Here is a 144179-nt window from a genome sequence, read left to right as displayed (position 1 = left end):
GCTTTTTCCCCGTTGTCCGTTTTGCATTCCAGTGCTTCGTTCTCCTCCGGTGGTCATTTCTACCTTTCTTTCGTGTGTGGGGGTTAAACATTTCCGGATTGGACCGAGACTTGCCAAGCGGCCTTGGTGTACTACCGGTAGACCGCCTGTCAAGTTTCGTACCATTTGGACTTCGTTTGATGCTCCAACAGTTAACCGAGGGATCAAGAAGGCCTCGTGTGTGTTGCAGCCCAACACCCCTCCAATTTGGCCCAAAACCCCACCAGAACCCTCTCCATCATCTAGAGCGTTCGATCACGATCGCGTGGTCGAAAACCGCACCTCATTTGGACTCTCCTAGCTCCCTCTACCTATATATTTGTGTCTCCCCCTGAAAATCTGCGCAGGACGGCGGAGGGCGGCGGCGGAGGACGCCGGCAAACAGAGGCGGCGGGCGCGGTGAACGAGGTGGCGGCGCACGGCGAACGAGGCGGGTGGCGGCGAGGAGTCGCGACAGTGCATGGCGGCGGCACCTCGGGTGGCGCGCGGGGCGCGGCGTCGCCGGGAGCTGGGCGGCGTGGCGGATCTGGCGGCTCGGGCGCTGGGAGCCGAGCCCCTCGGGCGGCGACGGGATCCGGATCCCGCGGGCCGGATCTGGGCCCTCAGGGCCTCGCGCGGGAGGAGAGAGAGAGCGGTGAGGTGGCGCCGCGGGAGTGGTGGAGGGCGGCGGCGGGCGCTGAGGTGTCGACGCCGGATTGGCCGGACGACGTGGCGGCGGCGCGGACATGTCCGGGCGGTGGGCAGTTTTTGTCCGGCGGCGCGAGGGGAAGAAGCTAGGGTTTGATCTGTGCAGATTTTCGGGGGGAGACACAAATATATAGGTAGAGGGAGCTAGGAGAGTCCAAATGAGGTGCGGTTTTCAGCCAGGCGATCGTGATCGAATGCTCTAGATGATGGAGAGGGTTTTGGTGGGGTTTTGGGCCAAATTGGAGGGGTGTTGGGCTGCAACACACACGAGGCCTTCTCGGTCCCTCGGTTAACCGTTGGAGCATCAAACGAAGTCCAAATGGTACGAAACTTGACAGGCGGTCTACCGGTAGTACACCAAGGCCGCTTGGCAAGTCGCGGTCCAATCTAGAAATTTTTAACCCCCACACACGAAAGAAAGGTAGAAATGACCACCGGAGGAGAACAGAGCGCCGGAATGCAAAACGGACAATGGGGAAAAAGCTTGGATGCATGAGACGAACATGTATGCAAATGAAATGCACATGATGACATGATATGCAATGCAAGACACGCAAGCAATGACAAGGCAACAACAGCGAATAACTGGACGACACCTGGCACATCGGTCTCGGGGTGTTACAGAGGGATTGGTCTTCTTTCAGTCTAGATAGCCAAGAGCTTGTGGATGGAGTGATTCCTCGGAAGTGCTTGTTGTTCCTTTCTTTCCAAATACTCCAAGCATATTGTAGAAGGATTTCAATGAATAATGGTCTATTCCATGAAGTTTTAGTTGATTCCACCCAATCCAACCTATTTCCTTGAGTGGACCCTTGCATTCCTAGTTTGGCCCAGCAATGTAAGCTAAAAGGGCATTCAAAGAACAGGTGCTCCACCATTTCATCAGTGCATGTTGGGAAAAGCAGGCAACCAAAGGTGTTACCAATGTTGTAATGTCTTTGTTTTAGCATATTTCTGGTGTTCAACCTGTCCGAGAGTAGGAGCCATCCAAAAACTTTGATTTTCATAGTGGTTTTGGACTTCCATAGCCACGAATATGCATGATGAGCTTAGATGTCTCTAAAGAAAAAGTCATAGAATTTGTTGGCCGAGTAGTGAGTGGATCCCCAGATGTATGTCCATTCATCAAGTGTTGATTGATCTTCCAGCTGAATGTCTGAGGTCATGCTCCGTAGATCTCTGGTCTCAGCATGGGCTTGCGCAGATAATGGTAGGTGGAACGTTTCCTACAAGCTGGTGGTCCCTAGGAACACGCGAACAGAGATGTCTTCATCTTTGGCAAATGAGAAGGCGTGAGGGTGAGTTTCGGCCAGGATTTCACCCAGCCACATATCTTTCCAGAAGAGAGTGGTTGTTCCATTACTCACATTAACCAGGGTGATTCCTCTATAAGTGGGCATGAACTTTGAGACATCTCGCCACCAGAAGGAGCCACACGAATCAGTTGCGTGGGGTATCCTGGATGTGTAATAAGAGTTCCAAATCAACTCAACCCAGGGCAGGTCCCAATGATTATAGAACTTATGAAGAAACTTGAGAAGTAGGGCCTCGTTTTGGATTTTCAGATTTAGGACCCCCGGGCCACCACATCTTTTTGGTTTGCAGACCATGTCCCAAGCAGCCAGGGAAGTGCATTTGTCGCCTTGATCAGTTTTCTTTGTCCATAAACATTTTCGGCGTATCTTGTCGAGGAGTTCAATAATTCCTGCTGGAAGCTTGAGCGTGCACATAGCGAAGATGATGAGTGAGGTAATGATTGAGTGGAGCAGAGATAGCTGGCCACCATAGGATATCATATTAAGTGTTGCTGAGAGCCTTCTCTCTACCCGACAGACCATAGGCATAATATCATGCATGGATGGTTTAGTAGTCCCCATGGGGAGGCCAAGGTAAGTAAATGGCATCTTACCCACAACACATCCAAAAATATTCGCCAAGTTGGTGTACAGTGTCTCATCACAGTTGATCGGGACAAGTGTGGATTTGTGGAAATTAATTTTTAAACCAATAGAGGTGGCATAGTCGGACATAATGTTTTTGATGGTTGTAGCCTGGATGGGACAAGCCGACATTGCAAGAATCATGTCATCCGCATATTGAATGACCGGGTAGTCTTTTTGTGTATTGCATGGAAAAGCCAACTTGATGAGGTCTCTAGCGAATGCATCATTAATTGTGGCTTGCAGCAAATCCGCGGCTAGGACAAAGATGAGGGGGACAAAGGGTCACCTTGGCGAACACCACATTTGCAATGAAATTGTCTCCCCGGTATGCCATTGAGGAGGACAGCTGATTTTCCTAAGGCAAAGATGCACTTAATCCAGCCGAGCTATTTGTCATTAAAGCCCATGTTTCGCATGATCTCAATCATGGCATCATGATCAATGGTGTCGAATGCTTTAGCAAAATCAAGCTTGAGTAGAACAATCTCTTTCTTAGATGATTGGCATTGATAGATGTATTCGAATGCCCAAGCCAGGTAGTCTTGGATCGTACGTCCTTTGAGGAAACCATATTGGTTGCGGTGCACAATTTTGATCACGATTCGTTGCAGACAGTTGCCCAGAAGTTTAGTTATTACCTTAAGACAGCAGTTAAGTAACGTGATAGGCCTGTACTCATTAACTGTTGAGGGCGCATTAACTTTTGGAATGAGACTGATGATGCCTTCATTAATGCTCTCTAAGTTTAGGTTACCCTCAAAGATCTGGTTGCAAAGCTTGTAAAAGTCTTCCTTGATCACATCCCAGCAAGTTTTCAGAAATACGCCTGTAAATCCATTAGGGCCCGGAGCACGATCGGCCGGTATCATTTTGATAACCTGGTCAATTTCTGCCATGGTGAATGGCATTGTGAGTTCATCAAGGCCATCGATCTTTTTGATGAGTCTGGGCAAGTCAAAACTTCATGTCATTCTTGGTTTTCGTGCCAAGTCGATCTTTGGACATCTGGAATATGATGGCTTCTTTGCTTGCATGATCCTCTGCACAGAAGCCGGAGTCAGGCTTGAGGGAGGGTATGTTATTTCGGTGATATCTCTCTGACGCCATTGCTTGGAAAAATTTGGAGTTTTCATCACCGAATTGGACCCAACGGATTGTGCAATGTTGCTTCCAGTATTGTCGTTGATAGGAGAGAAGCCTCAATAAATGCTTCTTGAGAATTGTTCTAAAATTTGCTTCCGGTGTCATGAGAGGTCTCCTGTTTTCCAAGCCATCAATTTCTATCAGAGCCTTATTAGTGTTCTCAATAGCAACTGATAACTTTGAGATGTTCTTACTCCAACTCTTGAGTTCATGCCGAAGGTTCTTGAGCTTTTTGCAAAGATCTGACGCCATATTCGGAGAGTTAGCAGGTATGGCCCAGGCCCTTTTGACAGTATCTAGAAACCCCGGGTGATGGATCCAATAAGATTCCAATCTAAACAGCTTGGAGCGTGGGATTTTCGTTTCAATATTGATGACATAAGGAATGTGATCTGAGACAGGCCTACCAAGAGGTTTAACAAGAGTGTTTGGGTATGAGGTGGTCCATTGATTACTTGAAGAACCAATCAATTTGCTCGAGGAGGGGATCAGTCTGCATGTTGCTCCACGTGTAGGTTCTGCCCTTGATGGGTAGTTCAATTAAAGCCTGTGATCTGATGAAATCATTAAAATTTATCATGTCTCCAAATGACCACCTGGTTTGTTACGATTCTCAGGCCCTCTAATGAAATTAAAATCTCCGCATAGGAGCCAATCTTCATTAGCAGGTATATCAAGTGAAAATAGCCAGGAAATGAAGTTATTTCTTGGGTCACCTTGACAAGGCCCGTACACATTGACTAAGGTCCAAGATCGAGCCGACTGGGTAGAGTGGAAACGAGTAACCAACGCAAAATCTTCAGAGGCCACAGTAGTAGCCGAGAAAACAGCACTATTTCAGATGGTGGAAATTCCCCCTGATGCTCCTCGGGAGGGGATAAAATCAAATTTATCAAATCTTTGTGGGCAACAAGATTTAATGAAGGCATTATCAAAGGATGATTTTTCCGTTTCCTGCAAGCAAATAACCGCACAACCACTAGAGTTGATAGCATTAGAAAGTGGTAATTGTTTGGCTTTAGAGTTTAGCCCACGTACATTCCAACAAAGAACATTCCAACTAACCAAAAGAGGCATAAGAAAGATAAATAGAGAAACTAGACAACATCAGAAGATGGCCCCGCATCCTTGCTAGCAAGGAGCTCCTCCTCCGAGAGCTGAGCAGCTGGAATTCCACACATAACATTACCAATATGCTGAATGACTGGGATTGGGGTTGGAAGTGGCAGTTATGCTTCATCAGGAAGTTCAGTTATGGTGATAGCAGCGGCAGGAGAAGGAACGACCCTTGGTTTCACCTTAGAAGCTCTGATCTTAGTATCTGAAAGTGATGGCACTTTAAAGCCATCATACTTGTTCTTGCGAGTACTCCGATGAAGATGAGTCGAGGATTCAGGAACTGGAGCTTTCCCATGATGACTAATCACAGAGGGCACTTGGGCAGGCAGGCCATTAGAAGCAGTAAGATCATTGGGGCAGGGTTGTTGCATCAAGGAATTCTCAGGGGGGCACTTATCTCCAACAGTCGGTTCAGCGAAGTGGAACTCAGAATGGGAGGAGCGATAGCCAGTAAAGGTGCAGAGACACTGTGATCATCAACTGAATCAACATCATTGATCGGTTCAGACATAGAGAAAACAGTTTCCATGGGCATCTGTTCAACAAGAGCATTAGTAGAATTATGCAGGGTGACAGTTTTGGTAGCTTAAGTAATAGTTAGCATCCCCTCCTCTTCAGTAATTGCAACTCTAAACTCCACTCTTGCATCTCTAAGACCAAAACCAGAGCCCCAGGGGCCATATGCTGCAATGATAGGCATAACTGCAGATCTGAGGAAGGTGTTGAGCCTGAACATGGGAAAACCTGCATTAATCATCATCGAGCTGACAATATTACCTTGAGCAGTCATATCAAGCTGTAATCTAGCAGCAGAAAGGGAGATTTGAATGTCTAGGGCATTTTGCCGAGGGGCCGGACTAGGGGCAACATTGCTTCTAGGCGCTGCAGAACTTTCTCCCACAGTGAGATTGTTGAAAATATTGCTGGGAACCATGATATAACTGTCCGAGTTTGTTGCACTAGAGTCTGAACTGTCATATGCAGAGAAAAAATCATTCCAAGCTGTACCTGGGCTGTCCTGAAGATTGTTTGCAAGTAGTATCCCATCCTGAACCTGTAGGCCTTCTGCTGCCAGCCATGCCTGAAAGTTATACAAAGCAAGTGGGGGCGAAGGTTGCCATGCACCCCAACCAGCTTGGAAGTGAACATCATGGCCTTGAGGAGCATTGTGATGCAGAGCAGCATCAGGAGGGTTTGGCGTGGCATTCTGAGCAAGCGAATTATGCAGCTGTGCTTGGTACATCTACTCCGCGGTGAGACCATCACCGAACAGGGGGTGGGGGATCCCATCAGCAGGAGGTGGATCAATGTCCGCCGGCGGCACATCCGCGATATGAGCATTCCAATCGCTGCTACGCAGGATCGTGACACACACCGTCCAGCAACGGCGCTCACCACCCAACTGATGCATAACGAAGCTTTTGGGCACCCGACGCAAACTAAGAACTCTGGCCTTGATCAGAACAAACTTCCTGTCCCCTCCAGGATTATTCCAAGTGATAAGTTCCCCAAATTTGTCCACAGACTTATGAATGTAATGAGAGGTTTGATAATCATGAGGAAATCCAATATAAAGCAGCCATACTTGAGGCCCAAAGCTAGTTTGGCGCATATTGATAGCAACATCATGAGGAACAAAAGAAACAACGGTGCCCTGGTTATCATCATCTTCATCTAGCTCAAAAGTAGTACCCACCACAATATCTCTAACTACATAATCCATGAAACCAAAGATGCCAATCCCGAGCGGGTAGTCGTCTACTTCAGTGGGGAAGAAATTGGACTCATGAAGCAAACCTTCAATTGTGTGGCGGAGAAGAGCTTTCTAATGGAAAGGGACGAAGCGGTTCACCTCTGCAATGGCCAAGAAGTTATGGCGGAGCGGCGGCATCGGATTGACCACCATCTCATCTCTGACCAGTCTATCTTCAGGCCCAAGTTCGATGGTCATGCCCTGCGGCAGGTATGGGATGACATTGACAGGGTAGTTTGCCATGGGAGAGCTTAGTGGAGGAGCGGGGGGTGGGATCGAGGGAATGACAGGTGACAGAGAGGGAGGTGTATCGGCAGGAGTATTTTGCCTCTTGGGAGCCCAAATGCGACGGCCCTGCCTCCGCATGACCCAACAAGATGTCACTACATGGCTAGGGTCACCACACGATCGGCATCGAACGGTGCTAGTGCGCTTATGGCCAGCCATGGTATCATGGTGGTTGAGGGAAAGTGAGTCATTAAAATCTGCCTGGGTGATTAGATGCCGTTGTTCGATATTGACTAGGATAGATTGAGATAAGTTGCCAATATTACTTTGAAAAGAATCTGTCGAAATTGATTTGTCCATTCCCTCGGGCGGCAATGAATCAAAAGCCTTGTCGGCCTGTGTATTCTTGGGCCGGCCATCAAACTCATCTTTGGGAACCCATTTCATGCGTGGCACCTGGGCCCCCCAACATTCTCTAGAGAAGTGGCCCAGCCAGCCACAAGAGGAACAAAACTTAAGGCCCGGGCAGTGAAAATAAGAGTGATTAGGAGAATTGCACGTTGGACAATAAATATGGGCAGAATGATCAGCCTCAGGGTGGTTAATTTCAACATTTGGGGTATCTTCAAGGATTCCCGCCTCTGTGGGCATGCATTGACGAGGCGTCTCAGAGCAAGTTTCACATGGTTGCCTCAGACAATTATCAGATAGATGTCCCCTGATACTACAGTTTGAACAAATTCGTAGACGCTTATAACTGTAATCCAATGACGGCTTGGACTTGATAGACCAAATGGTAGCAATATGCGTAGAAGAATACCCATAGCGAAATTGGTCCAAAATGTAAAGTATCATGAAAGTTGGGAGGGAATCCCAGTAACTTTGCTTAAAATACTGACCTTCAAATCTCATCTTATCCGGGGTGGATCGGTCGCCCAATATATCACAACTAATTGTGCCCAAACATAATCTATCTGGTAACAAATGATGATTATCCATGATTCTTGCAGATTCATTAAGATGATTGGGCCGACGAATATCCCCAAAGGAAAGACCGACCGCAGATAGAGAGCCATAATTACCATTAATGTCATTAACTGTCTACACTGTGTTACCAAAACTATGGTTGGTGGCCGGAATAGCAGAGGTGGTCGTCGGCGGCTCGGATTCCGGTAGGCCTCCAATGCACGTAACAGAACCATGGCCATGCAGACTATGTAAAGAATCAGAATTCCTTTGGCTATGTGGGCATAAAAAATCCATATTAGACCTGATAGCAACTGGGGAACGGATTGAAATCTCATGTGCATTCTCATCAGAGTGCCAAAAGTTGTCAATGGGGCCAACACCATGATCCCTGGCTCAAAATAGTTGAAAGTGACATATGAAGTCCGGCCAGATGCGATCCTTGAGGTGATATATGAAATGACCAACTTTGTTAGAAGCCACCGAGAAGCGAAAACGCTGATCGCTTTGAACATTGAGGCCCGAGGGTAAGCCTCCAAAGCAGCATTGCAATGCCAATCCTACTGACTCTTTCGATAGAACGAAAGATGCTGACGAGAAGTAGATGACCAAGAAAAATTCCTTGGTCCCATGGACGGGGGAGAAATGAACCGTAGAACCAAAACGCCGACGCACCTGATCTGTGACCGCTAGGCCGGGGTTGAAGTCCCAATGCAGAAGACCCTCCATTGAAGTCGCTGACGAAGATCTCCATTAGGGTGATGGGAGAGCAGGTGGAGAGGAGAGGAGAGCCATTAGTAAGACTCCTAGAGTCCTATAGGGCAAATTATCGTCCCAACTAGATCCATAATCTAGCGCACAAGCTCTCAACATGTCCTCCAGAATATGATTGACTCTCTCTGTCTGTCCATCGGTCTGCGGATGAAAGGATGTACTAAACTCTAGCCTAGTACCCAAAGTGTGGTGCAACTAATTCCAAAACTTAGGGGTAAATTGTGTCCCTCTATCTGATACGATGGTCCTCGGAACTCCATGCAGACATACGATCCTGGTCATATATATCTTGGCCAACTTCGCGCTTGTATATGTGGTTTTCACGGGGATAAAGTGAGCCACTTTGGTTAAGCGATCAACTACTACCCAGATTGAGTCATATCCCAATCGGGTCCTGGGTAATCCGGTGATGAAATAATCTGTGCCAAATTTATCCCACTTCCATTCGGGTATCGGCATAGGCTGTAATAATCCGGCTGGCTTTAGATGTTCTACCTTCACTCTCTGACATACATCACATACTGCTACATACTCGGCAATATCCTTCTTCATACCTGTCCACCAGAAACGTTCCTTCAAATCCAAATACATCTTGGTGTTTCCGGGGTGAATCAAGTATGGTGAGTCATGGGCTTCCTGAAGTATTAACTTCCTGATCTCCGCGTTATTGGGCACATAAACACAATCCTCAAACCACAAAGTTTCGTGCTCATCCTCACGGAAACCTTTAGCTTTTCCTTTGTTCATCTGCTCCTTTATCTCAGTGATTTCTTTATCATCCTTTTGAGCTTCTCGAATCTTTCCCAATAAGGTAGACTGAACCTCCATTGCTGAAACAAAACCTCTTGGAACTATCTCCAACCGAAGTTCCTTGAGATCATCTACTAACTCCTGCGGTAATCCTCCGCTTACGAGGGTATTGGCATAACTCTTGCGGCTCAAAGCGTCTGCTACAACATTGGTCTTTCCTGGGTGATAATGCAACTTCATATCGTAATCCTTTATTAGCTCCAACCATCTCCTGTGCCTGAGATTCAACTCCTTCTGTGTGAAAATGTACTTCAAACTCTTGTGATCCGTGTACACATCACATCGGGTTTCAATTAGAAAATGTCTCCAGGTCTTGAGCGCGTGCACTACGGCTGCTAACTCCAAATCATGCGTGGCATAATTCAACTCGTGAGGTCGTAGCTATCATGAGGCATATGAAACATCTCTTTCGTCCTGCATAAGTACACCTCCAAGTACCAAGCGAGAAGCGTCACAATACACTTGGAAATCCTTGCGTATATCCGGAAGAATCAGCACTGGGGTTGTAACCAAACATTTCTTTGACTCCTAAAAACTAGCCTCACAATCCTCGGTCCATTTGAACTTGGTGTCCTTCTTCAATAACTCTGTCATGGGTTTCGCAATCTTGGAAAAATTCTCAATAAATCTCCATAGTATCCTGCGAGTCCCAGAAAACTGCGGATCTCTCCAACTGAGGTGGGTGCCAACCACTCAGTGACAGACTGAACCTTTGTAAGGTCTATGGTTATACCTTCTCCTGATATAACATGTCCATGAAATCCAACTTCCTTCATGAAAGTGCGTTATATCGACTAGAGGGGGGGTGAATAGGCGATTTTTATGAAAGTCTTCAAAACGTGGAAGTTATGAAGACAAACGATAGAAATAAACCTATTACCATGAAGCGGAAGGTAGACTACACTAGGCAAGCCATAGTCAAGTGTTCAATGAAGTGAAAGCACAATGACTTAATAGCAGCAATGTAGTAAGGATCAGGTAAGAAGATATTATGAAGCCATACAGAGCATGCAGTCACTCAGTGAAGACAAAAGATAGTGCAAACATACAATGACTTCACAAGGAGCAACAGTAAGTAAAGGGAAGGGAAGATGAAACCAGTGACTTGTTGAAGACAATGATTTGTTGGACCAGTTCCAGTTGCTGTGACAACTGTACGTCTGGTTGGGGCGGCTAGGTATTTAAACCTTAGGACACACAGTCCCGGACACCCAGTCCTGAACACGCAGCTCAGGACACCCAGTCCTCACCGTATTCCCCTTGAGCTAAGGTCACACAGACCTCGCCCAATCACTCTGGTAAGTCTTCAAGGTAGACTCCCAAACCTTCACAGACTTCTTCACCGGCAATCCACAATGTCTCTTGGATGCTCAGAACGCGACGCCTAACCGGCTGGAGGATGCACAGTCCTCAAGTGTAATAAGTCTTCAGATCACACAGACAAGAAGACTTAAGTGATGCCCAATTTCTCTGGCTCTGGGTGGTTAGGGCTTTATCCTCGCAAGGAATTCTCTCTCAAAGGCTTCGAGGTGGGTTGCTCTCAAACGACAAAAGCCGTACTCTCAATGTGAGCAGCCAACCGTTTATGGTTGTGGGGGGTGGGATATTTATAGCCACTTGGCAACCCGACCTGATTTGTCTGAAATGACCCTGGGTCACTAAGGAACTGACACGTGTTCCAACGGTCAGATTTCAAACTCACACGGCAACTTTACTTGGGCTACAAGCAAAGTTGACTTGTCTGACTCCAGACAAGATTCGCTCTCATAGTCTTCACTCGAAGACATAGGTTTTTGGTTAGGCATCACTTCAGTCAGTCTGGCTGGTTCTCTTGGACCCCACTTAACAGTACGGTGGTTCCTATGACTCAACACAAAAGAAAAAGAACTACGAAAGATCTAAGTCTTCGAGCTCCATAGGCTTCATGTGGTGTCTTCTCTTGTCATAGTCTTCAATGTGAATATCTTCATATACCACCTTTGACTTCAATGTCTTCATACATTTTTAGGGGTCATCTCTGGTAGGAAAACCGAATCAATGAGGGACTTCTACCTGTGTTATCCTGCAATTCTCACAAACACATTAGTCCCTCAACTAGGTTTGTCGTCAATACTCCAAAACCAACTAGGGGTGGCACTAGATGCACTTACAATCTCCCCCTTTTTGGTGATTGTATGACAAACTAGTTGAAGTTTTCAACGGGGAATATATATCTGTGAAATTGTAAAGGATAAGGAATTGTCTTCATAAGTTGCAAGGGCTCCCCCTGAAGATGTGCATATAAGTAATTTGCTTTTGGAATGCAAATGCACATGGCAGGTTGTACTTGTGGAGATCCACTTCAACTTATGATGACAATCCACTATGCATGTGAAAGTATATGAAGATAATGACATGCATAATGGAAAATGGACGTCTGCAGAATGATCTAAGTGCGGAATTTATCGTCGCACATGCGAAATTTATCATCGCAACACAAGGTGGCAAATAAGTAGCAGACGACCATCGAGTTTAAGTGTTACAACTCAAAGAACCAAATGTAGCAAAACGAGAGTTGTAAGCACGAAGCAAAATATAAAGCACCCGCCCATATGGACCCGCTTGAAGACTATCAACCTCATATGCTTCTCCCCCTTTTGTCAGTAAGGACCAAAAAGGTTTGAAGACATAGAGCATCTACTCGTTCCCATGAGGAGTAGGTGAAGCAGCAGGGTCGTTGGTTGTGTTTGGTGGTGCTGAAGAGCTTGTAGCAGAGTCGAAGCGTGCTGAAGGAGGTGGCGGTGAAGTAGCATCATCTCATCCTCGATTACTCTGGCATTCACAATTGCAGAAGAGGAAGAGAACTCAGAGTCTTCAAGGGATGGAGTTCGTCGCAGCACTGCCCTTCGAGGAGGTGTGGAGTAGATCATGCCCCTCAGTGAGGCATCTTGTAGGATCGAAAGTATGTCTAGAGGGGGGTGATTAGACTACTTGACCAAATAAAAACTTAACCTTTTCCCAATTTTAGTTCTTGGCAGATTTTAACTATTTTAGGACAAGTCAAGCAATCATCACATAATTCAAGCAAGCATGCAAAGAGTATATTGGCAGCGGAAAGTAAAGCATGCAACTTGCAAGAATGTAAAGGGAAGGGTTTGGAGAATTCAAACGCAATTGGAGACACGGATGTTTTTCCCGTGGTTCGGATAGGTGGTGCTATCCTACATCCACGTTGATGGAGACTTCAACCCACGAAGGGTAACGGTTGCGCGAGTCCACACAGGGCTCCACCCACAAAGGGTAACGGTTGCGAGAGTCCACACAGGGCTCCACCCATGAAGGGTCCATGAAGAAGCAACCACCCACAAAGGGTCCACGAAGAAGCAACCTTGTCTATCCCACCATGGCCATCGCCCACACAGGACTTGCCTCACTAGCGGTAGATCTTCACGAAGTAGGCGATCTCCTTGCCCTCACAAACTCCTTGGTTCAACTCCACAATCTTGTCGGAGGCTCCCAAGTGACACCTAGCCAATCTAGGAGACACCACTCTCCAAGAAGTAACAAATGGTGTATAGGTAATGAACTCCTTGCTCTTGTGCTTCAAATGATAGTCTCCCCAACACTCAACTCTCTCTCATAGGATTTGGATTTGGTGGAAAGAAGATTTGAGTGGAAAGCAACTTGGGAAGGCTAGAGATCAAGATTCATATGGTAGGAATGGAATGTCTTGGTCTCAACACATGAGTAGGTGGTTCTCTCTCAGAACATATGAGTTGGAATGGTGTATGTGTTCTGATGGCTCTCTCCTCAAATGAAGAGGAGGTGGAGGGGTATATATAGCCTCCACACAAAATCCAACCGTTACACACAGTTTTCCAATCTCGGTGGGACCGAATCAACAAACTCGGTCGGACCGAAAATGTAAACCTAGTGACCGTTAGAGATTTTCGGTGGGACTGACATGCAACTCAGTAGGACCGATATGGTTAGGGTTTGGGCATAACGTAATCTCGGTGAGACCGATTACACAAACTCGATGAGACCGAATTTGGTAATTAGCTAACCAGAGAGTTGGTCAGGCAAACTCGGTGGGACCGATTTGCTCTTTTGGTGAGACCGAAAAGTTACAAAGGGGAAACACTGAATTTACATTGCAATCTCGGTGGGACCGATTCGCTCTTTCGGTGAGACCGAAAAGTTACGAAAGGGAAACAGAGAGTTTGCAATCCCATCTCGGTGAGACCGAGATCCCTATCGGTAGAACCGAATTGCTAGGGTTTGGCAGTGGCTACAAGTGAAAACTCGGTGGCGCCGGATAGGAAGAATCGGTAGGACCGAGTTTGGCTTAGGGTTTAGGTCATATGTGGATATGGGAAAGTAGTTGAGGGTTTTGGAGCATATCACCAAGCACATGAAGCAAGAGGCTCATTAAGCAACACCTCATCCCTCCTTGATAGTATTGGCTTTTCCTAAAGACTCAATGTGATCTTGGATCACTAAAATATAAAATGAAGAGTCTTGAGCTTTTGAGCTTGAGCCAATCCTTTTTCCTTAGCATTTTGAGGGTTCCACTTTCACATCCATGCCATGCCAATCATTGAGCTTTCCTGAAATAATCATCTTGGAATAGCATTAGCTCAATGAGCTATATGTTGTTATGAATTACCAAAACCACCTAGGGATAGTTGCACTTTCAATTTAAGGTCGGGCATTACTGGTAACGCCCCTAATAAAGTGCTATAATGACCATAAAGACTACTTAACAGCTGACCGTTTGCCTGCGGAGTGACTACAGGTCTCCTGGCGGTCGAGTGGTTGGCTTCATGGTCGAGTGATAGCTTTCTGGTCGAGTGTCTTGAATCCGTCGAGTGGGATACCTTCAAGTCGATTGAAAGGTGACTTCTCCTAGGGATGTCCTAGGGTAGGGCTACTTGGACAGGTCCGTGCCTCTACCCTAGGTACATGGTTTCATCATTAGCCCCCGAATGGATCGAGGTTAGAGTGGGGAAAGAGTTGGAGATCTTTCCGACTGATTCTTCGGGCTACGTGAGCGCCTCGTTTTGGGTCAATCGCCATGGATGACGTTGCCAACCTTTTTCAGTCGCCTTGATCCATTCCAAGCCTTTCGTCGAGTGAATTTCTTTATTTGTGACATACCGAGTGTCGGCGCGGGCGGGGTCTTCCGTTTTGACAAGTTGTTCTACAGCCCGCGGATGTTGTGGGATTTCGGATTTTGGGAAGCGCGCGGGACGGGAGCGGACGCAGTAATCGGAAACGATAAAGCGGAAGCTCCTCGATCCCCACGTCGCCTTTTTCGCCACGTACTGCGCGCGCGTCCGCTGCGGGATTTGACTGGATAGTTTGGGCCTACCAGTCAGCCACTCGGGAGCGGCCCCTTATAAATCGCCGGCTCGGGGTTTCCAAGCAGTGTGCTCTCTTCTCCTCCTTTCTTCTTCCTCTCTCCCTTCGCAAGTCCTTCCGCTGCCTCTGTTCTCGCCCCAGCGCAGCAGGCCCGTGCGAGACTTCACCGGCAACGATGACGAAGGGCAAGACCTCCGCTCTGGAGCGCGCGAAGAAGGCGGCGGCGGCGGGGAAAGGGAAGAGGTCTGCTCGGGGCGGATCTTCCTCTAGGACCGCTTTGCCCAAAGGCTGGATCCAGGGCGACTGGATGCCGTCGGTGCTCCGGCAAGAGGATCTCGATGACATGGTCGAGGGGGGAGTCATTCCCCACGAAGCCGCGCGTCTTCCGGGGGGAGAGATCGAACCTCAACCCCGCGACGGTGAGTGCGTGCTCCTAGCCACCCACATCGACCGAGGGTTTTCTCTGCCGCCCCATCCTTTTTTTCGGAGCTTCTTGAACTTCTTCGGAGCGCAGCTCCACCACTTTACTCCCAACTCCATTGTATACCTTGCCGCTTTCATTTCCATGTGTGAGGCTTTCTTGGGTTGCCGCCCCCATTGGGGACTTTTCAAGCACATCTTTACCTGCCATTCTCAATCGGTCAAGAAGGCCAAGTCGAGTGACGAGAGGACGCAGGTGATCCAGTTGTGCGGGGGTTTGGCGATCCAGACGAGGGGGGAGAGCTATTTTCCATCTATTACTTTCCCGGAGTCGGTCCGTGGTTGGCAGGCGACCTGGTTCTACTGTCAGGACCAGGCGACCCCAGGACAGTCGACTGGTCTTCCTCCTTTCTCCCTCGACCGAGCTGAAAAACCCGCTTCTCTGAAAGTGACGCTGGAGGAAAGGGCCCAAGTTAAAGTGTTGGCCGGTCGAGTGGTCGAGCTTGTCCGTGAGGGTGTGACTGGGATGGACCTGCTGGAGGTCTTCCTCCAGAGGCGCATCCAACCGCTCCAGGCCCGTGACCACCCGATGTGGTTGTACTCGGGTCTCGATGACACCACTCGGATCCACCCGGAGGAGGTCACCGACGAGATGCTGGAGGGGTGGCTGTCGAGCATCACGGGGAACAAAGACAACCCCCGAGGAGCCAGGAGGGTAACTCCACTCGACAACTCGTATGAAGTGGACCAGGTATGTCTTTATGCTCCCGACTGAAATCTTGTTTTCTGCATTGGTCTTCTTTGAGTTGGTTGATTGACTTTCGTCTTGTCTATTGCTTTCCAGGCGACCACCGAGATGTACTCGACGCCCAACGGGGCTCAGGAGCCAAATGAGGAAGGGGAGGCGAGCGGAGGTGAGAGTGGGGACGACCAAGGCGAGTGGGAGTCCGACGGTGAAGGAGAAGGAGACGACAACGTCGACTCCAGCGAAGAGGAGGAGGAGGAGGTCAAACCCCCTCGCCCAGAGGGGCGGTCCAAGCAGACACACGACCCAGCGCGGGAACGTGGCAAGGCGACTGCTTCTGTTGGGCAGTCGTAGAAACGCCCTCGGACCTCTTCTCCTACGCCGACTGGGAAGGTTCCCAAGCACCCACGCACGACGCTGTCCAAGCCGCCCAAGGCTCTGCCCAAGATGAAGATAGCTGTCCCTACCATTTCCGGGTAATAACAAAACTTGCTTTCCTTCGTCGACCATGGACAGATCCTTGGTCGATTCATTGAGCCAACTTACTGACTTTCGAGATTTACAGCACTGCTACTTCTGAGGTCTCCGCCAAGGGCGACGACCAAGAGATGGAGGATGCTGTTACCTCCAACCCTGGTGTGATTACTGACGTTCTGCTTCGAGTCGACTGATCATTTATTGCAACTCTGGTCGATTGAATGTTTCTCTTGCAGCCCCTCCTCATGTTATCGACCTCCCGAATGACGACGACAACGGTCCGTTGAGAGTGAGGAGGCACAAGAGGGCGTCGGCTGACAAGACCCCCCCAATCCGCTCCGGCGTCCGAGACCGTGGCTCGGGATGGTGGTGACACCACTCGGGCTTTTGTGACCTTCGCAGTTCCTCTGGCGAGTGCGCGGCCCTCATCGTCGACTGCGGATCCGTCTTCGCTTTTTGCCGCATACCCCGTCCCTGAGGACCAAGCGGCTGCTGCAAAGGAGGCTATACGCCAGGCGGGGATCATGATGGAGCAAGTGAAGATGGCTCGGGAGGCCAGCCAAGCAGCCTATGACGTGAGTTCGGCTCTTCAGAGCAACGTCCAGGTCAGTCGACTCAACACTTGGTCTGTTATGATATGCTGTTTGAAGAGTCTCTTTTCCGAAGATCTTTTGCATCTGTATCTGTACACCCACTGGGTGTGTCTGCCAATCCTTGGATGAGTGGGGGCACGCTAAGTGCACCCACTGGGTGTAGTCCCCGAGACTATGGTGGACTCCTGGCAGTCGACTGTAGTCTTTACATTGTGTTGCTGTAGCTGTATTTCTTCACTCGGTTTGGTCGGGCCAGGTCGAGTGGAACTGTATCCGGTCGACTGCGGGCAGTCGACTTTTTCTCTCTTTTTTTTGGTCGAACCAGTGGGGGCACGCTGAGTGCACCCACTAGGTGTAGTCCCCGAGACTACTGTCGAATGTTTTTGATTCGGCTGTGGTCTTAGAAACGTCATCATTGTCTCTTAGTTACTCGGAAGCAACTTATCTTGGACATCTGTCGACTGATTTTTCTTTTTACAGAAATCTTGCAAACTTGTAGCTCGCTATACTGAGTTGGAGAATCAACAGATCCAGCTCAACCTTAACTTGAAGCTTGCTCAGGAGAATTTGAAGAAGGCGCAGGAAGAAGCAAAAGGTATGGCTAGTGAGGTTCTCCATTCTTAACGGGTGGCTTTTCTTTCTTGTCCATTCTTGATGTTGGTTCCACTCGACGCGCCGCAGATAAACTGGAGGAAGCTCTGAAGAAGAAGGATCAAGACCTTGCAGAGGCGCAGAAGGAGGCCTCGAGCAAAACGAAGCTCGCAGAAGAGAAACTGGCTTTGGTCGGAACTCTTGAACAGGAGAACTCCAGACTAAAAACTGCTCTCGAGACAGCTAATCGAGATGCCAGTCGACTGAAGAAGGAGAAGATGGCTCTGCACGACAAGGCGGGCGAGCTGGCGGGGAAGGTAAAAGATCTAGAGGCTTATCTCGGAGGACTCGCCAAGAAGCTGTTCGTCATGCTCGAAGGTAATTATTCCAACCCGGCTGTCTTGTAGTTGCCGAGCCCGCGTACGGCCACTGTCTTATTCTTGAATCGTGTTTGCAGAATTCTACCAGAGCTTCAAAGAGGAAACCAGTCGAGTGGAGCCAGGCTTGGATCCTGCCAATTCTCTCGTGAAGGACGAGGCTGCTATGAACGTGCTCCAACTGGAGTCTCGTATTACCAGCGTCGTTGATTATCTTGCTCGGCTGAAGGTTGCGATGTCGCGGATCGACACATCACTCTGGCCCGGAACGACACTTCAGAACGACCTCGAGTCCCTGATGGTCCGACTGAATGAAGTCCCGGGTCGAGTGGCGGAATGGAAGAAATCTTCTGCTAGATGTGGTGCTGATGTCGCTCTGTCTCTGGTCCGCGTCCATTGCAAGGAGGCGCGAGAAGAAAAGCTGGCCGCCATCCAAGTTGCCAATACCAGGAAGCACAACTTTCAGGACTTCATGGAGACTTTTATTGCTCCTGCCACTCGTATTGCAGACGGGATCGACTTGGACGAGTTCGTCGCCCCCTCCAGTCCTCCTCCTGAGGAATGAAAAACTTCTATGCTTCACTTTAAATTTGCCTCGGAATGCCGAGTGGATTTGTAACCGTTAAACTCCGCCGAGCCGAGGGCTTGAGTACTTTCATCTGAGGTCTGGGACCTTTTAGGCTTTATCTGATCTTGATTTCTCGTTGAATATCTTCATGGTTTGATTCATCGAGTGGATCTTGATCTTCACTCGGAATAACCTTGTATTTGCGGCGCAGCTCCGAAGGGGAAGGTAGCAGTCGACTCGCGGATTGGGTTGTGTCTTGTACTTACGCGAGCACTGGGCTGCAGCTAAGCCTCCGAGTGAGAGGTTTGCTCTCCACTCGGTAGGATTTTTAAACACTTAGGCGAGCGCTGGGCTGCAGCTAAGCCCTCGAGTGGGAGGTTTGCTCTCCACTCAGTAGGATTTTTAAACACTTAGGCGAGCACTGGGCTGCAGCTAAGCCCCCGAGTGGGAGGTTTGCTCTCCACTCGGTAGGATTTTTAAACACTTAGGCGAGCACTAGGCTGCAGCTAAGCCTCCGAGTGGGAGGTTTGCTCTCCACTCGATAGGATTTTTAAACACTTAGGCGAGCACTGGGCTGCAGCTAAGCCTCCGAGTGGGAGTCTGGCTCGCCACTCGGTAGGATTTCTAATCACTTAGGCGAGCACCGGGCTGCAGCTAAGCCTCCGAGTGGGAGGTTTTCTCTCCACTCGGTAGGATTTTTAAACACTTAGGCGAGCGCTGGGCTGCAGCTAAGCCTTCGAGTGGGAGGTTTGCTCTCCACTCGGTAGGATTTCTAATCACTTAGGTGAGTGTCTGACTGCAGCTAAGCCTCTAAGTGAGAGAACTTAGGCGAGTACTGGACTGCAGCTAAGCCCCTGAGTGGGAGGATTGCTCTCCACTTGGTAGGGTTTTTTCAAACTTAGGCGAGTGCCTGACTGCAGCTAAGTCTCTAAGTGAGAGAACTTAGGCGAGTACTGGACTGCAGCTAAGCCCCGGAGTGGGAGGATTGCTCTCCACTTGGTAGGATTTTTTCAAACTTAGGCGAGTGCCTGACTGCAGCTAAGCCTCTAAGTGAGAGAACTTAGGCGAGTACTGGACTGCAGCTAAGCCCCCGAGTGGGAGGATTGCTCTCCACTCGGTAGGATTTTTTCAAACTTAGGCGAGTGCCTGACTGCAGCTAAGTCTCTAAGTGAGAGAACTTAGGAGAGTACTGGACTGCAGCTAAGTCCTTGAGTGGGAGGATTGCTCTCCACTCGGTAGGATTTTTAAACACTTAGGCGAAACGGATTCGCAGCTAAGTCACCCACTGGGGGATTTCTTAAGCAAACAGAAGTGACAGCAATTATTGGAACACTCTTGTCTTTGATAAAAATAAACTGCAGAAATTTTTCTTATTACATCTCGTCCAAGGGAGAACTCAAGTGTAAAAGGGGCGGAGTAGTTCCGCATTCCAAGCTCGTGGCTCGTCGATCTGGCGATCAACATTGTAGAGGTGATACGCTCCATTGTGGAGGACTTTGGTGACGATGAAGGGGCCTTCCCAAGTAGGAGCAAGTTTGTGTGGTTTCTTTTGATCCACTTGGAGGACCAAATCTCCTTCCTGGAAGGCTCGGCTCTTCACATTTCTGGCATGGAATCGACGCAAGTCTTGCTGATAAATGGTCGATCTGATCATGGCCATCTCCCTCTCTTCTTCTAGGAGGTCGACTGCGTCTTGCCGGGCCTGTTCTGCTTCATCTTCGGTGTAAAGCTCGACTCGGGGCGCGTTGTGAAGAAGATCACTTGGCAGAACTGCTTCGGCTCCATAAACCAGAAAGAATGGAGTTCTTCCAGTCGACCGGTTAGGGGTGGTCCTCAATCCCCACAGAACTGACGGAAGCTCGTCGACCCAAGCGCCTGCCGCGTGCTTGAGATCACGCATCAGTCGAGGCTTTAGTCCTTTGAGAATCAGACCATTTGCTCTTTCAGCTTGTCCATTCGACTGGGGATGGGCGACCGATGCGTAGTCGACTCGAGTGCCTTGAGAGGCGCAAAAAGCTCTGAACTTGTCCGAATCGAAGTTTGACCCATTGTCAGTGATGATGCTATGAGGGACTCCATATCTGAATGTTAGCCCTCTGACGAAACTGATAGCAGTGCAAGCATCAAGATTCTTGATAGGCTTAGCTTCAATCCATTTGGTAAACTTGTCGACTGCCACAAGCACATGAGTGAAACCACTTCTGCCTGTTCTCAGTGGACCAACCATGTCTAGTCCCCAGACAGCAAAGGGCCATATGAGTGGAATGGTCTTCAGAGCTGACGCAGGCTTGTGTGACATGTTGGAGTAGAACTGGCACCCTCCACACTTGTCGACTATCTCTTTTGCCATCTCATTTTCTCTAGGCCAGTAAAATCCCGCTCGGTATGCTTTATACACAATGGTCCAAGAGGACGCATGGTGACCACAGGTCCTCGAGTGGATATCATCAAGGATTATCCGACCCTCTTCTGGTGTTATGCACTTCTGACCAATTCCAGTCGCGCTTTCTCTATACAACTGCCCCTTTATGACTGTGAAGGCCTTGGATCGGCGGACGATCTGTCGAGCCTCTTCATCGTCCTCTGGGAGTTCTTTCCTTAGGATATACACGATGTATGGTATCGTCCAGTCGGGAGTGATTGCCAAGACTTCCATGATTAGGTCGACCACAGTAGGAACTTCGACTTCAGTCGGATCTGTGGCACTTTTCTATTGTGGGGCTTCTTCTGTGAAAGGATCCTCCTGGACTGACGGCGAGCGGATGTGCTCCAAAAACACATTGCTGGGAATGGCTTCTCTCTTGGAGCCTATCTTTGCCAGATCATCAGCTGCTTGATTTTTCAGTCGGGGGATGTGATGAAGCTCTAACCCCTCGAATTTCTTTTCTAGCTTTCTCACTGCATTGCAATAACCAGTCATAGCCGGACTTCTGACGTCCCACTCCTTCATCACCTGATTAACCACCAAATCTGAGTCGCCATAGACCATGAGGCGACGGACGCCGAGTGAAATGGCCATGCGCAACCCGTACAAAAGTGCTTCATATTCTGCTTCATTATTGGAGGAATCGAAGTGAATCTGGAGAACATATCTGAGCTTATCTCCTCGGGGGGAGACTAGAACTACCCCAGCACCGGAACCATTCAGCATCTTAGATCCATCGAAGAACATGGTCCAGTGCTCCGAGTGAACTTGAGTCGGAAGTTGCTGTTCAATCCACTCGGCGATGAAATCTGCGATTGCTTGGGACTTGATAGCCTTCTTTGCTTCAAACTTGATATCTAAGGGAAGGAGTTCAATCGCCCACTTGGCCACTCGACCAGTTGCATCTCTGTTATGCAGAATCTCTGACAGTGGGGCGTCGCTGACGACTGTAATGGAGTTGTCAGAGAAGTAATGTGCAACCTTCTTCGTGGTCATGTAAATCCCATATACGAGCTTCTGGTAGTGAGGGTATCTTTGTTTTGAAGGGGTCAAAACTTCAGACATATAATAGACTGGGCGCTGAACTCTGAAGGCCTTTCCTTCTTCTTCCCGCTCGACCGTAAGAACTGTACTGACAACTTGTCCTGTGGCTGCAATGTAAAGCAGCAGAGGCTCTTTGCTGATTGGGGCAGCAAGCACCGGCTGGGTGGAGAGCAGAGCTTTGAGCTCTGCAAATGCTGCGTCAGCTTCTGGAGTCCACTCGAACTTGTCAGACTTCTTCATCAGTCGGTAAAGGGGCAACGCCTTTTCACCGAGACGAGAAATGAATCGACTTAGAGCGGCCAAGCAGCCTATAAGCTTTTGGACATCGTGCACGCGTCCAGGACGCTTCATCCGGAGTATGGTGCCAACTTTTTCAGGATTGGCATCGATCCCCCGTTCGGAAACGAGAAAACCGAGTAACTTTCCACCTGGAACTCCGAACGTGCACTTTGACGGATTGAGCTTGGTATCATACCTCCTAAGGTTGGCAAAGGTTTCAGCAAGGTCAGCCCGCAGGTCGGAACCTTTCCGTGACTTGACCACAATATCATCCATGTATGCCTCCACATTCCGACTGATTTGAGTGAGTAGACACTTCTGAATCATTCTCATGAACGTGGCTCCGGCGTTCTTGAGGCCGAACGGCATGGTGACATAACAGAAGCATCCAAATGGAGTGATGAAAGCTGTTTTGATCTCGTCGGGTCCATACAGACGGATCTGGTGGTACCCGGAATAGGCATCTAGAAAAGACAATCTCTCGCACCCTGCAGTCGAGTCGACTATTTGGTCGATGTGAGGGAGAGGAAAATGATCTTTCGGGCAGGCCCGATTGATATGTTTGAAATCAATGCACATGCGAAGTGACTTATCCTTCTTGGGGACCATGACGACATTGGCGAGCCACTCGGAGTGGTAAATCTCTCGGATGAACTCCACTGCTAAGAGCCGAGCTACCTCCTCGCCAATGGCTTGCTTCTTCTGGACGGCGGACCGTCGAAGATGTTCCTTCACAGGCTTGAATTTTGGGTCAACTCGTAGACGGTGCTCAGCCAGCCCTCTAGGAACTCCAGGCATGTCAGAGGGCTTCCATGCAAAGACGTCCCAGTTCTCATGGAGGAGCTGGACGAGCGCTTCTTCCTATTTGGAGTCGAGCGTTGTTGAGATGTGAGTCGGGGTAGCATCGAGGTCGGTCGGGTGAATGTGGACTGGCTTTGTTTCACCGGACGACTGAAAAGCTGATTCTGAAGCAGGCTTCTTGGCTCCTAGCAATTCACTCGGATCGGCAGTCTTTTGGTACTCTTGCAGCTCGACCACTGCCATCTGAGCATCAGCGATCTTCGAGCCTTTCTGAAAACACTCTTCTGCTTTCTTTCGGTTGCCCGTAACAGTGATCACACCTTTGGGGCCAGGCATCTTCAGTTTGAGATACACGTAACATGGTCGGGCCATGAAGCGTGCGTAAGCTGGCCTGCCCAAAATGGCATGATAAGCACTTTGGAAGTCCACAACCTCGAATGTCAACTTTTCCTTGCGGTAATTCTTTGAATCACCGAAAACCACATCAAGAGCAATCTGGCCGAGTGATTGGGCTTTCTTCCCAGGAATGACTCCGTGGAAGCTCATGTTACTGGTACTGAGTCTGGACATCGGAATGCCCATTCCTTTCAAAGTTTCAGCGTACAGTATGTTCAGGCCACTGCCACCATCCATCAGGACTTTGGTCAGTCGAGTGCCTTCGACAATTGGGTCGACCACCAAAGCTTGCCTCCCAGGGGTGGCAATGTGCGTAGGGTGATCAGACTGGTCGAATGTGATGGCAGTCTGAGACCACTTCAGGTAACTGGGCGTTGCCGGAGCAACCATGTTTACCTCGCGGTTAATGACTTTCAGTCGACTTTTGCTTTCGACATCGGCAAAAATCATCATGGTGGAATTGACTTGGGGATATCCATCGTCACTGTCTTCCTTGTCCTCAACTCTGTCCGACTCTTTTTCCTTGTCCTTGGACTGCTTGCCTTGAAACTGCTGGATTAGGAGCCGGCACTGTCGAGTGGTATGTTTTGGGTAAATAAAATTACCCTCTTCATCTTTCTTGGTGTGGATGTGACATGGCAGATCCAAAACATCATTCCCATCCTGATCCTTGACTTTCTTGGGCTTCCAGGGGCCCTTGGGTTTTCCCTTGAAGTTTCCCTGGGCCACGGCCAGGGCCTCTCCAGGGGCGGCTGGTTCGGCCTTCCGCTTTTGCTTCCGACTGGAGTTTCCTCCGGTTTCTTGGGTGACTGCCTTGTGCTTGCCACTCCGGAGTCGGTCCTCGTCTTCACCATTAGCGTACTTGGTGGCAATATCCATCATCCGATTCAGAGACATCTCTCCAGTTCGACCGAACTTCAGATTCAACTCTCTATATTTAACGCCTTCCTTGAAGGCACAAACCGCTTGATGGTCTGGCACATTCTCAACCGAGTGATGCAGCGTGATCCACCTCTGGATGTATTCCCTCAGAGTTTCATTCGGCTTCTGCACGCAAGACCGCAACTCTGTAAGGCCTGCAGGTCGCTTGCATGTTCCTTCAAAGGTTGTGATAAACACTCGGGAGAGGTCCTCCCAAGTGTAAATGCTGCTGGGTGCCAACTGATTTAGCCACGCTCTGGCTGAGCCCTCTAACATGAGAGGCAAATGCTTCATGGCCACCTCATCATTGCCACCGCCAATCTGTACAGCCACTCGGTAATCTTCGAGCCAAGTGTCAGGCTTAGATTCACCGGTGAACTTGCTGATTCCAGTCGCCAGCCGAAAGTTGGGAGGAATCACTGCGGCTCTGATGGCTCGACTGAAACACTCTGGCCCTGAAACACGTATTCTGCTGCTGGAGGGCGCATCTCTGTTCTGGCCTTCCCGATGAGCCCTGTTCCTGTCAACCAAGCCTTGAACGAGGACAGATCTCGCGTCAAAGCCTGGGTCCCTGGGGTCGACGGGAATCCTCTGCCCAACGCTATGAGGGCGCCTGTCATCTCGATGTCGAGGCGCATATGACCCACTCCTCGGGGGAGAGGTTGGCACTCGACGTCGATCATCACGATCGGATCGGTGATCATACTGCTCATTCCTTCTGTACTGATCATGCCGGTCGCCACGTCCCTCACGCCTCGGGGGCGACCGCGGGCTGTGAGCCGACTGGACTGTATCTGTTCCAATGGATCGACTGTGGATCCTATTCCGCGACTGGGAAACAGCGGAATTCTGGTTTCCCGCCGCCCGGAGCAACGCTCTGATCTGTAACAAGCCCCTGCCAGCCTCCGACTGGGAGGGCTGAATCGATTCTGCTATACGGGCCGCGGCGGCCAAATTCTGAACTGGGGTTCGGTATACCTGCGTCGGCGGGAAGAGCTGGCGTCGACTAGACTCGGGAGCCCGCTGACGCGCTTGCTCGTCGAGTGCTCGCTGGAAATTCTCCAGTCGAGTGTGCTCGGCCAAATTAGCCAAGCGCGCGTCCTCCAAGGCCCGGGCCTCGGGGGACTCTCCGACGATAGGGGTGCGGAGGGCGTCCGTGTTCCGGCGGCGAAGCTCCTCTCGCTGTGATGACGTGAGAGGTTCGGGGAGATACTCATCGTGGGGATGCGACGGGTCGCCCCCACCCGCGCCGCCATCAGCGCGAGGGAAACAAGGAGGACTGTGCGTTCCATCGACCGCCAGGATCTCAGCCGCAGGGTCGCTGCTGTCGCACTCGGATGCGGTCTCCGCGGAGCCAGTCAACAGGTCGAACAGGCCGCAGAGGGATTCGTCGGGCTCGATTGCCGCGACTTGCGGGGCGGCCGACTGGCGAGCCATGGCGTGCCTCACCCACCTCTGCAGTCTCGACCGACTGGAGCGCTTGCGCCGGTGGGAGACAGAGCGGGGAGACGATACGGGGGCCGACCGATACTGGGTCGACGGCTGCCGCAGGAGGACGCCACGAACGCATGCGCGGAAGTGCGTCGCGCCGCGGACGGGGAGCGCGTCGATGTCGAGTGGTGCCTCCTGAAGCCAGGCGGAGTCGTCGGCGATGAACGTGAGCGCGCCGAGGCGGTTCTCGCGGCCCTCCACCAAAACTCCGCATGAAACCATGATCAAAGGGATCGGAAAAATCGCAACTTCTCCAATCAGGCGCTAAGATTCCTGCCCCACGGTGGGCGCCAACTGTCGTGGTTCTAACTCTGACAGTGATGTAGGGGGGTATGTATGGAGAGGCTAGATCTCAGCTATTGGGAAGTTGTAAACACACCAAGATGTACGAGTTCAGGCCCTTCGCGGAGGAAGTAACAGCCCTACGTCTCGGTGCCTGGAGGCGGTCGACTGGATTACTGGCGTGTGAATAACAGGGGTGCGAACCCTTCATACTGAGGAGGGGGGTGGCTTATATAGAGTTCGCCGGCCCTCTCCTGCCCTCAGTAATGCAGGGTTTAAGGTACATTTAAGGTCGGGCATTATAACGCCCCTAATAAAGTGCTATAATGACCATAAAGACTACTTAACAGCTGACCGTTTGCCTGCGGAGTGACTACAGGTCTCCTGGCGGTCGAGTGGTTGGCTTCATGGTCGAGTGATAGCTTTCTGGTCGAGTGTCTTGAATCCGTCGAGTGGGATACCTTCAAGTCGATTGAAAGGTGACTTCTCCTAGGGATGTCCTAGGGTAGGGCTACTTGGACAGGTCCGTGCCTCTACCCTAGGTACATGGCTTCATCAGCGGCCACCCTTTGAGGCCTTTCTCTCCTTTCCCGTATGGCCCATTAAGGCCCAATACGAATTCCCGTAACTCCCTGGTACTCCCGAAAATACCCAAATCACTCGGAACCTTTCCGATGTCCGAATATAGTCGTCCAATATATCGATCTTTACGTCTCGACCATTTCGAGACTCCTTGTCATGTCCCCAATCTCATCCGGGACTCCGAACTCCTTCGGTACATAAAAACACATAAACTCATAATATAACCGTCATCAAACTTTAAGCATGCGGACCCTACGGGTTCGAGAACTATGTAGACATGACCGAGACACGTCTCCGGTCAATAACCAATAGCGGAACCTGGATGCTCATATTGGCTCCTACATATTTTACGAAGATCTTTATCGGTCAAACCGCATAACAACATACGTTGTTCCCTTTGTCATCGGTATGTTACTTGCCCGAGATTCGATCGTCGGTATCTCAATACCTAGTTCAATCTCGTTACCGGCAAGTCTCTTTACTCGTTCCGTAACACATCATCTCGCAACTAACTCATTAGTTGCAATGCTTGCAAGGCTTATAGTGATGTGCATTACCGAGTGGGCCCAGAGATACCTTTCCGACAATCGGAGTGACAAATCCTAATCTTGAAATACGCCAACCCAAAAAGTACCTTCGGAGACACCTGTAGAGCACCTTTATAATCACCCAGTTACGTTGTGACGTTTGGTAGCACACAAAGTGTTCCTCCGGTAAACGGGAGTTGCATAATCTCATAGTCATAGGAACATGTATAAGTCATGAAGAAAGCAATAGCAACAAACTGAACGATCAAGTGCTATGCTAACGGAATGAGTCAAGTCAATCACATCATTCTCTAATGATGTGATCCCGTTAATCAAATGACAACTCATGTCTATGGCTAGGAAACTTAACCATCTTTGATTCAACGAGCTAGTCAAGTAAAGGCATACTAGTGACATACTGTTTGTCTATGTATTCACACGTGTATTATGTTTCCGGTTAATACAATTCTAGCATGAATAATAAACATTTATCATGATATAAGGAAATAAATAATAACTTTATTATTGCCTCTAGGGTATATTTCCTTCAGGCTCCTTTCCCTTTCCATGAGTTGAGGGTTTTGGCTGGGAACCGGGCAAGTTAAATGTATTTTCTGGTTTGGGTTTTCGGCTATGTGCCGGGTGTTGTGGATCACTAGATTTTATTTTACTATCGAGCATATTTTCCCTACCAAGCCTGCTGGCGTTATTCAAACTTTTTTCTATGCTACATCTGTGGAAATCATTGACTAGAGAGCAGGACATGAAGGCCACGGAGTTGCCGATCACTCGTGTTAGGGCGTTGGCGGTCTCTATCTACCGCACGGATCATGCTTCGACCTCCTAGGCTTGGTGGCTTTTGTCTTAGCGGTAGGCAGGGGCCTGTGTGTCTATTTACTTGTGCTACTGCGTCAACTTGTCTAAACTTGGTTATGTCTGTTTATTTGTTTAGGGGCGTTGAATTGTTAAGGTTAACTTCATGAATCTTGGTTCCTTATCGGTTGGCTTTATCTTTTTTTTTTGGCTTTATCTATAAAGCTTGCAAATGTCTTTCATCTAAAAAAATGTTTAGAGGAGGAAAAACCAAATTTATTCTTCTTTAACGCATTTTAGGGAATCGGCTAGAAATGATATAAGGGGTTATAGGACGAGAGAAGGGGAAAAGTGGTGAAATAGCATTTGCACAAGCTATCACAAGCGCTGAAAATGACCGAAAGAACACTGAACCGCGAATCAGTCCCGCTTATTTAATTAGTATATCTTTTCGAAACAAAATTATACGCTCAAGCTGCTATTAGACGCCTGCCAAGTGCAGTTTAATGTGGTGTCACATCAAATCATGGTAGAATTGACATGTGACATATCTCTCAAAGCAAAACAGTCCAATGAAATCGACAAGCGACGCATCTGAGAACCTTCGGATCAGCTTTGGGAAACATCCTGGAAGCATGCTTGGCCGTAGAACCGGGTGTATAAATGGCAAAGCTTGCACGACACAATATTTATTCAGGCACAAGCCAATCTACACATGCAACTGGCGACCAACGAGTAGTTAGCTAGTGGTGTAACAAGTATAGCTAGTACAGTAATGGCGGCTTCGTTGGGACTGAACCCTGAAGGTGTATTCAGCTCCGCCTACGCCTACTCCTCCCCTTTCCTGGCCGATTACTACGCACCGCCCCCCCGCGCCGTCATCGACGACAGTGATTACGCGGCTCAGCTCCACCTCCACGACGATCACCAGCACCACCCTTTCGATCAGTTCGAGCACTCGCCGCCGACGCCGACGGCACAGATCTCCTTCGCCGGAGCCGGGGATGACGAACATCGCGGCGAGAAGAAGATCAAGATCAGTGCGAGGGTGAGCGCAGGGAGGATCGGGTTCAGGACGAGGTCAGAGGTGGAAATCTTGGACGACGGGTTCAAGTGGAGGAAGTACGGGAAGAAGGCGGTGAAGAACAGCCCGAACCCGAGGAACTACTACCGGTGCTCGGCGGAGGGCTGCGGCGTCAAGAAGCGCGTGGAGAGGGACCGCGACGACCCCCGCTACGTCGTCACCACCTACGACGGCGTCCACAACCACGCAACGCCCGGCGCCGCCGCGCAGTACTACTGCTACAGCCCCCCGCGCAGCTCGCCGCCGGCAGCGTATTCCGCCGCTGGCCTACTGCAATTCTGAACCAAACCAGCTAATTCCGTTCTGCTCCTCGTACAGTAGAAACTAGAAAGCTCAAAACTTCTGTTTTTTGCCGATCGATGGATGTCGTCGTCGGTTCGAGTTATTTTATACATGACATGATGTATGTAGGTTAGTATTGTTCAACTTGCAGCCAGATTGCTAATTTAGTCCAAAATTATCAAGCACGAATAGAAGGAGGGCTCTAAAATTTGGATCGGCGACTTCTGGTTTGCTTGCTTGTTAAGTTTCTCCTTGTATCACCCACCCACCCACACACACAAAAGAAAAACGTTTCTCCTTGCATGATTAGGCGCTTCTTGACTTAATTCAACGGCCTGCGTTTTCTCCATCAGTCAAATAAAAGGGTACTCCCTCTGTAAACTTTTATAGAATCGTTTAGATCATTAAAGTAGTAATCTAAACACTTTTATATTTATTTACAGAGGGAGTAGAATACTTGAATCCCCATTCAGCGTGCCACCTGAATGCTCAATCGTGTAATCTATATACAATGTTAATAGTAGGCATTTTTTAGCCTTCCAAAACTTGTCAACAAGTGTGTACTTTAACATACAAGTTTTTTTTAACAAAAACATACAAGTTTTTTTTAACAGAAACATACAAGTTATCGTGCGGCTAGCCTGGATAGCAAGAGCATACTGACACTCGACCCATGAATATCACTAAATCGTTAATGTAGTTAATTATACAATACGTTTCTTTTTTTGGAGAGGGGGGGGGGATATACTCCCTCCTCATAATATTGTTCGAGCGCACACACACATTAGCTACCAGGTAGCTGAACCACCTTGCTGGGTCTATTGCTGAGCCCAACGGCCCATGCCTCTCTCGCACATGACGTGCACTCGCACGATTTGCATGGCAGGCGTGCCGATGTGACCTCTCACCCCACCTCTACGTACTCTATTGATCTACCCTATATAAGGCCATCGAGGCCATGTAATACAATGTGTGAGAGTTATACAATCCAACTTGCTATCACACGCTTGCCGATCCACCTTCTTCGCTTCCACCATGAACCGCCTACTGCGTCGTCCCGTTCTGTCGACTTCGACTCAGCGGCGGCACCCGTGCGCCCTCTTCCCGCGGTTCGCGGTCCCCGCGGCCCTTGCTGCCCATATCGCAACCATCCCCGCTTTTGTCACGGCCATTCCCTCCCCTGCAGCGGTCACCGCGGCTCCCCCAGCTCGGCTCGTGCCCGACATCGCCCGCGGCAAGGAGCCTGTTCCTGAGGCCTCCCCTTCTTCCTCGACCACGGTGGCCCACGGTCTCCACCTCGACACGCCCTCCGCGCCTCCCGCGGCCCCTCCAACGACCTCCCTTCGCCTCGCGGGTAGCGTCCCCGTCCCGTGCGTCAACCTCGCGGGCCCTGGCGGCACCATGCTCCCACGCCTCGCCTCGCCCTACGTCAGCTTGTCCTCCGTTGCGGGCCTGCCATCATCAATCGCGCACCAAAGTGGCGTCAACTCTTTTAATTCATCTGTTGCAAACACAACATGCAGCATCATCTCGACGAGGCCGTCGAGCCGCTCCATGAAAGCACTGTTTGGTGCAACGACGACCTTACCATAGCCCTTTGGTCCTATGGGGTCGTGGGCGATGAGATGATGGACATGGCAGCTTCCCCGTCAAGCACCGCCTTCGACGTCACGACGCAACTTCATCTTCTCTTTCGCTACAACCAAGCGGGGCGCGTCGTGATCCTCAGCGCCGAGTTTCGGAACTTGGTGCAGGGGGGCCTCTCCATCTCCAAGTAATGTCAGGGCCTCAAGTCCCTTGCCAATGAGCTCGGTGAGCTCGTTGGCCCATCATCGATCAAACCTTAACTCTGCAACTAATCCGCGGGCTAAGCCGCAAATTCCACATCATGGCAACCCTTCTTCCCATGCAGTTGCCCTTCCCTTCCTTTGTGCAGGCGCGCTCGCCGCTCCTCATGGAAGAGACCGTGGCCTGATACATCCATTTTGCATCATGATTTCCTACTGTTATTTATAATGTTTTCGACCAATACAATACTTCGTGGAGCCATTCTAATGCCTTTGCTCTCTCAATTTGCAAGATTTACATGAGAGGAAGATTGCCGGCAGCTGGAATTCTCTGGACCTGAAAATGCTATGTCAGAGATACCTATTATGCACATCTCCAATTGAGCTAAAATTTCACATAGAATTATTTTGGAATAAATAAAAAAACACTAGAGAAAAGAGATACCAGAGGGGGCCACTGTCGGTGTCAAAACCGGCGGATCTCGGGTAGGGGGTCCCAAACTATGTGTCTAGGATCGATGGTAACAAGAGAAGGGGAACACAATGTTTACCCAGGTTCGAGCCCTCTCTATGGAGGTAATACCCTACGTCCTGCTTGATTGATCTTGACGAATATGGGTGTTACAAGAGTTGATCTACCACAAGATCGTAATGGCTAAACCCTAAAAGCCTAGCCTGTATGACTATGGTAATGAGTATATCCTTTCTGGACTAACCCCTCCGGTTTATATAGACACCAGTGGGTCTAGGGTTTACACGGAGTCGGTTACATAAGAAGGAATATTCATAATCGGTCGCCAAGCTTGCCTTCCACGCCAAGGAGAGTCCAATCCGGACACAGGTACAGTCTTCGGTCTTCAAGTCTTCACAGCCCATCAGTCTAGCCCATGGATAACAGGTCGGACGCCCGAGGACCCCTTAGTCTAGGACTCCCTCAGTAGCCCCTGAACCTGGCTTCAATGACGAGGAGTCCGGCGCGCAGATTGTCTTCGGCATTGCAAGGCGGGTTCCCCCTTCCGAACTCCTAGTTGATCTTCAGATGTGATGATTGTATCCGGACTTGTATACACAACCGCAAAGGACATAATATTTCATGGGTTCGACCCACCGACCACTTTTTGGTAATATGACACCACGCTTGACCGGCCACCACTTGCGAACTGTTTTAGCCGGCCCATCGCCCCACATCCCAAGACGTGGCCTTATTGGCACATCTTATCCAAGCGGAGATCGTGCCTCCCTTTTTTAAGGGATTCCTGTTGACCCGGACGTGGGTAACCCAACCGTCGCTTGGGTACAAATCCTTGGAAACAAGCAAGTTTTTGAGGCCCGAGAGGAGACGTTTGATATTTGCGTCCTTTATATAGGGGTACTGACCCGTCTTTTTCTTCCCCTCTTGCCTCTTCCTGAACCCCTGCTACCCCGAGTTCCAGCACCCGGGTTTTGGTCACCACCAGCCCCAATCATGTCCGGATCTAGCCGTCAAGGCCGGTGGGTAGCTTCTTCTGTTACAGAGAAAGATGTTGCAAAGCTTCGGGCGGCGAGGTACCTCACCGCTGAAATCCATCAGCGGCTTCCTACCGAGGGGCAGGTTATTCCCACCCCCAGATCCGGCAAGAAGGTCGTGTTCGGGTCCCACTTCCTCCGCGGGTTGGGGTTTGCACTTAACCCCTTCGTCCGAGGGCTCATGTTCTATTACGGGCTAGACTTCCACGATTTGGCCCCGGACTCTATTCTTCTTATCTCAACGTTTATCGTCACGTGCGAGGCCCTCCTCCGAACTCCTTCGCACTTCGGCTTGTGGCTCAAGACCTTTGGTGTGAAGCCGCAAGTGGTAGAGGGGGGAGCAGGCTGAGTGCGGCGGTGCCACAATGAGCAGGCTTGCTAGCACCGTTTAGCTGAAAGGATCCTTCGCCAAGTCTTCCAATCTATGGCAGCAGGGGTGGTTCTATATCACCGAGCCCCGCAGCTCCAAGTGGACAACCGCGCCCGCATTCCGATCCAGCCCCCCGACTCATCTTGCATCGTGGATTAACAAGGGGCTAGATTGGGGATCAATGAATGATGTGCGAACTCTGCAAAGTCGTATCCGAAGCCTCATTGAGAGGGGCATCGACATAGCCAACGTCGTTCATGTAATGCTAGTTCGTCGGACCCTGCCGTGCCAGCGACGACCTCTCCGCCTATGGGAATTCAATGCGGAAGGGCCGCAGACTCTTCAGTACTTCTTCGACACCATGCACGAAGGAATGTGGAGATTATTCTGCGGGAAACAAAGGCAATGGCCGAACTCCACCCAAGATGTTGGCCTAGAATGTAACCATCCGGACACCCCGGTAAGTACCCGTTTACCGAATACCTTATAATCAGATACCCAGTGGCAAGATACCAATGGTACCATCCTTTTTCAGGGCTGGATAAAGAAGGTGGAATTGATTAGGTGTTCGGCTCCCCTTCCTGAAGACTCAGCTACTCCTGTGTTAACAAGGATGCTGGCCTCGGTGCCATACCAGGCACCAGAAGGGGAGGGCGAAAAGATCCAAGATGACCTTGGTTCCAGAGGTAAGTCGGACACTGAGTCCGGAGAAATCGACCTTTCCTCGCCCGAAGACGGGAGCGGAAAAGGACCCAGTATCCCTTCTCCAAACAGGAGGAAAAGGGCCGCCTCCGAAGATGGGGAGGGGCGGTCTTCCAAGAAGAGCAAGATGCCACCGTCGACCGGCTTGGGTTTAGAAAGTGACGTCATTGAGCAGCTCCAACAAGGGGACAAGCCCTCGGCCAAACCATAAGAGAATCCGGAGTACTTTGATAGCGTCCCGCTCCGTTATTGTTACCGAAGATACACGTAACACATTTATGCATTTTTACAGGTCAGCACAGAACTTTTCTGGGCGATCCTCTTCTTCGGGGAGTCTCCTCCCAGAGATGATGGAGAGCGAGATGCCTCCTCCGACCTGCCCGCCCAATAAGGCGGATGACTCTGAAGTGTCATCACGGAGGGTCCCTTTTGACCAACAAGTTGCGCAGGGGACAGAAGAGGTAGTACCCGAGGGTGGAGCTTCGACCATCCGGGATTCCGGGGCTGGTGATAACAAAGGCCCCGGACTGACTGATTCGCAACCGACAGTGATTCTGGAGACGGGTGAACAGATTCCTTCAAAGGATGATTGTGCTCCTGGAGTAGCTTCCGGAGACCCGGAGACTCCGGATATATTGCGGGACATGTTGCGGAAAGCATCTATCTCGGGGGAACAGCGTACCTTAATGGGTACAGTGATTGAGAAGATTTCATCCGCGAAGAGCGGATTAAATGAAGCCTTCATGAGTCTACTGAAGGGCTTTGAGGTTTGTGACATAATGTTTTTGGCTATGCTTCATTTGCAAATACGCACCTGTGTATAGGTAGTAGCCCCCGATACTCGGGTTGGCTTCCACTGGGAAGCAAAACAGAGGATCGAAAGGATCGTTTGAGGACTAAGCTGATCAACTTTGAACACAACCTGCTTCCCCCCTGGCCGCTTCCCGGACTACGGAAATTGCTGATTTGCAGCGGAAGCTTGATGTGGCAGGGGATGATCTTGCTTTAATCAATATGCGTCTGGAGGAGTCGCAAGGTATGTATTCGGGGCGATCCTCATACATTTTGTGGTATAAGCATGATGCTGAGATTTGGCTGCAGATGGTGCTGCCGCCGTTGAAGTTCTTCGAGCAGAGCTGGCCCGGGCCAAGGAGCAGGCCCGGCGTAGCGATGCTGCTGTCGAAAAGGCATTGGCTGAATTAAAAGCCGAACAAGCTGCACGGCGCCAAGATGAGGAGAAGATATCCACGAAGGTGCTCGAACTGGAGAATGCTACTGGCCGCTGGGAATTTCTGGAGAAGGAGAGTAAAGCCTTAACGGATGATCTGGACAAGGCCTTACAAGAGGCGAGAGAAGCGCGATCGGAATGCAGAGAAGCCCGTGAGGAGGTTCGACAGGCGAGGGAGATTGCGGCTGGAAAGCCCTTTCTGCTGCAAACTAAGTTCGGTGATCCGAACTATGCCCCACTTAACCAAGTATGGAGTTCTCTGGATGAGTTCTTGGACTTGCCGAAGAGTTCTGCTGATGCGGTGCAGTATTACCAAGCGCGAGATGGATATGCAACGGAGAAGCTTTTTTGGTCGCAGTTTGGTGCATCAAAGCGCCCTCTGTTTCTCAATGAATAGATGTCCCAATGGGCCGAACTTCATAGGATGTCCGGCGCTGCCATGAAGGACGTCGTAATCCGGTTGTGGCCAACCGAGCCTGTTTCGAATAGCTATTTCGGTTTGGTGCAAAGGGTTGTTGACGCGGTGACGCGCATCGACGCTGTGAAGCGATCAACGTGCGTTGAGGGTGCACGGATGGCTTTTGCCCGAGTCAAGACGTTCTGGGGGAAGATGAAGGCCACCGATGTTGCGACGAAGGGTCCACACAAAGGCAAGGACTGTCCAGAACCGGAGCATTATTTTGAAGACGCCCTAGAGGCCGCCCGCTTTATAGAGGGTCAGTGCTCGAAAGACATAATGTTCGAATGAGGTGTATGAAAATTGTAAAAGACAATTTTATAATTAATCTATTTATGTTTTGCTTGAAAGCTTGAATTCCTCCTGTGCGGCCGTTTTGATATAATCTGAAAGTTTTCCAGTCATCGGCGTCAGCCCCCTCGTAGGAAGTACGGGGGTGTTTGGAAAAGCATTTAATAACTCTTTATCCAACGTCTTGGTCCATGAAGGAGGTGATAATGCGGCGAACCAGGCAATCGGACTATAAGGCGTTAACACTTTCACTTAGCCATAGGAGTTTTATGGTGGGGCTACGACATAGCCCCTGGTATGTATGCGGCGTACGATGCCTTACATATTTGATCTGAAAAAGATCCCTCATGTGACACAGAGAATCGCTAAAGATTCTAATAAGTCGTCAAGTGGTTGACCAGCTCACGCCGCATCATGACAGTCAGTTTTTCGCTTTCTCTACTGAGGTGCTCGTCCGGTTTAGACCAGGGCACAATCGCAGTAGTTCTCCCTTTACTACCCTAGCCGATAGAGCGGAACGTAGGGTAGCAAGCACAGGAGTCGGGCAACCCAACTATTGACCCAAGACAATGATTCGGAGCTGATGCATATAAGGCCAAACTTGCGATGCCGAAGTATGCTATAGAGTTGTTTAGACTTTTATTGGCAACTCATTTGTTCCCACACCGAGCCCCTGGCAGGTTAGGCCAAGGTATTTCTGTGAAACAACCGTAGGAGCCATATTTGTCGGGAAAACCATACAGATGATTAGTTCGGATATTGTTTACTGGTAACTGAGCAATATGCCAATGATTACTTATGATATATATATAAGCCAGCCCTCCGGCTATTTGACATGCTCGGGGTTGGAGGCGGAGGAACAGGCATAGTACAGGCTCGAGAAATAGAGAGTGCGGTCTACAAAAAGTTATTTTGGACCTCCTATCGCACGTCTGCGCCGCCAGTCCTTGGTGGGGGAATCCTTGATGGAAATAGCCCCTTAGGTGAGTGTACGGATCTGGACTCCGATAGAGCCAGTTTCCGATTTTTGTCTTGTTCGTCACCTGTTTTTTAAAGGATAGTGAAGGAAGAAAGAAAAGGGAAATAAAAAATAATAATAATAATAATAAAGTGTTACTGGAGTGCTTGCAAGCTTGTCCGTGTTGTGCTTCCACCAATGCCCATGGTATTTTGAGTGCATAATGATGTATGCGCGGTACAAACTTTGTAGGTGTGCGGAGTGGACGGCGGAAGCCGGGTTGCTATTTCCGTTCTAGGAGTAGTTGATCCTCGGGTGGAGACTGCTTCTGACCCCCGGTATTTCGATGGTGAACCTTTCCGTCGTCCCTGTCACTTGGCGGCGTCCTCCCCCTGTGTTCGGCATTGAGCTTGCCGGCCTGTTTAAACACCCAGCAGTTTCTGTTGGTATGAGTAGCTGGTTTATCAGGGTGGCCATGAATCTGGCAGGGTCGGTCCAGTATCCTGTCCAGGTTGGATGGTTCGTCTCGGTTCGCCTTGAATGGCTTTTTCCGCTGACCGGGCTTGGGGTTGCTGAATCCGTTGTTGACCGCTGTGTCCCCTGATCTCTCATTGTCATTGTGACTGTTGTTTTTGCATCCTCGTGGCTTGCCGTTGCCGCCTCGGATTTTGGAGATGCCCTGGTTGCTGGCGCTATTGCTTCTACGAGCGAGCCAACTGTCTTCTCCGGCGCAAAAGCGGGTCATTAGAGCAGTGAGGGTTGTCATGGATTTAGGTCCTTCTTGGCCGAGGTGGTGTGCAAGCCATTCATCTCGGACGCTGTGTCTGAAAGCCGCAAGGGCTTCCGCGTCCGGACAGTCGACGATTTGGTTCTTTTTGACTAAGAACCGAGTCCAGAGCTCCCTGGCTGATTCTCCGGGCTGTTGGACAATGTGACTTAGGTCATTGGCATCCGGTGGCCGGACATGTGTTCCTCGGAAGTTATCGAGGAAGGCCTCTTCCAAGTCCCCCCAGCTGCCTATGGAGTTTTCAAGCAGGCTGTTTAACCAGTACCGAGCTGGTCCTTTTAGTTTTAGTGGGAGGTATTTAATGACGTGGAGGTCGTCCCAACGGGCCATATGGATGTTGTAACGCCCTCAATGCGGCTATATCTCCTACGTGTCGAAGCACGACTTAGAGGCATAAATGCATTGAAAGCAATGTCGCAAGTAAGGTAATCTTCACAACAACCCATGTAAATAGATAAAAGGGGAAATGATACATAGTTGGCTTACACTCGCCACGTCACACAAATACATGAATAGCATTACAAACATCCAATACACTCGTGGTCCGACCACGGTACCAAAATAAAGATCAACCCCCACATGCGACATGGTCCCCGATCACCCCAACTGGGCACCACTACTGATCATCTGGAAAAGACACATAGTAATGACGCGAGTCTTCATCGAACTCCCACTTGATCTCAAGCGCATCGTCTGGAGCGGTATCATCGGTCCCTGCATTTGGTTCTGGAAGTAAACTGTGAGTCAGGGGGACTCAGCAATCTCGCACCCTCGCGATCAAGTCTATTTAAGCTTATAGGTAAAGGCAAGGTAATATGTGGAGCTGCAGCAAGCGACTAGCATATATGGTGGCTAACCTGTTCGCAAAAGAGAGCGAGAAGAGAAGGCAAAAGCATGGTCGAACAACTATGATCAAGAAGTGATCCTAGAACAACCTACGTCAAGCATTACTCCAACACCATGTTCACTTCCCGGACTCCGCCGAGAAGAGACCATCACGGTTACACACGCGGTTGATTCATTTTAATTAAGTTAAGTTTCATGTTATCTACAACCAGACATTAACAAATTCCCATCTGCCCATAACCGCGGGCACGGCTTTCGAAAGTTCAAATCCCTGCAGGCGAGTCCCAACTTAGCCCATCACAAGCTCTCACGGTCAACGAAGGATATTCCTTCTCCCGAGACATTCCGATCAGACTCGGCATCCCGGTTACAAGACATCCTCGGCTATGGTAAAACAAGTCCAGCAACACCGCCCGAATGTGCCGAAAAATCCTGATAGGAGCTGCACATATCTCGTTCTCAGGGCACACTCAGATGAGCCAGACGTCGGGTAGGCCAGCCCAGAGTTGCCCCTGGTAGCCCGGGACATCGCTCAGTTGGACCAACACTTAGAGAAGCACTGGCCCGGGGGGGTTAAAATAAAGATGACCCTTGAGTCCGCGAAACCCAAGGGAAAAAGGCTAGGTGGCGAATGGTAAAACCAAGGTTGTGCATTGCTGGAGGAGTTTTATCCAAGGTGAACTGTCAAGGGGTTCCCATTATAACCCAACCGTGTAAGGAACGCAAAATCCGGGAACATAACACCGATATGACGGAAACTAGGGCGGCAAGAGTGGAACAAAACACTAGGCAAAAGGCCGAGCCTTCCAACCTTTACCAAGTATATAGGTGCATTAAGATAAACAAGGTAATATAGTGATATCCCAACAATAAACAATGTTCCAACAAGGAACGATCTCCAATCTTCACCTGCAACTAGCAACGCTATAAGAGGGGCTGAGCAAAGCGATAACATAGCCAATCAACGGTTTTCTAGGACATGGTGGGTTAGAGGTTTGACATGGCAATTTGGGAGGCATGATAAGCAAGTGGTAGGCATCATAGTATAGGCATAGCAAAATAGCGAGCATCTAGCAAGCAAAGATAGAAGTGATTTCGAGGGTATGATCATCTTGCCTGCAAAGTTGTCAGAGTTGACTTGATCCTCGTAAGCGAACACATCGGGCTCCTCGTTCACGAACTCGTCTCCCGGCTCTACCCAAACATGGACAACAAGCAAACGGAACACAATCAACCACGTGCAATGCTCAAACAACATGATGCAAACATGGTATGATATGCGGGATGAGGTATGCGATGCATTTGCAAGATTTGACAAGGAATGATTGAACCTGGCCTCAACTTGGAAATCCAAGAGTGCCAATGGAAAGGTGAGGTGATTTCAGTTGAAACCGATATAAAGATCACCGGAATCGGATGCACGGTTTGGAAATGGCAAGCAAAACAAATATGGCACCGGTCTGCGATAATCAGCAAATGGTCAACTAAATGCATCAAGAAAAATATGCTACAGCACTCAAGCATAACAACAAAATACATGGTAGGGATCCACTCATGATGCTTGACAAAAGATGAACAGTGAGCTACGGCTAAATCATCCATTAACAGGTTCAAACAAGCATGGCAAAAGTGCAATTGATAACAGGTTTTAGACTTAGTGAAATTAACACAAGTCTGGAATTTATCATCAGGAAGCACACTATAGAGCATGAAAACTACATGCTACAAGAACTTAACATGGCAAAGCAAGGCATGGCATGAAGCTACTAAAATCACTTAACAAAAGTCCCTTAGTGACCTTGATCCAAAAGGGATCAGAAAATACAATTGCAAGAATGTGAACATGGCAAAAACATAAACAGATCTCAAACTTAGTGAAAAACTGGAGCATGCAAATCAGTTAACGAGTAGGCATGTTTACGAGCTCGATGCACTCACTATAGAGCATGGCATGACAAAATAAGCATACACCCATCAAGAATACATATCATAGAAGCTAGACATGGCAAGAACAACAACATAGCATGAACAGATCAATAGCAACATCCTCGGCAAAATCGCTAAACATGTCAACAATCTGCCAGGATTAACTTTATAGTAGAAGTAGAGCTTGATTGACTTAATCTAGGGTGCTCCATAAATGCAAACAAAGACATGGATGGATAGAGCACCACAATGTTAACAAATCATCCTTACTGATCATCCTCAAAAGAGGCACAGATCACTAGGAAAATAACATGAACATATGGCATAACGACAAAATCAGGACAAGGACTTGGTGAAATTCTAAGTCCCTAAAATCAGCATTACCGATTACGCTACTTTGCAAGCTTGTGCTAGTCACCACAAATATCACAAAAATACATGGCAAGCACATCTGTAAAGATGGCACGGCATATGACAAAACACATGTAGAGCTCAGGATCATAGCATGCACACATTAATCATGGCAAAAATGACAAAATGCCATTTGATGAAACAGATCTGACAAATTCCTCATAGTCCTCTTCCAAGAGCATTTCAGGCATCAAGATGAGCTCAAATGAAAATGATGCAATGAGATGTAATGATGTACTCGTCGAGGCGAACATTTTGATATGCTATACGCACAAATCGGAGCTAGGGATGCAGAGTTATAGCATGCCAAAGTTTGCAAAAAAAAATTAGGGTTCGGGGATGAAAAGTCAACCGTCTCCCGATCCAGATCTGGATCTGGCGCGATTCTCGAGGTTTGACGGGGTACTGTTCGCCGGAGTAACCGCGGGGCTCGCCGGAGGAAGGGGAGCTCGCTGGGGCAGGGAGCGGTAGGCGGCGTAGCTCGCCGGAGCGACGACGGCGGTGGCCGGGCGGCGCGGCGAGGTCCGAAGAGGACGGCGGCGAGGTCGGGCGTCGCCACCGGCGAGGGACGCGGCGCCGGAGCTCGCCCGGCGCGGTGGCGGAGCTCGGCCGGCACGGAGTGCACCGACGCGGGAGGCGGCGGGGCAACACGCGAGGCTGGCGGCGCGGGGGCCGGCTCGGGCCGGGAGGGCCGGTGACGGGCCCGAGCGGGCTGCGGCGGCGACGGCCGGTTGGAGCCATGTGGCAGCTCCCGTTTGGCCAGGCGCGGCGGTGTGGGGCGTGTCCGGCGGGAGCGGACACCTCCAGCGGCGGAAGAGACGAAAATTTAGGGTTAGAGGGGTTTTGGATCCGGAATTTTCGGGGAGGAGGCCTTTTTATAGATAGGAGGAGCTAGGAGGCTCCTAATTGAGCACGGTTTACGGCCACGCGATCGTGATCGAACTCTCTAGATGATGGAAAGGTTTTTGGTGGGTTTTGGGCCAAATTGGAAGGATGTTGGGCTGCAACACAAACGAGGCCTTTTCGGTCCCTCGGTTAACCATTGGAGTATCAAACGAAGTTCAAATGGCACGAAACTTGACAGGCGGTCTACCGGTAGTAAACCAAGGCCGCATGACAAGTCGCGGTCCAATCCGGAAATGTTTAACCCCCACACACGAAAAGAGGTAGGAAGGGGCACCGGAGGAGATAGGAGCGCCGGAATGCAAAACGAACAACGGGGAAAATGCTCGAATGCATGAGACGAACACGTATGCAAATGCAATGCACATGATTACATGATATGAGATGCGTGACAAAGGCAACAACACACGGAGACAAAAACCCGAACCCGAGAAAAATAAAATAACTTAGGCCGGAAACGGCAAGAGTTGGGATACATATAAGGTAAATTACATCTGGGGTGTTACAACACTCCACCACTACGAAAGGATCTCGTCCCGAGATCTAGGACTGGAAAAACGCCTGGTACTCAGAACGGAGGTGATCCTCGCATCGCCAGGTGGCTTCACGGTTGGAATGGTGTGACCACTTGACTTTGTGGAATTTGATTGATTTGTTGCGAGTCTGGCGCTCAGTTTCTTCAAGAATAGCAACTGGGTGCTCACAATAAGAAAGGTCTTCTTGGAGATCAATGTCTTCGAAGTTGACTGTGCGGTTACGGGTCTTGAAGCACTTGCGGAGCTGCAAGACATGGAACACGTCGTGCACGTTTGCAAAGTTGGAGGGAAGCTCGAGTTGATAGGTGAGATCGCCTCTCTTGCTGACGATCTTGAAAGGACCCATGTATCTAGGGGCAAGCTTCCCTATGATACCGAAGCGACGAGTACCTTTCATTGGAGAGACGCGGAGGTAAACATGGTCTCCGATCTTGAAAGCCAAATCACGATGCTTACTATCATAGTAGCTCTTCTGGCGCGATTGCGCTGCTTTGAAGTTATCACGAATGACTTTGCACATCTCTTCTGCCTCTGTGATCAAGTCATTTCCAAGAAGTTGACGTTCACCGGTCTCTAACCAGTTAAGAGGAGTACGACACTTCCTGCCATAGAGAATTTCAAATGGGGCCTTGCCCGAACTTGCTTGGAAGCTGTTGTTGTAGGAAAACTCGGCATATGGAAGACAATCTTCCCACTTCATACTGAAAGAGATAACGCAAGCCCTGAGCATATCTTCAAGGATCTGATTGACACGCTCGACTTGGCCGCTAGTTTGAGGATGAAAAGCTGTGCTGAAACAGATGTTGGTGCCCATGGCCTTCTGAAAAGAATCCCAAAACTTCAAGGTGAAGATGCTGCCACGGTCTAAAGAAATCAACTATGGAATGCCGTGTAGAGAGACAATCCGAGAGGTATAAAGCTCCGCCAATTGAGCCGATGTGATAGACTCTTTGATTGGCAGGAAATGAGCCACTTTAGTGAGTTTTCGATGACAACGAATATAGCATCATTGCCACGCTTGGACTTTGGAAATCTCGTCACGAAGTCCATCTCAATGTGGTCAAACTTCCATTCTGGAATGGCAAGAGGTTGAAGGAGACCAGCTGGTCATTGGTGTTCTTCCTTCACTCTTCTGCAGACATGACATTCATTCATGAACTTAGCAATCTCGCGCTTCATTTGAGTCCACCAATACGCCCGCTTGAGGTCCTGGTACATCTTCGTACTCTCAGGGTGGATAGAGAGGAGTGAATTGTGAGCCTCGTTCATAATGACTTTACGAAGGTCACCTTTAGGCACAACAATGCGATCCTCGAAGAAGAGAGTATCCTTGTCATCAAGGCGATAGAACTTGTACTTGGATTGACTCTTGGCAATCCCAATCTTCACCTTCTTCACCATAGCATCAAGAAGTTGAGCATCGCGAATCTGATCTTCCAAAGTAGAAGAGACTTGATGGTTGGCGAGGAAACCTTGAGGAACAACTTGCAGATTGAGTTTGCGGAAAGCTTCGCAAAGCTCGGGTTGGTAAGGCTTGAGAATCAGACTGTTGCAGTAAGCCTTCCTGCTCAATCCGTCAGCAATTACATTGGCCTTGCCTGGAGTATATTCGATGCTCAGATTATACTCTTGAATCATTTCGACCCAACGAGTCTGCCTGAGGTTGATATTAGGCTGAGTGAAGATGTACTTGAGACTCTTGTGGTCAGTGAAGATGTCCACTTTCCTTCCCAATAAGAGATGTCTCCAAGTCAAAAGAGCATGCACAACTGCCGCCAACTCGAGGTCATGAGTAGGGTAGTTCTTTTCATTGGGCTTCAACTGGCGAGAAGTATAGGCCACAACTTTCTTCTCTTGCATCAACACTGCACCAAGACCTTGAAGAGAGGCATCACAGAAGACCTCGAACGGTTTGGATTCATCAGGAGGAGTCAGAACTGGAGCAGTGACTAATTTCTCTTTCAGGGTGTTGAAAGCGATGTCACATTCAGGAGACCAAACGTACTTGACGTGCTTCTGGAGAAGGTTGGTAAGCGGCTTTGCGATCTTTGAAAAGTTCTCAACGAACCTTCGACAATAGCTTGCGAGACCAAGGAAGCTGCGGAGTTGCTTCACGTTCTGAGGTGGTTCCCAATTCACAATTGCAGACACCTTCTCAGGATTCACCGCTATGCCCTTGGCAGAGATGATATGCCCAAGATAGAGAACCTCATCGAGCCAAAACTCGCACTTTGAAAACTTGGCGTAGAACAGATGTTCTCTGAGCTTATCTAGCACCAAACGCAAGTGCTTGGCATGATCTTCCTTGTTCTTGGAAAAGACCAAAATGTCATCGAGGTAGACCAAGACGAAGTCATTTGTGTAGGGGTTGAAGATGAAGTTCATCATGCGAGAGAAAGTCGGCGGAGCGTTGACGAGGCCAAAAGACATGGCAGTGTATTCATATGAACCATAGCTTGTTCTGAATGCCGTCTTGGGGATATCTTGCTCACGAATTCGAATCTGGTGATAGCCCATACGGAGATCAAGCTTGGAGAATACTTGAGCACCTTTGAGTTGTTCAAACAGCTCGTTGATGTTGGGAAGTGGGTACTTGTTCTTTATAGTCTTCTTGTTCAATGGACGGTAGTCAACACAAAGTTGGTCCGTTCCATCATTCTTCTTCACAAAAAGAACTCCACAACCCCACGGAGAAGAACTAGGCCGGATGAGACCCATACACTCTTGTTCATTGAGTTGCTTCTTCAGCTCCTTCAACTCTTTAGGTCCCAGCTTATAAGGACGTTTGCAAACAGGTTCCGTACCAGGCTAATGAGCGATGACGAATTCAACTTGCTGGTGCAGAGGCATTCCTGGAAGCTCTTCTGGAAAGACGTCTTGATATTCGCAAACGACTGTAATTTGAGAGATGGCATCCAGTTCACCCTTCTCATTGAGAGAAAACAGACGGATGGTATCATCATTAGCGGCAAAGACAATTACATCCTCAGACGAATGAGTCAATTGAGTCTGCCTGGCCGCACAATCAAGCTAAGCCTTGTGCTTAGAAAGCCATTCCATTCCAAGAATAAGATCAATATCCGAGATACCAAGGACCACTGGAGAGGATAGAAACTTGTAGTCGCCCAACGTGATAGTAACATCCGGGGCCATAGCGCTTGCATTCATGAACTTACCCAGAGAAACAACTGATAACTGCCTAGGCAATTCTTGTAAAGGCAACTCATGCTTAGAAACAAATGGTCTCAAGATGAAACAATGCGATGCACCAGTGTCAAAAAGAACTTTTGTAGGAATATCATTAACAGGAAGGTTACCCATAATCACATCTGGCGAGTCCTCTGCCTGAGCTGCGTTCAACAAGTTGACCTTAGCAGACTTGGGGTTATGCTTGACCACAGCTGTACTTGCCGATCTCATAGGAGGAGGAGGAGGGAGACGCCTCTGATTGAAGCATTTGTTGGCATAGTGACCCTTCTGTTGGCACTTGTTGCACGTGACCTCCGAGAGCGGGCGGTGATATGGAGCACTTGATCTTTGAGCTTGAGACGAAGTCTTGTTCTGAAAGCCAGGGTTGGGTGGGTGGGAAGATCCACTGCCACCTTTGCTCTTCTGCTGATAAGGCTGACGGAACAGAGGAGGAGGAAGCCAATACTTCTGCTGCTTAGCCACTTGAGTTGAGGAATAAGGAGTTGCATCTCTGACTCGCTTCTTGGAAGCATCGCACTTCAGTTGAGCAGTTTCTTTCTTCATTGCCATGTTGTAAAACTCATCGTACCTCTTGGGCTCAAAGAGGACGAGAGCTAGCTGGATTTCTTCTCTGAGACCACCCCTGAACTGGTATATCATGCTCTTCTCGTCAGGGATGTCTTGCTTAGCAAAACGGGCGAGCTTCTGAAACATTTTGTTGTACTCGTAAACAGACATAGTGCCTTGCTTCAGGTTGCGGAATTCCTCACGCTTGCTTTCAACCACGCTCTGAGGAATATGATGAGCTTTGAAGTCTTGACGGAATTCATCCCAGGTAATCACACGACCTCCTCTAGAATCTTTGTGCTGCTGAAACCATTCTGCAGCTTGATCTTTGAGTTGGAAGGAGGCAAACTTGACAAAGTCCTCGGGCCTGACGTTACAGCACTCGAAATGCTTGCATATGTCCATGAGCCAATCATCAGCGTTTGTTGCCTCAACACAATTGCTGAAGGTCTTTGGCTGGTTAGCAAGGAACTGGTTGAGTGTAGCAAACTGATTCTGATTGTTGCCCTGGCCCTGGTTCCCTTGGTTGCGCTCTTGAAGAAGTTGCATGATTAGCTGCGTGTTTGCATTGGTAGCGGCCATCACAGCTTGCCATGCCTCCGGAGGTGGAGGTGGTGGTGGCGGATCAGGATTCAGAGTCGTGCGCATTGGAGGAGCCATCCTGAAGAGGTTAACATCCGTTAGCACATTGACAGACAATTATTGAAGCTGAATCAAACGGGTTGAAATTGCAACATATAGTCTTCACATCCGAACAAAATGAAAAAATGCATTCCAGTTGAAATGGTCACATATCCATAAATTGAGAAGCCACTTAGAATTGAGGTAGAAGAAAAACAACAAGGTACAGACAAGAACGAATACTTGGTGAGGATTACCCAATCCCAAACCAAATATCCGCGGAAGAAGAACTAGAGCTACAAGAATTCCCACCTATGAAACTCCCGAACCTTTCCGGTTATGCAATCAGGTGTTGGGGATACAGGGGAAGCATAATATCTCACCCAAATCTAGCAAATCCTACATCCAGCTGTATCCATCCTTCAACACATAACCGAGAAAAACTTCGGAAATCATCTACCTCAACCTTCGAAAAGCATTCGTTATACAAGTTATGGCAATACTCCCGAACTCCCACCCCAGTACTAGGTGGCATCAAAGTTATCTCACCAACAACTGCATAAAAGAGATTTTCGATGTCGACGAAACTCAGGTATTCCAGAATCTCAACGATAAAATTGTGACGAAAACACCTCAGAGCTCAACTCCCCGGGACACTGCCACAACCCCTAAATGACAGGAGGCACCAAGAACAATGTTCTCGTCACAAATCGATCGGAATGATTCCAAGATACCCGCGTGATCCTAAATTTTTTTTAGTGAAATTTGAGAAGAGAAGAGTCAAAACTCTACGTCAGGATGCCTTACCAGAGTGATGAAGGGACTGGGGAGTAAAAAGAATTCCTAAACTCTCTGATATATAATCCTAAATGACTCAAAACATTTTTTTCTAGACTCAACAACGCCAACGATTCGATCAAGCAGGGGGCTCCTAAGGTCGGGGAAGGCTCTGATTACCAACTTGTAATGCCCTCGATGCAGCTATATCTCCTACGTGTCGAAGCACGACTTAGAGGCATAACCGCATTGAAAGCAATGTTGCAAGTAAGGTAATATTCACAACAACCCATGTAAATAGATAAAAGGGGAAAGGATACATAGTTGGCTTACACTCGCCACGTCACACAAATACATGAATAGCATTACAAACATCCAATACACTCGTGGTCCGACTACGGTACCAAAATAAAGATCAACCCCCACATGCGACACGGTCCCCGATCACCCCAACTGGGCACCACTACTGATCATCTGGAAAAGACACATAGTAACGACGTGAGTCTTCATCGAACTCCCACTTGAGCTCAAGCGCATCATCTAGAGCGGTATCATCGGTCCCTGCATCTGGTTTTGGAAGTAAACTATGAGTCACGGGGACTCAGCAATCTCGCAACCTAGCGATCAATTCTATTTAAGCTTATAGGTAAAGGCAAGGTAATATGTGGAGCTGCAGCAAGCGACTAGCATATATGGTGGCTAACCTGTTCGCAAAAGAGAGCGAGAAGAGAAGGCAAAAGCACGGTCGAACAACTATGATCAAGAAGTGATCCTAGAACAACCTACGTCAAGCATTACTCCAACACCGTGTTCACTTCCCGGACTCCGCCGAGAAGAGACCATCACGGTTACACACACGGTTGATTCATTTTAATTAAGTTAAGTTTCATATTATCTACAACCGGACATTAACAAATTCCCATCTGCCCATAACCGCGGGCACGGCTTTCGAAAGTTCAAATCCCTGCAGGGGAGTCCCAACTTAGCCCATCACATGCTCTCACGGTCAACGAAGGATATTCCTTCTCCCGAGACATTCCGATCAGACTCGGCATCCCGGTTACAAGACATCCTCAGCAATGGTAAAACAAGTCCAGCAACACCGCCCGAATGTGCCGACAAATCCCGATAGGAGCTGCACATATCTCGTTCTCAGGGCACACTCAGATGAGCCAGACGTCGGGTAGGCCAGCCCAGAGTTTCCCCTGGTAGCCCCGGACATCGCTCAGTTGGACCAACACTTAGAGAAGCACTAGCCCAGGGGGTTAAAATAAAGATGACCCTTGAGTTCGCGAAACCCAAGGGAAAAGGCTAGGTGGTGAATGGTAAAACCAAGGTTGGGCATTGCTGGAGGAGTTTTATCCAAGGCGAACTGTCAAGGGGTTCCCATTATAACCCAACCGCGTAAGGAACGCAAAATCCGGGAACATAACACCGATATGACGGAAACTAGGGCGGCAAGAGTGCAACAAAACACTAGGCAAAAGGCCGAGCCTTCCAACCTTTACCAAGTATATAGGTGCATTAAGATAAACAAGGTAATATAGTGATATCCCAACAATAAACAATGTTCCAACAAGGAACGATCTCCAATCTTCACCTGCAACTAGCAACGCTATAAGAGGGGGTGAGCAAAGCGGTAACATAGCCAATCAACAGTTTGCTAGGACATGGTGGGTTAGAGGTTTGACATGGCAATTTCGGAGGCATGATAATCAAGTGGTAGGCATCATAGCATAGGCATAGCAAAAGAGCGAGCATCTAGCAAGCAAAGGTATAAGTGATTTCGAGGGTATGATCATCTTGCCTGCAAAGTTGTCAGAGTTGACTTGATCCTTGTAAGCAAACTCAACGGGCTCCTCGTTCACGAACTCGTCTCCCGGCTCTACCCAAACAAGGACAACAAGCAAAAGGAACACAATCAACCACGTGCAATACTCAAACAATAGGATGCAAACATGGTATGATATGCGGGATGCGGTATGCGATGCATATGCAAGATTTGACAAGGAATGATTGAACCTGGCCTCAACTTGGAAATCCAAGAGTGCCACTGGAAAGGTGAGGTGATTTCGGTTGAAATCGATATAAAGATCACCGGAATCGGATGCACGGTTTGGAAATGGCAAGCAAAACAAATATGGAACCGGTCTGTGATAATCAGCAAATGGTCAACTAAATGCATCAAGAAAAATATGCTACAACCCTCAAACATAACAACAAAATACATGGCAGGGATCCACTCATGATGCTTGACAAAAGATGAACAGTGAGCTACGGCTAAATCATCCATTAACAGGTTCAAACAAGCATGGCAAAAGTGCAATTGATAACAGGTTTTAGACTTAGTGAAATTAACACAAGTTTGGAATTTATTATCAGGAAGCACACTTTAGAGCATGAAAACTACATGTTACATGAACTTAACATGGCAAAGCAAGGCATGGCATGAAGCTACTCAAAGCACTTAACAAAAGTCCCTTAGTTACCTTGAGCCAAAAGGGATCAAAAAATACAATTGCAAGCATGTGAACATGGCAAAAACATAAACAGATCTCAGACTTAGTGAAAAACTGGAGCATGCAAATCAGTTAACGAGTAGGCATGTTTACGAGCTCGATGCATTCATTACAGAGCATGGCATGACAAAATAAGAATACACCCATCAAGAATACATATCATAGAATCTAGACATGGCAAGAACAACAACATAGCATGCACATATCAATAGCAACATCCTCGGCAAAATCGCTAAACATGTCAACAATCTGCCAGGATTAACTTTATAGTAGAAGTAGAGCTTGATTGACTCAATCTAGGGTGCTCCATAGATGCAAACAAAGACATGGATGGATAGAGCAACACAATGTTAACAAATCATCCTTACTGATCATCCTCAAAAGAGGCACAGATCACTAGGAAAACAACATGAACATATGGCATAACGACAAAATCAGGACAAGGACTTGGTGAAATTCTAAGTCCCTAAAATCAGCATTACCGATTACGCTACTTTGCAAGCTTGTGATAGTCACCACAAATATCACAAAAATACATGGCAAGCACATCTGTAAACATGGCATGGCATATGACAAAACACATGTAGAGCTCAGGATCATAGCATGCACACATTAATCATGGCAAAAATGACAAAATGCCATTTGATGAAACAGATCTGACAAATTCCTCACATAGTCCTCTTCCAAGAGCATTTCGGGCATCAAGATGAGCTCAAATGAAAATGATGCAGTGAGATGAAACGATGTACTCGTCGAGGCGAACATTTTGATATGCTACACACACAAATCGGAGCTACGGATACAGAGTTATAGGATGCCAAAGTTTGCAAAAAAAATTAGGGTCCGGGGATGAAAAGTCAACCGTCTCCCGGTCCAGATCTGGATCTGGCGCGATTCTCGAGGTTCGACGGGGTACTGTTCGCCGTAGTAACCGCGGGGCTCGCCGGAGGAAGGGGAGCTCACCGGGGCAGGGAGAGGTAGGCGGCGTAGCTTGCCGGAGCGACAACGGCGGTGGCCGGGCGGCGCGGCGAGGTCCGAAGAGGACGGCGGCGAGGTCGGGCGTCGCCACCGGTGAGGGACACGGCGGCCGGCGCGGCGCCGGAGCTCGGCCGGCGCGGAGTGCACCGGCGCGGTAGGCGGCAAGGCAACGTGCGAGGCTGGCGGCGCGGGGGGCCGGCTCGGGCCGGGAGGGCCGGTGACGGGCCCGAGCGGGCTGCGGCAGTGACGGCTGGTTGGAGCCACGTGGCATCTCCCGGTTGGCCGGGCACAGCGGTGCGGGGCGTGTCCGGCGGGAGCGGACACGTCCGGCGGCGGAAGAGACGAAAATTTAGGGTTAGGGAGGTTTTGGATCCGGAATTTTCCGGGAGGAGGCCTTTTTATAGATAGGAGGAGCTAGGAGGCTCCAAATTGAGCACGGTTTGCGGCCACGCGATCGTGATCGAACGCTCTAGATGATGGAAAGGTTTTTGGTGGGTTTTGGGCCAAATTGGAAGGGTTTTGGGCTGCAACACAAACGAGGCCTTTTCGGTCCCTCGGTTAACCGTTGGAGTATCAAACGAAGTCCAAATGGCACGAAACTTGACAGGCGGTCTACTAGTAGTAAACCAAGGCCGCATGACAAGTCTCGGTTCAATCCGGAAATGTTTAACCCCCACACACGAAAATAGGTAGAAAGGGGCACCGGAGGAGATAGGAGCGCCGGAATGCAAAACGGACAACGGGGAAAATGCTCGGATGCATGAGACGAACACATACGCAAATGCAATGCACATGATGACATGATATGAGATGCATGACAAAGGCAACAACACACAGAGACAAAAACCCGAACCCGAGAAAAATAAAATAACTTAGGCCGGAAACGGCAAGAGTTGGGATACATATAAGGTAAATTACATCCGGGGTGTTACAGATGTGGAGCATGAAATCCTATATCCATACCGTGGGATCGGTTGTCCCGTCGTATGATTAAATATTGACGGGTTTGAATCCTTCGGGGAATTCATGATCCATTACTTCATCGGTGAAGCAAAGCGGGTGTGCGGCGCCTCTATGTTGGGCCACACTGCGGCGTAACTCCGAAGGAGTCCCATTGTGGTTTTCGGCTCGGTCATGGCGAGGTGTGACACGTCCGAATAGGTAACCATCGTCGCGTGTCGAAGCATGCTTTCGCCATCCGTAGATCGGTCTTGCGTTTCCTGCTCTATTGGCCAAGTCCCTCTGCGGGTTGGATGGGTAATCCTGACCTGCGTTGTTCTTGCCTTTACAGCGAGGTGGGGTGGTCTGGTGTTCGGCTTGAGTTGCCTCTTTATCCGGACAGAGTTGCCAGCGACCTGCCGCATTGTGTGACGATGGTATGGGCTCCAACGCCTTGTCATCGGACTAGTATACCGATCTGTGCTTTGGGTAGCTTTTGGCTAGGCCACTAAGGCCGTATTCTTCGGTGACCAGGACTTCGGTCCATCTGTCATTGAGTATGTCTTGGTCAGCTTGAAGCTGCTGATGCTTCTTCTTCAGGCTCCTTGCCATAGCTATCAGCCCGTGCTTGAAGCGCTCCTGATCGAGGGGCTCTTCGGGTACGATGAAGTCTTCGTCGTTGAGGCTTACCTCATCTTCAGAGAGAGGAAGGTAGTTGTCATCCTCCGAACCGTCGCTGGGCAGGGCCTATTCGTCGGGGCTGGCTTGCCCGTTTTCCTGTTCCTCCTGCTCGGATGTTGCTCCCACAGGGTCTTCATTGCTTTCGGTGCCGTCCGGAGTACTATTTTATCCAGTGCCATTGTTGCTGCGGCGTGACTTGGGGCGGAATTTGGGGCGCTGGAACTTAGACTGTGACTCAGGAGTTTTAACTGGATCTCCCTTGTCTTTGTCGCGAGGCTTTTTAAGTGTATCGATCATGTACACGTCATGTGAAGGGGTGGCCATCTTGCGCCTGATGACTGGCGGGTCTTGGCCTTGCTCCTTAGCTGCATCGTCGTCTGTACCGTCAATGTCTGCGGAGCCAGGAGTGGGCATGTCGGTTAAGTCCTCGATAGTGGCTATGAAGTGGGTGGCGGGTGGGAAACGAAATTCTTCGTCGTCAGCCCCTAGTTCGAACCGGACATAGTTCGGCTGCGAGTCTCCCGTGAGTGACAGGTTCTTTAAAGAGTTTAGCACATCGCCCAAAGGTGAGTGCTGAAAAACGTCTGTGGCACTGAATTTGAAGATCGATAACTGATCAAGCTCGGTATCCGCAAGCGTACACGATCCGGAACTTATAGCCAGAGACGAGTCCGGAGTTCCGTTGGTGCGAATATTGCAGGGTGTCGAGTTTGCATGCGGCTCTAGCGCCGCGGACTTTGTGGCCTCGAACGGCATGATCTGCTCTGGTTCTGAGGCCATTGCAGCAACATGAGCCATCTCCTGAATCTGGTCCGATGACAGATTTAAGTCATGTTTATCGGGGCGAGGAAGAGGGATCGATGAGGTCTCAAATCCATTGAAGATTGAATCTCCACGGATATCCGCGATGTAGTTCAAGCTTCCAAATCTGACCTGGTGGCCAGGGGCGTAGCTGTCGATCTGCTCCAGATGGCCAAGCGAGTTGGCCTTCAGTACGAAGCCACCGAACATGAAAATCTGTCCAGGGAGGAAGGTTTCTCCTTGGACAGCATCACTGTGGATGATTGAAGGGGCCATCGAACCTTTCGTCGATGGCATAGTGGAACTCTCAATGAAAGCACCAATGTCGGTGTCAAAACCGGCGGATCTCGGGTAGGGGGTCCCGAACTGTGCATCTAGGATCGATGGTAACAGGAGAAGGGTGACACAATGTTTACCTAGGTTCGGGCCCTCTCTATGGAGGTAATACCCTACGTCCTGCTTGATTGATCTTGATGAATATGGGTGTTACAAGAGTTGATCTACCATGAGATTGTAATGGCTAGACCCTAAAAGCCTAGCCCGTATGACTATGGTAATGAGTATATCCTTTCCGGACTAACCCCTCCGGTTTATACAGACACCAGGGGGGTCTAGGGTTTACGCAGAGTCGGTTACATAAGAAGGAATCTTCATAATCGGTCGCCAAGCTTGCCTTCCACGCCAAGGAGAGTCCAATCCGAACATAGGTATAGTCTTCGGTCTTCAAGTCTTCACATCAGGCCGGACCCCCGAGGACCCCTTATTCCAGGACTCCCTCAGCTGCCCAGGTGCCCACGAGGCACCAGGGCGCGCCCACCCCCTGGGCGCGCCCTGGTGGCTTGTGGGGACCCTGGCCAGCCTCCGATGCCCATCTTATGGTATATAAGCCCATTTTCCCAAGAAAAGATAAAGAGAGGACTTTCGGGATGGAGCACCGCCGTCTCGAGGCATAACCTGGGTAGGAGCACTTCTGCTCTCTGGCGGAGCGATTCCTCCAGGATACTTCCCTTCGGGAGGGGAAATCGAAGCCATTGTCATCACCAACAATCCTGTCATCGTGGGAGGACCAATCTTCGTCAACATCTTAACTAGCACCATCTCATCTCAAACCCTAGTTCATCTGTTGTATTCAATCTTTGGAATCAACATCTTCACTAGCACCATATCATCTCAAACCCTAGTTCATCTGTTGTATGCAAGGCATCTTATGATGTGTATTACCGAGAGGGCCCAGAGATACCTCTCTGATACTCAGAGTGACAAATCCTAATCTCGATCTATGCCAACTCAACAAACACCTTCGGAGATACATTTAGAGCATATTTATGATCACCCAGTTACGTTGTGAAGTTTGATAGCACACAAGATATTCCTCCGGTATCCAGGAGTTGCATAATCTCATAGTCAAAGTAATATGTATTTGACATTAAGAAAACAATAGCAATAAACTGAATGATCAATATGCTAAACTAACGTATGGGTCTTGTCCATCACATCGTTCTCCTAATGATGTGATCCCATTATCAAATGACAACACATGCCTATGGCTAGGAAACCTTAACCATCTTTGATCAACGAGCTAGTTGATACGTCCATTTTGCATCATGCTTTTATATTGATATTTATTGCATTATGAGCTGTTATTACACATTATATCACAATACTTATGCCTTTTATCTCTTATTTTATAAGGTTTACATGAAGAGGGAGAATGTCGGCAGCTAAAATTCTGGACTCAAAAAGGAGCAAATATTATAGACCTATTCTGCACAACTCCAAAAGTCCTGAAACTTCACGGAGAATATTTTTGGAATATATAAAAAATATTGGACGAAGAAAGCACCAGAGGGGGCCACATGCCAGCCACAAGGGTGGAGGGCGCGCCCTACCACCCAGGGTGCGCCCCCCGTCCTTGTGGGCCACCAGGCAGGCCCCCGATGTCTATCTTCTACTATATGGTGTGTTTTGACCTGGAAAAAATCAGAAGGAAGCTTTCGGGACGAAGCGCCATTGTCTTGAGGCGAAACCTGGGCAGAACCAATCTAGGGCTCTAGCAGAGCTGTTCTGCCGGGGAAACTTCCCTCCGGGAGGGGGAAATCGAAGCCATCGTCATCACCAATGATTCTCTCATCGAGAGGGGGTCAATCTCCATCATCATCTCCACCAGCACCATCTCCTCTCAAACCCTAGTTCATCTCTTATATCTGATCTTTGTCTCAAAACCTCAGATTGGTACATGCGGGTTGCTAGTAGTGTTGATTACTCCTTGTAGTTGATGCTAGTTGGTTTATTCGGTGGAAGATCATATGTTCAGATACTTAATGATAACTAATACTCCTCTTATTATGAACATGAATATGCTTTGTGAGTAGTTACGTTTGTTCCTGAGGACATGGGAGAAGTCTTGTTATAAGTAATCATGTGAATTTGGTATTCGTTCGATATTTTGATGAGATGTATGTTGTCTCTCCTCTAGTGGTGTTATGTGAACGTTGACTACATGACACTTAACCATGATTTGGGCCTAGGAGAAGGCATTGGGAAGTAATAAGTAGATGATGGGTTGCTAGAGTGACAGAAGCTTAAACCCTAGTTTATGTGTTGCTTCGTAAAGGGTTTATTTGGATCCATATGTTTCATGCTATGGTTAGGTTTACCATAATTCTTCTTTCGTAGTTGCGGATGCTTGCGAGAGGGGTTAATCATAAGTGGGAGGCTTCTCCAAGGAAGGGCAGCACCCAAGCACCGGTCCACCCACATATCAAATTATCAAAGTAACGAACGCGAATCATATGAGCATGATGGAAACTAGCTTGACAATAATTCTCATGTGTCTCGGAAGCGCTTTGCTTTATATAAGAGTTCGTCCAGGCTTGTCCTTTCCTACAAAAATTATTGGTCCACCTTGTTTACTTTTGTTACTTGTTACCCGTTACGAATTATCTCATCATACAACTATCTGTCATCGATAATTTCAGTGCTTGCAGAGAATACCTTACTGAAAACTGCTTGTCATTTCCTTCTGCTCCTCGTTGGGTTCGACACTCTTACTTATCGAAAGGACTATGATAGATCCCCTATACTTGTGGGTCATCAATACTCTTTTCTGGTGTCGTTGCCGGGGAGTGAAGCGCCTTTGGTAAGTGGAATTTGGTAAGGAAACATTTATATAGTGTGTGCTGAAATTTACTGTCACTTGTCACTATGGAAAATAATCCTTTAAGGGGCTTGTTTGGGGTATCTTCACATCGACCGGAAGAGCAAAGAGTTTCTCCTCAACGCACTGCACCTAATGAAAATATTTATTATAAAATTCCTTCAGGTATGATAGATAAACTACTAGCTAATTCTTATGCAGGAGATGGAACATTACATCCCGATATGCACCTAATCTATGTGGATGAAGTTGGTGGATTATTTAAGCTTGCGGGTATGCCCGAGGATGTTGTCAAGAAGAATGTCTTCCCTTTATCTTTGAATGGAAAGGCACTGACATGGTATAGGCTATGTGATGATATTGGATCATGGAACTACAACCGTTTTAAATTGGAATTTCATCATAAGTTTTATCCTATGTATCTAGTTCATCGTGATCGGAATTATATATATAATTTTTGGCCTCGTGAAGGAGAAAGTATCGCTCAAGCTTGGGGATGCTTAAGTCAATGTTATATTCATGCCCCAATCATGAGCTCTCAAAATAAATTATTATTCAAAAAAATTATGCTCGGCTTTCTCATAATGATCGATCCATGCTCGATACTTCTTGTATTTGTTCTTTTATGAAGAAGGATATTGAATTAAAATGGGAGCTATTGGAAAGAATTAAACACAACTCTGAAGATTGGGAACTCGATGAAGGTAAGGAGTCAGGTATAAACCTTAAGTTTGGTTGTGTCAAATCTTTTATGGATACTGATGTTTTTTCATGATTTTAGCACTAAATATGGACTTGACTCTGAGATAGTAGCTTCTTTCTGTGAATCTTTTGCTACTCATGTTGATCTCCCTAAGGAGAAGTGGTTTAAATATCATCCTCCCATTGAAGTTAAAGTAGTTGAACCTATTAAAGTTGAAGAAGAAACTATTACTTATAATGTTGATCCTATTGTTCCTACTGCTTATATTGAGAAACCACCTTTTCCTGTTAGAATAAAGGAACATGCTAAAGCTTCAAATGAGGTTCATAAGAGTTATACTAGAACACCTACACCCCCTGAACAAATTAAAGTTGAACATATTATTGTTATGGTTAAAGATCTCTTGGTCGATAATATTGAAGGGCATGTTATTTATTTCTGTGATGAAGCTGCTAGAATTGCTAAACCTGATACTAAAGATAAACATAGACCTGTTGTTAGCATGCCTGTTGTTTCCGTTAAAATAGGAGATCATTGTTATCATGGTTTATGTGATGTGGGTGCTAGTGTGAGTGCAAGTCCTTATACCTTATACCAAGAAATTATGAATTATATTGCACCTGCTGAGATAGAAGATATTGATGTTACTATTAAGCTTGCCAATAGAGATACTATATCACCAATTGGGATTGTTAGAGATGTTGAAGTCTTGTGTGGGAAAATTAAATACCCTATTGATTTTCTTGTTCTTGGTTCTCCACAAGATGATTTTTGTCCCATTATATTTGGTAGACCTTTCTTGAATACTGTTAATGCGAAGATAGACTGTGAGAAAGATATTGTTACTGTTGGTCTAGGGGATATGTCTCATGATTTTAATTTCTCGAAATTTCGTAGACAACCCCATGATAAAGAATTTCCTAGCAAGGATGAAATTACTAGTGTTGGTTCTATTGCCATGCCTCCTACTGATCCTTTATAACAATATTTGCTAGATCATGAAAATGGTATGTTTATGAATGGAAGAAGGGAAATAGACGAAATATTCTTTAATCAAGGGCCTGTGTTGAAACACAATTTGCCTGTTGAAATCCTTGGGGTTCCTCCTCCACCCAAGGGTGATCCCGTGTTTGAGCTTAAACAATTACCTGATACTCTAAAATATGCTTATCTTGATGAAAAGAAGATATATACTGTTATTATTAGTACTAACCTTTCAGAGCATGAAGAAAAAAATATTGAAAACTCTGAAGAAGCACTATGATGTACTCTTGATGATCTTAATGGCATTAGTCCCACTCTATGTTAGCACAAAATTAATTTGGAGCCCGATGCTAAACCAGTTATTGGTCACCAACGAGGTTAAATCCCAAGATGAAAGAAGTGGTAAGAAATGAAATACTAAAGCTTCTGGAGGCAGGTATAATCTATCCTATTGCTGATAGTAGATGGGTAAGTCATGTTCATTGTGTCCCTAAGAAGGGAGGTATTACTGTTGTTCCTAATGATAAGAATGAATTGATTTCACAAAGAATTGTTATAGGTTATAGAATGGTAATTGATTTTCTCAAATTGAATAAGGCTACTAGAAAAGATCATTACCCTCTACCTTTTATTGATCAAATGCTAGAAAGATTATCCAAACATACATATTTTTGCTTTCTAGATGGTTATTCTGGTTTCTCTCAAATACCTGTGTCAAAAGAGGACCAAGAAAAGACCACTTTTACTTGCCCTTTCGGTACCTTTGCTTATAGGCGTATGCCTTATGGTTTATGCAATGCACCTGCTACCTTTAAAAGATGTATGACTGCTATATTCTCTGATTTTTGTGAAAAGATTGTTGAGGTTTTCATGGATGTTTTGTTCATTTATGGAACTTCTTTTGATGTTTTCTTAAGCAACCTTGATCGAGTTTTGCAGAGATGTGAAGAAACTAATATTGTCTTGAATTGGGAGAAGTGCCACTTTATGGTTAATGAAGGTATTGTCTTGGGGCATAAAATTTCTGAAGGAGGTATTGCGGTTGATGAAGCTAAAGTAGATGCTATTGAAAAGATGTCGTGTCCTAAATATATCAAAGGTATAGGAAGTTTCCTTGGTCATGTTGGTTTCTATAGGAGGTTTATTAAAGACTTCTCTAAAATTTCTAGGCCTATCACTAGTCTCTTGCAAAAAGATGTTCATTTTGTTTTTGATGATGATCGTGTAGAAGCATTTGAAATACTTAAGAAAGCCTTGATTTTTGCACCTATTGTTCAACCGCCTAATTGGAATTTACCCTTTGAAATTATGTGTGATGCTAGTGATTATGATGTTGGTGTTGTTCTAGGACAAAGAGTTGATAAGAAATTGAATGTTATTCATTATGCTAGTAAAACTCTAGACAGTGCCCAGAGAAATTATGCTACTATTGAAAAAGAATTTTTAGCAGTTGTATTTGCTTGTGATAAGTTCAGATCTTATATTGTTGATTCCAAAGTAACTGTTCATATTGATCATGCTGGTATTAAATATCTTATGGAAAATAAAGATGCTAAACCTAAACTTATTAGATGGGTTCTCTTGTTACAAGAATTTGATTTGCATATTATTGATAGAAAGGGAGCTGAGAACCTTGTTGCAGCCAACTTGTCTAGGTTAGAAAATGTTCTTGATGGCCCACTGCCTATTGATGATAGTTTTCCTGAGGAACAATTAGCTGTCATAAATGCTTCTTGTAATACTCCATGGTATGCTGATTATTCTAATTACATTGTTGCTAAATTTATACCACCTAGTTTCACATACGAGCAAAAGAAAAAGTTTTTCTACGATTTAAGACATAACTTTTGGGATGACCCACACCTTTATAAAGGAGTAGATGGTGTTATTAGACGTTGTGTGCCTGAGCATGAATAGGACCAGATCCTATGCAAGTGCCACTCCAAGTCTTACGGAGGACACCACGCTGGAGATAGAACTGCACACAAGGTATTGCAATCTGGGTTTTATTGGCCTACTCTCTTTAAAGATGCTCGTAAGTTTGTCTTGTCTTGTGATGAATGCCAGAGAATTTGTAATATTGGTAGGAGTCAGGAAATGCCTATGAATTATTCACTTGTTATTGAACCATTTGATGTTTGGGGCTTTGATTATATGGGACCTTTTCCTTCCTCTAATGGGTATACACATATTTTAGTTGTTGTTGATTAAGTTACTAAGTGGGTAGAAGCTATTCCAACTAGTAGTGTTGATCATAACACTTCTATTAAAATGCTTAAAGAAGTTATTTTTCCGAGGTTTGGAGTCCCTAGATATTTAATGCCTGATGGTGGTTCACATTTTATTCATGGTGCTTTCCGTAAAATGCTTGCTAAGTATGATGTTAACCATAGAATTGCATCTCCATATCGTCCTCAGTCTATTTGTCAAGTAGAATTGAGCAATAGAGAGATTAAATTGATTTTGAAAAAGACTGTTAATAGATCCAAAAAGAATTGGTCTAAGAAACTTGATGATGCATTATGGGCTTATAGATCTACTTATAAAAATCCTATGGGTATGTATCCGTACAAAATGGTTTATGGAAAAGCTGTTGGGGAACACAGTATTTCAAAAAAATTACCTACGATCATGCAAGATCTATCTAGGAGATTGATACGTCCATTTTGCATCATGCTTTTATATCGATATTTATTGCATTATGGGCTGTTATTACACATTATGTCACAATACTTATGCCTATTCTCTCTTATTTTACAAGGTTTACATGGAGAGGGAGAATGCCGGCAGTTGGGATTCTGGGCTGGAAAAGGAGCAAATATTAGAGACCTATTCTGCACAGCTCCAAAAGTCCTGAAACTTCACGGAAGACGTTTTCCAAATATATAAAAATTACTGAGAGCAAGAACCTCACCAGGGGGCCACACCCTGCCCACGAAGGTGGGGGCGCGCCCTACCCCCTGGGCGCGCCCCCCTACCTCGTGGGCCCCCTGGTGGCCCTCCAGTGGCCATCTTCTGCTATATGAAGTCTTTCGATGGGAAAAAAATCATAAGCCTTCTTCTCGGATGAAACTCCGCCACCACGAGGCGGAACCTTGGCAGAACCAATCTAGGGCTCTGGCAGAGCTGTTCTGCCAGGGAAACTTCCCTCCCGGAGGGGGAAATCATCGCCATCGTCATCGCCAACGCTCCTCTCATCGGGAGAGGGCAATATCCATCAACATCTTCATCGGCACCATCTCCTCTCAAAACCCTAGTTCATCTCTTGTATCCAATTCTTGTCTCCAAGTCCAGGATTGGTGCTAGTAGGTTGCTAGTAGTGTTAATTACTCCTTGTAGTTGATGCTAGTTGGTTTAATTGGTGGAAGATCATATGTTCAGATCCTATATGCATATTAATACCCCTCCGATTATGAACATGTTTATGCTTTGTGAGTAGTTACTTTTGTTCCTGAGGACATGGGAGAAGTCTTGCTATTAGTAGTCATGTGAATTTGGTATTCGTTCGATATTTTGATGAGATGTATGTTGTCTCTCCTCTAGTGGTGTTATGTGAACATCGACTACATGACACTTCACCATCGTTTGGGCCTAGAGGAAGGCATTGGGGAGTAATAAGTAGATGATGGGTTGCTGTAATAAGTAGATGATGAGATGTATGTTGTCTCTCCTCTAGTGGTGTTATGTGAACATCGACTACATGACACTTCACCATCGTTTGGGCCCAGAGGAAGGCATTGGGGAGTAATAAGTAGATGATGGGTTGCTAGAGTGACAGAAGCTTAAACCCTAGTTTATGTGTTGCTTCGTAAGGGGCTGATTTGGATCCATATGTTTCATGCTATGGTTAGGTTTACCTTAATACTTTTGTTGTAGTTGCGGATGCTTGCAATAGAGGTTAATCATAAGTGGGATGCTTGTCCAAGTAAGGGCAGTACCCAAGCACCGGTCCACCCACATATCATATTATCAAAGTACCGAACGCGAATCTTATGAACGTGATGAAAACTAGCTTGACGATATTCCCATGTGTCCTCGGGAGCGCTTTTCTCTATATAAGAGTTTGTCCAGGCTTGTCCTTTGCTACAAATAGGATTGGGCCACCTTTCTGCACTTTATTTACCTTTGTTACTGGTTGCTCGTTACAAATTATCCTATCACAAAACTCTCTGTTACCACTTATTTCAGTACTTGCACAGAATACCTTGCTGGAAACCACTTATCATTTCCTTCTGCTCCTCGTTGCGTTCGACACTCTTACTTATCAAAAGGACTACGATATATCCCCTATACTTGTGGGTCATCAGATATGCATAGCAACGAGAGGGGAGAGTATGTCTGCATACCCTCATAGACCAAAAGCGGAAGCGTTTAGTAACGCGGTTGATGTAGTCGAACGTCTTCGCGATCCAACCGATCCAAGCACTGAATGTACGACACCTCCGCATTCAGCACACATTCAGCTCGATGACGTCCCTCGATCTCTTGATCCAGTTGAGGACGAGGGAGAGTTCTGCAACACGACGGTGTGGCGACGGTGATGATGAAGTTATCGGCGCAGGGCTTCGCCTAAGCACTATGACGATATGACTGGGGTGTGTAACTGTGGAGGGGGGCACCGCACATGGCTAGGACAACTGATCATGTGTGTTCTAGGGTGCCCCCTTCCCCACGTATATAAAGGAGAGAGGAGGGGAGGGCCGGCCGGCCCCTAGGGCGCGCCCAAAAGGGGAGTCCTACTATCACTCCTAGTCTTAGTAGGATTCCACCAAAAGGGACAGAGGGGAGGAAGGAGAGGGAGAGGGAGTAGGAAAGGGGGGCGCCGCCCCCCTTCCCTTGTCCAATTCAGACTGCAAGGGGGGCATGCGGCCTGCCCTAGCTGCCCTCCTCTCTCTCCAATAAGGCCCATGGTGGCCCATTAGTTCCCCCGGGGGGTTCCGGTAACCCCTCAGGCACTCCGTTTTTACCCGAAACTATCCGGAACACTTCCTATGTCCGAATAACATGGTCCAATATATCAATCTTTATGTCTCAACCATTTCGAGACTCCTCGTCATGTCCATGATCTAATCCAGGACTCCGAACAAACTTCGTTACATCAAATCACATAACTCATAATACAAATCATCATTGAACGTTAAGCATGCGGACCCTACGGGTTCGAGAACTATGTAGACATGACCGAGAAACATCTCCGGTCAATAACCAATAGCGGAACCTGGATGCTCATATTGACTCCTACATATTCTACGAAGATCTTTATCGGTCAAACCGCATAACAACATACGTTGTTCCCTTTGTCATCGGTATGTTACTTGCCCAAGATTTGATCGGCGGTATCATCATACCTAGTTCAATATCGTCACCAGCAAGTCTCTTTACTCATTCCTAATGCAACATCCCATGGCTAACTCATTAGACACATTGCTTGCAAGGCTCATAGTGATGTGCATTACCGAGAGGGCCCAGAGATACCTCTATGATACATGGAGTGACGAATCCTAATCTCAATCTATGCCAACTCAACAAACTCCATCGCAGACACCTATAGACCATCTTCATAATCACCCAGTTACGCTGTTTCATTTGAGATCACACAAGGTGTTCCTGCGGTATTCGGGAGTTGCATAATCTCATAGTCTGGGGAACATGTATAAGTCATGAAGAAAGCATTAGCAGAAAAACTAAACGATCATTATGCTAAGCTAACGGATGGGTCTTGTCCATCACATCATTCTCTAATGATGTGGTCCCATTCATCAAATGACAACACATGTCTATGGCTAGGAAACTTAACCATTTTTTATTAACGAGCTAGTCAAGTAGAGGCATACTAGGGACACTCTGTTTGTCTATGTATCCACACATGTACTATGTTTCCGGTTAATACAATTCTAGCATGAATAATAAACATTTATCATGATATAAGGAAATATAAATAACAACTTTATTATTGCCTCTAGGGCATATTTCCTTCAGTCTCCCACTTGCACTAGAGTCAATAATCTAGATTACATAGTAATGATTCTAACACCCATGGAGTCTTGGTGCTGATCATGTTTTGCTCGTGAGAGAGGCTAAGTCAATGGGTCTATAACATTCAGATCCGTATGTATCTTGCAAATCTCTATGTCTCCCTCCTTCACTTGATCGTGGATGGAATTGAAGCGTCTCTTGATGTGATTGGTTCTCTTGTGAAATCTGGATTCCTTTTCCAACGCAACTGCACCAGTATTGTCACAAAAGATTTCCATTGGACCCGATGCACTAGGTATTACACCTAGATCGGATATGAACTCCTTCATCCAGACTCCTTCATTTGCTCCTTCCGAAGCAGCTATGTACTCCGCTTCACACGTAGATCCCGCCACGACGCATTGCTTAGAACTGCAACAACTGACAGCTCCACCATTCAATAAAAATACGTATCTGGTTTGTGACTTAGAGTCATCTGAATCAGTGTCAAAGCTTGCATCGACATAACTGTTTACGACGAGCTCTTTGTCACCTCCATAAACGAGAAACATATCCTTAGTCCTTTTCAGGTATTTTAGGATGTTCTTGACCGTTGTCCAGTGATCCACTCCTGGATTACCTTGGTACCTCCCTGCCAAACTTATGGCAAGGCACACATCAGTTCTGGTACACAGCATTGCATACATGATAAAACCTATGGCTGAGGCATAGGGAATGACTTTCATTTTCTATCTATCTTCTGAACTGGTCGGGCATTGAGTCTGACTCAACTTCACACCTTGTAACACAGGCAAGAACCCTTTCTTTGCTTGATCCATTTTGAACTTCTTCAAAACTTTATCAAGTTATGTGCTTTGTGAAAGTCCAATTAAGCGTCTTGATCTATCTCTATAAATCTTGATGCCCAATATATAAGCAGCTTCACCGAGGTCTTTCATTGAAAAGTTCTTATTCAAGTATCATTTTATGCTATTCAGAAATTCAATATCATTTCCGATCAGCAATATGTCATCCACATATAATATCAGAAATGTTACTGAGCTCCCACTCACTTTCTTGTAAATACAGGCTTCTCCAAAAGTCTGTATAAAACCATATGCTTTGGTCACACTGACAAAGCGTATATTCCAACTCCGAGAGGCTTGCACCAGTCCATAAATGGATTGCTGGAGTTGGCACACTTTGTTAGAACCTATTGGATCGACAAAACCTTCTAGTTGTATCATATACAACTCTTCTTTAATATATCCATTAAGGAATGTAGTTTTGACATCCATTTGCCAAATTTCATAATCATAAAATGCGGCAATTGCTAACATGATTCGGACAGACTTAAGCATCGCTACGGGTGAGAAGGTCTCATCGTAGTCAACTCCTTGAACTTGTCGAAAACCTTTCACAACAAGTCAAGTTTGTAGACAGTAATATTACCATCAATGTCAGTCTTCTTCTTGAAGATCCATTTATTCTCTATGGATTGCCGATCATCGGGCAAGTCAACCAAACTCCACACTTTGTTCTCATACATGGATCATGTCTCAGATTTCATGGCCTCAAGCCATTTCGCGGAATCTGGGCTTGTCATCCCTTCCTCATAGTTCGTAGGTTTGTCATGGTCAAGTTACATGACTTCCAGAACAGGATTACCTTACCACTCTGGTGTGGATCTTGCTCTGGTTGACCTACGAGGTTCATTTGTAACTTGATCAGAAGTTTCATGATCATCATCATTAGCTTCCTCACTAATTGGCGCAGGAATCACTGGAACTAATTTTTGTGATGAACTACTTTCCAATAAGGGAGAAGGTACAATTACCTCATCAGGTTCTACTTTCCTCCCACTCACTTCTTTCGAGAGAAACTCCTTCTCTAGAAAGGATCCACTCTTAGCAACGAATATCTTGCCTTCGGATCTGTGATAGAAGGTGTACCCAACAGTCGCCTTTGGGTATCCTATGAAGACACATTTCTCCGATTTGGGTTCGAGCTTATCAGGTTGAAGCTTTTTCACGTAAGCATCGCAGCCCCAAACTTTAAGAAACGACAACTTGGGTTTCTTGCCAACCACAGTTCATATGGTGTTGTCTCAACGGATTTCAATGGGGCCCTATTTAATGTGAATGCAGCTGTCTCTAAAGCATAACCCCAAAACGATAGTGGTAAATCAGTAAGAGACATCATAGATCGCACCATATCTAATAAAGTGCGGTTACGACGTTCGAACACACCATTACGTTGTGGTGTTCCAGGTGGCGTGAATTGCGAAACTATTCTGCATTGTTTCAAATGAAGACCAAACTCATAACTCAAATATTCACCTCCACGATCAGATCGTAGACACTTAATTTTCTTGTTACGATGATTTTCCACTTCACTCTGAAATTCTTTGAACTTTTCAAATGTTTCAGACTTATGTTTCATCAAGTAGATATACCCATATCTGCTCAAATCATCTGTGAAGGTCAGAAAATAACGATACCCGCCGCGAGCATCAACATGCATCGGACCGCATACATCAGTATGTATTATTTCCAGTAAGTCTGTTTCTCGCTCCATTGTTCCGGAGAACGGAGTCTTAGTCATCTTGCCCATGAGGCATGGTTCACAAGCATCAAGTGATTCCAAAAGCCCATCAGCATGGAGTTTCTTCATGCGCTTTACACCAATATGACCTAAACGGCAGTGCCACAAATAAGTTGCATTGTCATTATTAAACTTATATCTTTTGGCTTCAATACTATGAATATGTGTATCACTAGTATCGAGATTCAATAAAATAGACCACTCATCAAGGGTGCATGACCATAAAAGATATTACTCATATAAATGGAACAACCATTATTCTATGATTTAATTGAATAACTGTCTCGCATCAAACAGGATCCAGATATAATGTTCATGTTTAACGCCGGCACTAAATAACAATTATTTAGGTCTAAAACTAATCCCGAAGGTAGATGTAGAGGTAGCATGCCGACCACGATCACATCGACTTTGGAACCATTTCCCATGCGCATCGGCACCTCGTCCTTAGCCAATCTTTGCTTAATCCACAACCCCTGTTTCGAGTTGCAAATATGAGCAACAAAACTAGTATCAAATACCCAGGCGCTACTGCAAGCATTAGTAAGGTACACATCAATAACATGTATATCAAATATACCTTTCACTTTGCCATCCTTCTTATCCGCCAAATACTTGGGGCAGTTCCGCTTCTAGTGACCAGTCCCTTTGTAGTAGAAGCACTCGGTCTCAGGCTTAGGTCCAGACTTGGGCTTCTTCACTTGAGAAGCAACTTTCTTGCCGTTCTTCTTGAAGTTCCCCTTCTTCCCTTTGCCCTTCTTCTTGAAACTAGTGGTCTTGTTGACCATCAACACTTGATGCTCCTTCTTGATTTCTACCTCCGCAGCTTTTAGCATTGCGAAGAGCTCGGGAATTGTCTTATCCATCCCTTGCGTATTATAGTTCATCACGAAGCTTTTCGTAGCTTGGTGGTAGTGATTGAAGAACCCTGTCAATGACACTATCATCAGGAAGATTAACTCCCAGTTGAGTCAAGTGGTTGTGGTACCCAGACATTCTGAGTATATGTTCACTGATAGAACTATTCTCCTCCATCTTGCAGCTATAGAACTGTAGTGACCTGACCTCAAACGGTCAAGCCTCTATGTTTCAGTGTCATCCCTAGATCGGTAATGTTGACACACACAGTACTTGAAGGATTTATAACAAAGTAGCAATCACACACTTATTACATCGAATGTCTCAGAAGAGAACTTATTACAATAAATATGGCTTAAGGCCATCTAATACGATAACAGCGGAAGACTTGGAAGATAAAGTGAGTCCATCAACGACAATGGCATTGCTGAGTGCATGACAACGACCTATCGCACCTTTACTCGTCGTCTGAAAAGTCTGCAACATAATACGTTGCAGCCCGAAATGGGTCAGCACATGGAATATGCTGGCAAAATAACACAGTAGAGCAATGAACAGATAAATGCTATCACTATATGCATATATGGCTGGTGGAGGCTCTATGGTTATATGTTTTTGCGAAAAGCCAATTTTTTCCTACAACAAAGGAATAAACTTTATTTTAACTATCATGGTAGTTGAAACACTGAGAATGGTACCCCCGCCCCATCTCAATCCCAATTGAAAGTAATTATCAACCCAACAAATTAGATTAAAGTGATGAGATGCAAAAAGATAATCCAAGTACTAGATACTCAAGATGTCTATAACCAGGGACACGGCTAACCATGATTACTTTGTACACTCTGCAGAGGTTTGCGCACTTTTCTCCACAAGACTCGATCTCCTCCGTTGGATTTTTAAACACCCACAATGCGACTATATCTCCCACGTGTCGGGGCATGACTTAGAGGCATAGCCGCATGGTAGGCATGTCACAAGAGGGGTAATCTTTACACATCCCATGTACTGAATAAGAAAGGGATAAAGAGTCGGCTTACAATCACCACTTCACACAATACATAAATATATCATACATCATCCAGAATACAATCAAGGTCCCACTATGGAACCAAAATAAAGAAAGACCACCCCAAATGCTAGATCCCCGATCGTCCCAACTGGGCTCCTCTACTGATCATCCGGAAAAGAAACATAGTAACGGCCCGAATCCTCGTTGAACTCCCACTTGAGTTCGGTAGCGTCCCCTGCACTGGCATCATCGGCACCTGCATCTATTTGGAAGTATCTGTGAGTCACGGGGACTCAGCAATCTCACACCCGTGAGATCAAGACTATTTAAGCTTAAAGGTAGGAAAGGGGTAGAGAGGTGGAGCTGCAGCAAGCACTAGCATATATGGTGGCTAACTTACGCAAAAGAGAGCGAGAAGAGAAGCAAAGCACGGTCGAGAAGCTAATAGTGATCAAGAAGTGATCATGAAGCTACTTATGTTCAAGCATAACACGAGACCGTGTTCTCTTCCTGGACTTCGCCGAAAAGAGACCATCACGACTACACATGAAGTTGATTCATTTTAATTAAGTTAAGTGTCAAGTTTTCTACAACCGGATATTAACAAATTCCCATCTGCCCATAACCGCGGGCACGGCTTTCAAAAGTTCAAAACCCTGCTGGCGTGTCCCAACTTAGCCCGTCACAAGCTCTCACGGTCAACGAAGGATATTCCTTCTCCCAGGACGACCCGATTAGACTCAGAATCCCGGTTACAAGACATTTTGACAATGGAAAAACAAGACCAGCAAGACCACCCGGCTGTGCCGACAAATCCCGATAGGAGCTGCACATATCTCGTTCTTAGGGCACACCAGATAAGCTATGTGTACAGGAACCAACATAACCCAAGTTGCCAAGGGACGGTCCCGCACGGTGCTCTAGTTTGGACTAACACTCAGAGGAGCACTGGCCCGGGGGTTTAAAATAAAGATGACCCTTGAGTCTGCGGAACCCAAGGGAAAAAGGCTTAGGTGGCAAATGGTAAAACCAAGGTTGGGCCTTGCTTGAGGAGTTTTATTCAAGGCGAACTGTCAAGGGGTTCCCATTATCACCCAACCACGTAAGGAATGCAAAATCAAGGAACATAACACCGGTATGACAGAAACTAGGGCGGCAAGAGTGGAACAAAACACCAGGCATAAGGCCGAGCCTTCCACCCTTTACCAAGCATATAGATGCATTAAAGTAAACAAGATGGAACAAACTTCATGTTCCAACATGGAACAAACTTCATCTTCACCTGCAACTAGCAACGCTATAAGAGGGGCTGAGCAAAGCGGTAACATAGCCAAACAACGGTTTGCTAGGAAAGGTGGGTTAGAGGCTTGACATGGCAATATGGGAGGCATGATATAGCAAGTGGTAGGTATCGCGACATATCAATAGAGAGAATAACTAGCAAGAAAAGATAGAAGTGATTTCGAGGGTATGGTCATCTTGCCTGCAATGTTCTCAGAGTTGACGAAAGCTTGATCCTCGTAAGCATACTCAACAGGTTCCTCGATCACGTACTCGTCTCCCAGCTCTACCCAAAGCAAGAACACAAGCAAAGAAAACAACAATCAACCATGGTGCAATGCACAAGCAACATGATGCAAAACATGGCATGATATGCGAGATGTGATATGCAATGCATATGCGTGCTCCGGAAGGAAAAGATTGATCAAGGCATCAACTTGGCAAACCAAGTGTGCCTCTGGAAAAATGATATGATTTTGGTCGAAATCGATATAAATATCACTGGAATCGGATGCACGGTTTGCAAATGTCAAGCAAAACAAGAATGGCACAATTCTACGATTAACAGCACGATGCCATCTAGAATGCAACAAGAAACTAAGCTACTGCACTCCAACAAAGCAACAAAGCATATGGCAGTGATCTACTCAAGATGCTTGACAAAACATGAACACTGAGCTACGGCTAAATCACACAAGAGCAGGTTCAAACAAGCATGGCAAGAGTGCAAAAGATATCAGCTTCACAGACTTAGTGAAAATACTAACATGTCAGGAATAATATCAGGAAGCAATGTTTAGAGCAAGCAAACAACATGCTACAGGGAATTATCATAGCAAACAAAGGCATGGCATGAATCTACTAAATGCATAGAACAAAAGTCCCTTACTGGTCATGAGCCAAAAAAGGAACAGAAGATATGATGGCACCCATGTAAACGTAGCAAGTTTTATTAACAGATTCAGACTTAGCAGAAAACTGAGCATGGCATAAACAGAGTTATGAAGGCATCTTTGCCAGCTCGATTCACTCACCACAAGGCATTTCATGACAAAAAAAGCATAGCATAAGCAAGAATACATGTTCATTAAGCTAACCATTGCAAGATCAAGTTCATAGCATGCATGGATCAACTACAACAACCATGGCAAAATTGATTAACATGTAAAAAATCTGCCAGGAACATTTTATAGCAAAAGTAGAGCAAGATTGAGACATGCTAGGGCACTCCATAATTGCAAACAGGGCCATGGATGGATAGAGCATAACCATATTTCCAAAGCATCCTTACTGAAGCAACTCAAAACAATCATGGATCTCACTGTAGCATCATGTTAACATGGCATAAAAATAACAACAGGAAAAGGACTTAGCAAAATCCTAAGTCCCTGAAATCATCAATATCACAAAGGCTACTTTGCATGCTTGTGATAGTCACCACATTGATCACAAAAATACATGGCAAACAGCCATGTAAAGATGGCATGGCATGGATCAAAACACATGTAGAGCTTATGTTCATATGAAGCACCCATCAAATGTGACAAAAATGACAAATCCTCATAATCTGCTAAGTAACAGGAGCTAACATTTTATAGCACTCTTTCATCAATGATTTGGGCACTCATATTAACTCAAACAAGCATGCCACAATGTAATAAATGAATAGCACATCATGATGAACATTTTGATATATTATACGCACAAAACGGAGCAGCACACATGAAGTTATGGCATGATGAACAGGGCCTGAAAATGTTAGGGGGAAAAGGACTTAGTGGAAATCACCTCGCCCAGATCTAGGGTTGACCCGCGACGCGTTCTACGAGGATGGCCGGAGTGCTCGCTGGAGAAGTCGTCGGAGAGGAAGATGGAGCTAGAGAAGGACGAGCGGCGCCGGATCCAGGTCGGGGACGACGAAGGCGGCGAGCTGCGGGCGGAACACGACCGGGCGGCGCACGGGCGAAGGGCGGCGCGGCGGACGAGTCGCTGCGGTGGCAGGCGGTGCGGAAGCCGAGGCCAGCGCCGCCGGGAGGCTGCGGCGGCGGCGGAAGGGCGCCGGGGCGCGCGGGCGAAGCGCGGCGGCTCGGGGAAGACGCAGGCGAAGGAGCGCGGCGGCTCGGGCCTCGCGGGCCCGCTGCGGGCTCGCGGGCCGGTGGAGCAGAGTGGCGGGGGGGAGACACGTGTCGCCCTCTGACTGGTCACGGGCAGCGGCGGGTTTCGTCCGGTGGCGGCGGGGGCGATTAGATTTAGGGTTTGGACCCGAATTTGGAGGAGGGTGCACATATTTATAGGTAGGAGGAGGTAGGAGTGTCCAAATGGAATGTAGTTTTCACCCACGCGATCGTGATTCGATGGCGGAGGACATGGAAGAGGTTTGGAAGGGTTATTGGGCCGTTTCGGAGGGGTGTTAGGCTGCAACACACACGAGGCCTTTGCGGTTCCCCGGTTAACCGTTGGAGTATCAAACGGACTCCAAATGACACGAAATTTGACATGCGGTCTACCGGTGGTGTACCAAGGCCGCTTGGCAAATCTCTGTCCATTCCGAGAATGTTTAACACCCGCTCATGAAAAGATACAAAATGGGGACGTCGGTGCACGTTGGAGTGTCAGATTGTGAAACGGACGACGGGGAAAATGCTCAGATGCATGAGACGAACACGTATGCAAAATGAGATGCACATGATGACATGATATGAAATGCATGACATGAACAAAATGCAAAACGAAGACAAAAACCAACCATGAAGGGAATCTCATAACTTAAAGCCAAAAATGGCAGAGTTGGAGTTACAAATATGGCAAGTTACATCCGGGGTGTTACACTCGCACTACATGGTGTTTGAGAAACGAATGACCGAGACACAATCTTTCAGAAGCATTAACTCTTTACTCCGGGTGGACAGTTACACCTACTTTCCCTCTACATCTGCTAGCCCACCACTAAAAGAGGTCACACAACATACTCAACTATGCCAGAGCCCATAATGGCTTGTGGCTGCACACGGAAGTTTCCAGTATGAAAAATCTCACGATCCCTTTGAGCCTGGGTGGCGGACCGTAGGAGGATCACACGGTATATCCCCGGGATCTCCTGGACAACACTGGTATATCCCCAGGTGCCCAAACAAGCAATCCACCCAGATGTGTATTAAAGTTGCCACCTTAAGTTGAACCATTAATTAACAAATCTCACATCTGTCATGGATTTCTCAAACCCAAACCACGTCTATGAGCATAGCATGGCAATATAAGCATAACATAGAAGTAACTCCCAAGGGTTTGATAATAAATCAGGTAATAGGTTCTACCTCATCATCTACTTCCCAAAACCCACAAGTTAATCACATCCTAATCATGCAGTGTTTGAGGATTGGTACTAATGCATAAAAACTGGGTACGAAAATAATATGATCAATGTGTTACTTGCCTTGCGAATGGTCCGCAAAACCTATAGACTCGTAGTAGCACGCTTCGCACTCCGCGTGTTCTATCGCAAACAAACAATAGCATACATAAGAAATCAAGCAAAGATGCACGGGTAAAGCTCAAATAAGGATATCTAACCAGAAAGTTCAACTTAAGAACTCCGGTTTGCAAAAAGAATCAAATCAAACAGAGCAACGAAACTCAAACTGCGAATGAAATAAGAACCGATTACTAATTTGGACTAAAGTCAAATTTTACAGTGCCAAAACCTTGTTCAAGTTGGTTAAACAGAAAGAGGGCTTCGATATGAAGATCTAGGCAGTTGAATCGCCTGATTCCGATAAACAAGCGAAAAGATAAACTAAAACGAAAATCGGATCAGAAATCGTGATAGAAATAATCACGAAAAACCCGAGAAAAAGAAAAATTGATGAATAGGCTAACGAAGGAACGTTCGCTGTCTCTGGCTAATGGACAAAAACTGTTTGTTAAAACGAACGTATGGACGAACATCCGCTATTTAACTAAACCGAAAAAATGAAACTAAAACCGATCTATATAAAAAACGAAAACTAGGGTTTATAAAAAACCAATCAGTTTTTTGGGAAAACCAATGAACGACGAGGCGGCGGCGGATACCTCCGGCGGGATCGGCGGGGCGGCAGGGTGGTGGCTCCGGCGGCAAAACGCGGCGGCGGCGGGGTGATGACCCACAAGTATAGGGGATCTATCGTAGTCCTTTCGATAAGAGTGCCGAACCCAACGAGGAGCAGAAGGAAATGATAAGCGGTTTCCAGCAAGGTATTCTCTGCAAGTACTGAAATAAGTGGTAACAGATAGTTTTGTGATAGGATAATTTGTAACGAGCAATAAGTAACAAAAGTAAATAAAGTGCAGCAAGGTGGCCCAATCCTTTTGTAGCAAAGGACAAGCCTGGACAAACTCTTATATAATGTAAAGCGCTCCCGAGGACACATGGAAATATCGTCAAGCTAGTTTTCATCACGTTCATATGATTCGCGTTCGGTACTTTGATAATTTGGTATGTGGGTGGACCAGTGCTTGGGTGTTGCCCTTACTTGGACAAGCATCCCACTTATGATTGACCTTTATTGCAAGCATCTGCAAATACAACAAAAGTATTAAGGTAAACCTAACCATAGCATGAAACATATGGATCCAAATCAGCCCCTTACGAAGCAACGCATAAACTAGGGTTTAAGCTTCTGTCACTCTAGCAACCCATCATCTACTTATTACCCCCCAATGCCTTCCTCTAGACCCAAATAATGGTGAAGTGTCATGTAGTCGACGTTCACATAACACCACTAGAGGAGAGACAACATACATCTCATCAAAATATCGAACGAATACCAAATTCACATGACTACTAGTAGCAAGACTTCTCCGATGTCCTCAGGAACAAAAGTAACTACTCACAAAGCATAAACATGTTCATAATCAGAGGGGTATTAATGTGCATATAGGATCTGAACATATGATCTTCCACCAATTAAACCAACTAGCATCAACTACAAGGAGTAATTAACACTACTAGCAACTTACTAGCACCAATCCCGGACTTGGAGACAAGAATTGGATACAAGAGATGAACTAGGGTTTTGAGATGAGATGGTGGTGATGAAGATGTTGATGGAGATTGTCCTCTACCGATGAGAGGAGCGTTGGTGATGATTATGGCGATGATTTCCCCCTCCGGGAGGGAAGTTTCCCCGGCAGAACAGCTCTGCCAGAGCCCTAGATTGGTTCCGCCAAGGTTCCGCCTCGTGGCGGCGGAGTTTCGTCCGAGAAGATGGCCTCTTAATTTTTTTCCCATCGAGAGACTCCATATAGCAGAAGATGACCACCGGAGGGCCACCGGAGGGCCACCAGGGGGCCCATGAGGTAGGGGGCGCGCCCAGGGGGTAGGGCGCGCCCCCCACCCTTGTGGGAAGTGTGTGGCCCCCTGGTGAGGTTCTTGTGCTCAGTATTTTTTATATATTTGGAAAACATCATCCGTGAAGTTTCAGGACTTTTGGAGCTGTGCAGAATAGGTCTCTAATATTTGATCCTTTTCTATCCCAGAATCCCAGCTGCCGGCATTCTCCCTCTTTATGTAAACCTTATAAAATAAGAGAGAATAGGCATAAGTATTGTGACATAATGTGTAATAATGGCCCATAGTGCAATAAATATTGATATAAAAGCATGATGCAAAATGGACGTATCGGGGGGTGGATCCGGTGGCGGGCGGCGCGGCGGCGGCGGGCTGGATCCAGCGGCGAGGCGTAGCGGGGCACGGCGCGGCAGCGGCGGCTAGGGTTTGGGGAGGCACGACGTTGGGTGGGCTGCGGGGCAGTGGCGGCTCGGCTTATAAGCGCCGGCCCGAGGTGTCCTGACCGGGTACGGCCCGGAGTCGGTTAACTTTTTTTCTAAAAAAATAATTCTGACATGTAGAAAATGAAATAAAAGAAATACTAAACGGACTCCAAAAATCCTGAAATATATTTTCCCTATCCTCTAAAAATATGCCGGACAAGGTGAACATTTATTTTGGCCTAAAATGCAATTTTGAAAAACGCGTATTTTTCCTAATTCAAATAAAATAGCAATAAAAACCAAATAAAAATCTTTTATTTGATTTTAATATTTTTCCTCCAATATTTCATTTATTTTGGAGAAGTCATATTATCTCCTCTCATATATTTTGGTACGAAATATTTTCGGAGAGAAAATTTATTAAAACCAAAATGATCCTTGTTTCAATATTTGATAAAATTCAAATATGAAAATCGTGAAATCCCCAACTCTCTCTGAGGGTCCTTGAGTTGCTTAGAATTTCGAGGATCGCGAAACGGAAAGCAATATAAATATCATATGCATGAATGACCTATGTATAACATTCCAAATTGGAAATTTTGGATGTTACAAACCTACCCCCCTTAAGTTTAATCTCCCCCTCGAGATTCGGGTTGGCTAGAAAATAGGTGTGGGTGGTCTTTGCGTAGATCATCCTCTCGTTCCCAGGTGGCTTCATCCTCCGTATGGTGGCTCCACTGAACTTTGCAAAACTTGATAACCTTACTGCGAGTAATCCGGCTGGCAAACTCTAGGATTTTAACCGGCTTCTCTTCATATGTCAAATCACTGTCCAACTGAATCGCTTCCTGTGGTACTGTATCCCTCAGAGGGATATCGGCCATCTGTGTGTGGCACTTCTTCAACTGGGAAACATGGAACACATCGTGTACTCCCGACAGTCCTTCGGGTAACTCCAACTTGTAGGCAACCTCTCCCATGCGTTCCAAAACACGGTACGGTCGCACAAATCTCGGGGCTAACTTTCCTTTAACTCCAAAATGCTTAACTCCTCGAAGTGGTGACACTCTCAGATACGCCCTGTTCCGATTTCATAGACTACCTCCTTGCGTTTTGAGTCTGCATAACTCTTCTGTCTAGACTGAGCTACCTTCAGTCTATCTCGAAACAGTTTAACTTTCTCTTCGGAATCCTTAATTAAATCCGGTCCAAACAACTGGCGGTCTCCAACTTCATCCCACATCAACGGTGTTCTGCACCTTCTTCCATACAGGGCTTCGAAAGGTGCCATCTTCAAACTGGCATGGTAGCTGTTGTTGTATGAGAACTCCGCGTAGGGCAGGTTGTCATCCCAACTAGATCCATAATCTAGCGCACAAGCTCTCAACATATCTTCAGAATCTGATTGACTCTTTCTGTCTGTCCATCTGTCTGCGGGTGAAAAGTTGTACTGAACTCTAGCCTGGTACCCAAGGTCTGGTGCAGCTGGTGCCAAAACTTTGAAGTAAACTGTGTTCCTCTATCCGATACGATGGTCCTCGGAACTCCATGCAGACATACGACCCTATTCATATATATCTTGGCCAACTTCGAACTTGTATAGGTGGTGTTCACTGGGATAAAGTGGGCTACTTTGGTCAAGTGATCCACTACTACCCAGATAGAATCATATCATGATCGGGTCCTGGGCAATCCGGTGATAAAATCCATGCCAAGCTTATCCCACTTCCATTCGGGTATCGGCATAGGCTGCAGTAATCCTGCTGGTTTCTGATGTTCTGCTTTTACTCTCAGACATACATCACATACGGCTACATACTCGGCAATATCCATCTTCATACCAGTCCACCAGAAACGCTCCTTCAAATCCAAATACATCTTGGTGTTTCCGGGGTGTATCGAGTATGGTGAGTCATGAGCTTCATGTAGTATCAACTTCCTGATCTCTGCATTATTGGGCACATATATATGGTCTTCAAACCATAAGGTGTCGTGCTCATCCTCACGAAAACCTTTGGCTTTCCCTTCACTCATCTTCTCCTTTATCTCGACAATCTCCTTGTCATCCTTCTGAGCTTCTTGAATCTTTCCCAACAATGTAGATTGAACCTCCATTGCTGCAACGAAACCTCTAGGAACAATCTCCAAACGTAGCTCCCTGAGATCCCCGGCTAACTCCTTTGGCATCCCTCCGCTTACGAGGGTGTTAACATAACTCTTACGGCTCAAAGCGTCTGCTACGACATTGGCCTTTCCTGGGTGATAATGCAGCTTCATGTCATAATCCTTTATAAGCTCCAACCATCTCATCTGCCTGAGGTTAAGCTCCTTTTGAGTGAATATGAACTTCAAACTCTTGTGATCCGTGTATACATCACAACGATTTCCAATGAGAAAGTGTCTCTAGGTCTTGAGCGCGTGCACCACAACTGTGAACTCCAAATCATGTGTGGCATAATTCAATTCGTGCGGTTTAAGTTGTCGTGAGGCATACGAAACAACTTTCCCATCTTGCATCAGTACTCCTCCAAGTCCTAAGCGAGAGGCGTCGCAATACACTTGGAAATCCTTGCGTATATCTGGCAGAATCAATACTGGGGCTGTAGTCAAACGTTTCTTCAACTCCTGGAAACTTGCTTCACATTCATCAGTCCAATGGAACTTAGTGTCCTTCTTCAACAATGCCGTCATAGGTTTTGCTATCTTAGATAAATTCTCAGTAAATCTCCGATAGTATCTCGCGAGTCCAAGAAAACTATTGATCTCTCCGACTGAGGTGGGTGCCAACCACTCCGTGACTGACTGAACCTTGCTGGGATCCACTGCTATACCTTCTCCTGATATAACATGTCCAGGAAATCCAACTTCCTTCAACCAGAACTCACATTTGCTGAACTTGGCATACAACTGATGTTCCCTGAGCTTCTCGAGAACTAAACGCAAATGCTCCTTGTGTTCCTCTTCATTCTTCGAGTATACCAAAATATCATCAATGAAAACCACAACAAACTTATCCAAGAACTCCATGAACACCTTGTTCATCATACTCATGAAATAGGCAGGGGCGTTACTCAATCCAAATGACATAACCGTATACTCATACAGTCCGTACCTTGTGGTGAAATCTGTTTTAGGTATATCCTTCTCCCTGATCTTTAATTGGTGATATCCCGATCGTAGATCGATCTTCGAAAACACTTTAGCTCCTGTCAACTGGTCAAATAAATCATTGATCATCGGCAGTGGGTACTTGTTCTTGATTGTCACTTCATTCAATGCCCGATAATCAACCACCATTCTTAGGGACTTATCCTTCTTCTCAACCAACAGCACTGGGGCTCCCCATGGGGATGAGCTCCATCGAATGTAACCTTTCTCCAATAACTCCTTAATCTACTTCTTCATCTCTTCTAGATCATTCGTGGGCATCCAGTATGGCCTCTTTGATATTGGCCCGGTGCCTGGCAACAGTTCTATCAAAAACTCGATGTCTCGATCTGGCGGCATGCCTGGTAGCTCCTCTGGAAATACATCCAGGTAATCCTGCACTACCGGCACTTCCTCCTGAACAACTCACGTGAGAGAATTTACTTGACTCCTCCTAGGAACATGCCTAGATACATACTTGATCCTTTTTCCCTCAGTGGTGGTGAGTAAAATTGACTTACTCATGCAATCGATGTTTCCCCCATACATCAATAGCCAAATCCATTCCTAGTATCACATCCAATACTTGTGACTCCAAAATTATCAGGTCTGAGGGGAAAACATGTCTTCCAACGGTCAATGGCATCTGAAAACATCCTTGACCTGCCATATACTCAGCTCCTGGTGAACTTACTAACATGGGTGTCCTAAGTACCTTAGTGGGCAACTTATACTTATCCATGAATCCCCTTGATATGTATGAATGCGATGCACCAGTATCAAAAAGAACGGTTGAAGTAAAAGAATTAACCAAAAACTTACTGATAACTGCATCAGGCTGCTCCTCAACTTCCTCCATGTTCACGTGGTTCACTTGTCCCCTACTGAAAGGGTTGGGCTTCTTCCCAGTGCTTCCATTACCATTGCCGTTCTTCAATTCCGGACAATAGTTGGCGTAGTGCCCAGTCTTCCCGCACTTGAAACAAGTAACTTGACTTTGATCCTTCTTGGCGGGTGTGGCTGGGTTAGAGCGGTTCTGATTGCTACTTGCTCCGTTCCCATTCTCATTCCTTGGGCCATTATGATTATGCGAACTTCCTCCATGGTGAGTGTGGCCTCCATGGTTATGGACATGTCCTCCCGAGTTCGAGGTGAGACGGGGCTTCTTCTGAGATCCAGAATTGTACTTCCCCTGTCCATACTTCTTCTTGCGATTCTCAATCTGCTACTGCTTCCCTTCAATCATGAGAGCTCTATGTACCAACTCCTGGTAGTTAGTGAAAGTTGCTACCATCAACTACATGCTCAGCTCATCATTCAGTCCTTCCAGAAACTTCTCCTGCTTAGCTGCATCTGTAGCAACGTCATCTAGGGCATAACGTTCTAGCTTACTAAAGTCATCCACATACTGGCCAACGGTGCGTCCTCCTTGGCGTAAGTTGTGAAACTCACGCTTCTTCATGGCCATAGCTCCTGCTGATACATGGGCAGTGCGAAAGGCCTACTGAAACTAGTCCCATGTAACATTGGCTATAGGAAAAGTGGCTGTGTAATTCTCCCACCATGAGGCTACTGGTCCATCCAATTGGTGCGTGACAAAACGCACCTTCTCAGCATCTGTGCATCCTGCAGTGGTCAACTCCCTTCCAATCCTGCGGAGCCAATCATCTGCAACTATTGGCTCGGTGCTACTAGAAAACACCGGCGGCTGTAATATCAAAAAAGGGCTAAGTTGTCAACTGGAGGAGGGTTGTTGTTGTTGTTGTTGCCCTGATTCTGAACTAGCAACTGCATCAGTGTATTCTGTTGTTGGATCAACTGAGTGAGCTCCGGTGGGAAAGCAAAACTGGGGTCACGTCTCGGAGGCATCTGACGGTTTAGAGGGAAGAGAGTAGAATAGAAATTAGGTCTAGTGAGAAAACACTACCCATATGCACATGAGACAAACACAATCATATCACTCAATCAATCAAGCAAGGGCATACAAACGGTCTAGAACTATCGTTATAGTGCTCAGACTATACTATTTACATGGGGGAATACTACTAATCATATGGTGGTCTACTAGAAATATTGATCGATGGAAGACTCCATAATATCCGCTCTAGCTTCATCAACATAGTTATCGTCGCTATCGTCGGGGTCCGAGTCGGTGTCATCGATGATGATGTAGTTCTCCGGGCAAGTAGAATCATCGTCTTCCCCTCCTGGCGCAGGGTCTCCCATGAATACTCCTAGCTTCTTTGTCAGGTCGTCATTCTTCTCCACCAGTATGATGATTTCATCCTCATAATCTTTGTGTGTAGCCTTGAGTTCCTCTTCTAGCTCGGTGATCCTTGTCAACGCCTTCTTCAAATCAATCATGCCTGCGCACATCTGGTTCTCCTGGCGACGAATGTGCTGGTTTAGCTCCTGGATGAATGCTACAATGTACCCGTCCTTCCTGGTGCTGATCATCTCCCATTGCTCATCTCGGCGCCCACATATCTAGTAGACAGTATCCTTGAGATCCTTGTGGTAAGCTTCGCCAATGCGCCCCATGGTGATGCGGGCTGCCATGCTCCTTCCTACACTCCAGGTTGGTGCATCAAAGGAAAACTCTATTGGCTCAGTAACCGGCGTGAATGTCCTTCCTGGAACTTGAACTTGAAAAATCCAGCGCTCCTCTTCTGGTAAAGTGGCATTGTAGGTCCCGGTGATGCTTGGCATTCCGAGGTTCAGGTATCTAGTGACTTCCTTCAAGTGTCGTCCAAAGGGGGTGTCCTCATCCGGTTGTGCAAACTTGTTCCTCGTGTCCGCCATCCTAAAGACTAGAAAATGGAGAGGAGTCAGAATTAAGTAGAGAAGAGTGACCTATGGTTTTCTTAGTGGTCGTGTCCTACATTCAGCATGTGCTCCGATACCATCTTGTAGCGACCTGACCTCAAACGGTCAAGCCTATGTGTTTCAGTGTCATCCCTAGATCGGTAATGCTGACACACACAGTACTCAAAGGATTTATAACAAAGTAGCAATCACACACTTATTACATCGAATGTCTCAAAACAGAACTTATTACAATAAATATGGCTTAAGGCCATCTAATACGATAACAACATAAGACTTGGAACATAAAGTGAGTCCATCAACTCCAACGGCATTGCTGAGTGCATGAAAACGACCTATCGCACCTTTACTCGTCGTCTGAAAAGTCTGCAACATAATACGTTGCAGCCCAAAAATGGGTCAGCACATGGAATATGCTGGCAATATAACACAGTAGAGCAATGAACAGATAAATGCTATCACTATATGCATATATGGCTGGTGGAGGCTCTATGGTTATATGTTTTTGCGAAAAGCCAATTTTTCCCTACAACAAAGGAATAAACTTTATTTTAACTATCATGGTAGTTGAAACACTGAGAATGGTACCCCCCCATCTCAATCCCAATTGAAAGTAATTATCAACCCAACAAATTAGATTAAAGTGATGAGATACAAAAAGATAATCCAAGTACTAGATACTCAAGATGTCTATAACTGGGGACACGGCTAACCATGATTAGTTTGTACACTCTACAGAGGTTTGCGCACTTTTACCCACAAGACTCGATCTCCTCCGTTGGATTTCTCGCACTACATGGTGTTTGAGAAATGGATGACCGAGACACAGTCTTTCAGAAGCATTAACTCTTTACTCCGGGTGGACACTTACACCTACTTTCCCTCTACATCTGCTAGCCCACCACTGAAAGAGGTCACACAACATACTCAACTATGCCAGAGCCCATAATGGCTTGTGGCTGCACACGGAAGTTTCCAGTATGAAAAATCTCACGATCCCTTTGAGCCTGGGTGGCGGACCGTAGGAGGATCACAAGGTACATCCCTGGGATCTCGTGGACAACACTGGTATATCCCCAGGTGCCCAAACAAGCAATCCACCCAGATATGTATTAAAGTTGCCACCTTAAGTTGAACCATTAATTAAAAAATCTCACATCTGTCATGGATTTCTCAAACCCAAACCACGTCTACGAGCATAGCATGGCAATATAAGCATAACATAGAAGTAACTCCCAAGGGTTTGATAATAAATCAGGTAATAGGTTCTACCTCATCATCTACTTCCCAAAACCCACAAGTTAATCACATCCTAATCATGCAGTGTTTGAGGATTGGTACTAATGCATAAAAACTGGGTATGAAAAGAATATGATTAATGTGTTACTTGCCTTGCTAATGATCTGCAAAACCTAGAGACTCGTAGTAGCACGCTTCGCACTCCGGGTGTTCTATCACAAACAAACAATAGCATACATAAGCAATCAAGCAAAGATGCACGGATAAAGCTCAAATAAGGAGATCTGACCAGAAAGTTCAACTTAAGAACTCTGGTTGGCAAAAAGAATCAAATCAAACGGAGCAACGAAACTCAAACTGCGAACGAAATAAGAACCGATTACTAATCTGGACTAAAGTCAAATTTTACAATGCCAAAACCTTGTTCAAGTTGGTTAAATAGAAAGAGGGCTTTGATACGAAGATCTCAGCGTTTGAATCGCCTGATTCCGATAAACGAGCGAAAAGATAAACTAAAACGAAAATCGGATCAGAAATCGCGATAGAAAATAATCGCGAAAAACCCAAGAAAAAGAAAAACTGACGAATAGGCTAACGAACGAACGTTCGCTGTCTGTGACTAACGGATGAAAACCATTCGTTAAAACGAATGTATGGACGAACGTCCGCTATTTAACTAAACCGAAAAAAAGAAACTAAAACCGATCTGTATAAAAAAAACAAAAACTAGGGTTTATAAAAAACGATCGGTTTTTTTTGGGAAAACCGATGAACGGCGAGGCGGCGGCGGCTACCTCCGGCGGGGGGGCGTGGTGGCGGCTCCGGCGGTAAAACGCGTCGGCGGCGCGGCGCGGCGCGGTGGCGGCGACTAGCGGTGGCGGGGCGCGGTGCGGCGGCGGCTAGGGTTTGGGGAGGCGCGGTGCTGGGTGGGCTGCGGGGTGGCGGCGGCTCGGCTTATAAGGGTCGGCCCGAGGTGTCTAGCCGGGTACAGCCCGGAGTCGGTTAACTTTAAAAAAAATTCTAACATGCACAAAACAAAAGAAAAGAAATACTAAACGGACTCCAAAAATTCTGAAATAAATTTTCCTCGTCCTCTAAAAATATGCCGCACAAGGTGAACATTTATTTGGGCCTAAAATGCAATTTCGGAAAACGCGTATTTTTCTAATTCAAATAAAATAGCGATAAAAACCAAAAAAATCTTTTATTTGATTTTAATATTTTTCCTCCAATATTTCATTTATTTTGGGGAATTCAGATTATCTCCTCTCATATATTTTGGTACGAAATATTATCGGAGAGAAAAATTATTAAAACCGAAATGATCCTTGTTTCAATATTTGATAAAATTCAAATATGAAAATCGTGAAATCCCCTACTCTCTCCGAGGGTCCTTGAGTTGCTTAGAATTTCGAGGATTGTGAAACGGAAAGCAATATAAATATGATATGCATGGACGACCTATGTATAACATTCCAAATTGAAAATTTGGGATGTTACAAGAACTTATTGGAGACTTCATATCTCTCAATTCGGGCATTTGCTTGAAATATTAACTTCAACTCCTGCAACATCTCATATGCTCCATGACGTTCAAAACGTCGTTGAAGTCCTGATTCTAAGCCGTAAAGCATGGCACACTGAACTATCGAGTAGTCATCAACTTTTCTCTGCCAGACGTTCATAACATCTGGTGTTGCTCCTGCAGCAAGCTTTGCACCTAGCGGTGCTTCCAGGACATAATTCTTCTGTGCATCAATGAGGATAATCCTCAAGTTATGGACCTAGTCCGTGTAGTTGCTACCATCATCTTTCAACTTAGCTTTCTCTAGGAACGCATTAAAATTCAAAGCAACAATAGCACGGGCCATTTATCTACAACAACATAGACATGCAAAATACTATCAGGTACTAAGTTCATGATAAATTAAAGTTCAGTTAATCATATTACTTAAGAACTCCCACTTAGATAGACATCTCTCTAGTCATCTAAATGATCACGTGATCCATATCAACTAAACCATGTTCGATCATCCGTGAGATGGGGAAGTTTTCAATGGTGAACATCACTATGTTGATCATATCTACTATACGATTCATGCTCGACCTTTCGGTCTCAGTGTTCCGAGGCCATATCTGCATATGCTAGGCTCGTCAAGTTTAACCCAATTATTCTGCGTATGCAAAACTGGCCTGCACCCGTTGTATGTGAACGTAGAGCTTATCACACCCAATCATCACATGGTGTCTCGGCACGACGAACTGTAGCAACGGTGCATACTTAGGGGGAACACTTATACCTTGAAATTTAGTGAGAGATCATCTTATAATGCTACAGCCGTACTAAGAAAAATAATATGCATAAAGGATAAACATCACATGCAATCAAAATAAGTGATATGATATGGCCATCATCATCTTGTGCCTTTGATCTCCATCTCCAAAGCACTATCATGATCACCATCGTCACCGGCTTGACACCTTGATCTCCATCGTAGCATCATTGTTGTCTCGCCAACTATTGCTTCTACGATTATCGCTATTGCTTAGTGATAAAGTAAAGAAATTACATGGCGATTGAATTTCATACAATAAAGCGACAACCATATGGGTCCTGCTAGTTGCCGATAACTGTTACAAAACATGATCATCTCATACAACAATTTATATCATCACGGCTTGACTATATCACATCACAACAAGCCCTGCAAAAACAAGTTAGACGTCTTCTACTTTGTGGTTGCGAGTTTTGCGTGGCTGCTACGGGCTTCTAGCAAGAACCGTTCTTACCTACGCATCAAAACCACAACGATTTTTCGTCAAGTGTGCTATTTTAACCTTCAACAAGGACCGGGTGTAGTCAAACTTGATTCAACTAAAGCTGGAGAAACAACCACCCACTAGCCACATGTGTGTGAAGCACGTCGCTAGAACCAGCCTCATGAACGCGGTCATGTAATGTCGGTCTGGGCCGCTTCATCCAACAATACCGCTGAATCAAAGTAAGATATTGCTGGTAAGCAGTATGCCTATTATCGCCCACAACTCTTTGTGTTCTACTCGTCGATATAACATCTACGCATAGACCTGGCTCAGATGCCACTGTTGGGGAACATAGTATTTCAAAAAAATTACCTACGATCACACAAGAACTATCTAGGAGATGCATAGCAATGCGAGGAGAGAGTGTGTCTATGTACCCTCGTAGACCGAAAGTGGAAGCATTTAGTAACGCGGTTGATCTAGTCAAACGTCTTCGCGATCCAACTGACCCAAGCACCGAACGTACGGCACCTCCACGTTCAGCACACATTCAGCTCGATGACGTCCCTCGATCTCTTGATCCAGTTGAGGACGAGGGAGAGTTCCGTCAGCATTACAGTGTGGCGACGGTGATGATGAAGTTACCAGCGCAGGGCTTCGCCTAAGCACTATGATGATATGACCGAGGTGTGTAATTGTGGAAGGGGCACCGCACACGGCTAAGACAATTGATCTTGTGTGTTCTAGGGTGCCCCCTTCCCCATGTATATAAAGGAGAGAGGAGGGGAGGGCCGGCCAGCCCCTAGGGCGTGCCCAAGAGGGGAGTCCTACTAAGACTCCTAGTCCTAGTAGGATTCCACCAAAAGGGGGAGAGGGGAAAGGAAGGAGAGGGAGAGGGAGTAGGAAAGGGGGGTGCCCCCTTCCCTTGTCCAATTCAGACTGCAAGGGGGGGTGGCCTGCCCTGGCTTCCCTCCTCTCTCTCTCCAATAAGGCCCATGGCGGCCCATTAGTTCCCCGGGGGGTTCCGGTAACCCCTTCGGCACTCCGTTTTTACCCGAAACTATCCGGAACACTTCCAGTGTCCGAATAACATGGTCCAATATATCAATCTTTATGTCTCGACCAAGACTCCTCATCATGTCCGTGATCTAATCCGGGACTCCAAACAAACTTCGGTACATCAAATCACATAATCATAATAGAAATCATCATTGAACGTTAAGCGTGCGGACCCTACGGGTTCAAGAACTATGTAGACATGACTGAGACACATCTCCGGTCAATAACCAATAGTGGAACCTGGATGCTCATATTGGCTCCTACATATTCTATGAAGATCTTTATCGGTCAAACCGCATAACAACATACGTTGTTCCCTTTGTCATCGGTATGTTACTTGCGCGAGATTCGATCGTCGGTATCATCATACCTAGTTCAATCTGGTCACCGGCAAGTCTCTTTACTCGATCTGTAATGCATCATCCCATGGCTAACTCATTAGACACATTGCTTGCAAGGATCATAGTGATGTGCATTACTGAGCGGGCCCAGAGATACCTCTCCGATACACGGAGTGACAAATCCTAATATCGATCTATGCCAACTCAACATACACCATCGGAGACACCTTTAGAGCATCTTTATAATCACACAGTTACGTTGTGATGTTTGATAGCACACAAGGTGTTTCTCCGGTATTCGGGAGTTGCATAATCTCATAGTTTGAGGAACATTTATAAGTCATCAAGAAAGCATTAGCAGAAAAACTAAATGATCATTATGCTAAGCTAACGGATGGGTCTTGTCCATCACATAATTCTCTAATGATGTGATCTCGTTCATCAAATGATAACACATGTCTATGGCTAGGAAACTTAACCATCTTTGATTAACGAGCTAGTCAAGTAGAGGCATACTAGGGACACTATGTTTGTCTATGTATCCACACATGTACTAAGTTTCTGGTTAATACAATTCTAGCATGAATAATAAACATTTATCATGATATAAGGATATATAAATAACAACTTTATTATTGCCTCTAGGGCATATTTCCTTCAAAAGTATGTCACTTACCTCTCGAACTAGAACATAAAGCTTATTGGGTTGTTAAAGAGCTCAACTATGATTTCAAACTTGCCGGTGGAAATAGGTTTTTGACATTAGCTCACTTGATGAATGGAGAACCCAAGCCTATGAGAATGCCAAGTTGTTTAAACAAAAAGTTAAAAGATGGCATGACAAGAGGATACAAAAGCGTGAGTTTAGCGTAGGTGATCATGTTTTTCTATACAACTCTCGTTTAAGAATTTTTGCAGGAAAGCTTCTCTCTAAATGGGAAGGTCCTTACATTATCGAGGAGGTCTATTGTTCTGGTGCCATCAAAATTAATAACGCCGAAGGCACAAATTCGAAGGTGGTAAACAGTCAAAGAATAAAACATTATATCTTAGGTACTCCCATAGATGTTGAGACCAATATAATCAACATCGTAACACCAGAGTACATAAGGGACACTTTCCAGAATGTTTCAGACTCCGAAAAGGAATAGGTATGTGGTACGGTAAGTAAACCGACTCCAAAACTGTTCTAATGGCAATTTTTCTCCATTTTGGAATATTTAAAAAATTAGGAAATTTAGAAGTAGTCCAAAAGAGACACGAGGCGACCACAAAGGTGGAGGGTGCACCCCCTACCTTGTGGCCACCTCGTGTGCCCTCCGGATTCCGTTTTCTTGCACAATACTTCTTTTGGTCGGTAAAAATTCATTATATAATCTCCCGAAGGTTTTGACCACCGTACCATGACAATATCTCTTGTTTTTGTTTTGAGCTATTTCTATAGCTGATTTAGAGTAATATGTCATCCCAAGATTTGGAGGGAGAGAGCTATGTAGTTGATTACATTGCAAACCCCAAGGTCTACGTGGATTTGGAACATTATGGTTGGACCACAGAGGAAGAAGAAGACCATGATCCGAAAGGAAAGAAAGAGACAAGTTCCGATGAAGAGGAAGTCCCACTACCACAACCTGGGGAATGCACGTGAAGTTCAAAAAGTCAAGTCTCCCAAACAAAGCAAAGAAACCAAAGATCGAGTTTATCCCTTTTAGTCTTTTGCAGGAAACAAGCAAGAATTATGCAGAAGGATATTAACACTAGAACAGGAGAACGGTGAGCCGTAGGAGGAAAATTCCATCCTCAAGCACAAGCTAAGGAAAAAGGACAAACCTACATCATCAACAACTCCATCATCACCACCTCCGAAGAAAGAGACATAAATACATGGGTATGGGCACTCCCCTTTGCAACTGCCAAGCTTGGGGGAGGTGCCCCGGTATCGTATCACCTTCACACTTTAACCTTTATCATTTTTCTTAGTTTGATCCTTTTAGTCATATCTTAATCTAGTAGAATTAAGTTTTAGTATGATCTAGCCTTGAGTTTTGCTTTATGTTCCCTCTATGTAATCGAGTCCGTGAGTTATATATAATAAAGAGTAGTTTTGAGTTGAGGGCTTTACTTTCTTGCTATGATCTTGAGGGAATTAAATGAAAGAAAGAAATAAAAAGATCATATATTAATCTTATGTAAGTAATGACTTCACATATAAAGAGTATGTAAAGTTGTTGAGAGTTGACAAACATAGTTTTGGTCACTGTTGCAATTAATATGAAGTAATAAAGAAAGAGAGGCTTCACATATAAATATACTATCTTAGACATCTTTTGTAATTGTGAGCACTCATTAAAATATGACATGCTAAAAAGTTGATGTTGGAAAAGGAAGACAACATAATGAGTTATGTTTTCTTATATCCGAATAGAAGTTATATTGTCATGGATCATCCAACATGTTGAGCTTGCTTTTCCCTCTCATGCTAGTCAAATTCTTTGCACCAAGTAGAGATACTACTTGTGCTTCCAAACATCCCTTAAACCAGTTTTGCCATGACAGTCCACCATACCTACCTACAGATTGAGTAAGATCCTTCAAGTAAGTTGTCATCGGTGCAAGCAATAAAAATTGCTCTCTAAATATGTATGATCTATTAGTGTGAAGAAAATAAGCTTTATACGAACTTGTGATATGGAAGAAATAAAAGCGACAGACTACATAATAAAGTTCTTTATCACAAGTGGCAATATAAAGTGACATTCTTTTGCATTAAGATTTTGTGCATCCAACCAAAAAAGCATATGACAACCTCTGCTTCCCTTTGCCAAGGGCCTATCTTTTACTTTTATCTTCTACCCTTATACAAGAATCATGGCGATCATCACCTTTCCTTTTTACACTTTTTCCTTTGGCAAGCACTATATGTTGGAGAGATCTGGATATATATATATATACACTCAGATGTAGGTTTTCATAAAGTATTATCGTTGACATTACCCTTGAGGTAAAAGGTTGGGAGGCGAAACTATAAGCCCCTATCTTTCTCTGTGTCCGACTAAAGCTTTGAACCCATAAGTATCGCGTGAGTGTTAGAGATTTGGAAAGATTAAATGGTAGTTGAGTACGTGGACTTGCTGAAAAGCTATTATATTGACTCTTTCCGACGTTATGATAAATTGCAACTGCCTCAATGACTGATATCATAGTTTTTTAGTTTTGAATGAAGTTTCTGATTCATACTTTACCTTGTGAACGAATTGTTACTTTACCATAAGAAATTATATGGCATTATATGTTGTTGTTCTAAAGATGATCATGATGCCCTCATGTACGTATTTTATGTTATCGACACCTCTATCTCTAAACATGTGGACATATTTTTTGATATCGGCTTTCTCTTGAGGACAAGCGAGGTCTAAGCTTGGGGGAGTTGATACGTCCATTTTGCATCATGCTTTTATATTGATATTTATTGCATTATGGGTTTTTATTACACATTATATCACAATACTTATGCCTTTTCTCTCTTATTTTATAAGGTTTACATGAAGAGGGAGAATGCCGACAACTGGAATTCTGGAATCGAAAAGGAGCAAATATTAGAGACCTATTATACACAACTCCAAAAGTCCTGAAACTTCACGGAGAATATTTTTCGAATATATAAAAAATATTGGGAAAATAAAGCAACAGAGGGGGCCACATGCTAGCCACAAGGGTGGAGGGCGCGCCCCCCATCCTTGTGGGCCACCTGGTAGGCCCCTGACGCCCATCTTCTGCTATATGGTGTGTTTTGACCTGGAAAAAATCAGAAGGAAGCTTTTGGGACGAAGTGTCGCCGTCTCGAGGCGGAACCTGGGCAGAACCAATCTAGGGCTCCGGCGGAGCTGTTCTGCCAGGGAAACTTCCCTCTGGGAGGGGGGAATTGAAGCCATCATCATCACTAACAATTCTCTCATCGGGAGGGGGTCAATCTCCATCAACATCTTAACCAGCACCATCTCCTCTCAAACCCTAGTTCATCTCTTGTATCCGATCTTTGTCTCAAAACCTCATATTGGTACCTGTGGGTTGCTAGTAGTGTTGATTACTCCTTGTAGTTGATGCTAGTTGGTTTATTCGGTGGAAGATCATATGTTTAGATCCTTAATGATAATTAATACTCCTCTTCTTATGAACATTAATATGCTTTGTGAGTAGTTCCGTGTGTTCCTGAGGACATGGGAGAAGTCTTGTTATAAGTAATCATGTGAATTTGGTATCGTTCGATATTTTGATGAGATGTATGTTGTCTCTCCTCTAGTGGTGTTATGTGAATGTCGACTACATGACACTTCACCATGATTTGGTCCTAGGGGAAGGCATTGGGAAGCAATAAGTAGATGATGGGTTGCTAGAGTGATAGAAGCTTAAACCCTAGTTTATGTGTTGCTTCGTAAGGGGCTGATTTGGATCCATATGTTTCATGCTATAGTTAGGTTTACCTTAGTTCTTGTTTCGTAGTTGCCGATGCTTGCGAGAGGGGTTAATCATAAGTGGGAGGCTTGTCCAAGAAAGGGCAGCACCCAAGCACCGGTCCACCCACATATCAAATTATCAAAGTAACGAACGTGAATCATATGAGCATGATGAAAACTAGCTTGACAATAATTCACATGTGTCCTCGAGAGCGCTTTGCTTTATATAAGAGTTCGTCTAGGCTTGTCCTTTGCTACAAAAAGGATTGGGCCACCTTGTTGCACCTTGTTTACTTTTGTTACTTGTTACCCATTAATCATCATACAACTATCTGTCATCGATAATTTCAATGCTTGCAGAGAATACCATGCTGAAAACCGCTTGTCATTTCCTTCTGCTCCTCGTTGGGTTCGACACTCTTACTTATCAAAAGGACTACGATAGATCCCCTATACTTGTGGGGCATCACTTGTGACGCCCCCGATTCAATCGTACACTAATCATACACGCAAACGTGTACGATCAAGATCAGGGACTCACGGGAAGATATCACAACACAACTCTACAAATAAAATAAGTCATACAAGCATCATATTACAAGCCAGGGGCCTAGAGGGCTCGAATACAAGAGCTCGATCATAGACGAGTCAGCGGAAGCAACAATATCTGAGTACAGACATAAGTTAAACAAGTTTGCCTTAAGAAGGCTAGCACAAACTGGGATATAGATCGAAAGAGGCGCAGGCCTCCTGCTTGGGATCCTCCTAAACTACTCCTGGTCGTCGTCAGCGGGCTGCACGTAGTAGTAGGCACCTCCCGAGTAGTAGTAGTCATCATCAACGGTGGCGTCTGGCTCCTGGACTCCAACGTCTGGTCGCAGCAATCGGATATAGGAAAGGGGAAAAGGGGGAGAAAAGCAACCGTGAGTACTCATCCAAAGTACTCGCAAGCAAGGAGCTACACTACATATGTATGCGTTGGTATCAAATGGAAAAGGGGTATCATATGTGGACTGAACTGCAAAATGCCGGAATAAGAGGGGGATAGCTAGTCTTGTCGAAGACTACGCTTCTGGCCACCTCCATCTTGCAGCATGTAGAAGAGAGTAGATGGTAAGTTCACCAAGTAACATAGTGTAGCATAATCCTACCCGGCAATCCTCTCCTCGTCGCCCTGTTAGAGAGCGATCACCAGGTTGTATCTGGCACTTGGAAGGGTGTGTTTTATTAAGTAACCGGTTCTAGTTGTCATAAGGTCAAGATACAACTCCAAGTCATCCTGTTACCGAAGATCACGGCTATTCGAATAGATTAACTTCCCTGCAAGGGTACACCACATTTCCCAACACGCTCGATCCCCTTTGTCCGGAGTCCGGACACACTTTTTTGGGACATTCCCGGCCTCGAAAGATCAACACGTCACAGCCCTACCTAGGCACAACAGAGAGGTCAGCACGTCGATCTAAATCCTATGCGCGCAGGGGTCTGGGCCCATCGCCCATTGCACACATGCACGTTGCGTACGCAGCCGGTGAGCAAACCTAGCAACCTCCATTGCAAAGGAAGTTGTGTTACGAGGTCCAACTCGGCGCGCGCCACTCAGTCGCTGACGTCACGAAGGCTTCGGCTGATACCACGACGTCGAGTGCCCATAACTGTTCCTGCATAGCAGTTGGGCCAAATAGAAATGAGTCTTTTCTTATTCCTATTTTGTATTTTCTCATATGCTTCCATTTTATTTTTATTTAGTAAACGATTTTTGTTACTCATGAAACTTCACACAAAAATTACACACAATATTTATAGACCACAAACAAAGCCTCACAATGTTTGGACAGGCATACATATTTGTTTTATTTTAAAAAGGCCAAAAATATTGGTCGATGGACCACTTTAATATTTCGCTAAGGATTAATTTCTGAGTTAGATGAAGTGGGTTCCACATGAAAATTATCAATGGAATTTATAGAATATTGTGAACATTAAAGATTTATTTTTTTGAAGAAATAAATATTTGGCTTTATCTTAAAACTGAATTTGAACCAAATTGAGAGTGGGATTATTTTCTAAATACAACTTAATTATGATGATCATAATGACATGTCGCATTAGCATGTGGTCACTGTAGCATGACACTGGAGGTGTTACAAATCTCCTCCACTACAAGAAATCTCGTCCCGAGATTTAAGAGGGGAAGTGAGGGGAAGAGATTTGGTTACGAAATTCTAACGAGTGTTCTCGATCTTGGTTGCTCTTATCGAAGAGGTCGATCCATTACGTTGATGTGTTCATTTCTCTCCTTTAGGTCATCATGATGACGTCGACATCCTTTCTTCGGGAACTCCATCGTACTTACGGTAGAATAAGGCGTGGTTATTCTGGGAGAACAGACCTCTGCAAGGTTGACTATCTTGTAGCTAACATCGGGGAAGATGGCGGAAAGTAACTCTCGAACTGAAACATAAGAAAATATCGAGAGCAAAGTAAGAAGGTTCCATGAGAATTTTCAAGTGGGTAGGCAATCGTTCATTGCCTAAAACAGAGTGTGAAAGAGGTTGAGAGCAATGGAAATAAGTATTGCGTCTGATACCAGAATTGACGATCTCTCGGAACATGGCTCGTGAATTACATACGAAGCCACACACAAGGAATAACTTTGGGAATAGGGGGTGTACAGGAGAGTCAGGTTTCGATCCTGTGGGACTGTGGGTTATGGGCCCACCATGTGAGTTAAAGATAGGAAGGGTGGTTATGTCTTGTACGATCATGTAGGAAAGACATGTCAGAGGATAGCTTCTCAGTTATGTTGGCAACAACGTCAGTACCAAGGGCGAGGGACGAAGAGAACCATTTTCCTGCTCGTTAAAACGAGGCGGACTAGTAGGCAAAGTTCTCATCCATTGGTGGTTACCGGAATGTCATCAAAATAGTAACGGGGTCTTACTGACAGAGTGGTACACCGAGGTGTTACATAATCAGAGAATTATTACTGCTTAGATCATATAGATCACTACAAAGGTTAAACCAAACAATGGAAAGGAAGATATGATTATCGAATTAAACAGAACAATGGAAAGGAAAATGTGTTTAAACACATATTTCAGGGGTATATCCTTCCCAAGGGCAAGCAGAGCCTGATATCCATGACGGGATATAATGTAGAAAACCCTTTTAGGTAAGGGGAGAGGAATTTCATGACATTACCCAAACAATGGTGTTAGAATAATTGATAAGAAAATTCAGCATTGTGCAAATTTTCTTATTGCAAATCGAAGTACCACAAACATGCTTCGAGATATCATTGACATGGTTATCAAGTAAGGGTCAGAATTTGGATGCACAAAGGATCCATCAGGAACAACTTATAGAATAAGTCTTACAATTTCCTCATGGAAGAATGGTTAAAGTTGCTAAATAGGAAACTATAATAACAAGTCCTTCGGCCAGGTGTGATAGGCATGACATCACCTTACCGATATCTAAGGATCAATGCTATAACTCTTTGGAAATATGTCCCAACCATCATATCTGACCCAGATTCAGATCTGATTGGTGTCAAATTACCTCAGACTCAGGATGCCTGAGAAGAAAAGGTGCAACACAAATTGACGAGATGACATTGTAAGATTCTCGGGGAAATGAACTATGGAAGCAAGTTTCGAATCATGAGTTCATCATTTAACCAAGGAGAGGACGCGGAGGTGGCCGATGAACTCAGCGACAATTCATTGAGATTCCTAAAAGATGGATTCCACAATTATGTGAACAAGGAGATAACAATGTCAGATCAAATGATATAATGGGGTATGCTTGAGGAAAACATACACAATTAAACATTGGTTGAAAGGTGCACCCGAAATATGGGCTTAGGTAGCATGGTCAATGATAGAATGGTGATTCGATAACCAACGGCCTAAGAATGAAATATCTACCATTAACTTCAAAGCAATAGGGTTGCTAGAAGTTTTGAATTCGCACATCATAGTTCAATTGTCGGTTTTCCGGTTAAAAACAACACGGGACCAAGAAAAAGAATGGTGGTGGTGATAACTATCACTTGTATCAAGAATTCTCAAGAGGTGGTGAAATTTCCATGACCTCCTTGACATAATAGATGGTAATACTCCAAAGTAGAACATGACACAAGCTGGGTAGAAAGGAACTCGAGGTACTACACAAAACATAAACAAGTTGGTGTTGGAGGGAGGGCAATGACACTGCCGATGGGAACACAAATTACCAAGGGACGAGGATGGCACTTACCATTATGCATTAGATTGATATCCTGGAAGGAGTCAAAATGTTGATGATGATCACGACATATTTGTCGAGAGTTTTCATGAAGATGTAATCGATCGGCGATGACATCAAAATTAAGGAATGATGAAGCGAAAGGTTATTATAACCATGGGTACGACACAAACCCGAAATAAAGTTTGTTGTTCAGTGAGAAATGATATGACGAGGAATATCGACGTAAGATTAGATCACCGTCGAAATTTGTGCTCCGGGAAGAAGGACCAAGTAGTACAGTTAAAATTAGCACGATCATGAAGTAACCGATCAGGCTAGGAGTGACGTGATGGAGTATTAAACGTCTCAACAACAAAGTACTAGGAGTATTGAATCACAATGTTGATTCGATTCACTAATCGGTGTTCCCGGTTGACGACAACCCAGTACCCATGGAGTGACTATGACGGGGAAAGCTACTACTTCATTAGAAATTCATAACATGTAGTGCAATAGGGTGATATCCTCGAGATACCAGGGGGTAATACTCGAAGGTAGATCAAAATAGAGGTTGGGCAGGCGTATTGATATGTAGAAGACAAGTGCTTTAACTTGTCCGAGAAAGGGGATCAAAGATGAACAATCATGGTCGGAACCACGGTTGCAAAGGATCAATTCACAGATACCAGATGATATTTATCAAGGAAATAGTTATCATTACAAGAAGCTTCCATGATAAGATATACATCATGTCCGTGGGCATGAACACAAAGTTCAAGGTCGAATCCCACTTCTCCAATGCATGACCTTACATCCACTTCTCGTCCAGGAAGAAGTCGTATGGTATAAAATTATCTAGTAAAACACCAGAAGGGTATGACCTGTGAAAACCTTCGGGTTCATACGGTTTTTAGGGAAGGTATAGGTTCAACCCATCGGGGCATCTTAGGAGCATAAACCACAAATTTCAAGAATAAATAACACAAGCTCGATAGTAGAGCATGCTTGAGAAAGCAAAGGATACAATTTACCAAAGGCATTATGTATCCGAGGAAAGGCTCACAAGCTTATTGAATACGAAGGACGCTGTCGGATAAAATCCAACAAAGGATCCGGTGGTCCACAAGGGATCTGATGTGAGCATCGGTACTCAACCAGAGGAAGAAAGAATGCAAGGATATCGTATTAGAGAAACAACTGACTAACTCAAAGCTCAAATGCAAAGGAGTTATGATTTCCAAATCAAGGGATCAGAAGCAAACGCTCTGATTAAGGATGTATAAGTGGAATAGCCTTAGGGGTACAATCGATGGCAATTTGATTGGTCGAGATCCAACTTATGTTTAAAATGCGTGTGAGCCAGAAGGATGAATTCTAGGATCTGATTGAGGATTGAGAGCATTCGCAACATATTGAATCAACAGACTCAAAATGAAAATGAAAAGGGATGACAATAAGATTACGAGATTTATGGCATTAACCATAACGCAAGCAACCAAGAATTTCAAGAGCAATAGGATGCTCAGGATTTTCGGAAGACCGAATGGTATTTCGAAGACTTTTCTGAAATACATGAATCGTCTGGGGATGAGAGGATACTCGATAAGTGCGAGAAATTATCCGTAGGGGTATTCAGGTGGCAAAGAACTGCAAGGCAGTAGGCACAAAGTATTCTCGGAACAATAGAAAGAATTTTGGTGCATCTTGTAATAACAAGATCAACTAGGGATGAATGTATGAATGAAAAATGTAGGTAGTTATCCATAAGGATACATCGATGGTAGCGAATTAAGCGATGCCACATAGTCTCGAGAGAACATCGTAGAGTGTCTTCGGAATCTTCTGGTGAAGCAAGCGATCGTTCGGACCGAGGGGCTCTCCGGGACAAAGTATTTACGAGAACCTAGAGTTAGAGTTAGCAAAATCATTTAACCCGAATAAAAGAGAGATCAGAGTCCCAGATTATAGATGAGTAAAAGATCCTAGTACCACAAATGGTGACGTGGGCCCGTAAGGCACACAGCCATGTTAGTAAAACTTTAGCAATATCTAGACTCGACTTCGGCCAAGGAGTATGGAAGGGGGATTCCTACAGGCAGTCGGCTCTGATACCAACTTGTGACGCCCCCGATTTAATCGTACACTAATCATACATGCAAACGTGTATGATCAAGATCAAGGACTCACGGGAAGATATCACAACACAACTCTACAAATAAAATAAGTCATACAAGCATCATATTACAAGCCATGGGCCTCGAGGGCTCGGATACAAGAGCTCGATCATAGACGAGTCAGCGGAAGCAACAATATCTGAGTACAGACATAAATTAAACAAGTTTGCCTTAAGAAGGCTAGCACAAACTGGGATATAGATCGAAAGAGGCGTAGGCCTCCTGCCTGGGATCCTCCTAAACTACTCCTGGTCGTCGTCAGCGGGCTGCACGTAGTAGTAGGCACCTCCCGAGTAGTAGTAGTCGTCATCAACGGTGGCGTCTGGCTCCTGGACTGCAACGTCTGGTCGCAGCAATCGGATATAGGAAAGGGGAAAAGGGGGAGAAAAGCAACCGTGAGTACTCATCCAAAGTACTCGCAAGCAAGGAGCTACACTACATATGTATGCGTTGGTATCAAATGGAAAAGGGGTATCATATGTGGACTGAACTGCAAAATGCCGGAATAAGAGGGGGATAGCTAGTCACGTCGAAGACTACGCTTCTGGCCACCTCCATCTTGCAGCATGTAGAAGAGAGTAGATGGTAAGTTCACCAAGTAGCATCGTGTAGCATAATCCTACCCGGAAATCCTCTCCTTGTCGTCCTGTTAGAGAGCGATCACCGGGTTGTATCTGGCACTTGGAAGGGTGTGTTCTATTAAGTAACCAGTTCTAGTTGTCATAAGGTCAAGATACAACTCCAAGTCGTCCTGTCACCGAAGATCACGGCTATTCGAATATATTAACTTCCCTGCAATGGTGCACCACATTTCCCAACATGCTCGATACCCTTTATCCGGACACACTTTTCTGGGTCATGCCCGGCCTCGGAAGATCAACACGCCGCAGCCCTACCTAGGCACAACAGAGAGGTCAGCACGCTGGTCTAAATCCTATGTGCGCAGGGGTCTGGGCCCATCGCCCATTGCACACATGCACGTTGCCTACGCGGCCGGTGAGCAGACCTAGCAACCTCCATTGTAAAGGAAGTTGCGTTACGCGGTCCAACCCGGCGTGCGCCGCTCAGTCGCTGGCGTCATGAAGGCTTCGGTTGATACCACGACGTCGAGTGCCCATAACTGTTCCTGCTTAGTTGGTTAGTGCGTATAGGCCAGTAGCCAGACTCGGATCAAATACCGAGATCTCGTTAAGCGTGTTATTTTGAAATAACCACGGACGCCGACCTGGGCCAGACCCACCTCTCTCCTAGGTGGTCTCAACCTACCCTGTCGCTCCGCCACAAAGATCCACTCAGAGGGCCATCGGGACGAACGTCCTTTCAGACCCAATCCGTGAATCACTCGCGGGTACTCCTAGGAGCCGACCCATCTTTAGTCACCACAAGTATCATATATTATGTATATAAGTATATACCCATGACCACCTCCCGAGTGATCACGGCCCGATAGTATAGTATGGCAGACGGACAAGAATGTAGGGCCACTGATGGTAAACTAGAATCCTATACTAAGCATTTAGGATTGCAGGTAAGGTATCAACAGTTATAGCAACAATGACAGGCTATGCACCAGAATAGGATTAACGGAAAGTAGTAGCATGCTAAACTACTCTAGTGCAAGCAGTATAAAGAAGAGTAGGCGGTATCTGGTGATCAAAGGGGGGGGCTTGCCTGGTTGCTCTGGCAAGAGAGAGGGGTCGTCAACACCGTAGTCGTACTGGGTAGCGGCGGCGTCGGTCTCGGTGTCTAGCGAGAGAAGAGGGGGAAGAAACAATAAATATTAAGCAAACAGATGCATAGTGATGCATGACATGACAAGTATCGGTGCTAGGGGTGCCCTAACGCGGTACGAGGTGGTACCGGTGAAGGGGGGAAACATTCGGGAAAATATCCCCGGTGTTTCGTGTTTTCGGACAAACGAACCGGAGGGGCAAAGTTGCGTGTTCACTATGCTAGGGATGCGTGGCGGATGAACGGGCTGCGCATCCGGGTTCGTCTTGTCATTCTGAGCAACTTTCATGTACAAAGTTTTTTCATCTGAGTTACGGTTTATTTTATATGAATTTTTGAAGTTATTGCATTTTTAAATTTTGTTTTAATTCTTTTTTAAGGAAATTGCTAAGTGTACATAGCAATAGCTTAGCTACAATGGCTTAAAAGTGGGGTCCAGTGGCTGGGTTGATCCAGTCAACATTTGACTGGTCAATACGTGAATAGTAAAAGTGGGTCCTGCATGTCATAGGCTTATATATTTTTATTGGTTTTAACCTTTAATTAGCAGCAGGGTCCACATGTCATTTGGCTATTTACCTAAAAGAATAAATAAATCTAACTTATTTAAAGAGGCCTACATGTCATCTACTATTAGACTAACTTAACACTAATTGTAAATCCTAATCTAAACTAGTGCTAAATAAACAAGGGCCGGCCACACACGGATGTGGCACCGCCGGCCACACACACGGTACACACACAACGCACACACACATGCCTCACGGCCTTGGACATGGCCATGGCCAGCTCTAATAGCAGCAGCCGTTTAGGAGCATCAACGTGCATCAGCGGCGGCAGCGGCGTTGGAGGCATAAAGCAGCGGCAACAAACAGCAGTTAAGCATGAGCAGCACAGCCAGCAGCAGTAGGCGGGCACAGCAGGGGAGCGCGGCAGCGGGCACGCGCGGCGCACAGGGCGCGCACGGCCAAGGCAACAGGCGAGTGGGGGCATGGTCAGGACGCGGCGGGTGCACGCACGCGCGGCCGGACACGGCCAGGGATGCGACTGCAGGTGGACGAACATGGCTGCGGGCATGTAGCTTCGGACATGATGGGATGAGCAGTCTACAGCGTCAGATCGAGGGGGAAAACAGGGGAGATGGAGGAGAAGCTCACTACAAGCTGGATAGCGAGGTCGGGGAGGTCGGAGGTGGACCGGAGTGGCGGGAATCGACGGCGGACGACAACGATGTACAGGATGAAGATGGTGGCAATGGCGAGTATACAGGGCGGCTCCACTCGAGTTGATGCTCAGGATGGACGAGGTCGATAGCGGCGGTCCTCCTGGACGCGGCCTCAAGGCTTGGGGAGGCCGATGGCCGCGACTACCTTGACGACCATGGCGAACCGATCTAGTGCGTGAAGGAACCAAAGGGGCCGATGCGAGGAGAGGGAGGAAGAAGGACTAGGGTTGAGATGGGATCCAGGTGGCCTGGTCATGCTCTTATCCAACAGAGGGGCCGGGGAGATGGCCGCACGTGACCGGGGGCGCCATGGATGCCCGCCACGGCTGTCTCCTCACTGTAGCGAGGTAGGGGATGAGTCCCAGTTGGGCTGGGCCTGTTATGTAGTGGTTGGGCCAAATTGAAATGAGTATTTTCTTATTCTTGTTTTGTATTTTCTCATATGCTTCCATTTTATTTTTAGTTAGTAAATGATTTTTGTTACTCATGAAACTTCACACAAAAATTACACACAATATTTATAGACCACAAATAAAGCCTCACAATATTTGGACAGGCATACGTATTTGTTTTATTTTGAAGAGGCCAAAAATATTTGTCGATGGACCACTTTAATATTTCGCTAAGGATTAATTTGAGTCAGATGAAGTGAGTTTCACATGAAAATTATCAATGAAATTTATAGAATATTGTGAACATTAAAGATTTTTCTTTTTAAAGAATGAAATATTTTGGCTTTATCTTAAAACTGAATTTGAACCAAATTGAGAGTGGGATTATTTTCTAAATACAACTTAATTATGATGATCATGATGACATCTCGCATTAGCATGTGGTCACTGTAGCATGACACTGGAGGTGTTACATCACTAGTATAGTAGAGGCTTACTAGGGACACGGTATTTGTTTATGTATTCACACATGTATTTAAGTTTTCGATCAATACCTAGCATGAACAATAAACCTTTATCATGAATAAGGAAATATAAAATAACAACTTTATTATCGCCTCTAGGGCATATTTTCTTCGGTCTTCCACTTGCACTAGACTCAATAATCTAGATTACATTGTAATGAATCTAACACCCATGGAGTCTTGGTGCTGATCATGTTTTGCTCGCGGAAGAGGCTTAGTCAATGGGTCTGCCACATTCAGATCCATGTGTATTTTGCAAATCTCTATGTCTCCATCCTTGACCTTTTCACAAATGGAGTTGAAGTGTCTCTTGATGTGTTTGGTTCTCTTGTGAAACCTGAATTCCTTCGCCAAGGCAATTGCTCCAGTGTTGACACAAAATATTTTCATTGGACCTGACCGGATATGACCTCCTTCATACAGACTCCTTCATGAGCTACTTCTGAAGTAGCTATGTACTTCGCTTCACACGTAGATCCCGCCACGATGCTCTGCTTGGAACTACACCAACTGACAACTCCACCATTCAATATAAACATGTATCTGGTTTGTGATTTAAGAGTCATCAAAATCAGTCTACGTAACCATTTACGATGAGCTCTTCCTCACCTCCATAAACGAGAAACATATCCTTGGTCCTTTTCAGGTACTTAGGATATTCTTGACCGCTGTTCAGTGATCCACTCCTGGATTACTTTGGTACCTCCCTGCCAAACTTATGGCAAGGCACACATCAGGTCTGGTGCATAGCATAGCATACATGATAGAACCTATAGCTGAGGCATAGGGAATGGCTTTCATTTTCTCTCTATCTTCTGCAGTGGTCGAGCTTTGAGTCTGACTCAATTTCACACCTTGTAACATAGGCAAGAACCCTTTCTTTGATTGATCCATTTTGAACTTCTTCAAAACTTTATCAAGGTATGTGCTCTGTGGAAGTCATATTAAGCGTCTTGATCTATCCCTATAGATCTTGATGCCCAATATATAAGCAGCTTCACCGAGGTCTTTCATTGAAAAAAATCTTATTCAAGTATCCATTTATGCTATCCAGAAATTCTATATCATTTCCAATCAACAATATGTCATCCACATATAATATCAGAAATGCTACAGATCTCCCACTCACTTTCTTGTAAATACATACTTCACCATAAGTCTGTATAAAACCATATGCTTTGATCACCTCATCAAAGCGTATATTCCAACTCCGAGATGCTTGCACCAGTCCATAGATGGATCGCTGGAGCTTGCACACTTTGTTAGCACCTTTAGGATCGACAAAACCTTTTGGTTGAATCATATACAACTCTTCTTTAAGAAATCCATTAAGGAATGTAGTTTTGACGTCCATTTGCCAGATTTCATAATTATAAAATGCGCCAATTGCTAAAAAGATTCAGACTGACTTAAGCGTCACTATGGGTGAGAAGGTCTCATCGTAGTCAACCCCTTGAACTTGTTGAAAACATTTTGTGACAGGTCGAGCTTTGTAAATGCTGACATTACCATCAGTGTTTGTCTTCTTCTTGAAGATCCATTTATTCTCAATGGCTTGCCGATCATCGGGTAAGTCCAGCAAAGTCCACACTTTGTTCTCATACATGGATCCTATCTCAGATTTCATGGCATCAAGCCATGTATCATAATCTGGGTTCATCATAGCTTCTTCATAGTTCGCAGGTTCGCCATGGTCTAGTAACATGACTTCCAGGACAGGATTACCGTACCACTCTGGTGCGGTACATGCTCTGTTCGACCTACGAGGTCCAGTAGTAACTTGATCCGAAGTTTCATGATCATCAAAATTAGCTTCCTCTCTAGTTGGTGTAGGCATCACTGGAACAAATTTCTCTGGTGTGCTACTTTCCAATTCGAGAGAAGCTACAATTACCTCATCAACTTCTACTTTCCTCCCACTCACTTCTTTCGAGAGAAACTCATACGTCTCCAACATATCTATAATTTTTGATTATTCCATGCTATTATATTATCTGTTTTGGATGTTTTATATGCATTAGTATGCTACTTTATATGATTTTTTGGACTAACCTATTAACCTAGATCCTAGTGCCAGTTTCTGTTTTTTCCTTGTTTTAGAGTTCCACAGAAAAGGAATACCAAACGGAGTCCAAATAGAATAAAACTTAAGCCATGATTTTTCTTGGACCAGAAGACACCCAGGAGACTTGGAGTACAAGTCAGAGGAGCCTCAAGGCGGCCACAAGGGTGGAGGGTGCCTCCAGGGGGGTGGGGTGCGCCCCCCGACCTTGTGGGCCCCTCGTAGCTCCCCTGACCTAATTCTTTCGTCTATATATCTCATACACTGTTCAAGATATCTTCCGATATTCCGATATATCGGCCGATTTATCGCTTACCCGTGTCTCACCGATAAGATAAATCGGCCGATAAATCATCCGATATGGTGATAAATTGGCCAATATGCCGATAAACTGGCCGATTTACCCCTTATCATGGGTCGACCGATAAGTTCCCGATAAACGATATCCCCAACATTGATCTCTTATACCCCAAAAACATCCAGGGGAGCCACGAAACCACTTTTCCATCGCCGCAACCTTCTGTACCCGTGAGATCCCATCTTGGGGCCTTTTCCGGCATCCCGCCGGAGGGGGAATCGATCACGGAGGGCTTCTCCATCAACACCATTGCCTCTCAGATGAAGCGTGAATAGTTTACTTCAAACCTACGGGTCCATAGCTAGTAGCTAGATGGCTTCTTCTCTCTCTTTGATTCTCAATACAAAGTTCTCCTCGATGTTCTTGGAGATCTATTCTATGTAATACTCTTTTGTGGTGTGTTTGCCGAGATCCGATGAATTGTGGATTTATGATCAACTTATCTATGAATATTATTTGAATCTCCTCTGAATTCTTATATGCATGATTTGATATCTTTGCAAGTCTCTTTGAACTATCGATTTGGTTTGGCCAACTAGATTGGTTTTTCTTGCAATGGGAGAAGTGCTTAGGTTTGGGTTCAATCTTGCGGTGTCCTTTCCTAGTGACAGTAGGGGCAGCAAGGCACGTATTTGAAGGAAATATGCCCTAGAGGCAATAATAAAGTTATTATTTATTTCCTTATTTCATGATAAATGTTTATTATTCATGCTAGAATTGTATTAACCGGAAACATAATACATGTGTGAATACATAGACAAACAGAGTGTCACTAGTATGCCTCTACTTGACTAGCTCGTTAATCAAAGATGGTTATGTTTCCTAACCATAGACAAAGAGTTGTTATTTGATTAACGGGATCACATCATTAGTAGAATGATGTGATTGACTTGACCCATTCCGTTAGCTTAGCACTCGATCGTTTAGTATGTTGCTATTGCTTTCTTCATGACTTATACATGTTCCTATGACTATGAGATTATGCAACTCCCGTTTACCAGAGGAACACTTTGTGTGCTACCAAACGTCACAACGTAACTGGGTGATTATAAAGGAGCTCTATAGGTGTCTCCAAAGGTACATGTTGGGTTGGCGTATTTCGAGATTAGGATTTGTCACTCCGATTGTCGGAGAGGTATCTCTGGGCCTTCTCGGTAATGCACATCACATAAGCCTTGCAAGCATTGCAACTAATGAGTTAGTTGCGAGATGATGTATTACGAAACGAGTAAAGAGACTTGCCGGTAACGAGATTGAACTAGGTATTGAGATACCGACGATCGAATCTCGGGCAAGTAACATACCGATGACAAAGGGAACAACGTATGTTGTTATGCGGTCTGACCGATAAAGATGTTCGTAGAATATGTAGGAGCCAATATGAGCATCAAGGTTCCGCTATTGGTTATTGACCGGAGACGTGTCTCGGTCATGTCTACATTGTTCTCGAACCCGTAGGGTCCGCACGCTTAAAGTTTTGATGACAGTTATATTATGAGTTTATGAGTTTTGATGTACCGAAGTTAGTTCGGAGTCCCGGATGTGATCACGGACATAACGAGGAGTCTCGAAATGGTCGAGACATAAAGATTGATATATTGGACGGCTATATTCGGACACCAGAAGTGTTCCGGGTGATTTCGGAGAAAACCGGAGAGCCGGAGGGTTACCGGAACCCTACCGGGAGAAGTAATGGGCCATATAGGCCTTAGTGGAGAGAGAGAAGGGCAGCCAGGGTGGGCCGCGCGCCTCCTCCCCCTGGTCCAAATTGGACTAGGAGAGGGGGCGGCGCCCCCCTTTCCTTCTCCCTTCCCACTTCCTTCCCCCTCCTAGTAGGAGTCCTACTCCTACTAGTAGGAGTCCTACTCCTACTAGGAGGAGGACTCCTCCTGGCGCGCCAATAGGGGCCGGCCGGCCTCCTCCCCTTGCTCCTTTATATACGGGGGCAGGGGGCACCCCTAGACACACAAGTTGATCCATGTGATCATATTCTTAGCCGTGTGCGGTGCCCCCTTCCACCATAATCCTCGATAATATTGTAGCGGTGCTTAGGCGAAGCCCTGCGACGGTAGTACATCAAGATCGTCACCACGCGGTCGTGCTGACGGAACTCTTCCCCGACACTTTGCTGGATCGGAGTCCGAGGATCGTCATCGAGCTGAACGTGTGCTAAAACTCGGAGGTGCCGTAGTTTTGGTGCTTGATCGGTCAGGTTGTGAAGACGTACGGCTACATCAACCACGTTGTGCTAACGCTTCCGCTGTCGGTCTACAAGGGTACGTAGATCACACTCTCCCCTCTCGTTGCTATGCATCACCATGATCTTGCGTGTGCGTAGGAATTTTTTTGAAATTACTACGTTCCCCAACAGTATTGTATTGTTGCCATCGAGGATAACAAGATGGGGTTTTCATCATATTGCTTGAGTTAATCCCGCTACATCATGTCATCTTGCTTAATGCGTTACTCTGTTCTTATGAACTTAATACTCTAGATGCGGGCAGGAGTCGGCCGATGTGTGGAGTAATAGTAGTAGATGCAGAATCGTTTCGGTCTACTTGACATGGACATGATGCCTATATTCATGATCATTGCCTTAGATATCGTCATAACTTTGCGCTTTTCTATCAATTGCTCGACAGTAATTTGTTCACCCACCGTAATAATTTCTATCTTGAGAGAAGCCACTAGTGAAACCTATGGCCCCCAGGTCTATTTTCCATCATATAAGTTTCTGATCTACAATTCTAGTTTACTATTTACTTTCTTTTGTAATCTTTTACTTTTCGTTCCATAAACCAAAAATATTACTTTACCATTTATCCATCTCTATCAGATCACACTTTGTGAATAACCGTGAAGGTATTGACAACCCCTTCGTCGTGTTGGTTGCAAGTTGGTGTTTGTTTGTGCAGGTATTCGGTGGCTTGTTGTGTAGTCTCATACTGGATTGATACCTAGGTTCTCAAAACTGAGGGAAATACTTACGCTCCTTTGCTGCATCACCCTTTCCTCTTCAAGGTAAAAACCAACACAAGCTCAAGAGGTAGCAGAAACTCCTTCTCTAGAAAGGTTTCATTCTTGGCAACTAAGATCTTGCCTTCGGACTTGTGGTAGAAGGTGTACCCAATTGTTTCCTTAGGGTACCCTATGAATACGTACTTCTCCCATTTGGTTCGAGCTTATCAGGCTGAAGCCTTTTGACTTAAGTTTCACAACCCCAAACTTTAAGAAACAACAGCTTAGGTTTCTTGCCAAACCATAGTTCATATGGTGTCGTCTCAACGGATTTAGACGGTGCCCTATTTAACGTGAATGCAGCTATCTCTAATGCATAACCCCAAAACTATAGTGGTAAATCGATAAGAGGTATCATAGAACGCACCATATCTAATAAAGTATGGTTACAACGTTCAAACACACCATTACGTTGTGGTGTTCCAGGTGGCGTGAGTTGTGAAACAATTCCACATTGTTTTAAATGAAGGCCAAACTCGTAACTCAAATATTCGCCTCCGCGATCAGATCGTAGAAACGTTATTTTCTTGTTACGATGATTCTCCACTTCACTCTAAAATTCTTTGAACTTTTCAAATGTTTCAGACTTGTGTTTCATCAAGTAGATATACCCATACCTACTCAAATCATCTGTGAAGGTCAAAAGATAACGATACCCACCGCGTGTCTCAACACTCATCGGACCGCATACATCGGTATGTATTATTTCCAATAAGTCATTAGCTCGCTCCATTGTTCCGGATAACGGAGTTTTAGTCATCTTGCCCACGAGGCATGGTTCACAAGTATCAAATGATTCATAATCAAGTGATTCCAAAAGTCCATCCACATGGAGTTTCTTCATGCGCTTTACACCAATATGACCTAAATGGCAGTGCCACAAATATATTGCACTATCATTATCAACTTTGCATCTTTTGGCATCAATATTATGAATATGTGTATCACTACGATCGAGATTCAACAAGAATAGACCATTCATCAAGGGTGCATGACCATAAAAGATATTAATCATATAAATAGAACAACCGTTATTCTCTGATTTAAATGAATAACCGTCTCGCAATAAACAAGACCCAGATATAATGTCCATGCTCAACGCTGGCACCAAATAACAATTATTTAGATCTAAAACTAATCCGGAAGGTAGATGTAGAGGTAGAGTGCCGACGGCGATCACATATATCGACCTTGGAACCATTCCCGGCGCGCATCGTTACCTCGTCCTTAGCCAATCTTTGTTTATTCCGTAGCTCCTATTTCAAGTTACAAATATGAGCAACCGAATCAGTATCAAATACCCAGGCGCTATTATGAGCAATATTAAGGTACACATCAATAACATGTATATCAAATATACCTTGGTTCACTTTGTCATCCTTCTTATCCGCCAAGTATTTTGGGAAGTTCCGCTCGTAGTGACCATTCCCTTTGCAGTAGAAGCACTCAGTTTCAGGGTTGGGTCTAGCTTTGGGCTTCTTCCCGAGAGTGGAAACTTTCTTGCCATTCTTATTGAAGTTCCATTTATTTCCCTTGCCCTTTTTCTTGAAACTAGTGGTCTTCTTAACCATCAACACTTGATGCTCCTTCTTGATTTCTACCTCCACGTGTAACATCCCAAAATTCTAAATTTTGGAATGTTATAAACAAATAGATAGATTTGATTGATTGGTTGATTGATTGTCTGAAAGTGAGTGAAATTTGAAAAATTTTGAAAGTTAAATGAGAGGGAATAAAAGGACTTTCCCAAACTTTCACCTTTTTCTTTTGATCCCCGAGAATTCAAATTCTTTTCATCACAAAACCCTGGAGAGAAGATGACATGACTTCTTCCATTTAAATGACATGGGGTGTTGAAAATATTTGAATTTCATTTGGAAAATATTTCCAATTCTGAAACTTTACGCAACTCAATGACCCATGGAGAGAGTTGGGGATTTCGTTATTTCCATATTTGAGTTTTCTCAAATGTTGAGAATAGGATCATTTGATTTTATTTATTTTATCATCAATTATTTCTATTACAAAAATATGAGAGAGGGAATAAAATGACTTTCCCAAAATAAAGAAATATTGAGGATTTAATAAAAAAATCAAATAAGATTTTTATTTCAGAGTTTTTCGGTGTTTTATTTGAATTTAGGAAAAATGTGTGTTTTTCAAAATTGCATTTAGGGCCCAAATAAATGTTCACCTTGTGCGGCTTGATTTTAGAAGCCCGTGAAAATTTATTTCGGAATTTTTGGAGTCAGTTTAGTATTTCTTTTTATTTTTCTTCCGAGCGGAATAATTAAAAAAAACGAACCGACTTCGGGTCGTACCCGAGCGGGACACCGCCCGGGGGCAGCCTTTAAAAAGCGCCGCCCCGAGCCGCCCCAGCCCATGAGCCCTGCCTCGATCCGCGCGCACCGCCGGAGCCGCCGCCGACGACGACGATCCCGCCGCCCGAGGTTCGTCGCGCCTCGTTTTCCGTGCCAAAAAAAAGAGAAAAAAAATTCGGCGTTCGTCGTTTTTTCTTTTTCTCGGATTAAATCCGCGATTTTTCTGATTGCGATTCCTGATCGGATTTTCGTTTTAGTTTAACTTTTCGCTCGTTTATCAGAATCAGGCGATTCAAGCGCCTAGGGATTCGTCTCAAAACCCTTTATCCGTTTAGCCAACTTAAACAAGATTTTGCTACTGTAAAATTTGCCCTAGATCCAGATTACTAGAACGAAGTTGTTTTCTTTCGCAGTTTGACTTTCGTAGCTCTGTTTGAGTTGATTCTTTTTGCAAATCAAAGCTCTTGACCTAAACTTTCTGATAAGGACAAATTCATATAATTTTGGTACTATTAGAAATTGTTTTATGTTGCAAGAGCTATTTGCTTGGTTTTGATGTTTTCCGAATCGACTTCTTCGATCTTTCTGATCTTTTGAGTGATTGCTTATGTGTGGTTACTATTGTTTGCTTACGATAGATTGACCGGAGTGTGACGAGTAGATCTATCGAGAGTTTTGAGTGCGAATCATCTTCATCAACATTGCAGGCAAGTTCACACTTTGATCATACCTCTTTCATACCCAGTTTTCGTTGCATTAGATCAAACCTCAAACATTGCATGATTAGGATCTAATTAAATTGTGGGATTGGGAAGTAGTTGATGAGGTAGGAACCTATTGCCCTGTTACTATCAAACCCTTGGGAGTTACTTCTACGTGTTGCTTATATTGCTATGCTATGCTCGTAGACGTGGTTCGGGTATGAGTGAAATCCATGACAGATGTGAGATTGTTATTTAATGGTTCAACTTAAGGTGGCAACTTGAATACACATCTGGGTGGATTGGTTGGGGCACCCTGGGGATATACCAGTGGACTTGCCCGGACACCTGGGGAAATACTAGTGTTGTCCTAGGAGATCCCGGGGATATACCGTGTGATCATCCTATGGTTCGCCACCCAGGCTCAAAGGGATCATAAGATTATTCATGCTAGAAACTTCCGTGTGCAGCCACAAGCTATTATGGGCTCTAGCATAGTTGATTAAGTCGTGTGAACTCTTACAGTGGTAGACTAGCAGATGTAGGGGTTGTAGGTGGTACGGTCTACCCATCGTAAGGTGCAAACGCTTCTAAAAGACTATGTCTCGGTCATCCGTCTTCTCAAACACCATGTAGTGCGAGAAACCAAACGGAGGGATCGAGTCTTGTGGGGAAAAGTGCGCAAACCTCTGCAGAGTGTATAAACTAATCATGATTAGCCGTGTCCCCGGTTATGGACATCTTGAGTCTCTGGTACTTGGATTATCCTGTTGATCTCATCATGTTACTTAAATAATTGGTTGGGTTTTAATGATGATGTTTTAATTGGGATTGAGAATGCTGTCAACCATTCTCAAGGTTCAACAACCACCATGATAGTTAAATAAAATTTATTCCTTTGTAGTAGGGAAAAATTGGCTTTTCGCAAAAACCTTATAACCATAGAGCTTTTCCACCAGCCAAATATGCATGTAGTGATAGCCTTTTCATCATGTCTCTATGGTGTGAATTTGCCAGTACATTCAATGTACTGACCCTCTGTGGCTGCAACGTCTCAATGTTGCAGGTAACCTTACGACGAGTAAGTGATACGTTAGGGTTACGATTTCTACACTCAACTTTGCCATTGGTGTTGATGGGAATCCACAACCTTGTTACTTCCGCTATTTGGATTGAGGTAATAGTATTTACGTTACTTATACATGTGAATTACCTCTGTTATAAATCCTCGAGTACTGTGTGTGTCAGCATACTAATCCAGGGATGACACTTAAGCACAGAGACTTGATCCATTCAGGTCGGGTCGCTACACCACGGCCTTAAGCATTCTGAAGAGCTCAGGAATCGTTATATTCATCCCTTGCATATTATAGTTCATCGTGAAGCCTTTGTAGCTTGGTGGAAGTGATTGAAGAACTCTATCAATAACACTATCAACTGGAAGTTGAACTCCCAGCTGAGTCAGGTGGTTATGATACCCAGACATTTTGAGTATGTGTTCACTGACAGAATTGTTCTCCTCCATCTTGCAGCTATAGAACTTGTTGGAGACTTCATATCTCTCAACCCGGGCATTTGCTTGAAATATTAACTTCAACTCTTGGAACATCTCATATGCTCCATGACGTTCAAAATGTCTTTTAAGTGCCGGTTCTAGGCCGTAAAGCATGGCACACTGAACTATTGAGTAGTCATCAGATCGAGCTTGCCAGACGTTCATAACATCTGCATCAGCTCCTGCAGTAGGTCTATCACCTAGCGGTGCATCAAGGACATAATTCTTTTGTGCAGCAATGAGGATAATCCTCAAGTTACAAACCCAGTCCGTGTAGTTGCTACCATCATCTTTCAACTTAGCTTTCTCTAGGAACGCATTAAAATTCAGGGGAACGGTAGCTCGGGCCATTGATCTACAACATAGATATGCAAAACTATAAGACTAAGTTCATGATAAATTAAGTTCAATTAATCAAATTACTAATGAACTCCCACTTAAGTAAACACCCCTCTAAGTGATACATGATCCAAATCAACTAACCCATGTCCGATCATCACGTGAGATGGGGTATAGTCATCAATGGTGAACATCTCTATGCTGATCATATCTACTATATGACTCACGTTCGACCTTTCGGTCTGCAGTGTTTTGAGACCATGTCTGTACATGCTAGGCTCGTCAAGTTTAACACAAGTATTATGCATGTGCAAAACTATCTTACACCCGTTGTATGTGAACATAGAGTCTATCACACCCTATCATCAGGAGGTGCTTCAAAACGATGAACTTTGGCAACGGTGCATACTCGAGGAGAACACTTTTATCTTGAAATTTAGTGAAGGGATCATCTTATAATTCTACCACTGTTCTAAGCAAAATAAGATGCATAAAAGGATAAACATCACACGCAATCAAAATATGTGACGTGATATGGCCATCATCATCTTGTGCTTTTGATCTCCATCTCCAAAGCATCGTCATGATCTCCATCGTCACCAGCTCGACACCTTGATCTCCATCATAGCGTCGGGGTCATCTCGCCAACTATTGCTTCTACAACTATTGCTAACGCATAGTGATAAAGTAAAGCAATTACATGGCGCTTGCATTTCATACAATAAAGAGACAACCCTAAGACTCCTGTCGGTTGTCAATATTAGAAAACAAGATCATCTCATACATCAACATATATCACGTCATATCTTGACCATATCGCATCACAACATGCCCTGCAAAAACAAGTTAGACGTCCTCTACTTTGTTGTTGAAAGTTTTATGTGGCTGCTACGGGCTTCTAGAAAGAACCATTCTTAACCACGCAAAAACCACAATGGTGATTCATCAAGTTTGTTATTTTAACCTTCTTCAAGGACCGGCCATAGTCAAATTTGATTCAACTAAATTAGGAGAAACAGACACCCGCTAGCCACCTTTTATGCAAAACTAGTTGCATGTTAGTCGGTGGAACTGGTCTCATGTGCGTGGACATGTAAGCTTGGTCCGGGCCGCTTCATCCCACAATACAGTCGAATCAAAATAAGACGTTTGTGGTAAGCAGTATGATTATCACCGCCCACAACTCTTTGTGTTCTACTCGTGCATATCATCTACGCATAGACCTAGCTCTGATACCACTGTTGGGGAACATTACATGGAAACAAAAAAATCTACGGACACACAAGATCCATCAAGGAGATGCAATAACAATGAGAGGGGAGAGTGTCTCTACATACCCTCGTAGACCGTAAGCGGAAGAGTTTAGTAACACAGTTGATGTAGTCGGACTTCTTCGCGATCCAACTGATCAAGTATGGAACGTACGGCACCTCCGCGTACAGCACACATTCAGCTCGGTGACTGATACGTCTCCGTCGTATCTATAATTTTTAATTGTTCCATGCCAATATTCTACAACTTTCATATACTTTTGGCAACTTTTTATACTATTTTTGGGACTAACATATTGATCCAGTGCCCAGTGCCAGTTCCTGTTTGTTGCATGTTTTTTGTTTCGCAGAATATCCATATCAAGCGGAGTCCAAAGGGGATAAAAACCGACGGAGATTTTTTTTGGAATATATATGATTTTCGGGAAGAAAAATCCACGCGATACGGTGCCCGAGGTGGCCACGAGGCAGGGGGGCGCGCCCCTGACCCTCGTGGGCCACCCGTAAGGCAGTTGGTGCCCTTCTTTCGCCACAATAAAGCTAATATCCGGATAGAGATCATGTTAAAATTTCAGCCCAATCGGAGTTACGGATCTCCGGGAATATAAGAAACGGTGAAAGGGAAGAATCTGGGAACGCAGAAACAGAGATAGACAGAGAGACAGATCCAATCTCGGAGGGGCTCTCGCCCCTCCCATGCCATGGAGGCCAAGGACCAAAGGGGAAACCCTTCTCCCATCTAGGGAGGAGGTCAAGGAAGAAGAAGACGAAGGGGCCCCCTCTCCCCTTCTCTTCCGGTGGCGCCGGAACGCTGTCGTGGCCATCATCATCATCACCGCGATCTACACCAACACCTCTGCCATCTTCACCAACATCTCCATCACCTCCCCCCTCTATCTACAGTGGTCCACTCTCCCGCAACCCGCTGTACCCTCTACTTGAACATGGTGCTTTATGCTGCATATTATTATCCAATGATGTGTTGCCATCCTATGATGTATGAGTAGATTTTTGTTGTCCTATAGGTGGTTGATGAATTGGTATGATTGATTTAATTTGCTTGTGGTTATGTTGCTATCCTTTGGTGCCCATCATATGATTGCACGTGTGGATCACACCCTAGGTTTAGTTGTTTGTTGATAGGATTATGTATTGGAGGGCAAGAGTGACAGAAGCTTAAACCTAGCATAGAAATTGATGCATACGAGATTGAAGGGGGACCAATATATCTTAATGCTATGGTTGGGTTTTACCTTAATGAACGTTAGTAGTTGCGGATGCTTGCTAATAGTTCCAATCATAAGTGCATAGAATTCCAAGTCAGGGATGACATGCTAGCAGTGACCACTCCCACATAATACTTGCTATCGGTCTAGTAAAGTAGTTAATTGCTTAAGGGGCAATTTCGCAACTCCTACCACCACTTTTCCACACTCACTATATTTACTTTATTGTTTCTTTATCTAAACAGCCCCTACTTTTTATTTACGTACCCTTTATTATCTTGGAAACCTATCCAACAACACCTACAAAGTACTTCTAGTTTCATACTTGTTCTAGGTAAAGCAAACGTCAAGTGTGCGTAGAGTTGTATCGGTGGTCGATATAACTTGAGGTAATATTTGTTCTACCTTTAGCTCCTCATTGGGTTCGACACTCTTACTTATTGAAAACTACTGCGATCCCCTATACTTGTGGGTTATCAAGACCTTTTTATGGCGTCGTTGCCGGGGAGTCATAGCGTGGGGTGAATATTCTCGTGTGTGCTTGTTTGCTTTATCACTAAGTAATTTTTATTTGTTGTTCTTAGTTCTTCTTTATCTTTATTTATGGATATGGAACACGAAATACCAAAAAAATTAGGTGTACTTGCTGCTCATGGAGATGGGGAACCTCCTAAAACCCTCGATGCTGGTTATGTGAAAGATATTATGTACTACTTTAATAATCCTGAGAAAACCCCATTCAATTATGTAATGGGAGTAACGTTGGATCAACGTGAATACTTTAGGGATTACCGCTTGACACAAAAAGGGAAACTATTATGGGATCAAATTCATATATTGAATTGGTATGCTAGGCAACTATGCTTGAGATATGATTATACTTGTTGCTCTAGGATGAAGGCTCCACACCTTCCCTTTTTATGCGAATGTAATGATAATAAAACCTTAGCTTCTTATGCTAATGGTATATATGATTACTATGATGTGGAACAAATAGAAGAATTTGTTGCTTTTATGGGTGCTTATGAAATTGAATCTATGTTTAAAGAGTTTGAAGATTTTGATGATTCATTTTATAGACCTAAAAATTTAGCTATCCTTAAATATTGTTATGAGAATTATGAATACAATTACAATATTAATGCACTTATTGAGAAAGTCTCTGATGCCCAAGAAGAGAGTAATATTTTGCAGGAGTCTATGGAAGAAGAAATTGATGAAACTGTGAGCTCATTGGATGAAAAAGATGAGGAGGAGAGCGAAGAACAAAAGGAGGAAGAGCGGATTGATCACCCGTGCCCACCTTCTAATGAGAGTAAGTCTTAAACTCATACATTGTTTAATTTCCCTTCATGCTTACCGAAGGATGATTGCTATGATGACTATTATGATCCCGTTGATTCTCTTGAAATATCCCTTTTTGATGATGCTTGCTATGCTTGTGGCCAAGATGCCAATATGAATTATGCTTATGGAGATGAACTTGCTATAGTCCCTTATGTTAAACATGAAATTGTTGCTATTGCACCCACGCATGATAGCCCTATTATCTTTTTGAATTCTCCCAACTACACTATATCGGAGAAGTTTACCCTTATTAAGGATTATATTGATGGGTTGCCTTATACCGTTGCACATGATGATTTTGATGAATATAGTATGCATGTGCTCGCTGCTCCTACTTGCAATTATTATGAGAGAGGAACTATATCTCCACCTCTCTAGAGGGTAAAATTGAAGGAAATATGCCCTAGAGGCAATTATTATTTATTTCCTTATATCATGATAAATGTTTATTATTCATGCTAGAATTGTTTTAACCGGAAACATGATAAATGTGTGAATACATAGACAAATAGAGTGTCACTAGTATGCATCTACTTGACTAGCTCGTTGATCAAAGATGGTTATGTTTCCTAGCCATAGACAAAGAGTTGTCATTTGATTAACGGGATCACATCATTAGGAGAATGATGTGATTGACTTGACCCATTCCGTTAGCATAGCACTTGATCGTTTAGTTTGTTGCTATTGCTTTCTTCATGACTTATACATGTTCCTATGACTATGAGATTATGCAACTCCCGTTTACCGGAGGAACACTTTGTGTGCTACCAAACGTCACAACGTAACTGGGTGATTATAAAGGTGCTCTACAGGTGTCTCCGAAGGTACTTGTTGGGTTGGCGTATTTTGAGATTAGGATTTCTCACTCCGATTGTCGGAGAGGTATCTCTGGGCCCACTTGGTAATGCACATCACTATAAGCCTTGCAAGCATTGAAACTAATGAGTTAGTTGCGGGATGATGTGTTACGTAACGAGTAAAGAGACTTTTCGGTAACGAGATTGAACTAGGTATTGAGATACCAACGATCGAATCTCGGGCAAGTAACATACCGATGACAAAGGGAACAACGTATGTTGTTATGCGGTCTGACCGATAAAGATCTTCGTAGAATATGTAGGAGCCAATATTAGCATCCAGGTTCCGCTATTGGTTATTGACCGGAGACATGTCTTGGTCATGTCAACATAGTTCTCGAACCCATAGGGTCCGCACGCTTAACATTACGATGACAGTTTCATTATGAGTTTATATGTTTTGATGTACCGAAGGCTGTTCGGAGTCCCGGATGTGATCACAGACATGACGAGGAGTCTCGAATTGGCCGAGACATGAATATTGATATATTAGAAGCCTATGTTTGGACATCGGAAGTGTTTCGGGTGAAATGGGATTTTACCGGAGTACCGGGAGGTTACCGGAACCCCCCGGTGACTTAGTGGGCCTTAGTGGGCCTAGGTGGAAGAGAGGAGAGGAGGCAAGGGCTAGCCGCGCGCCCCTCCCCCCCTAGTCCGAATAGGACAAGGAGAGGGGGCGGCGCCCCCCTTCCTTCCTTCTCCTCCACTCCTTCCCCCTCCCAAGTCCTATTCCAACTAGGAAAGGGGGGAGTCCTACTCCCGGTGGGAGTAGGACTCCTCCTGGCGTGCCCCAAGCCTGGCCGCACCTCTTCCCCCTTGCTCCTTTATATACTGGGGCAGGGGGCACCCCAGAGACACAACAATTGATCATTGATCTCTTAGCCGTGTGCGGTGCCCCCCTCCACCATAATCCACCTCGATAATACTGTAGCGGTGCTTAGGCAAAGCCATGCGTCGGTAGAACATCAACATCGTCACCACGCCGTCGTGCTGACGGAACTCTCCCTCAACACTCGGCTGGATCGGAGTTCGAGGGACGTCATCAGGCTGAACGTGTGCTGAACTCGGAGGTGCCGTGCATTCGGTACTTGATCGGTCAGATCGTGAAGACGTACTACTACATCAACCGCGTTGTGCTAACGCTTCCACTTTCGGTCTACGAGGGTACGTGGACAACACTCTTCCCTCTCGTTGCTATGCATCACCATGATCTTGCGTGTGCATAGGAATTTTTTTTGAAATTACTATTTACCCAACAGTGGCATCAGAGCCAGGTTTTATGCGTTGATGTAATATGCACGAGTAGAACACAAGTGAGTTGTGGGCGATATAAGTCATACTGCTTACCAGCATGTCACACTTTGGTTCGGCGGTATTGTTGGATGAAGCGGCCCGGACCGACATTACGCGTACGCTTACGCGAGACTGGTTTTACCGCCGTGCTATGCACACAGGTGACTAGCGGGTGTCAGTTTCTCCAACTTTAGTTGAACCGAGTGTGGCTACGCCCGGTCCTTGCGAAGGTTAAAACAGCACCAACTTGACAAACTATCATTGTGGTTTTGATGCGTAGGTAAGTATGGTCCTTGCTAAGCCGTAGAAGCCACATAAAACTTGCAACAACAAAGTAGAGGACGTCTAACTTGTTTTTGTAAGGCATGTTGTGATGTGATATGGTCAAGACATGATGCTAAATTTTATTGTATGAGATGATCATGTTTTGTAACCGAGTTATCGGCAACTGGCAGGAGCCATATGGTTGTCGCTTTATTGTATGCAATGCAATCGCCCTGTAATGCTTTACTTTATCACTAAGCGGTAGCGATAGTCGTAGAAGCATAAGATTGGCGAGACGACAACGATGCTACGATGGAGATCAAGGTGTCGCGCCGGTGACGATGGTGATCATAACGGTGCTTCGGAGATGGAGATCACAAGCACAAGATGATGATGGCCATATCATATCACTTATATTGATTGCATGTGATGTTTATCTTTTATGCATCTTATCTTGCTTTGATTGACGGTAGCATTATAAGATGATCTCTCACTAAATTTCAAGATAAAAGTGTTCTCCCTGAGTATGGACCGTTGCTAAAGTTTGTCGTGCCCAGACACCACGTGATGATAGGGTGTGATAAGCTCTACATCCATCTACAACGGGTGCAAGCCAGTTTTGCACATGCAGAATACTCAGGTTAAACTTGACGAGCCTAGCATATGCAGATATGGCCTCGGAACACTGAGACCGAAAGGTCGAGCGTGAATAATATAGTAGGTATGATCAACATAGTGATGTTCACCATTGAAAACTACTCCATTTCACGTGATGATCGGTTATGATTTAGTTGATTTGGATCACGTGATCACTTAGAAGATTAGAGGGATGTCTTTCTCAAGGTTGTCAGAATCGCGATTCTGTTATACGATTCTATGATTTTACGATCCAAACTAACCCCTCTGATTCTACGATTTTAGTTCATAGAATCTATGTTTTTACAATCCTGATAGTGAAGATTCTACGATTTGCGATCCTACCATCAGAGCTCCAATCCGATTCAAAATCACGATTCTGACAACCTTAGTCTTTCTAAGTGGGAGTTCTTAAGTAATATGATTAATTGAACTTAAATTTATCATGAACTTAGTCCTGATAGTATTAGCATATCTATGTTGTAGATCAATAGCTCACGTTTAGCTCCCCTGTTTTATTTTTGATATGTTCCTAGAGAAAACTAAGTTGAAAGATGTTAGTAGCAATGATGCGGATTGGATCTGTGATCTGAGGTTTATCCTCATTGCTGTACAGAAGAATTATGTCCTTGATGCACCGCTAGGTGAAAAACCTATTGCAGGAGCAGATGCAGATGTTATGAATGTTTGGCTAGCTCAATATGATGACTACTTGATAGTTTAGTGCACCATGCTTAAATGGCTTAGAATCGGGACATCAAAGACGTTTTGAACATCATGGACCATATGAGATGTTCCAGGAGTTGAAGTTAATATTTCAAGTAAATACCCGAGTTGAGAGATATGAAGCCTCCAACAAGTTTTATAGCTAAATGATGGAGGAGAATAGCTCAAGCAGTGAGCATGTGCTCAGATTGTCTGGGTACTACAATCGCTTGAATCAAGTGGGAGTTAATCTTCCAGATAAAATAGTGATTGATAGAATTCTCTAGTCACCATCACCAAGTTAGTAGAACTTCGTGATGAACTATAATATGCAAGGGATAACGGAAACGATTCCCAAGCTCTTCGTGATGCTGAAATCGACGAAGGTAGAAATCAAGAAAAGCATCAAGTGTTGATGGTAAACAAAACCACTAGTTTCCAGTAAAGGGACAAAGCGAAGAAAGGGGAACTTCAAGAAGAACAGCAAGCAAGTTGCTGCTCAAGTGGAAAAACCCAAGTCTGGACCTAAGCCTGAAACTGAGTGCTTCTACTGCAAAGGGACTGGTCACTGGAAGCGGAACTACCCCAAGTAACTAGCGGATAAGAAGGATGGAAAAGTGAACATAGGTATATTTGATATACATGTTATTGATGTGTACTTTACTAGTGTTTATAGCAATCCCTCAGTATTTGATACTAGTTCAGTTGCTAAGAGTAGTAACTCGAAACGGGAGTTGCAGAATGAACAGAAAGTAGTTAAGGTGAAGTGATGATGTGTGTTGGAAGTAGTTCCAATATTGATATGATCATCATCGCACACTCCCTATAATTTTGGGATTAGTGTTGAACCTAAATAAGTGTTATTTGGTGTTTGCGTTGAGCATGAATATGATTTGATCACGTTTATTGCAATACGGTTATTCATTTAAGTTAGAGAATAATTGTTGTTATGTTTACATGAATAAAACCTTATATGGTTACACACCCAATGAAAATGGTTCGTTGGATCTCGGTCGTAGTGATACACATATTCATAATATTGAAGCCAAAAGATGCAAAGTTAATAATGATAGTGCAACTTATTTGTGGCACTGCCGTTTAGGTCATATTGCTGTAAAGCACATGAAGAAACTCCATGCTGATGGGTTTTTTGGAATCACTTGATTACGAATCACTTGATGCTTGCGAACCATGCCTCTTGGGCAAGATGACTAAAACGCCGTTCTCCGGAACAATGGAGCGAGCAACAGATTTATTGGAAATCATACATACTGATGTATGTGGTCCGATGAATGTTGAGGCTCGCGGCAGGTATCGTTATTTTCTGCCCTTCACAGATGATTTGAGCAGATATGAGTATATCTACTTGATGAAACACAAGTCTGAAACATTTGAAAAGTTCAAAGAATTTCAGAGTGAAGTGGAGAATCATCGTAACAAGAAAATAAAAGTTTGTACGATATGATCGCAGAGGTAAAATATTTGAGTTAAGAGTTTGGCCTTCAGTTAAAACAATGTGAAATAGTTTCACTACTCACCCACCTGGAACACCACAATGTAATGGTGTGTCCGAACGTCGTAGTCGTACTTTACTAGATATGGTGCGATCTATGATGTCTCTTACTGGTTTACCACTATTGTTTTGGGGTTATGCATTAGAGACAGCTGCATTCACATTAAAAAAGGGCACCATCTAAATCCGTTGAGACGACACCGTATGAACTATGGTTTAGCAAGAAACCTAAGCTGTCGTTTCTTAAAGTTTGGGGTTGCAATGCTTATGTGAAAAAGTTTCATCTTGATAAGCTCAAACCTAAGTCGGAGAAGTGCATCTTCATAGGATACCCAAAAGTAACTGTTGGGTACACCTTCTATCACAGATCCGAAGGCAAGATATTTGTTGCTGAGAATGGATCCTTTCTAGAGAAGGAGTTTCTCTCGAAAGAAGTGAGTGGGAGGAAAGTAGAACTTGATGAGGTAACTGTACCTGCTCCCTTATTGAAAAGTAGTTCATCACAGAAATCTGTTTCTGTGACTCCTACACCAATTAGTGAGGAAGCTAATGATGATGATCATGTAACTTCAGATCAAGTTACTACCGAACCTCGTAGGTCAACCAGAGTGAGATCCGCACCAGAGTGGTACGGTAATCCTGTTCTGGAGGTCATGTTAATCGACCATGACGAACCTACAAACTATGAGGAAGCGATGATGAGCCCAGATTCCACGAAATGGCTTGAGGCCATGAAATCTGAGATGGGATCCATGTATGAGAACAAAGTGTGGACTTTGGTTGACTTGCCCGCTGATCAGCAAGCCATAGAAAATAAATGGATCTTCAAGAGGAAGACGGACGCTGATAGTAGTGTTACTATCTACAAAGCTAGACTTGTCGAAAAAGGTTTTTGACAAAATTCAAGGTGTTGACTATGATGAGATTTTCTCACTCGTAGCGATGCTTAAGTCTGTCCGAATCATGTTAGCAAATTGCCGCATTTTATGAAATCTGGCAAATGGATAAACAAAATTGCATTCCTTAAAGGATTTATTAAAGAAAGAGTTGTATATGATGCAACCAGAAGGTTTTGTCAATCCTAAAGGTGCTTACAAAATATGCAAGCTCTAGCGATCCATCTATGGACTGGTGCAAGCATCTCGGAGTTGGAATATACGCTTTGATAAGTTGATCAAAGCATATAGTTTTATACAAACTTGCGGTGAAGCCTGTATTTACAAGAAAGTGAGTGGGAGCACTACAGCATTTCTGATAAGTATATGTGAATGACATATTGTTGATCGGAAATAATGTAGAATCATTCTGCAAAGCATAAAGGAGTGTTTGAAAGGAGTTTTTCAAAGAAAGACCTCGGTGAAGCTGCTTACATATTGAGCATCAAGATCTATAGAGATAGATCAAGACGCTTGATAAGTTTTTTCAATGAGTACATACCTTAACTAGATTTTGAAGTAGTTCAAAATGGAATGGTCAAAGAAAGAGTTCTTGCCTGTGTTACAAGGTGTGAAATTGAGTAAGACTCAAATCCCGACCACGACAGAAGATAGGAAGAGAATGAAAGTCATTCCCTATGCCTCAGCCATAGGTTCTATAAAGTATGCCATGCTATGTGCCAGATCTATTGTATACCCTACACTGTTTTTTGGAAAGGGAGTACAATAGTGATCTAGGAGTAGATCACTAGACAGCGGTCAAAATTATCCTTAGTGGAATAAGGATATGTTTCTCGATTATGGAGGTGACAAAAGGTTCGTCGTAAAGGGTTACATCGATGCAAATTTTGACACTGATCCAGATCATGACTCTAAGTCTCAATCTGGATACATTTTGAAAGTGGGAGCAATTAGCTAGAGTAGCTCCGTGCAGAGCATTGTTGACATAGAAATTTGCAAAATACATACGGATCTGAATGTGGCAGACCCGTAGACTAAACTTCTCTCACAAGCAAAACATGATCACACCTTAGTACTCTTTGGGTGTTAATCACATAGCAATGTGAACTAGATTGTTGACTCTAGTAAACCCTTTGGGTGTTGGTCACATGACGATGTGAACTATGGGTGTTAATCACATGGTGATGTGAACTATTGGTGTTAAATCACATGGCGATGTGAACTAGATTATTGACTCTAGTGCAAGTGGGAGACTGAAGGAAATATGCCCTAGAGGCAATAATAAAGTTATTATTTATTTCCTTATATCATGATAAATGTTTATTATTCATGCTAGAATTGTATTAACCGGAAACATGATACATGTGTGAATACATAGACAAATAGAGTGTCACTAGTATGCCTCTACTTGACTAGCTCGTTGATCAAAGATGGTTAAGTTTCCTAGCCATAGACAAAGAGTTGTCATTTGATTAACGGGATCACATCATTAGGAGAATGATGTGATTGACTTGACCCATTCCGTTAGCATAGCACTTGATCGTTTAGTTTGTTGCTATTGCTTTCTTCATGACTTATACATGTTCCTATGACAATGAGATTATGCAACTCCCGTTTACCGGAGGAACACTTTGTGTGCTACCAAACGTCACAACGTAACTGGGTGATTATAAAGGTGCTCTGCAGGTGTCTCCGAAGGTACTTGTTGGGTTGGCGTATTTCGAGATTAGGATTTGTCACTCCGATTGTCGGAGAGGTATCTCTGGGCCCACTCGGTAATGCACATCACTATAAGCCTTGCAAGCATTGAAACTAATGAGTTAGTTGTGGGATGATGTGTTACGGAACGAGTAAAGAGACTTGTCGGTAACGAGATTGAACTAGGTATTGAGATACCGACGATCGAATCTCGGGCAAGTAACATACCGATGACAAAGGGAACAACGTATGTTGTTATGCGGTCTGACCGATAAAGATCTTCGTAGAATATGTAGGAGCCAATATGAGCATCCAGGTTCCGCTATTGGTTATTGACCTGAGACATGTCTCAGTCATGTCTACATAGTTCTCGAACCCATAGGGTCTGCACGCTTAACGTTACGATGACAGTTTCATTATGAGTTTATATGTTTTGATGTACCGAAGGTTGTTCGGAGTCCCGGATGTTATCACGGACATGATGAGGAGTCTCGAAATGGTCGATACATGAAGATTGATATATTGGAAGCCTGTGTTTGGACATCGGAAGTGTTCCGGGTGAAATCGGGATTTTACCGGAGTACCGGGAGGTTACCGGAACCCCCCGGTGACTTAATGGGCCTTAGTGGGCCTAGGTGGAAGAGAGGAGAGGAGGCAAGGGCTGTCAGCGCGCCCCTCCCCCCCCTCTAGTCCTAATAGGACAAGGAGAGGGGGCGGCGCCCCCCCTTCCTTCCTTCTCCTCCACTCCTTCCCTCTCCCAAGTCCTATTCCAACTAGGAAAGGGGAGGGAGTCCTACTCCCGGTGGGAGTAGGACTCCTCCTGGCGTGCCCCAAGCCTGGCCGCACCTCTTCCCCCTTGCTCCTTTATATACTGGGGCAGGGGGCACCCCAGAGACACAACAATTGATCATTGATCTCTTAGCCGTGTGCGGTGCCCCCCTCCACCATAATCCACCTCGATAATACTGTAGCGGTGCTTAGGCGAAGCCCTGCGTCGGTAGAACATCAACATCGTCACCACGCCATCATGCTGACGAAACTCTCCCTCAACACTCGGCTGGATCGGAGTTCGAGGGACGTCATCGGGCTGAACGTGTGCTGAACTTGGAGGTGTCGTGCGTTCGGTACTTGATTGGTCGGATCATGAAGACGTACGACTACATCAACCGCGTTGTGCTAATGCTTCCGCTTTTGGTCTACGAGGGTACATGGACAACACTCTTCCCTCTCATTGCAATGCATCACCATGATCTTGCGTGTGCGTAGGAATTTTTTTTGAAATTACTACGTTCCCCAACAAAAATTGCTAGAAACTATTTATACTATGCATTGGCCTTTACTTTGTGTGCATGAATTGTTATTTTATGACATGTCGATGCATAAGAAGAGAGTTAGACTTCGCTGTTGCATGATATATGTTACTTTGTGCTCACTACTAAATTACAAATCAATGTTAATTAAAATTGGCTTTGATATACCTTGGGATCCGGGTGGATCCATTACTTGAGCACTATATGCCTAGCTTAATGGCTTTAAAGAAAGTGCTGCCTGGGAGACAACCCGGAAGTTTTAGAGAGTCATTTATTTCTGTTGAGTGCTTTCATATAGTTTAAAAACAACAAAAATAAAGAGGGGAACCCAAAACTTTTTCAAAAAGGAAAGTGAAAGTGAGAAAGACAAGCATTGTTGAAGTGGGAGAGCTCCTTGAACTTCGTTCATGCTCACGACAACTCTGTGAATCTTGATTACAGAAACTTTTCAACAAATATAATTATCCCCTTGTACAATTCCATTGTATTATAAAAATAATGTGCCAAGGTTCGCCTTTAGGATGTTTACATTTGCTTGATGGTTTGTACGGTGCAGGACAGAAACTTTGGCTATAGTGCACGATTTTACATTTTTAGCTGGAATGTCAAATGGTTATGATTCTTTTTGCACTGTCTTTCTATACAAATTGTTTATTTTTACTAATTTTGGAAGAATGTTTCAAGTATAAGAAGTATGGTGAATGTTCAGATTATTACAGACTGTTCTGTTTTAGACAGATTCTGTTTTTGATGCATAGTTTGCTTGTTTTGATGAAACTATCAATTTATATCAGTGGATTAAGCCATGAAAAAGTTATATTACAGTAGACACAATGCAAAAACAAAATATGAATTGGTTTTCAACAGTACTTAAAGTAGTGATTTCCTTTATTATACTAACAGATCTTACAGAGTTTTCTGTTGAAGTTTTGTGTGGATGAAGTGTTCGATGATCGAGAAGGTCTCGATGTGAGAAGAAGGAAGAGAGGCAAGAGCTCAAGATTGGGGATGCCCGAGGCACCCCAAGTAAATATTCAAGGAGACTCAAGTGTCTAAGCTTGGGGATGCCCCGGAAGGCATCCCCTCTTTCTTCAACAAGTATCGGTATGTTTTCAGATTCGTTTCGTTCATGTGATATGTGTAAATCTTGGAGCGTCCTTTGCATTTAGTTTTCATTTTTATTTTATGCACCATGCTGGTATGAGATATTACTTGGTTTATTTATAGAATGCTCATTGCACTTCACTTATACCTTTTGAGTATGGCTTTATAGAATGCTTCATGCGCTTCACTTATATCATTTGAAGTTTGGATTGCCTGTTTCTCTTTACATAGAAAACCGCCATTTGTAGAATGCTCTTTTGCTTCACTTATATTTGTTAGAGCGTGGGCATATATTTTGTAGAAAGATTTAAACTCTCTTGCTTCACTTATGTCTATTTAGAGAGATGACAGGAACTGGTCATTCACATGGTTAGTCATAAAATCCTACATAAAACTTGTAGATCACTGAATATGATATGTTTGATTCCTTGCAATAGTTTTGCGATATAAAGATGGTGATATTAGAGACATGCTAGTGGGTATTTGTGGATTAGTAGAAATACTTGTGTTGAGGTTTGTGATTCCCGTAGCATGCACGTATGGTGAACCGTTATGTAACAAAGTCGGAGCATGATTTATTTATTGATTGTCTTCCTTATGAGTGGCGGTCGGGGACGAGCGATGGTCTTTTCCTACCAATCTATCCCCCTAGGAGCATACGCGTAGTACTTTGTTTTGATGACTAATAGATTTTTGCAATAAGTATGTGAGTTCTTTATGACTAATGTTGAGTCCATGGATTATACGCACTCTCACCCTTCCATCATTGCTAGCCTCTCTAGTATCGTGCAACTTTCGCTGGTAACTTAAACCCACCATATACCTTCCTCAAAACAGCCACCATACCTACCTATCATGGCATTTCCATAGCCATTCCAAGATATATTGCCATGCAACTTCCATCATCATCATATACATGACTTGAGCATTCATTGTCATATTTCTTTGCATGATTGTATGATAGCTAGCATGATGTTTTCTTGGCTTGTCCATTTTTTGATGTCATTGCTACGCTAGATCATTGCACATCCCGGTACACCGCCGGAGGCATTCATATAGAGTCATATCTTTGTTCTAGTATTGAGTTGTAATATCGAGTTGTAAGTAAATAAAAGTGTGATGATCATAATTATCAAAGCATTGCCCCAGTGAGGAAAAGATGATGGAGACTATGATTCCCCTACAAGTCGGTATGAGACTCCGGACGAAAAAAATAAATAAATAAATAAATAAATAAATAAATAAGCAAAAGGCCAAAATAAAGAGAAGGCCCAAAAAAATATAAATATATATATATATATATATAAAATGAGAGAAAAAGAGAGAAGGGGCAATGTTACTATCCTTTTACCACACTTGTGCTTCAAAGTGGCACCATGTTCTTCATATAGAGAGTCTCTTGAGTTATCACTTTCATATACTAGTGGGAATTTTCATTATAGAACTTGGCTTGTATATTCCGATGATGGGCTTCCTCAAAATGCCCTAGGTCTTCATGAGCAAGCAAGTTGGATGCACACCCACTTAGTTTCTAGTCTGAGCTTTCATACACTTATAACTCTTAGTGCATCCGTTGCATGGCAATCCCTACTCACTCACATTGATATCTATTGATGGGCATCTCCATAGCCCGTTGATATGCCTAGTTGATGTGAGACTATCTTCTCCTTTTTGTCTTCTCCACAACCACCATTCTATTCCACCCATAGTGCTATATCCATGGCTCACGCTCATGTATTGCGTGAAAGTTGAAAAGGTTTGAGAACGTCAAAAGTATGAAACAATTGCTTAGCTTGTCATCGGGGTTGTGCATGCTGTGAATATTTTGTGTGGTGAAGATGGAGCGTAGCCAGACTATATGATTTTGTAGGGATAACTTTATTTGGCCACGTTATTTTGAAAAGACATGATTGCTTTATTAGTAGGCTTGAAGTATTATTGTTTTTATAGAAAATGATAGACTATTGCTTTGAATCACTCGTATCTTAATATTCATGCCATGATTAGATATGTGATCAAGATTATGCTAGGTAGCATTCCACATCAAAAATTATCTTTTTTATCATTTACCTACTCGAGGACGAGCAGGAATTAAGCTTGGGGATGCTGATACGTCTCCGTCGTATCTATAATTTTTGATTGTTCCATGCCAATATTCTACAACTTTCATATACTTTTGGCAACTTTTTATACTATTTTTGGGACTAAAATATTGATCCAGTGACCAGTGCCAGTTCCTGTTTGTTGCATGTTTTTTTTCACAGAATATCCATATCAAACGGAGTCCAAACGGGATAAAAACTGACGGAGATTTTTTTGGAATATATATGATTTTTGGGAAGAAAAATCCACGTGAGACGGTGCCCGAGGTGGCCACGAGGCAGGGGGCGCGCCTGCCCCCTGGGCGTGCCCCTGACCCTCATGGGCCACCCGTAAGGCGGTTGGTGCCCTTCTTTCGCCGCAAGAAAGCTAATATCCGGATAGAGATCATGTTAAAATTTCAGCCCAATCGAAGTTACGGATCTCCGGGAATATAAGAAACGGTGAAAGGGAAGAATCTGGGAACGCAGAAACAGAGAGAGACAGAGAGACTGATCCAATCTCGGAGGGGCTCTCGCCCCTCCCATGCCATGGAGGCCAAGGACCAGAGGGGAAACCCTTCTCCCATCTAGGGAGGAGGTCAAGGAAGAAGAAGACGAAGGGCCCCCCTCTCCCCTTCTCTTCCGGTGGCGCTGGAACGCTGCCGTGGCCATCATCATCATCACCGCGATATACACCAACACCTCCGCCATCTTCACCAATTTCTCCATCACCTCCCCCCCCCCTCTATCTACAGCGGTCCACTCTCCCGCAACCCGCTGTACCCTCTACTTGAACATGGTGCTTTATGCTTCATATTATTATCCAATGATGTGTTGCCATCCTATGATGTCTGAGTAGATTTTCGTTGTCCTATCGGTGGTTGATGAATTGCTATGATTGATTTAATTTGCTTGTGGTTATGTTGCTGTCCTTTGGTGCCCATCATATGATTGCGCGCGTGGATCACACCCTAGGGTTAGTTGTTTGTTGATAGGACTATGTATTGGAGGGCAAGAGTGACAGAAGCTTCAACCTAGCATAGAAATTGATGCATACGGGATTGAAGGGGGACCAATATATCTTAATGCTATGGTTGGGTTTTACCTTAATGAACGTTAGTAGTTGCGGATGCTTGCTAATAGTTCCAATCATAAGTGCATAGAATTCCAAGTCAGGGATGACATGCTAGCAGTGGCCTCTCCCACATAATACTTGCTATCGGTCTAGTAAAGTAGTCAATTGCTTAAGGGGCAATTTCGCAATTCCTACCGCCACTTTTCCACACTCGCTATATTTACTTTATTGTTTCTTTATCTAAACAACCCCTACTTTTTATTTATGTACCATTTATTATCTTGCAAACCTATCCAACAACACCTACAAAGTACTTCTAGTTTCATACTTGTTCTAGGTAAAGCGAACGTCAAGCGTGCGTAGAGTTGTATCGGTGGTCGATATAACTTGAGGGAATATTTGTTCTACCTTTAGCTCCTCGTTGGGTTCGACACTCTTACTTATCGAAAACTGTTGCGATCCCCTATACTTGTGGGTTATCAAGAGTGATGTCCTCGCCTTCTTGATCCAGCAAGACGGTGAAGTAGTGTATGAGTTCCGGTAGCACGATGGCGTGGTGACGGTGATGGTGAAGCTATCTCCGCAGGGCTTCGCCTAAGCACTATGAAAATATGACCCAGGGACTAAACAGAGGAGGGGGCGCCGCACATGGCTAAGAAATTGTCGTGGTTATGTGTGGTGCCCCCCTCCGACATATATATAGGTGGGAGGGAGGGAGGAGCAGCCAAGGAGGCGCCCCAAGTAGGCCGAATCCTACTTGGGGTCTCTACCAATCCCCCCCCCCTTTCCTTTCTCCCATGAGAAGGGGAAGACGGGAGGGGCTAGCCCTCCCTCCCTTCCTTCCCTAGGGTCGGACGACCAGGGAGAGGGGCGCACCAGCCCCCTGTGGGCTGGTCTCTCCCCCCCTTGGCCCATTAGGCCCATATACCTACCGGGGGTGTCCGGAACCCCTTCCGGTAACCCGATGACTACCCGGTGCATCCCGAAACTCTTCCAGTGTCCAAATATCATCATCTTATATATCCATATTTACCTCTAGGCCATTTCGGAGCTCCTCGTCATGTCCGTGATCTCATCCAGGACTCCGAACAATATTCGGTCACCAAATCATATAACTCATATAACACTATATCATCAATGAACGTTAAGCGTGCAGACCCTACGAGTTCGAGAACTATGTAGACATGACCGAGACACCTCTCCGATCAATAACCAATAGCGGAACCTGGATGCCCATATTGGCTCCCACATATTCTATGAAGATCTTTATCGGTCGAACCTTATGACAACATACATAATTCCCTTTGTCCATCGGTATGTTACTTGCTTGAGGTTCGATCGTCGGTATCTTCATACCTAGTTCAATATCGTTACCGGCAAGTCTCTTTACTCGTTCTGTAATACATCATATTGCAACTAACTCATTAGTCACTTTGCTTGCAAGGCTTCTTATGATGTGTATTACCGAGAGGGCCCGGAGATACATCTCCGATACTCGGATTGACAAATCTAATCTCGATCTGTGCCAACTCAACAAACACCTTTGGAGATACATGTAGAGCCTCTTTATGATCACCCAGTTACATTGTGATGTTTGATAGCACACAAGGTATTCCTCCGGTATCCGGGAGTTGCATAATCTCATGGTTGAAGGAATATGTATTTGACATTCAGAAAGCAATAACAATAAACTAAACGATCAATATGCTAAGCTAACGGATGGTTCTTGTCCATCACATCATTCTCCTAATGATGTGATCCCGTTATCAAATGACAACACATGTCTATGGCTAGGAAACCTTAACCACCTTTGATCAACGAGCTAGTATAGTAGAGGCTTACTAGGGACACGGTATTTGTTTATGTATTCACACATGTATTTAAGTTTCTAATCAATACAATTCTAGCATGAATAATAAACCTTTATCATGAATAAGTAAATATAAAATAACAACTTTATTATTTCCTCTAGGGCATATTTCCTTCAACGTCTCCATCGTATCTACTTTTCCAAACACTTTTGCCCTTGTTTTGGACACTAATTTGCATGATTTGAATGGAACAAACCCGGACTAACGCTGTTTTTAGCAGAATTGCCATGGTGTTATTTTTGTGCAGAAATCAAAGTTCTCGGATTGACCTGAAACCTTACAGAGATTTTTTGTGGAATAAATAAGAAATACTAGCGCAAAAAGATACCAGAGGAGGGCCACCCATGGGCCACAAGACCAGGGGTGCGCCTACCCCCCCCCCCCAGGCTCGCCCTCCTAGCTTGTGGGGCCCCTAGACCTCCTTCGACCCTAACTCCAACTCTATAAGTACCTATTCATGGAGAAAAAAACAAAGAGAAGGATTCATCGCGTTTTACGATACGGAGCTGCCGCCACCTCCTATTCTTTATCGGGAGGGCTGATCTGGAGTCCGTTCAGGGCTCTGGAGAGAGGAATCCCTCATCACCAACCTTCCTCCATCACCAATTTCATGATTCTCACCACCGTGCGTGAGTAATTCCATTATAGGCTTGCTGGACGGTGATAGGTTGGATGAGATTTATCATGTAATCGAGTTAATTTTGTTAGGGTTTGATCCCTAGTATCCACTATGTTCTGAGATTAATGTTGCTAGAACTTTGCTATCCTTAATGCTTGTCACTAGGGCCCGAGTGCCATGATTTCAGATCTGGACCTATGTTCTTGATCCTATCTTGCAAGTTGTAGAAACCTATTACGAGTTATGATCCGCATACCCTAAGGTGACAATAATTGGGATTCTTTCTGGTGATTACCGTAGTTTGGGGAGTTCATGTATTCACTAAGTGTTAATGCTTTGGTCCGGTTCTCTATTAAAAGGAGGCCTTAATATCCCTTAATTAGGTCCCTACTGCCAGTAGAGGGTAGGACAAATGTCATGCAAGTTCTTTTCCATAAGCATGTATGACTATATACGGAATACATGCCTACATTGTATTGATGAATTGGAGCTAGTTTTGTGTCACCCTAGGTTATGGCTGTGATAACCCACAAGTATAGGGGATCACAACAGTTTTCGAGGGTAGAGTATTCAACCCAAATTTATTGATTCAACACAAGGGGAGTCAAAGAATATTCTCAAGTATTACTAGCTGAGTTGTCAATTCAACCACACCTGAAAGACTTAATATTTGTAGCAAAATATTTAGTAGCAAAGTAGTATGGAAGTAACGGTAACGATGGCAAAAGTAACAGTAGTAGTTTTGTAGCAATCGTAACAGTGGCAACGGCAAAGTAACTTAGCAAAGATCAATATGTGAAGAGCTCGTAGGCAATGGATCGGTGATGGATAATTATGTCGGATGACATTCATCACGCAACAGTTATAACCTAGGGTGACACAGAACTAGATCCAATTCATCAATATAATGTAGGCATGTATTTCGTATATAGTCATATGTGCTTATGGAAAAGAACTTGCATGAAAATTTTGTCCTACCCTCCCGTGGCAGCGGGGTCCTAATGGAAACTAAGGGATATTAAGGCCTCCTTTTAATAGAGAACTGGAACAAAGCATTAGCACTTAGTGAATACATGAACTTCTCAAACTACAGTAATCACTGGAAAGAATCCCAATTATTGTCAACTTGGGGTATGCGGATCATAACTCATAATAGGTGTCTACAACTTGCAAGCTCGGATCAAGAACACAAATATATTCATGAAAACATAATAGGTTCAGATCTGAAATCATGGCACTCGAGCCCTAGTGACAAGCATTAAGCATAGCAAAGTCATAGCAACATCAATCTCAGAACATAGTGGATACTAAGGATCAAACCCTAACAAAGCTAACTCGATTACATGATAAATATCATCCAACCCATCGCCGTCCAGCAAGCCTACGATGGAATTACTCATGCATGGTGGTGAGCATCATGAAATTGGTGATGGAGGAAGGTTGGTGATGATGATGGCAACGAATCCCCCTCTCCGGAGCCCCGAAAGGACTCCAGATTAGCCCTCCCGATGAAGAACAAGAGCCGGCGGTGGCTCCGTATCGTAAAACGCGATGAATCCTTATCCCTTTTTTTCTCTCCGGATGTGAATATATTGAGTTGGAGTTAGGGTCGAAGGAGGTCCAGGGGGCCAACAAGCCGCCAGGGCATGCCCAACAAAGGCTTGTGGCCAATGGGTGGACCCCCTTGGTTGATTCTTTCACTGGTATTTTATTCTCTGTAAATTTTTAGGTCATTCTCAGAACTTTTATTTCTGCACAAAAATAACACCAAGGCAATTCTGCTGAAAACAGCGTCAGTCTGGGTTAGTCCATTCAAATTATGCAAATTAGAGTCCAAAACATGGTCAAAAGAGTTTGGAAAAGTAGATACGCTCGAGATGTATCAGACTGCTACATGATGAATATCATCCAACACAATTAGCATTGCCGATCCATTACCTACGAGCTTTTCACATATTGATCTTTGCTCAGTTACTTTCGTTTCTACTGCTGTTACAATCATTACAAAACTGCTACTGTTACTTTTGCCACTGTTACCGTTACTTCCATACTACTTTGCTACTAAATACTTTGTTGTAGATATTAAGTCTTATAGGTGTGGTTGAATTGAAAACTCAACTGCTAATACTCACGAATATTCTTTGGCTCCCGTTGTGTCGAATCAATAAATTTGGGTTGAATACTCTACCCTTGAAAACTGTTGCGATCCCCTATACTTGTGGGTTATCAGGACATTTTTTTGGCGCTATTGTCAGGGAGCATAGCTCTATTTACCAAGTCACTTGGGATTTATATCTACTTATCACTATGAGGAATCTGAAAGATACCAAAACCAAGATTTTTTTCCTCTACTACAAGGGGAGGTAAGGAACTGCCATCTAGCTTTGCACTTGATTCACCTTCTGTTTTGAGTAAGCTTGCGACACCTACACCTGCTATTAATTCTGATATGTCACAAGTTATTGATGAAGCTACTTCTACTATGCATGATGCTTATGATGATGCTAGTACTTTGCTTGATAAGACTGTTCCACTGGGTGAAATTCTTGAAGAACAACTTGGTAGATCTAAATATATTGAGAATGCTAAAACTGATGATATTTCTGAAACTGATAAAATTATTGAAATTGGACACTTTGAAACACCTGTTAGACCTAGCACTCCTAGATATGAATTGTCTATCATACCTGAAGGTTATGTTATGGATGGAGTGGTAGCTAGGGACTTTCTTGCTTGTAAAGATAGATAGGATCTTAAGAAACTACTAGTAAAGTTGAAAGAAAAATCTCTAAATGCCAGAATGCAATATGATCCTAAGTTTTCTACTTCACCTATCTTTGTTACTGATAAGGATTATGAATTCTCTGTCGATCCTGAGTTAATTACTTTGGTTGAATCTAATCCTTTCCATGGTTATGAATCTAAAATTGTTGTAGCGCATCTTACTAAATTGAATGACATAGCCACCCTATTTTCTCGTGAGGAAAAAATTCGCTACTACTATATTCTTAAGTTGTTTCCTTTCTCATTAAAGGGTGATGCTAAGATATGGTTTAATTCTCTTGCTCCTAGTTTTGTGCGTAGTCCCCAGGATATGATTTACTACTTCTTTGAAAAATATTTTCCTGATCATAGGAAACAAGCTTCTTTAAAGGAAATATTTAACTTTGTGCAAATTAAAGAAGAGAGTCTCCCACAAGCTTGGGGGAGGCTTATCCAATTACTTAATGCTTTGCCTGATCATCCTCTCAAGAAAAATGAAATACTTGATATCTTTTATAATGGACTAACCGATGCTTCTAGGGACCACCTAGATAGTTGTGCTAGTTGTGTTTTCAAGGAACTAATAGTTTAACAAGCTGAAGAATTATTGAATAATATATTGAGTAATGATAATGATTGGACACTTCCTGAACCACCTCCTAAGCCAACTCCGAAGAAGAGGGGTATTCTATTTCTCCTAATCCAACTAGGGAGGGGGGAATCCTACTCCCGGTGGGAGTTGGACTCCCCTTGGGCGCGCCATAGAGGGGTCGGCCATCCCCCCCCCTCCACTCCTTTATATATAGGGGAGGGGGCACCCCATTGACACACAAGTTGATTGTTCAGCCTTATGCGGTGCCCCCTCCACATATTTCCACCTCCGTCATATCGTTGCAATGCTTAGGCGAAGGCATGCGCTGGTAGCTTCATCGTCACTATCATCACGGCGTCATGCTGACAAAACTCTCCCTCGACACTCAGCTGGATCTAGAGTTCGTGGGACTTCACCGAGCTGAACGTGTGCAGATCGTAGAGTACCGTACCTTCGATGCTAGGATCGGTTGGATCGTGAAGACGTACGACTACATCAACTGCGTTGTCATAACGCTTCTGCTTATGGTCTACGAGGGTATGTGGACAATACTCTTCCCCTCTAGTTGCTATGCATCACCTAGATGGATCTTGCGTGTGCGTAGGAATTTTTTTTTGAAATTACTGCGTTTTCCAACAGTGGAATCCGAGCCAGGTCTATGCGTAGATGTTATATGCACGAGTAGAACACAAAGGAGTTGTAGGCGTGGGTATATACATATTGCTTGCCGTCACTAGTTGATTCTTGATTCAGCGGCATTGTTGGATGAAGCGGCTCAGACCGACATTACGCGTACGCTTATGCGAGACTGGTTCTACCGACGTGCTTCACACACAGGTGGCTAGCGGGTGTCAATTTCTCCAACTTTAGTTGAATCGGATTCAATGAACATGGTTCTTTCTAAAGATCAAAAATCAATCACTATACCGCGTTGTGGTTTTTGATGCGTGGGTAAGAACGGTTCTTGCTCAGCCCGTAGCAGCCACGTAAAACTTGCAACAACAAAGTAGAGGACGTCTAACTTGTTTTTGCAGGGCATGTTGTGATGTGATATGGTCAAGACATGATGCTAAATTTTATTGTATGAGATGATCATGTTTTGTAAGAAAGTTATCGGCAACTGGCATGATCCATATGGTTGTCGCTTTATTGTATGAAATGCAATCGCCATGTAATTTCTTTACTTTATCACTAAGCGGTAGCGATAGTCGTAGAAGCAATAGTTGGTGAGACGACAACGATGCTTCGATGGTGATCAAGGTGTCAAGTCGGTGATGATGGTGATCATGACGGTGCTTTGGAGATGGAGATCAAAGGCATAAGATGATGATGACCATATCATATCACTTATGTTGATTGCATGTGATGTTTATCCTTTATGCATATTATTTTGCTTAGTTCGACGGTACCATTATAAGATGATCTCTCACTAAATTTCTAGGTATAAGTGTTCTCCCTGAGTATGCACCGTTGCTACAGTTCGTCGTGCCGAGACACCACGTGATGATCGGGTGTGATAAGCTCTACGTTCACATACAATGGGTGCAAGCCAGTTTTGCACACGCAGAATACTCGAGTTAAACTTGACGAGCCTAGCATATGCAGATATGGCCTCGGAACACTGAGACTGAAAGGTCAAGCGTGAATCATATAGTAGATATGATCAACATAGTGATGTTCACCATTGAAAACTATTCCATCTCACGTGATGATCGGACATGGTTTAGTTGATATGGATCACGTGATCACTTAGATGATTAGAGGGATGTCTATATAAGTGGGAGTTCTTAAGTAATATGGTTAATTGAACTTAAATTTATCATGAACTTAGTCCTGATAGTATTTGCATATCTATGATGTAGATCAATTGCTCGCGTATAGCTTCCCCGTTTTATTTATGATATGTTCCTAGAGAAAACTTTGTTGAAAGATGTTAGTATCAATGATGCGGACTAGCTCCGTGATCTGAGGATTATCCTCATTGCTCCACAGAAGAATTATGTCCTTGATGCACCGCTAGGTGACGGACCTATTACAGGGGCAGAGGAAGACGTTATGAACGTTTCGCAAGCTCAGTATGATCACTACTTGATAGTTTAGTGCGCAATGCTTTACGGCTTAGAATCGGGACTTCAAAAATATTTTGAATGCCACGGAGCATATAAGATATTCCAAGAGTTTAAATTAGTATTTCAGACTCATGCCCGTGTCGAGAGGTATGAGACCTCTGACAGTACTTTGCCTACAAGATGGAGGAGAATAGCTCAACCAGTGAGCATGTGCTCAGATTGTTTGGGTACTACAATTGCTTGAATCAAGTGGGAGTTAATCTTCCAAATAAGATAGTGATTGACAGAGTTCTCTAGTCACTATCGCCAAGTTACTGGAACTTCATGATGAACTATAATATGCAAAGGATGATGAAAAGGATTCCCAAGCTCTTCGTGATGCTGAAATCTACGAAGGTAGAAATCAAGAAAAGCATCAAATGTTGATGGTTGACAAGACCACTAGTTTCAAGTAAAAGGGAAAGGGAAAGAAAGAGAACTTCAAGAAGAATGACAAGCGAGTTGTCACTCCCATGAAAAAGCCCAAAGCTAGACCCAAGCCTGAAACTGAGTGCTTCTACTTCAAAGGAAATGGTCACTGGACGCGGAACTGCTCCAAATATTTGGCGGATAAGAAGGATGGCAAAGTGAACAAAAGTATATATGATATACGTGTTATTGATGTGTACTTTACTAGTGTTCATAGTAACCCATTGGTATTTGATACTAGTTCAGTTGCTATGATTAGTAACTTGAAACAGGAGTTACAAAATGAACAAAGACTAGTTGAGAGCAAGGTGATGATGTGTGCTGGAAGTGATTCCAAGGTTGACAAGATCACCATCGCACGCTCCCTTTACCTCCGGGATTAGTGTTGAACCTAAAATAAATGTTATTTGGTGTTTGCGTTGAGCATAATATGACTGGATAATGTTTATTGCAATACGGTCATTCATTTAAGTCAAAGAATAATTGTTATTCTGTTTAGATGAATAAGACCTACTGTGGTCATACACCCAAGGTGAATGGTTTATTGAATCTCGATTGTAGTGATACACATATTCATAATATTGAAGCCAAAAGATGAAAAGTTAATAATGACAGTGCAGCATATTTGTGGCACTGCTGTTTAGGTCATATTGGTGTAAAGCGCATGAAGAAACTCCATGCTGATGGACTTTTGGAATCACTTGATTATGAATCACTTGATGCTTGTGAACCATGTCTCATGGGCAAGATGACTAAGACTCCGTTATCCGGAACAATGGAGCGAGCAACTGACTTATTGGAAATAATACATACTGATGTATGCGATCCGATGAGTGTTGAGGCTCACGGCGGGGATCGTTATTTTCTGACCTTCACAAATGACTTGAGCAAATATGGGTATATCTACTTGATGAAACATAAGTCTGAAACATTTGAAAAGTTCAAAGAATTTCAGATTGAACTGGAAAATCATCGTAACAAGAAAATAAAGTTTCTATGATCTGATTGCGAAGACAAATATTAGAGTTACGAGTTTGGTCTTCATTTGAAACAATGTGGAATAGTTTTGCAGCTCACGCCACCTGGAACACCACAGCGTAATGGTGTGTCCGAACATCATAACCGTACTTTATTAGATATGGTGCGATCTATGATGTCTCTTACCGATTTATCATTATCGTTTTGGGGTTTATGCATTAGAGACATCTGCATTCACATTAAATAGGGCACCATCTAAATCCGTTGAGACGACACCATGTGAACTGTGATTTGGCAAGAAATCTAAGCCGTCGTTTCTTAAAAGTTTGGGGTTGCGATGCTTATGTGAAAAAGTTTCGGCCTGATAAGCTCAAACCCAAATTGGATAAGTGCGTCTTCATATGATACCCAAAAGAAACTGTTGGGTACACCTTCTATCACAGATCCGAAGGCAAGATCTTTGTTGCTAAGAGTGGATCCTTTCTAGAGAAGGAGTTTCTCTCGAAAGAAGTGAGTGGGAGGAAAGTTGGTGATGATGAAGGAGTTTCTCATGAACATGTTGCACAAGCTTGGGAGAGAATGAAACTAATGATACGTAATTGCCCTACTCATGGTTTAAATTTGTGGATGATTGTTCAAAATTTTATGCCGGATTGAATTTTGCTTCTAGAAATCTTTTAGATTCGGCCACGGGAGGCAATTTTATGAAATCACTTTAGGAGAAGCTACTAAACTCCTAGATAATATTATGGTTAATTATTCTCAATGGCACACTGAAAGATCTATTAATAAAAAGGTGCATGTGATAGAAGAAATTAATGTTTTGAGTGGAAAGATGGATGAACTTATGAAACTATTTGCTAATAAGAGTGTTTCTTCTGATCCTAATGATATGCCCTTGTCTACTTTGATTGAGAATAATAATGAATCTATGGATGTAAATTTTGTTGGTAGGAACAATTTTGGTAACAACGCGTATAGAGGAAATTTTAATCTTAGGCCTTATCCTAGTAATCCCTCTAATAATTATGGTAATTCCTACAACAATTCTTATGGAAATTATAATAAGATTCCCTCTGATTTTGAATCTAATATTAAAGAATTTATTACTTCGCAAAAGAATTTTAATGCTATGATTGAAGAAAAATTGCGTAAGATTGATGATTTGGCTAGGAACATTGATAGATTTGCTCTTGATGTTGATTCTTTGAAACTTAGATCTATTCCACCTAAGCATGATATCAATGAGTCTCTCAAAGCCATGAGAATTTCCATTGATGAGTGCAAAGAAAGAACCGCTAGGATGAGTGCTAAGAAAGATGCCTTTATAAAAGCTTGTTCTTCTAGTTCCTATGAAAATAATGATGAAGATCTAAAAGTTATTGATGTGTCCCCTGTTAAATCTTTGTTTTGCAATATGAATCTCTATAATGATGGGACTGAATATGATCCACCTTTACCTAGAAGGCGTTCTAAGAATTCGGAATCTATTGATCTTGATGTTAAAATTGATAAAAGTGGGATTGAAGAAATTAAAACCCTAGATGTTGCTAAACCCACTATTATGGATTTCAAGGAATTTAACTATGAAAATTGCTCTTTGATTGATTGTATTTCCTTGTTGCAATCCGTGCTAAATTCTCCTCATGCTTATAGTCAAAATAAAGTGTTTCCTAAACATATCGTTGATGCTTTGATGCAATCTTATGAAGAAAAACTTGAATTGGAAGTTTCTATCCCTAGAAAACTTTATGATGAGTGGGAACCAACTATTAAAATTAAAATTAAAGATCATGAATGCTATGCTTTATGTGATTTGGGTGCTAGTGTTTCCATGATTCCAAAGACTTTGTGTGATTTATTAGGTTTCCGTGATTTTGATGATTGCTCTATAAACTTGCACCTTGCGGATTCCACTATTAAGAAACCTATGGGAAGAATTAATGATGTTATTATTGTTGCAAATAGGGATTATGTGCCCGTATATTTTATTGTTCTTGATATAGATTACAATCCTTCATGTCCTATTATTCTTGGTAGACCTTTCCTTAGAACGATTGGTGCAATTATTGATATGAAGGAAGGAAATATTAGATTCCAATTTCCATTAAGGAAAGGCATGGAACACTTTCCTAGAAAAATATTAAATTACCTTATGAATCTATTATGAGAGCCACTTATGGATTGCCTACCAAAGATGGCAATACCTAGATCTATTCTTGCTTGTTATGCCTAGCTAGGGGCGTTAAACGATAGCGCTTGTTGGGAGGCAACCCAATTTTATTTTTATTCATTGCTTTTTTGCTCCTGTTTAGTAATAAATAATTTATCTAGACTCTATTTTGATTGTGTTTTTTGTGTTTAATTAGTGTTTGTGCCAAGTAGAACCGTTGGGAAGACTTGGGGAAAGTCTTGTTACACTTGCTGTAAGAAACAGAAACTTTAGCGCTCACGAGAACTGCTGCCATTTTTATTTGGAAAGTGATATTTAGTTAATTCTTTTTTCATATGATTAATAGATAAATTCCTCACGTCCATCAATTTATTTAGATTTTTTGGGGTTCCAGATCTTGCGCTAGCTACAGATTACTACAGACTGTTCTGTTTTTGACAGATTCTGTTTTTCGTGTGTTGTTTGCTTATTTTGATGAATCTATGGCTAGTAAAATAGTTTATAAACCATAGAGAAGTTGGAATACAGTAGGTATAACACCAATATAAATAAATAATGAGTTCATTACAGTACCTTGAAGTGGTCTTTTGTTTTCTTTCGCTAACGGAGCTCACGAGATTTTCTACTTTAAGTTTTGTGTTGTGAAGTTTTCAAGTTTTGGGTAAAGATTTGATGGATTATGGAACAAGGAGTGGCAAGAGCCTAAGCTTGGGGATGCCCATGGTACCCCCAAGATAATATAAGGACACCTAAAAGCCAAAGCTTGGGGATGCCCCAGAAGGCATCCCCTCTTTCGTCTACTTCTATCGGTAACTTTACTTGGAGCTATATTTTTATTCGCCACATGATATGTGTTTTTCTTGGAGCATCTTGTATTATTTGAGTCTTTGCTTGTTAGTTTACCACAATCATCCTTTCTGTACACACCTTTTGAGAGAGCCATACATGATTTGGAATTTGTTAGAATACTCTATGTGCTTCGCTTATATCTTTTGAGTTATATAATTTTGCTCTAGTGCTTCGCTTATATCTTTTAGAGCACGGTGGTGGATTTGTTTTATAGAAACTATTGATCTCTCATGCTTCACTTAGATTATTTTGAGAGTCTTAATAGCATGGTAATTTGCTTAAAATCCTAATATGCTTGGTATACAAGATTAATAATAAAACTTTCTTATTAGTGTGTTGAATACTATGATAAGTTTGATACTTGATAATTGTTTTGAGATATGAGGATGGTGATATTAAAGTTTTGCTAGTTGAGTAGTTGTGAATTTGAGAAATACTTGTGTTGAGGTTTGTGATTCCCGTAGCATGCACGTATGGTGAACCGTTATGTGATGAAGTCGGAGCATGATTTATTTTTTGATTGTCTTCCTTATGAGTGGAGGTCGGGGACGAGCGATGGTCTTTTCCTACCAATCTATCCCCCTAGGAGCATGCGCGTAATACTTTGCTTTGATAACTTGTAGATTTTTGCAATAAGTATGTGAGTTCTTTATGACTAATGCTGAGTCCATGGATTATACGCACTCTCACCCTTCCACCTTTGCTAGCCTCTCTAATACAGCGCACCTTTCGCCGGTATCATACACCCACCATATACCTCCCTCAAAACAGCCACCATACCTACCTATTATGGCATTTCCATAGCCATTCCGAGATATATTGCCATGCAACTTTCCACCGTTCCGTTTGTTATGACACACTCCATCATTGTCATATTGCTTAGCATGATCATGTAGTTGACATCGTATTTGTGGCAAAGCCACCGTTCATAATTCTTTCATACATGTCACTCATGCATCATTGCATATCCCGGTACACCGCCGGAGGCATTCTTATAGAGTCATATTTTGTTCTGAGTATCGATTTGTAATTGTTGAGTTGTAAGAAAAATAAAAGTGTGATGATCATCATTATTAGAGCATTGTCCCAGTGAGGAAAGGATGAAGGAGACTATGATTCCCCCACAAGTCGGGATGAGACTCCGGACAAAAAGTAAAAAAAGAAAAGAGGCCATATAAAAAAAAGAAAAGGCCCAAAGAAAAAAATGAGAGAAAAAGATAGAAGGGGCAATGCTACTATCCTTTTACCACACTTGTGCTTCAAAGTAGCACCATGATCTTCATAGTAGAGAGTCTCTCATGTTATCACTTTCATATACTAGTGGGAATTTTTCATTATATAACTTGGCTTGTATATTCCAATGATGGGCTTCCTCAAAATGCCCTAGGTCTTCATGAGCAAGCAAGTTGGATGCACACCCACTTAGTTTATTTTTGAGCTTTCATATACTTATAGCTCTAGTGCATCCGTTGCATGGCAATCCCTACTCACTCACATTGATATCTATTGATGGGCATCTCCATAGCCTGTTGATACGCCTAGTTGATGTGAGACTATCTTCTCCCTTTTTGTCTTCTCCACAACCACCACTCTATTCCACCTATAGTGCTATATCCATGGCTCACGCTCATGTATTGCGTGAAAATTGAAAAAGTTTTGAGAATGCCAAAAGTATGAAACAATTGCTTGGCTTGTCATCGGGGTTGTGCATGATTTAAATATTTTGTGTGGTGAAGATGGAGCATAGCCAGACTATATGATTTTGTAGGGATAACTTTCTTTGGCCATGTTATTTTGAGAAGACATAATTGCTTAGTTAGTATGCTTGAAGTATTATTATTTTTATGTCAATATGAACTTTCGTCTTGAATCTTTCGGATCTGAATATTCATACCACAATTAAGAAGAATTACATTAAAATTATGCCAAGTAGCACTCCGCATCAAAAATTCTGTTTTTATCATTTACCTACTCGAGGACGAGCAGGAATTAAGCTTGGGGATGCTTGATACGTCTCCAACGTATCTATAATTTTTGATTGCTCCATGCTATATTATCTACTGTTTTAAACATTATCGGGCTTTATTATCCACTTTTATATTATTTTTGGAACTAACCTATTAACTGGAGGCCCAGCCCAGAATTGCTGTTTTTTTGCCTGTTTTAGGGTTTCAAAGAAAAGGAATATCAAACGGAGTCCAACGGAATGAAACCTTCGGGAACGTGATTTTCTCAACAGATAAGACCCGGGAGACTTGGACCCTACGCCAAGGCACGTAACAGGAGGCCACGAGGTAAGGGGCGCGCCCTACCCTACCAGGCGCGCCCCCCACCCTCGTGGGCCCCCTGTTGCTCCACCGACGTACTTCTTCCTCCTATATATATCCACGTACCCCCAAACGATTAGAACAGGAGCCAAAACCCTAATTCCACCGCCGTAACTTTTTGTATCCACGAGATCCCATCTTGGG

The 144179-nt window shown here is 44.7% G+C and overlaps 1 protein-coding gene across 1 annotated transcript; it reads left to right on the top strand.

Moving 5' to 3' along the window:
* The first annotated feature begins 28828 nt into the window (after positions 1-28828).
* On the top strand, positions 28829-29861 carry LOC125517328 (probable WRKY transcription factor 50). The gene has a single exon (XM_048682548.1). It carries the CDS (start codon positions 28913-28915, stop codon positions 29501-29503), a length of 591 nt encoding a protein of 196 aa, XP_048538505.1. The 5' UTR covers positions 28829-28912; the 3' UTR covers positions 29504-29861.
* The last annotated feature ends 114318 nt before the right edge of the window (positions 29862-144179 follow it).

This window comes from Triticum urartu, chromosome 1 (genome assembly GCF_003073215.2).
Source record: "Triticum urartu cultivar G1812 chromosome 1, Tu2.1, whole genome shotgun sequence".
In the NCBI taxonomy this organism is placed as follows: Eukaryota; Viridiplantae; Streptophyta; class Magnoliopsida; order Poales; family Poaceae; genus Triticum; species Triticum urartu.
This window is presented reverse-complemented; position numbering and strand designations above follow the sequence as displayed.

Bases quoted from the DNA above. Each gene is read 5' to 3' on its own strand.
- LOC125517328 (XM_048682548.1), top strand. From the start codon at position 28,913: ATGGCGGCTTCGTTGGGACTGAACCCTGAAGGTGTATTCAGCTCCGCC.